Source organism: Mercenaria mercenaria, chromosome 8 (assembly GCF_021730395.1).
Source record: "Mercenaria mercenaria strain notata chromosome 8, MADL_Memer_1, whole genome shotgun sequence".
NCBI classification, from domain to species: Eukaryota; Metazoa; Mollusca; class Bivalvia; order Venerida; family Veneridae; genus Mercenaria; species Mercenaria mercenaria.
Window position 1 is genome coordinate 24,221,848 of NC_069368.1, and position 107,836 is coordinate 24,329,683.

General features: G+C 34.3%; 3 protein-coding genes across 3 annotated transcripts; 2 read left to right on the plus strand and 1 right to left on the minus strand.

Moving 5' to 3' along the window:
* Positions 1-3,960: 3,960 nt before the first annotated feature.
* On the plus strand, positions 3,961-43,205 carry LOC123522869 (uncharacterized). Its single transcript, XM_045300357.2, has 4 exons — positions 3,961-5,046; positions 23,857-23,962; positions 24,974-25,169; positions 37,664-43,205. Exons 1-4 carry the CDS (start codon positions 4,713-4,715, stop codon positions 37,712-37,714), a joined length of 687 nt encoding a protein of 228 aa, XP_045156292.1. The 5' UTR covers positions 3,961-4,712; the 3' UTR covers positions 37,715-43,205.
* A 9,468-nt stretch (positions 43,206-52,673) lies between these two features.
* LOC123565821 (cyclin-dependent kinase 7-like) lies at positions 52,674-75,728 on the minus strand. Its single transcript, XM_053549549.1, has 11 exons — positions 75,195-75,728; positions 71,644-71,703; positions 70,375-70,476; positions 68,192-68,260; positions 67,070-67,180; positions 66,551-66,669; positions 65,605-65,704; positions 64,014-64,100; positions 62,245-62,394; positions 61,238-61,373; positions 52,674-60,277 (listed from the first exon to the last, which is right to left on the minus strand). Exons 1-11 carry the CDS (start codon positions 75,246-75,248, stop codon positions 60,249-60,251), a joined length of 1,017 nt encoding a protein of 338 aa, XP_053405524.1. The 5' UTR covers positions 75,249-75,728; the 3' UTR covers positions 52,674-60,248.
* A 7,281-nt stretch (positions 75,729-83,009) lies between these two features.
* On the plus strand, positions 83,010-98,064 carry LOC123522867 (protein mono-ADP-ribosyltransferase PARP16-like). The gene is made up of 7 exons (XM_045300350.2): positions 83,010-83,133; positions 87,003-87,176; positions 88,289-88,426; positions 91,014-91,217; positions 93,225-93,390; positions 94,065-94,236; positions 94,976-98,064. Exons 1-7 carry the CDS (start codon positions 83,089-83,091, stop codon positions 95,121-95,123), a joined length of 1,047 nt encoding a protein of 348 aa, XP_045156285.2. The 5' UTR covers positions 83,010-83,088; the 3' UTR covers positions 95,124-98,064.
* The last annotated feature ends 9,772 nt before the right edge of the window (positions 98,065-107,836 follow it).

Consider the following 107,836-nt stretch of genomic DNA (forward strand, 5'->3'; position numbering starts at 1 on the left):
ACATATTTCACTTGATGCCTTGATTTGCCATTGCATTCTTTATTTTTACTTCTTAGCGTGTTTTCGCTCAATATATTGTTGTCTCAATTTGACTTTTAACAGTTACCTCTGAGATATAGCCAAACTGTTGCTTCATTTTTACATCGCATGGTTGTCCGTGTGTTGCGATAGATAATACGCATAAAAGACGATCCGAGTTTTCTTGGGCTTTCGGCTTTAGGTATAAGGAGTCGTGGTCAGGGAGTGAGGAACATCAAAAAAAAAACTTTTAGGTCCTAAAAAAGATTTCCTACGTTTTCCTGATTTCTGAGATACATTTGTGAAGCCTTTCAAATGTATTACACTAAATATACTTATAGGATTGTAAAATAATTCAGAACTGTTTACACTATCAATTTACTCTTTGATTTATTGATCTTAGAAATAGGATAGCTGCAGAGAAATAACATATTATTGCAAGAATATTTCATATTTTTCGAAATAACATTTTTCTTACAGAAATACCTATTTCAAAAAGTCTGACCTCCAAAAATCTTTCAGGATGCTAGCGGTTGTGATTGTCTCAGAGCGGCTACTGCCCTGTCTTTAATTTAAACATCGACCTTGATCAGACCTTCACCTATGCTGACAACTCGTAGGTGTAAAATAGTAAACATAGTTGTTTTCGTTCATTACAATTGAAATGAGGGGGTGGTAGCAGATGAAACAAATTCTAAGTGCATTACTTCCATTCAAATTCATGCAAATTCACAAGCAAGTAAATAAATCAAAACACAGCTTACCAATGGTGCAAACATCGATTAATTCTGAAACAATACGCCATAATACGAAAACAAGCGCTTGAAAGACTGGAACCGGAAGCGTGGGTTTCGGAATACTTTCTATTTTTGCCAACTTGGCAAACAAATTTTCCGTTTGCGAGCATTTACAAACAAATATATTGACAATGGATCATTTAACATATATATTTGTGGAAACTGTTTCAGGCGAAAAGAAAAGAAAGAACAATTTAAGAAGGCGGTTTGTTACCCTAAACACTTTATCATCCATTGACAGTAAGTGCAGTAATGACGTAACTTATAGAAATCACTTTGAATTTGAAAAATTGTCGTCTGTTATTATTTTCCCGAAGTCATTAATTAGCATAATATTCCATTTATATATCTGTTGAAGGGGGCGGTGGCCTAGAGATTAAGGTGTCGGCCGCGCAACCCGAAGGTCTTGGGTCCGAGCCCCACTGGGGTCACGATCACGTCTTCTCATATGTCACAAGTACTGGTTTTTCTAGGAAGTGGAGTTGAGAATGGTTCAAGTAAGCTTCAAGCTTTCATCACAATCGAGCTAAAATAAATAAGTACCAAGAAAAAAAGAAACATTTAAAGACTAACGCAAAAAAAGATAAGGTTTAGAATGTCACAGGTACACTTAAAATGTTCAAGTTTTTAGTGTCATTCGCCGCATTCTCTATCTACCTTACCGGGAAATTGTTTAATATTGAAGTGATTTTCCTAGAATCGATGAAAAAATATATATAAATGTTATGAAAGACGCTTAAAACGGTAAAAGATATCAAGTAAATTTGTGATAAATTATCAGTGAGTGTCTGACAATCCGGCAATCAATTTGTTTAATATTAAAAATATCATGCAAGATTCACAAAGAAATGCAAACTGACAGAAATTTAAATCCATTAATCAAATTTCACTGGGTGAAAATTATATTGTACCTGAATTACTTTCATTGATATTCATGACTTGTTGAATAGATAAATGCATTGTTTCAAATGAGCTCATAGTCCTTATTAGCTAAAATAAATTTTAAAAATGATGGTGTACGTGAATTTTACCTGTCGGGGTCGTACTAAGCGTTCCACCTCGTGTAATCCAGGCCTTTAAAAATCTACTCCAGATCAAGCTACTGGTGTATTACTCGCCAGCAAGAGAACATAATCCAACCAACTTTTAGTCGTTACTAAGTTAGTTTGCCTCCCTTACTTATTAGCTAATACTCCCGGTTTACGGTTATTTAAACAGACTATACATCCGCAGTGCCTTCTTCTCCTGGCTACCGTGGAGAATATTTCTGGCACTTCTTGCTAAAATCACAAAACAGATATTACACATCATTTGCATTTTACGTAGAGCACACTTAAGGCCCGCTGTTTAATTCAAGAAAGAGGTATTTTCAACGTTTTTTGCAATATTTTTTCGACTTTTTTCCTTTTGTTTATCGTGTTCTGATATTACTAATTCATATACCCATACAATAGGGTTATTATAACAGTAGCTTGATCTGGGATGCAGTATTCGGCTCGAGTGGATTTTGCCAGATCGGATCTCACGAGGCGCGCAAGCGCCGAGTGTGATCCGACCTTGCAAAATCCACGAGAGCCAAATACAAAGTCCCAGATCAAGCTACTGTTATAATGACCCTTTTATTATATACCTTTACCATTTTGATTCTTGTTTTGTTTTTGAACAAAATCTTCAATGCTTATCGATATTAAATTGAACTTAGTGATGTTTTTAGGTGCGCTATTTATATAAATGAATCAGGACATGCATATTTATAAAAATAGTCCGGCAGCATACAATATGGAAGGTACAATACGGAATTTAAAAGGTACAATACGGAATTTTTGTCTGTCTGTTCATATTTAATTGTGAAATGCAAGTCGATTTATTACAGAATTGATATAGGTATATAATAAATACTTTATTCGCGCACCTTTAATCAATTTTATAACCCTGTTTAAAGGTAATTTAACTGCTATTTTCTATGAATCTTTATACATTACAGTTTCGTTAAGAAATGGATCGGAATTCATGCGAAAAGAACAACAAGTTTGATCGGTAATAAATGAATTGCCAACAAGAATCCGCTTCTCTGTCATTTATTTCACCAGATAGTACAATTGCGACGTGGTCTAAGGTGCGTACTCACTGGCTACACGTGAGCGGTGGCGTAATCGTAACTTTCGGTGCATACAAAATTAAAGTTATAATTTTCTATTAGAACGAATAGGGAAACGTTTTCTTTTTGTATCTGCATGTATGCATAAAGATTGTTTTGTTTTGGTATTTTAAGTGTTAAATGTTTTCGTTTAATTCCATTAAAAAAGATGATAATGGAGCCACACCATGAGAAAACCAACATAGTGCAGTCTAGTCAGGATCCATGCTGTTCGCTTTCAAAGCCTATTGCAAATTAGAGAAACCGTTAGCGAGCAGCTTGGACCCTGACCAGACTGCGCGGTTGGTTTTCTCATGGTGCGGCTCATATGGCTCTTTTTTATTAGATTTTAGAACATGCATCGAATATTTGAAGACTAAGATATTCTAGGTGAACACTAAAATTTTGTAAGTTAGTTCAAGACGTACCTCTACGCTCGCATATAAACCCAACTTTACCAAGGTGTTCTGTATAAGAACGTTATACATATTCGCATTAATATTGCATATAGTGATACAATTTACGTTATTAAAATAATACATGGTTGATACATTGGAGTATCAGTCCAGAAGCCAATGGGCTCGATCTCTAATGGACCATGAACATATCTTCTTGGGATACAAAGTAGAAGCCGAGAAAAAATAATGTAAACTTGATTCAAATATGTGAAACATATTTGAATCAGATATTTTTCTCCTAGATAAACAGTAAAGTTTACCCCCACCCCCATGGTTTAGCCTAAATATCGTAATAAATCGATGAATAGCAACTTTATTAGATTGATGATAAATCATTATATCAAATTTTATATTTAATAAAACTTAATCATATTTTTGATAACACTGGGATCTTTTTCTTTCTTTATTCAAATCACCTGTGTTAACCTTTTGTACCGCATAACTCTGTTGTTCACATATTTACATGACAGATAATTTAATAATGTCACTCAAATTCCTCCCCACTAAATGCGTAGCCATTTTTGCGCATGATTATAATTGTACTTCCCTTTTAACTTTTCATCACTTTGTTTTTGGAGGAAAAAAAGCCATGATACCAAGCATCCTTAAACTCCGTTGGTGGTCCGATTCTGTGATGACGTCATTTTCCGCGAAGCAGTTTGATTGGACAGTGGTTTATAAATTTTCCCACACTGCGCAAATGAATGAAACGGAACGTGAAAACAGATTCGTAGGTATTATAAGTCAGCGTATTACAACTTGCACGTGGATTTTAGTGAAATTATCGGAAACCGGCAGATCAAAAGTAACTTCAAAGGGTGCCGACAACTGGAATATTATCTGACTGGGACAATGATGCTGTTTTGGTTGCGCGTATAGTGCTTTTTAGGTTCATTCGGAAACAGAATCTTCTTAAGTTTAAATAGTACATTAAATTCTCGTATAAAAGATTATGATTCTTCCAAGTTGAAGAACAGGACAGTTAAAAATTAAAATGAAAATGGCAAACATTGATATAAAATAATAAAAAAAAAAAGAAAAGTGTGGACGTGCGGTGAAAATATTTGGTGCAAATTGAGACATCTTAAAACTGAAAAAAAAATGTAAACGATTAACGATGCCTACATGTATCGTATATCTAAGGTCCGTAAAAGGAATATTAAAAATTAGATATTCATCTATTTAAAAGATTTATGTTGCTATATGACACCAAAATCGCGGATAAATCTATGAGTGAATTCAATTTACGGCGCTTTTAGTGATACAAATTATTTTAGGTATCAGGTTCTAGTTAGGTAGATAATGTTCGGTTTTAAAGAAACATATCTTTTCAAATTCCTTTTATATTTTGCGTTGACATTGCGCGTTTGTGTGTGCGTCCGTGCGATGACGTGTCCGCCGTGCGATCGAATACATTGCTCACCGAAGAGTGCGTCAAAACTGGAGTGCCGTGGCGGCACGACTACCGGTGTGTGCGGTTGTTGCCCGGTGTGCGCACGGGTCCAGGGAGAACAGTGTGGCGGGTACTATAATTATCTCGGAAAATGTGATAAAGGACTTTATTGTGAACCAGTTTCTAAGCGGAAAAGGGGCCGAGTTCATAAAAGTAAGGAACCAGAAGGGATCTGTAAAAAGGGTGAGTACCATTTTGTGATGTGTCACGATAAAAGACGCCCCATGGTGAAAATAGAAAAACTTTAGTGTCCAACTCCTGTATGTGTATTATATCTTTGCCAATCAAGACGTTTACTTATAGTTTTTGAGTTTTCATAATTATCCATGTAAAAGACAGCGACCAGTAAAAACGTAGCACACTGTCCTAAGTTACTTAAGTCCATTTTAACTTGAACGTACAGTTTCATTATAATGGTTGGAATATCCGTAATCGGATTCTTATAATGTGAGTTATAAGAGAGTTTTTTAGTCCAATCTGACAATTGTAAAAAAAAAAATTAAGTATTTTGGAGAAAACTAGTACGAAATGATAAGAGGACAAAACTATTTTGGTATAATGTTAAATGTGAATAGCTAGATTTTTAAATCATCTATTGGATCGATAAATTTGTTATATAAATTATTATCTATTCCATTTTGCAGACACACGCAAATGTGTGTACTATCGACGATGCATTAATGATAAATTTTATATTCAACTGTATTAAGATAAACGAATGATGTAATTATTTAGCAATTTCTTCCAACTATTAAGACAAAAGTTGAGAGGGGGAAAATGAGAAAAAGCACAAAATGAAAATTCTGAATATTGTTTAGTTGATAAAAACACAAAACGTCCAACTTACCTCGGCATACCCGGCAGACACCAATTATTTTGGTGCCAAAATTGATGAAATTTGCCAAATATATAAATTTTCACGTATAGAGGGAAACGGGATGCAGAAAGCTAGAGACGGTTGCTTAAGGGTTTGTCAACAGTGTATTTTCTGTTGATAACAGAAGCACCAGACTGAGTAAGAAAAAAGGTCAGTTCTTCTTTTTGGGCCCTTTTATCGTGACAGATCACATATATATTTTAAAGTTGGCTACAGTAAATTCATATGTTTTCAGAATAGCTTACTATCATTTTACAAATTTATAAAGTCAATGAAGTTTTCAGTAAGGACTCTCACACCCATCCGCTTCCCACCCATCCCCTAATCCCCAAACAACAAACTCCTTGCAATTTAGAAACATAAATATTTACCATGCCTGGTGTTTAGAATTATGATTAATTAAGTGTATACAAGAATAAAGTGGAAAATTATCGTTGCCTAAGTTTGTCTTCTTTTTTTACATCGATTATCGATAAAAATCTAATCAAAGTTTATTTATTCCCGGAAAGTATTTAACAAAGTAACATAAGCTATGTACATATCTAATTCTGTTCAATACATTATCGCTACCTAACATGAAGCTCGATTTGTTTCTTCTAAAAAGGGATTATAAGCTTCATGTTTCAGAATTTTATTCTTATGACAAAAGAAAAGAAAATTGTGACCGGTATGAATATGAGTTCTACCAGAACCTAAACATGAGTAAAAAATAAGCCTTTGATAATATATAATGTTATAATTCAGACATGTGAATATTCCGTGTATACGGAATGGTAAAATCAGTAACTTATGTAGTCAGAATAAAGTTGATTTCACAGTGAACACCCCACTACCCCCTCCTCCCCCTTCCCCGTCCCCTCCCTCCGCCCACTTACGTCCATGCCTTCCGTAAACTGCATCCTCATGATCCTGTATACAAAGCAGAATGGTTAGACCTTCCTGAAAAAGAAGACTGTCCTTGTACCTCATCTTTGAAGTTGATTCCCAAGTAACAGGAATTTGAAGAAACGCATTTAATTTTTAATCGAACCCAAGTAACAAGAATTTGAAGAAACGCATTTCATTTTTTACGATTCCTGCGTTTGGTCATATGACTCCAAACAACGATTTCCCGTACTAAAGATTTCTATGTAATACAAGTAACGACCACATTAATATATACATTGTGTATTAGGAAATAACAGACTGACAGTGCAGATGTATTATCAAAAGAAGAGACACAAAAAATGTGAACAATCTTCTTAATCATTTTTCTTTTCATTTAAACCTGTCAAGTCTCGTGACATTTTAGTCAGCCTGACGAGATTATTGAATCACTTTTCCACATTGTTAACATAATATGACATACAGCTTTATACCTACGCGCTTATCATACAGATTAGGGCGCATTTTCAAACACAACAATAAACTGAAGGAAAACCTGTTTGTGTTTTAATTTTGCAATAAAAATAATTTGTAGAATGTTTAAATATCAAAGAGCTTTTCTTTAAAGTGACATGACAAAAATGTAAATTTTCTTCTACTTTTGTATACCTTAGCGAGTATGTATATAAATATGTCATAAAGAGAAGAAAATGAAATCTCAACGTGCCCTGTTATATACTTTAAAAATTCTGATATGTATATTAGGAAAGAATGAAAGACATTCTATGTTACAGAGCTTTTGTAATTGTGGTTCGTCGTGAGCCCTCCCTAAAACACATATAAAATAAATTGAGAAGAAATATCAAATATATGTTTTTGGTGCAGTATGGTAGGAGTAGATATTTCATGTTGAATAATTTCACAGCTACAAACAGTTACATCTATTAGAATGACTTCAAAGAAAGTATGTGTTGCATCTAAAATCACAAAATATACATAGGCGTAGAAGCAGGTAGTGGTTCGAGGGAGGGAGGGGGCAAGTTGGGCAGGGCCCTCTCCCAATTTTGAGAGTGAGGTCTCAGCATATGCTTGCCCCCACCCATTCCATCCCCGTTTTTCCAGCTTTTGATTTGGAAACTGATTTTTCTCGGAAATAATAGATAAAAGAAAATAAGCCAGTCTGTGAGAGCACTTGAATGTACTGAGATATCGTTGTCCATTCGCCCCCATTCGCCTCCCAACTTTGAGATCTATCTTACCTCAATGGTATATATATATATATAATAGACTATATACAATGTTATTTTCTTCTATTATGATAAGTATTAATAAAGCAGCTTACAGCACTTTTTAAATTTTTTTTAAAGGAAGCTTTCTAATTTATATGTAAAAATATAGTCTAAAACTTGCTAAAACTGTTTATTTTAGATGCGGTATATAACGTATTTACAATCTGATATGATGTAAAGTTGTCCCTGCAATGTAAAAAATGAGACCTTATAGCTGTGAAACTTGTGAAATAATGACAATAATTAATATTCTGGATGAGTTTTCAATGATTTGTTATACTGCATTTGAGCCGCGCCATGAGAAATCCAACTTAGTGCATATGCGACCAGCATGGATCCAAACCAGCCTGCGCATCCGCGCAGTCTGGTCAGGATCCATGCTGTTCGCTAACGGATTCTCTAATTGCAATAGACTTTGAAAGCGAACAGCATGGATCCTGACCAGACTGCGCGGATGCGCAGGCTGGTCTGGATCCATGCTGGACGCAAATGCACTATGTTGGTTTTCTTATGCCGCGGCTTATTTTATCAATTTGAGTATTTCTTAGTGTCGTGCAACCTTTTATATGTATTTCAAACCCGTTCACATCTTTGAACGAGTACCTTAAAATGTGACTAAGGGACCGAGTGGTTAAGGTGCTTGACTTTGAACCATTTGCAAATCACTTCTTTGGGTCTGAGTCCTGTTAGAGTTGTGATAAGTAGACTTTGTGGAATACCGATGGTTCTATCCACGTTTCAGCCCATGCCTAAAAAATACGTTGGCTTCCACGACCAATAACAGCTCAATAGGCACCACGAGACCAAAATTGTGGTGGTGTAACTGAAAAAATTAACATGCGGCTGAGCTAGGAAAACATACAATTTATATTATATGACATTATGATCAAAGAAATTATATCAGTAAAACATTATTTTACTCTGGCTTATACAGGATGGAAAATCCCCGTGACATTTCGGTATTGTACATACATTCAGGTAACATTTACTTATAATTTCTTTATTTTACTGATTTTGATAATTTTAAAAAAAGCGCCGAAGGCAAAAAAAATGGCGTTCTTTCCTCGGCGCAAAACGTCTGCCAGACAGTCTCAATACTTTTTTCAGACTCTTCTCCCAAATGTTTTTTTTTTTTCACGGTCCAAATGTGTAGGTAATGACACAGTGGGATTTGAGCAATGTGTGTACGATGCAGGAAGGCGGCGTGTGTTGGCTGCCTTGTATATCATCTCAGAGAAACTATAATTTAAATATTCTATATTTTGGTCCATGATGATGCTTAAACATTAAAACTTCAAGAAAAAAATGAGTGCACCTTTCAGAACTAAAGCAAGAATTTAAAATAGAATGAAAGATGAATAAATGTACTATAGTAACTGCGTAAATATCTGCTTTCTCATCACACGATAAAAATCATAAGCATTCGAGCAATTTAAACTTGTCGTTGGCAAAAATATTTTAACATCATTTTCTGTATTATTTATTATTATTATTTTCTTAATCTGACGTTGATGGATTATGATGCTAAATTTCTGCATTTTCAAATCCACTGAGCCAGTCAGCTAATGTTTGAAGCACCGTAACGAGGTTTTTATTGAATTTCTTCTTTCGTTTGCAAGATAGATCTAGATTCGAAGTCTAATCCTCATTAGTGGTGGAATTATGTTGAATCAATTCCGTTGAAGGGTAAAAAGTGTTTAATTACAGGAAAGTCCACGTATAAAACATCTGGACGATTAAAATTGATGCATGTGTATGTTATTTTCATGTTATTCTGAAAGTGTCAAATAAATTCATCAAAGTTGCAAGTTGTCGATTTTTTTTTTGGATTTTTGTGTGTGTGTGGGGGGGGGGGGGGGGGGGGGGGGGGGGGGGGGGTGCACAAAGCAGCGAAAATACCCCCCCCACACACACACACACACTACTTGATATATTGTGAACTGTTTGAATGACATCTAAAAACCTAGGTACAGAAAAAAGGCGGGTAACATGAATAAACATTTTGCAGTCGTAGATTTGAACGGTCGAAACAACGAAACTGTGATGGCGAAAGTTCGAAATTAGTTCGTGCTCATCGTCGTACATTTGACTTTTAACCGTCGTGATTTCGTTGTTTCATCATTTCAGCATCGTACAGAGATGTTATGATATTACTGTCTGTGAATTATGGGGTTAGCCAAAGGTAAACTAGTGTTTCGGCAGTATTGTTTTTATTGTTTTTAGTGTAACTGTAAACAGAACTGTGCGCAAGGGCGACCGGAAAGCAACGATGTTGTAAACTTGGATCGGCGATAGTTAAAAATCGAAACGTTGAAAGTACGATTATTAAAGTATGAAATAATTTAGACTTTTCATCGTCGTAGATTCGTTGATTCGATTTTTGAGTCGGCTAAAGGCTGAAAGCCTTTTGACGAGTCCTTGCTATGCAACGATTCTCTAAATGGACCAAATAACCAGTGAAGGGATGTAGTTCCATTAGATTTCTCAAACTTCAAACAGTTCACTGCATGAATGAAGTTAAGTTGTGTCAATTCCCTTTGCTATGACCAATATACGATGTAATCTGTCATATTTTTGACTTGTAATTGTGCAATTCTCGAATGTAACTCATTAAGCATAAATGTGCATTTTAAGAATTGCGCAGGCTTACAAAGCTTGGGTAACATCCAGCGAAAGACAAAAAATAGTTCCAGCAGGGCTCCAGATAAGATGCGTATTAGCGTAATTACGTATAGAAATAATGCAAATACGCATGTCTAATAATTTCTAAGCGTATAAAAACGTATATAAAATTACAGAAACGCACACAATGCTTTTTTAAAAACAAAATCTGAATCGTCTGGATGCGTTAGGTAACATAGCCGATCAGCCTTAATTCTCCCACATTGAACGTAAACACGCATCGTATGATTTCTATAAACTTTGCGTGGGTTGAATTTTGCAGTCAGTAAACGGATAAATTATCGGAAGAAGAAGCTCTTACTGGTTTGTTTAGTTACTACTGATATTAAAAATGATATTAATTCTTATTTTTCGAGAAATAAACAAATCGGCGAAACATTAAATTGTATTTTCTTGTAGTTTTTGAAATCGAAAGTAGATCGTCTATGTTTGGCGAAACGAAACAACTTTTTTATGAAAAGATTTAAATAAGAGGTAATTTAACCGTAAACTTCAATGTCAGATACTGCCAATTGCTGCTAAATGTCTTCGTATCATCACAATTTGTAAAATATATTGTTCAAACTGGAGAAAAGTGTAATCGTATCCGGATATAATATTTTGGGTAAATATCGAGCTGTGTTATGAAATTTTAAGAAAAAAACTAAAAACAAACTGAAACTGGTAGACTATACTGTCAGTACATCAATCATTAGCCGACTCAGGCCATTCAGGCCTTTGATTCCACATCGTAGTTTTAGTGTTTCATCATCGTGGTTCCGACTCTTTACTATCGTAGTTTCGTTAATTCTACAATATCGCACCTTCGTTTTATGCGGCGATGGCCGTAATGGGACACCGTAGTAAGTGGATATTACTTTTTAAAAATAAAAAAGGTTACAAAAATTTTAACCAGGCAGCCTCTTATTACTATCCCTTACAAGTAACTTATTTGACGTCCAAAAGCAATCCGAATGTCATATGTTCGAACTCCTGACTGGGAGGTACCTTTCTCCTCATGAGGGGCCAGTCAAACTGAAACTAGTGTGGGAGTGCTATTTTGCCATCGGTCTGTTTAACTCTTAGCTTTCTGACGGCAAGTGATTATGCCTTTGCGACCAGTGCAGACTAAGATCAGCGTGCACAACCGTGCCGTCTGGTCATGGTCTGCACTGTTCGCCATTCAGTCAGTATCTTTTTGGTAATCACCCGTTTTAACAGTTAATGGTGCTGTCCAAATCGGAAGATGGACAAGTTTCATCGGAGAAATTTAGCAGCGTAAATTAAAACAACCATCATATGTTGGTGTTTTGAGAATTTGACGATAGAATGAATGTATGATAAAACATTAAGCGCAGAAAACTGATATCTGTCAAGCATGGTTAATAAACCCGTTATTAATTTCTCCGCCAATTTTGCCGACTTTGATGTGATGTTTGTGTTACAAAAAGTCGTCTCTTCTTGAAACATTTGAATAATAATTTTTGTCTTGCAACGAGATATCATTTATCAGGTGCATTCCGTTTTATCATTTGTGACATAACATATCATTGAATGACGTCATAAAAAGATGACCTCTTTAGTTAATATTTTGGTATGCAAGTTAAAATGCTGCTGCTACTGCTGCAGCAACTGTTAATGATGAAGATGATGATAATGATGATAAAATTAATAACAATAATATTAATAGTAGTAGTAGTAATAATAACAGTTATAATGATTATAATGATTAAAATAACAATAACAGTAATAGCAATTGGAATTACTAAGGCTTTAGGTAAATGAAAGACTTGGTAAATAGGTAATATAAACTGGTCAGTTATGTCAATAAACCCAAAAAGTGTTGATTTTTTTTAATTCATTCTTTTCTCCATTGTGTGCTGTACTTGATTCTATAGTATGACAAAATTTGCTACGAAAATTTACTCTTAGTCTTATCGTGTTACCAAAAGGGTCATATCATTCACGCGCAAAACTACGAAATACTAAAAAGATATCACAATTCATTTTTTCCTTGTTTCTGTTTCTTCCTTTTTATCTTTTTTGTTGTATTTTGTTTTATGGAGTAACTATGATATTTTTTTCGCAAGGGGGGAGTGATTGATATATACAGGTCCCGACTACGGAAAGTAAATTCTCGTCAAAATTTTACAATTGGGATGTATGGAAAAAATAATTGGTGGCCACTGACCCCAAGTTTTGCGTAAAAAATATGGTACTTCGCGTAGATAGATCCAAGTAGTCACTTTCTTTGAAACGTTCCTTTTCTTTGAGGGACTACAAAAAGCAAAGATAAAATATCAAATGCTGGTAAAATTCTAACTAAATGTTATCTGATCAGCATACACAATGGTTGCATTTTTTTTATAAGACATGACGCCCAAAATGTCTTAACTTTGAAGTTTTTATGTATATTGGAGATCGTGCTTGATTTTATTTCGCTTTAAAATCTAAATCCACCTTATGACATATTTTCTTTGACAGTTACAAAAAAAGGTCTTCGAAGAATATACAAAATGTAGTTCCATAAAATGTAAGAAAATTTGTACATTTTGACAACACGTTTATAGCAAAAACACGATAGTTAATAAAATGAACCGATACCAACGAATTCATCCAATCGTTTTATTCCATTTTATTTTATTTCCCAGCGTTCCTTGTATAGAAATGAGTCAGAAGCTGTAAAAGTAGAAAGGGTAAAAACTCTTACGACAGAAGATCTGTGGCAATAAAATAATTCATACATTTCCAAAAAATATTGACAAAACGTGACAAATTTCATGATAATTTCCTGGTTTATGAGGGGATAAAGCTGTACACAGTTTGGTAAATTCAACGAATTGGAATAAAATAAATAAATTATACAATTGATAACTTAAACATATCACTATCCAAAATGTCAAGACGCTAAATAACATTTTCGAAAGAGCAGGGGGCTTCCTTTAGCCGTATTTAAGTCGTCCTGTCTTAATATATCAATTTAATGTTTATTTAGCATATGAACATATGAATATATGTAATTAAAAGTTTAAAAAATAGTTTTATTGTAGCTATATGTATTATTTCGCTTTTAAGATTAAATCGACGATGACGCTTTTTGTTTCTATTCGTCATAATATTATGTATATAAATTGCCTTCTTGTCCCGAGAAATACACTAAGATTTTGTAAATCATGCTGCTGAGATATCTGGTTTCGATATTTGTTTGTTTTTCGATAAAGAATTTCTTTCTTATTTGGCAGAATTTTTTTCTTTATTTCAACGACATTTAAAAAAAAATCGCCGGGTTAGTTATCAAAACTAGCGTCCCTTCCGTTCGTACCAGCTGTAATTCACAGATCCAGATAAAAGTCCTATACCATCGTAAATGTCTCTGGAGGGCGGATGCAGTGGTCCAGAAGAAACACTGATTTTTGAAACCAGAGGTCGTGAGTTTGAGCGCCCACTCATCTAACTAAAAATAATATTAACTGAAACATCTCAACAGTATTTTTCTACCATAAATTCAAAACTGATCAAAATATTTTGAAAACTTAAAAAGTTCACATTGCCATCCACAGATTTCAGTAGACTGGTGTATATTTTTTATAAATGGACTGTCTCATTTCTAAACAGAAGTCAAAGAAGATCCTTCTTGCGGAAAATTTGGATTAAACGCTGTCTCTCTTGATCACACCATTTGCTTTGTTAAAACGGGAAAGCCTCGAACAGTGTTAATTCGCACTGTATGTATGTCTTCAGATTTCCTAACCGTTATCATGCTGGACACGACTGATTCTGCCTTTGTGACCAGTGTAGATCATGATCAGCCTGCACATCCGTGCAATTTTATCAAGATCTGCACAGTTCGCCATTCAGTCAGTATCATTTTGTTAAGCACCCCCTTTTAACAGTTAATGGTACTGTCCAAATTGAAAGATGGACAAGTTCATTATAGAAGTTTAGCAGGGTAAGGGCTACACATAAAGAGTAGTGTTTATTTTTGTCAAAGTGTGTTCATATTATGTATAATGTATTTACATTCCTCCCAGTACATACAAAAACCCACTCGAGCTGCCGTACGCTTCAAACTGATTAGTCTGGTGAAAAACTATTTAATTTTTACTGTAAACATTTTGAATTGTCTATCCGTCTGTAATTAAAATCAGTGTGTAGACATTGTAAAACTTTAAGAAAATATTTATGTTTCTTGACTTGTGCCATTTGGATGTAAAACTAAAGCCATTCGAGACTTTTAAATACCACATAGATTCTATTAACAAAGAAAGAAGGAAAAACAGAATGAAAGAAAGAAAGATAAACAGGTATATACGTATTTTCAGCTAGACAGAGAAACGAAATATGAAAAAGCTAAAATAAAAATGAAAGAAAGAAAGAGAGACAAACAGAAAAATAAATATTTTAGACAGACAAAAAAAGAAAGATAAAAAGGAAGGAAGAAAGAAAAACAAACAGATGGATACTTATATTTAGACATACAGAAATAGAAAGAATAAAAAAAGATTGAAATATAAAACGGCAAACAGATAGATACATGTATTTAGATAGATAGAAATACGAAAGTTATAAAAACTGAAATAAATAAAAAAGAAAAAGAAAGAAGAAAGAAAGAAAGAAACGCAAACATAGAAACGTAAAACGGCAGAAATTGAGATGACAGAAAGAAAGAAAGAAACAACAATAAAAATGTGACCTAAACCTTTATTTATGCTTTAAACGGCAGAAATTGAGATGACAGAAAGAAAGAAAGAAACAACAATAAAAATGTGACCTAAACCTTTATTCGGGCTACTTCTATAAAAATATTTTTTATACACGATTGTGTGTCTATTATAATGAGATACTGACAAAGAGTTGATATTTTTCAGTTTTAATCAAAAATGCTTACGTTAGAACTCTGAGAATATTTTATAATTGCAATTTGCTAAATATTTTTTGAAGGAAATCGTATATGATGATAATAGGCCAACAGCAAAGAAAAAAAAAGATGTTAGTAATCTAACTATTATTTTATTGTGCCATTTAGATATCATCTTTTTGTTGTTGAGAGAAAGGTTGCGGAAGACCAGTCTTTTTTTTTCGGAAAATAGAAAGTACTTTCAGCAAGCTTTGTTTCAGTCGAAAATCAAAAGTACAAAAAAAATATTTACTGTCTACTGTGTTAACAACGCAGTAGATTCTTTATTGAAAATATAAGGCTTTACCAAATAATATCATATTTACTACTTTGTTTCGTACATGTCAGATAAAATATTAGACATAATAATATTTATGGTCTTCGATGCTATATAAATTAATTTATGAACATAAATTGATTATTTTTTATGTGTCCCTTAAAAACACTATAATGTACTTTTTGACCGGGTATATAACCAGATCCAGAACCAGACATATCTAGCCGTAAAATTCCCGATTAGACATATACACTAAAATTATTCTCAATAAAAATTGATTCGTGCAGTGAAATTGTTCTGAAATTTTGGATTAAAAGATAATAGAAAATTACAGAGATAATCCACCTGTGCGGTCTTCTGGTTTTAAGGAAGGGGAGCTAAATTCAGAGCCATTTTCTTGTTAGAAACTAAAAATATTTATTGATCCGTTCCAACACGAGATCCGGTACAAATGATTCCCAGTTTTTATTAATATCGCAGATAGATATGTTTGATAAGTCTGTCCTATTTTTGTCCAATCAGAAACTGCCATGTAGTATTGTTTTTTAGAAACGTTGATAAAAAGAGATATTTTGCGTGCAAGACCCAGATCCCTGGTCCCGCTTAAAAGGTCGAAAATTTATTTAAGTTTTCTTGCCCGGTAGTATCTTGTTAACAGAGTAGAACAGAATGGACTGCATGCATATTCAGATATTTCTTGCACGAACTGTGCCACCCTTATAAAAAGGTTTCAGATCATATTTTTTTCGTCTGGTCTATAAGTTTTTAATGACAAAACGAATATTCAATAGTTAGCCATGTGCAAGACTCAAACCTGTACTTCAAAGGTCCAGATCACAGAGGTCAAACATTTATAGTCATTTTTTCTTGTCTAGTCAAAATTCTTTACGTTTTAAAGGAAATTCAAGTAATATGGCACTGCCATGCAACATTTTAGGCCCATACCCTTAGCTCAAAGCTCAAGTTCTCTTGCAGGCCCAAGATTTCACGTCATTTTTTTCTGGTCTATTACTTTTAATGCACGGACTGATATCTAGATAAAATTTGTATAAAATGTAACTGTAAAATGGCAATAAATCTTGTCCAGGATCCACATCCTTGGCGCAGAGATCAAGATCACAGAGGTAAAACAGTTTAAGTCATTATCCAACAATATACGAAGAATAAGGGCTATATTGGAGCTAACAGGACGAAATTCAGGCATGACCCAGGCCTCAAGGTCCAAGATCAAGGTCACAATTTGAGATGAAAAGTCAAAAAGCATAATTTCTTTTCAGCTGGAAATCTTTTAAACTTTTGGAGAGATTTTTATAAAACTAGAATCACATTATTATGAACCGCATCAAAATTGTGTGCAGAGCGCATGCCCATGTCAGGTAGACAAAGTTCGACGTCACACTTTGAAGTCAAAGGTCAATCAATTTCGTGTCCGTTCTATAGCTTCTAAACGGCTGAAAAGAATTCCATAAAAATTAGCATCAATTGATAACCTCGTCAGGAAGATTCGCTGAGCTTATTATAGTGATCACTAGGTCCAATGTCAGTGTCGCACTTGGAGGTCAAAGTTCAAATAGCTTTAATCATGTCCGCGCCGTAATTTTCTAAAAGCCTGGAATGATTTTCATATAACTAGCATCAAATATTTACGTCATCAAGCCAACATTCCCAGTGCAAAACTTGTTGTAACTGGGTCCAACCCACTTCTCTGTAACAAAGCGGCGTCTGGTTTATCTTGTCTCGTCCATATTTCGGCGACATGTAAGACCAACCCTTAACTGGCTACCTCTCTTTTTACATTTTTTATCTTCATTTTTACATATGAGCCGTGCCATGAGAAAACCAACAAAGTGGGTTTGCGACCAGCATGGATCCAGACCAGCCTGCGCATCGGCGCAGTCTGGTCAGGATCCATGCTGTTCGCTTTCAAAGCCTATTGCAATGACAGAAACCATTAGCGAACAGCATGGATCCTGACCAGACTGCGCGGATGCGCAGGCTGGTCTGGATCCATGCTGGTCGCAAACCCACTATGTTGGTTTTCTCATGGCACGGCTCATATAATGAAAAAGCCAGTATGACTTGGGTTATCAGTTAAAGACTTCTGACTTCTTTAGTAGTGACAAGTGCGTGCACTTTTGTAAGGGGAAGTAATGATACAGGTAAAATAAGCAATCATCGGTAAAGCAGACCTGTAAGATCCGTACTCGAAGCCCAGAGGTCAAGGTCATTTGCAGGTCAATGAGCATAGGTTGATGGCCTGGTACATTTTACGCTTTTCCGCTCCCCAAACTCAAATCTAGGAGACGGCCATGTAAACTATCTATGTACAGGCAAATATTTACAAAATGACATATTTCACAATTATTTAAAATATGTTTGATGGCAAAAAAAAACATAATGATATACAGTTATCGCCAAGACCTAAGATATAAAATGCCACACGAATCTTATGTCACATTTTTATAATTGTTTAAGTAACATAACATTATATATTTTATATCTGTAATGCCAGAATTGAAATTTATTTTCTTCGCTTTGTAAATCACATGTTTCTGTATGCAAACGTTTTTTTTTAATGAAATCTGTTTTACAGTTCTTTGTTGTTATTTTTTTTCTTATAATAAGAACAGATAATACTGGGACTTGGTTTTATTCTTAGTCTCTATAACTGGCTTCGGTTTCAAATATAGAAATGTATTTTGCAGGTCATCTTGCCCATCTTCAGATAACATGGCATTTTGGAAATAACCGTTATTTACTTGAACTGCTCATCCCCAATAAACTATTTATTTTCTTAGCTAAAAGTGTATTCTAAATTCCATTTGCGTGTTGATAGATGAACGCTACTGTTTCGTCTGGAGAATTTCTGTTTGTGCTAAATGCAGTTTTATGTAAGTTAGAGAAATTTGATGTTTTGGTCATCGGCATGCTAGGCCGTTAAAAAAATAAATAGCAGTAAATTCGTCGTTTTTAGGATGAGCGATTTTCTCTTCGCAGTTTTTTATTTCGACTTTAGGGAAAAGGAGTGGTCCGTTGGGAGGTGGAAATCACGCAAAATGACTTGCATGAAAATAAAAGCGCTTAATATGTTACACTTAGGTGGAAAGGGAATACTCCACCACTCCTCCCCACCCCTAAAAAAAAAACAAAACAAAACAAAAAGAAAATACAATTTCGAAGTTGGATTTTTGAGGAAAGGAAACCTAGAATGTTGAGTGTTATTTACAAGTGAAAGATATGTGAAACTTGCGTGACTTTTATTTGTATTTTACCAGCAAAGATTGTATGTAGATAACGTTAAATATAGGTAGTGAATGAACGGTTTCCATGTTGAAAATTCTTTCAAATCTAATTTCGGAAGGTCGGAAATTGTTTTTTTTTTTTTTTTTCTTGTTTTTTTTTCTTTCTTTTTCGTTATTTAAAAAGTACTTTTTAAGTGATTTTGTTGTTGTTGTTGTTGTTGTTGTTGTTGTTGTTGTTGTAAGCTTTCTGCATTATCCCTCTTTTTAACATTTATGGATATATGGATGCTAGGATAGGTGGAAGGATAGATATATATGGTGGGATTGATGCGTGTGTGCGTGTGTGAGATGGATGGATGGATATTCTGAGCTAAGATATGAAGGTCCCCTAAATTCACAGTTGTTTGCTCTCCCTCATCGCGAAACTGTACAGGCGTTGTTGCTAATCTTAATGTAACATTCTTTTCTAAAAATATAGACTTGTATTCAAATATAAACATCATGTTTTTCATCGTCTGTTAATCCCGTTAATTGTTTATTTCATGATGATGTATGAAAATATAATCATAATTACTGAAATATAGTGAGGTTACCAAGTTTGTCTGTTGAAAAAAAATGTTGAAAATATAGAAAGAAACATGGTGAGATTTGACTAGGAAAAACTTTATTCGTGATTCGTTATAAAAAAAAAAATAGTTGCTTTGTATAATTAGAAACCGCTCGATTATAGAAGACGCTGTTTACCGGAAAAGGTTCCTTTTTTGAGCCATTGTGTCTTTTGAGTTGTTTGACTTATTACACATCGAGGGAGTACTGACATTGATGTTAAATGTCGTTTTCGTTCAAACATAAGGGAAGACCCCAATTACGGTGTAGGTTTATGGGGATGGGGCTAAACTGGGGGTCGTTGCCGGAATCCACAGTAAAAACAGAATACATTTTTCAAAGGACTTTCCAAACCGAATCGTTGTGTACGAAACTATTGTTATGAAAGTACCACACCCGTCTAGCCATCTAGTTCAATTTAATAAAAATAGCTCCTGGCTAGATTCGTTCTATTCAAATGCATAACAATTGTTAATAATGACAATTAAAGTCTACACGCATTAGATTTGCAGTCCTATAAAATTCCAGAATTCCAAACAACTTGAAAAGCGAAAAAGATAATCCCCTGAACGAGCGGATAATTTAATTTAATTGCGTAATTTCTTACAAATTAAATGCATTTTTATTACAATACTTGTCTAGGATTTTATCTTTACTTTCGTTCAAGTGTTACAGTAAAACTTGTATATTTCTACTGAAGACTTCCAGACACTAATATTTGGTTACCTATGTCAGATGTGTATACGAGTATCCCTGATTTATCTTATATGAAATAGACATTAAACCGATATTCCTTGATCTGAGACGGCAATATTTTGTATTTTGTGAGAATATTTGTCACAGATCTTTTTATTCAAGTACCGCTCTCCCCAGTAGTTGGACTAATAAATGCCAGTGGTTGTCTGATGATAATCTAAACAATGCTAGAGATTCTACGAGCATACCATTGCGATTTTTTTTTTGCTACTATATCTTAAAACTTCAGTGAAAAATGCGGGTCTCAGTGATATATAAGTCTAATACCGTGTTCACACTAGCAGAACCGTTTTATTTTTATTAGGCACTAATTGGCTATAATTGGTATTTGACATTCAAAACCCATCAAAATATAATCTAGTTTGCGTCCACACTAGGCAAAGAAATGTGGTTTAAATATATACATGCAATGTTGGAAGTTAACAAATATCTTGCAATAAGCAAAAAAGGTTACAAAGAATTGAGGCTAACAGAAACAAGAAGGGGTCATCAATATTTTAACTACTGTGTTCATCTAAGAATTTCTGTTCATTCCATCTATTGTCCATTTTGAGCATCAGCATGACTCCATATCGCAATTTAATGTTTTTGTTTCAACAACAGTCCAATTACTTTTGCCAGCCATAGCATCAATTGTTTGATACAAAAGAGAAACACATAGTATTCTTCCTCCAAAAGGTAAGATCTGTGGATTTGGAATTGTAAAACCAGTTATAACCCACATTTGCGTTCACATTTCTAAAATAATGTAGCATTACTTTTTAATGTAGTATTAAAACCACCTCCCGAGGTAGTTTTAATGCTACATTACAGAAACCACTTGACCTTTACAAAATTCACGTTTTACACCACATATAGTGTGGACACAAACTAGTTTAAAAAATAAACCCAAGTTAATGTAGGATTAAAAACGTAGTCTGAACACGGTATAACTGGGATAATATAGACGTCTGCAACTTAATGTGGACGAAATGGTCTCTGCACCTGTCTCTGTCGAATGCACTATTTTATTATAGTAGCGTATGAATTTACGCATTCATTCATACATTTCAGCACGTGAATAATCTTGCACCCTGGAGTGTAAGATGATTTTTTTCCTGGACAGGCAAAGAAAACATGGGGGAATCCTGTATGACATGCAAGAAAAATTATTATAAAGTGTGCAGTTCGATTCCCAAAGTGTATATCGGACCTGCGAACTGTGAACTGTAAACTGCATTTCCGCAGTTCACAGTTCAAGTAGACCTGTAAGTGCCGGCCAGATTGCTCTTTGAAATTTGAAATGCGAACTGGAGACCAATTTGCATTCCAATCTTGAACTTCAATCCAGTTTGCCATTAGCAGTTCGAATCGTGAACTTCATTACAGTATATAGTTCGCAGTTCAACTTCAAATCGCGACCTTCAATCCAGTTTGCAGTTCGCTTTTCAAATCATGAACTTCAATCAAGTTTGCAGTTCGCAATTCCAATCGTGTACAGTTCGCAATTCCAATCGTGAACTTCAATCCAGTTTGTTGCAGTTCGTAGTTCGATTTCTGATAACTGCATTAGTACGAACTGCAGACCAACTTAATCAAAATATCCCAATCCAATATTTATCCAATCATATAATTTACCCTTGCAATACCAAAATTAGGCCGAATGCATGTCTTAGGACTTTTCAGCTATACAATATAACGGGAGCTATACTGTAAACAACATAAATACTTGTATGGTGCTGCCAGGGCATTTACTGTAAGTGAAACATTTAGTAAAACGTATGATTTTTGCTGCGCATACAAGTCATATACACTGCTGTAAAGAAGAAATGAAATGAGATGCAAATGCGTAGATGTAGCAATTATGTCGTCTGCAGCTGTCAACTGCACGTGCCGAGCAGTTGGAAACGTCGGAGGCACGCCTCGATTCTTACCACGATTACATTATCTGATTCTGACAAGATACACATCTGTAAATGACAAATTTACTGATTCAGTGTCAATTTCTCCAGACTGTTTCTGAAAACTACCGTTCATAGTTTATGCAGTGCGGCTACCATAAGAAGCCTGGTCGAGATTATAGTATATACTATTACATTACTCCTTATATAAATCACCGGTCAACAGTTTGTGCTGTTGACTGATCTGTATTTCAACAGTAAAAGTAAAAAATTAAAGAAAAATAATTCCTTTGAATATCGGGCAATAGTTTTGACTATTGTCCGGCATGCCATTCAGTAAACAGTTTCATTAACCTACATGAAATCAGAGTTAAAATTTGACTTAAGTCTAACAAAATTTATTGTTAAACTATTGACCGGTCAAAAGTACAAAGCTATGGACCGGTGATTTATATAAAAAGTCATGGAATAACAATTTCCTTATATAAGAAATATCCTTTCGTGATATCAGCTTGCCTGTATTATAATTTTCTAATGCAATAGTATCATAAAATTTACTAGCATGAGTACATATCTGTAATTTTTCATACTTTTAGAACAAAATAATTAATACATCTTGAAAATTTCATCAGCATCCAATCATTCAGCCAATATTAAAATTAATTATTATGACCACCATAGACCACACCCCCAATTAATCGGTCAAAAATATAGCATGAATCTGTCAAATGAATCATCCTTCTGTGACGTTTCACAAATATAGGAAACATGTAAATTTTCTTCCTAAATTATGGCAGGATGTGGACATTATTTTAGTCCTGTAATTATCTTAATTTTTATCAATGAAATTCGCTCATTTATAATATTATGTATATTTTATAACTTTCTAAAAATGGGTTATGATGTTGAAATGAATAAAATTACATAATGGTGTAATTTGAATTAGCTAACCTTTTGGAATATCATTATTTATGTATTCAGGTAAATTAAAAGTCTGTTTTATTTTCAAAATGAATGCAGAAAACGCGGAGACAGGAAAGTTGACATTCATGTATCAAAACGATGACATGGCAGATTAAAAGCAAACGAAACTTTTTGAGGCGCACTCATGAACTAATCTACAGCTCGTTTAAATGGGTCAACCGTGTTGTTGCACTTATAAAATAGACTTGCCCGGTTTATAGGTTGGTCAGGGCTACGGATATGTATTGTATTTTGCCATCGAAATATTTCTATAAAGTGCTTCTTCTCCTTCCGTTTGGATCCGTCCATGTTTACAAACACGTTTTTTTTATTTTATGGACTGTACTGACAAAGTTTAGTTTTCTGTTTGTTTATAAACATCGTGTCGGTGTCGTTTCCCTTTCATGTCTTTGTCCCGAAACGCTTTGATTTGAAGACACAACAAATTAGCCGAGCTTACGACTATTCGTAGGTTCGTATGTAGGCCCTATTCATGAACAAAACGTGTTTTTGTTGTTTTTTTTAATTTTAGCTTTTGTTTGCGTCACCTTAAGTGCAATTTTAAACGATGACCGGCCTATATATCAGTAGATTACACAATGCATTTATCTTAAGGACTTTAAATTTGTTTCATAAATATCAAACTATATCTTCTATTTCACCCCAGAATTCTGCTTTCAGTTCCGGTTCAAGTTAAGGACCAGCCTCCGGAACAGCGAAGGTCGTGCCGTCCTAAATGCAGACCGGAGTTCTGCCGCAAACATCCGAAAGCCATATGTTCAGCTGTGTAAGTATGGTTCACGGTGATGATTCGACTAGCCACTAGACTTGTCACAAATTAAAAAAAAATGATTTTTTTTTATTTATGTTATTGTGACAAATGACAGTATAATCTACAGATTTTCTCAGAGAACTGATTCTAATTTTATCATACTATGATATTGAACCTAAGATATAGACTGGCTATATTCACATTTTTAAAAATAAAAATTCAAAAATATATATCATAGTCTAGGAGCTAGTCTATGTGATGATGTGTGGTGTTTATGAAGGTAATATGTTAATATATTGCACGCTGTATGAAATTTAATTGAACGGAAATTTCGTACATTCGTGAGTGTATGTTCTAGCATAGTACACTCTCTTCATCATATACATGAATTTTACAATGAAAGTCTAATGAAATAAATGAACAAATTGTTGCAAACATCTAGATTGACTTCTTCTTTTTGTTTCGATATTTAATTGTATAAAGGCTGTAAATGTAACATAAAGTAAAAAACAAAGCGAGTCTGAGAGGTTATGAGTGTAGTCTGTAAAACTGCGTTAATTATGTAGAATATCGTACCTAATGCGTCAACAACACAGTATATAAATGTAAAATAAAAGAAATATGGCTATAATGCTCTGACATATCATCCTGAATAGTGCTGATTTATATTTTTTAAAAATTCTGTATATAGACTGTGATGTTTCCTTTAAGATTCTATATATAGACTCAGCTGTCTGCTTTAAAATTGTATATGATGACACTACTGTCTGCTGTTTAATTCCATATATAGATTCTACTGTCTGCTTTAAGATTCTCTACATGTATATATAGACTCAACTGAATATTGACTTTGCTGTCATCTTTAAAATTCTATGTATGATATAGACTCTGCTACCTTTTGTGTTGATAATCTATCAATCTCCGTCAGTTTTATGTTGAGTTTTTGTTTTTACTTACCTTTGAATAATTGTCAAACTGGTATTTTTAGATATTGTTTATTGTTATATATAACAAATTTATTTTCAGAGATGCAGCTGAATTTCCACAGCCATGCCAATCAAAGTGCCAACATACGTCGTGTAGCGCCTGCAAATTTGTAGCGCAGCCATCTTGCCGGAAGTGTGCACAAGATGACTTCCGGTGCATGCGCAAATTCGGAAGATGCATCCGCAAAGATACGTGCTCTCGTAGAAAGTATCCATGTAAAGAAAAATATTTTTCGGTAAGTCATGATTTCTGTAGCGATTAAAGGGCAATGAAATCACCAACATGTCTTTCATATATTGACTGCAAAGTCAGCCGTTGATACAATCTTTCATAGACGGTATCATTTTTAATGAACCCTGAAAGACGAGCGTTTGGTTCGATCCCTGTTTGAGGCATCTTTTGTCATAAAACCTTTTGGGATTTTTTTATCGAGAAAAATCACCGAGAAAAATCAGACATAATATTGTATCACAGAGCTTTTAAACCGTTCATTTCAAAAATCCAGAAATGCATTAATTGGGGATTACTCATTGTTTCGTAATTGAACCAAAGTGCATGCTTATATTCCTTGAGAATAATTACTGACACAAACATGTTCTTGATAGATTAAGATAGAGAAAAGCCAGGTTTCGATAAGCCCTATTAACAAAAACAAAGCCGTTATTATGGGAAATAAAAACGTTTCATCAAATCTGATCAGAATTCGATTTCAGAATACTTGTTGTTAGGTTAAGTGATTTCAAATAAAGCTTTAAGTATGCGATAATTTTAATTGTTTTACAAACGCTAATCTCCACTTAAACTTCGATTTTACAATGAAAACGTACCAAGATGTACCCAGTCACTCGCAGCGGCGTATCGACGATGATACGTCATTTTAACATGGTTAAACAACAATGAATCACCCAACCTCGTAGTTATATTGAGTCTGTTATACAACTCGATTTTTTTATAAAATTTGATCAATGCAAAAGTAAACCCGATCGGTTAGCTTATTTAAGAAAGTTCTACCACACTAATGGCCGAGAGTTCGATCCAACGCGAATCGAATACGAGTAAAGCTACGTTTATCGTCATTGAATTTCGTTGTTCGCCTCTGATTGATGTAGGGAAGTTGTTAGATAATCCTGTACAGGTCAGAAATCCAGGTGGTAAATGCACTTCCGTATACAACTACGGCTGTTTGAAAACGGCGTTCAGGCCTATATCCAACAAACTGTAGGAAAAAATTAAAAAGTGAAAAAATGAAGAGGGAAATATGATATTTTACATGAAATTGTACTCTGGCTACTGACTAGATATTTTTTTCTTAATTTCTATTTTTCGAAAAACTCATTTGTTGTGAGGAGAAAAAGGACGTAACTGTATAAAATTTGAAAACCTTCAGGAGTTATCTCATATTAACAAAATATATAATATTTTTGTACAAGTTAAAGTCGAATTGTACATGTATATATCATTCTGTTATACTTCAGACGCGGAAAGAAAATGAAGGGCCTTAAACTTGCGTTTCTCAAACGAAAGCATTAACGATTAAGAAAATCAATTTCGGAATCAATCAGAGAACACATCAAAGTGCCGACTATTGGGGGTCTAATTGCTCACCTGATTAACGCCTGTTAGACCTTATCTTGACATGTTTAAAGACATATCTTTAAAATCCCCGAATTGATGAAATTTTTGGGAGATTTTTCAAGATTTTTGGGCGGTATGTGAGGGGATTAAAGTCGAACAGATTATCATCTCAGAAAAACAGACGTTGCAATACATTTTCTATTTCTCTAAAGTATGTTGATCGTCTGATCGAGAATAATATGATATAACTGTTTCAATATTTTATTTGGAAATTAGACTCTGATCCGAATAGATTTATCTTCACTGTCGTTGTCGTCATCATCTTCATCATCATCAATATCAGCATCATCACCACCACTATCAATCAGAAACAATAATAAAAGCATCGCCAACAACAATATCATCATCATTAACAACATCATCAACAACAACAAAGTCAGTGCATTCATCCTCAAATGAAACATCATCATCATCATCATCATCATCATCATCATCGTTATATATTTTCTATAAAAGCTATCTTAATTCTACACTTCAATGCTATCATGTTGATTTCAAAGCTACTCGCCTACAGTTTGGGTGAAAATTGTCAGCATGTCATTTCCACCAAGTTTGACCTAGAATGTATATGACACTGAGAAATGATAAAGTGGGTTATTATAAAAATTAGATATTGGTAAAAATGCAAGAAAACGCAAATTTTCTGCATGAATTCAAAAGCGTTGCAACGGTTTACTACCTTCTGCAAGGTATGTTTGGTTATTTATATGAATAAATTGCAAAAAATCTATGTCAATAATTATGTTTGTATCCCTACTCACTTTCAGAGTACTCAGTTTTTATGGAGTTTGAGACTTGAGAGAAGTGTTGTTTTGTGTCTGTGTGGGTGGGATGCCTAAAAATGTGGATAAGTCCCTTTAAAATAAGCACATTCAGTAAACTGGTCGAACCGTTGAACGGGTTTGGAGTTTCAATCATTATTTGTCTACAAAATCTTGGTTTCTATGCAAGCTACCTATGTCTTTCGTTGCTAAAGTTGTTTATATTCTACTTTAGTGATGTTGACCTACACCTTGACCCAAGCAACCCAAAATGCAACTTAAAATTGGTCTCTGTACAATTTACCTATATACCAGGTTAGGTCACAATATCGCATTTCTTAATGACGTCATTAACGTTATAGAGAGACAATTTTCCCCGTTTTAGTAGTCAGCTACATTTACCTTTACCAAAGCTCCCCGAGAGCTACATATGTACAAAGTTTGGTCACAGTATCTCATTCCATACTGAAGGTTTTGTGGGAAAAACATTTTGTCTGTTTCACTATCACCTACCTTGACCCAAATGACTAAAACGCACAAAATTTTCGTCTCCTCAACGCAACAAAGTCGTATCTTATTATATATTTATAATAAGATACGACTTTGTTGCATTGAGGTGGCAAAATCAGCCTCCGTGAAAGCTACATAATAGATTATGTACCAAGTTTTGGCGGCGTATCTCGTAAAGATTACTGAGAAAAAAGAGTGTATAAGGCTAAGGGTCCTAGCTCATGTTCCTCAGACAATCTAATAGAAAATTTTGAATGTCTACCAAGTTTTACTGAAATGCTCAAAACAAGGTTTAGGAAGGACATGCTTGATGAAGAACGGACAACGCCTAAACTATGTCAGTCCGCATTTGGCAGAAAATTGAAAATACATGATACATATGTATTGTAGTCTGGTGTCCTCTAGGAAAGGTCTTTTTAGGGGGTAAAAGTTATTGCTGAAATGTTTTCTTAAATACCACTCATGATAAGTATAAACCTGCAACCTGCATTTATTTTCCATAGATTAGGGTTTCCATACTTTTTTAACATGGAAATAACGTTCGTAAAACATGACATGTATAGAGGTAAAAGGACACAACACAAAGGACTTGTCAACTTGCTGGTGATTTTTGTTGTTGTTTTGTAGTAAATAACGGATTTAAATATGTATTTTTTTTGTTTCATATTCGCTTGTTGTTATGATGTTATTATATTTGGCTGTTGTCATATTTGGTTTTTATCATATGTGACCGTTGTTTTATAGTTATTATTTTTGGTTGTTAAATTATATTTTGCAGTTGTTATATTATTATTATATTTCATTTTGCTGGTGTAATAACTTGTGTTTGCGACTGTTGGCGTCATAAAGCCCCTCTCTTTAATCTATTTTATTTTGGTCGAATCCAAGTATTTAGGTATAAGGAAGGACCCATCTCGATTCTTTGGAACCCCTAGTCAAAAGCTGAAACTCAATCCCCGAGCGTGACAAATATTTATCCATTTCTATTTGACCTTCTAGAAAAATTGAAGGTAAAGCCGTGTGTCTTCAGCCTTCGAAACTAGAATGAAAATTTGAAAGATTCGCGATAAACTAGAATGAATATTTGAAAGATTCGCGATAAACAAGTCTCATCAGCTATCAGTGTAACAATACACAAACGTTTTCTTGTAATAAAACTGTTTTTAGTGGGATTTTTTTCTTGACGGAATCAAAATGGCATACGCGTTTCGAATATAATATTTCAACCGTAAGTGTTATCTTTCTGCAATAGCTTTGACTTCTCTTCGGAAGAATTAATCAAATCACGGAGAGCTCGATTACAATAAATCGTAACAGATTTATGGAACATGTTAAATAATTCAACAGATATTGCACCATGGAAAAACAGTTTGAGTGCATTTTGTAGTTTTAGATTGATTTATTCTTAGAACATTCGAACAAAATAAGAAAGAAATAAAACCAGTTTATTGCCCTTGAAGACCTGTAAATACTTCATGCCTTCATCATCAAACAGACTGGCATTTTATCTTGGATAGTTTGTTTTAAAACACGATATAATCTTGATAATGAATATTCAGGGCATACACTACAACCTCTTAACAGCGAACATTACTTTTACCCTTACCATGCTACATTTCCAAAATGGACTGGTCCATCATTTAATTCGGGCAGTAGCATTTATCATTCGAAGGGGTGTACTGACTTAATAGCGAACAGTACGACCACGATCAGACTGCACGGATGTTGCAGGCTAATCATGGTCTGCACTGGTCGCAAGGCAGAATCACTTGCCGCAAGTAGGCATAAGGTTAAAGGCTTAGATGGGTGCTGTTGAAAAGGGGTTGATTTAGAGCGAGCGCTACTTAAATGGCTAAAATATACCGGTATGTTGTCTCAGAGATGTTGCTGCTATGTAAAGGTCAATTCACCAAGGTTCTCATTAAATAAATGTGGATGCGCAGGCTGGTCTGGATCCATGCTGTTCGCAAAGTCACTATGTTGGTTTTCCCATGGCGCGGCTCATATATCTATGTTGTTGTACGTTTTAGTGTTGTTTCAAAATTCCGATACAATTGTCAAAAGGACTTGAATGTCGCTTGGTACTGGGATTGAACCCATGTATAGAAATTTATCACTGAAACAAATCCATACAGTGACATGTGTGTAATCTGCTTACAACTCAACTACACAGAAAATAATTCCACGGTTATTTGAAAATTTCTCAATGAACTTTTATGATACGAATTAGTTTCGATATTTGGAATATATGATTTCCCGATAGCTCGACCGGAATACTGGTCACCGACCAAAGCAAGTAACGATAGTTAATGAAGTACATTAAACATCAGTACGGGACCAAATTGTTAAACTATTATGACCATAGACTTTATGACTTTTAACAGAGCTTCTGCCATACCATGCAGATTCAGTGATGTACTTTTTATATAAAAGACGTCAAAATTTAGTCTGTCTTGACGTATGCTCAGGTGTTTGAAACTCAATCAATAGTGTATATGCTGGTTAAATCTGTTAAGTATAAGTGGGTGGGATATGATAATACATATACTCTTGATAGAGATTCAGTCGCCTGTGGCGTATGTAGTTATTATCCCCCGCCGATGAAATCGGGAGGGGTATTGAAATGGCGTTGTCCGTCCGTCAGTCAGTCGGTCCGTCCGTCCGTCCGTCCGTCCAAAGCCATTTCTCAGTAACTACCTGGTAGAATTTCATGAAACTTGAAATAAACATGAACCAACATACTGCAATGATGCCCGTCAAGTTTTGTTTGGATTGGTAAATTTCCTTCAGAGTTATTGCCCTTGATTTAATGAAAAATGTCCATCCGCAGCCATTTCTCAGTAACAAGAAGGTAGAATTTCATCGAACTTGAAACAGACATGAACCGAGATACTGCGATGATGCCCATCAAGTTTTTATTTCGATTGGTCAATTTCCCTTAGAGTTATTGCCCTTGATTTAATGAAAAATGCACAAAAATGTCCGTCTGCAGCTATTTCTCAGTAACTAGCAGGTAGAATTTCATCAAACTTGAAATAAACATGAGCCAACACACTGCCATGATGCCCATCAAGTTTTTTTTTTTTTTGATTGGTCAACTTCCCTTAGAGTTATTGCCCTTGATTTAATGAAAAATACACGTCTGCAGCCATTCCTCAGTAACAAGTTTGTAGAATTTCATAAAACTTGAAATAAATATGAACTAACTTACTTTGGTGGTGCCCGTCATTTTCTTTGTTTTTATTGGTCAGTTTTTCATACAGTTATTGCCCTTTTATTGTTTAAAAATCCAAAGATTTGTACATAACAAACCAGCCAATTGGAAGAATTGCATTAAACTTCTTTCATTCTTTTCCATGAACATTTATTATAAACATGTGAAGTTGTGTACCCACACCTGGTCGCCACCTTGCCTTGGTCACACCGCTCCCCATCCCAACCCCCCTAAACATTCTTAACTTTTTGCTGGATATATTTTTTTGCCATTCCTCACCACAGACCCTTTCGGCGGGGGATACCAATTCATCGAATTTGCTTGTTTGTATATTTTTTCACTGGAAAGCTTCTGTTATTTATGAATGACGTTACGTACGTTACACATGTGGCGTTTCTTACGTTACACATGTGACGTTACTTACGTTACATATGTAAGTGTCGTGGTGGCTACTGATAAAAATAAAGGTGCAGATTTACTAGTATTACCTTCTAGAACCAAAATATTGTTGAACAACGGCATTGAGCACACGAATATTGTGATATTTGTTTTGGTAATTCGGGCTTAGAATTTTTAAAACTACTTGACACTTGAAACTGGTGTTGAAGCCAAACTAGACTATTGTTTGTCCTGAGTTGCACCTTTGATTGATCTATTACAGCAGGTAAAATTACAATCTAGATAGATGGTAGAGTTGTCAGTTGCCAGCATGAGTCGATTCAGCAGCATCGAACCACGAATTGAACCATTTGTTGGATAGATATTCAAACAAAAATAATTAAAGATTTTTAGCAATTAATAAAAGTTGATTTCCTTGAAATATGAACATTGCATTCGAAAGAATTTAGATATGTGTATGTCTTGGCAACAGCACTGGCACCTTTTGCATTTACATACAAATTAAATTATTAATCAGACTTTCACCAGTGTGCAAACTGGATGCATGTTAGATTTATTTTCGCACTGAGCACTATAATGGGAAATAATCGTACTATATATATCTGAATTTCTAGCATGCTTCATCAAAAGTCATAGTACAAACTTATACGAGCTATATGATTTGATATATTACAGTGTTTTAATAAGCTTTGAAAACGTTTGTTATAAAAAATATTCTTAAACCTCGAGGGTTACATGTTGACTCTAGGTCTGGGCCAGAAGGAAAACAATAAGTCGACCTATAAGAAACAACTGCATTGATATCAGATGTTCAAAAATTCTTGCCATTTCCAAAATTTTGATTGTTTTCACAGCTCTGTTGTCAGTGAAGAATAGAAAACATGGAAACCCAGTCTATTGTGAAAAGACATTTACCAGCGTTTTAGCTGGAAAACAGTTCAGTTATGTAAATATTTGTCAAAGACACCCGCTGTTTTTGTGCTTAATGAGAGTATCATTTATAAAGGTGGAAATAGAAATGATTACGGAACAGAAATAGCAAAACTTCGACAAAAAAAAACTTTGGAGTAGAGAATAAATTGTGTTTGATTTATATTAGATAAAATCTTGAAAATACTCGATTAAATGAAGGGCAATTTTTTGCATCATATGATGAATGTGTGCGGTCAAATTCCATAATGATTAGTACTTGATTGATTTTTTTCTCCTTTGGATATATTGAACTAAATTGATTTTTGTTGTAGTACAAGAAAATACGTCATCAAATTAGCCTTTCAACGCCTTTTCTCTATTTGTATTGATATAAATGATTCAACATTTGAACTTAGAAACATGTTAATATCAGGTGTATCAAGATAAAAACAATCTTTGTTTAATTAGAAAAAATTGTACAATTTTACAGAGCATGAAAACGTAACATGATTTTGTACAAGATTTCGCGGGCGTGTTTGGTGTTCTACACTCAAGGAACCCGCATTATAGACGGACTGAATCAGTATTATATATATACCTAGACAAATCCGCAATGATTGTTGTTACTATATAGTAAGATGTGAGGTCGTAGTTTCGTGTCCCGATTTTCTTGTGGTCATCTGTCAATAGAAAAGTAGAGTATTAATAGATACGATGAGTAATGAATAAATAGATGATAAAATTTCATATAACTGAACAATGGATAAATTGATGACCTAATAAACCAATAGCAGAAAAAAATTTTTGTACTTTCTGGTTGCAACAGTTTGCGTTCCTTTGTCGGAGTCAATCTTCTAGAGCACATTCTATACTGTACAACTCGGGAACTGGAGGCCCATGGTTCGATAGGTTGGTTGGTATTTATTTACAAGAAAAAAGTGTCTCATTTGTCAAAATGGCTGGCCTTTTAAAAAGAGATAATACTATAATAATCAATGGCTTTACCCTTTACTGCTTTCATTAAAAATATTTGCCGCTTTATCATCATCATCATCATCATCAATACCTCCATCATCACCACCTTCATCCTCTCATCATCATCAACACCATCATGACCACTGCCATCAACACCATTATCATCACCACCTTCATTCTCCTGTCATCATCATCATTATCATCAACAGAATCGTCGTCATAATCAGCGTCATTAGCAGTAGCATCATAATCACCAGTGCCGGCAATTTATCCATCAAATTAATCACCGACATCAACTATAAAACTGATATTGATAAAAACAGATGAAGCAGCTATCCAAACAGATGTCGTGCTTAATTACATGATTAGAAAATCAATATTTTCATTATTACACATGAACATATACGGGGGCCTCCGTGGCAAAGTGGTTAACGTCATTTAATTCCAGTCTCTTTACCCTCACCGACGTGGATTCGAAACTTCGTATAGAAAGTTTTCCTCTATCATCTGGCTGTAAGCCATCCAGCTGGTGTGCGGAAGGTCTGTGGGTCTATCCATGTGTCTGACCGTGTCTAAAATAATGCTCAAAGGGGCACCTTTCTCTTCCTTCACCATGAAGAGCTGGAAAGTGATCACATGCCCTATGACTGTGTCGGCGTAACAAACTAATATAACCGTAATATGTTAGATACATAAAGGGAGGTAATTCTGAATTCTGAGTTTAATAATATTTTCTACTACGTCAATCGATATTCAAATCTTTGGCAAATACATGAGAAAGCAGTTATCGAAAACAGGATTTAACCAGAAATAAAAATATTTTATGTTCGCTACAAAAATGTAGCAGCAACATTTTATATAAAGGCATTGTGAGCATGCTGCTGATGAAAATGTTTTATAAAAGTAAGGATACTTGTTTGTTTCAGAGTCAGATCTAGTGTTCAGAAGTGAAATATGTTTGATTTTAAGTGTAAAACAAACAAATCTTTTCTTGCCATATTTTCAATGGTTTCACCCAAATTTTTTTGTATAAATGATATATTTTACTCTAATGTTTCAATAATTCACTGAAAAAAAAACGAGTAAGAAATAGAGTTTCTTTTTGCAAAAATGTAAAAATAAAAGAGTTTCACATTCTTAAAATGCAAAATGTACAGAGTTTCTAATTATGAAAACGTAAAAAAATATTTAATAGAGTTTTTTTTTCTAGTAATTTAGGAAGTTTAGTCTTTGAACGGAATTTCTGGTAAGATCGATGACGGACCTTTTCTGAGTACGCAGGGCACAAAGAAAGATTTATAATGCTTCCAAAAAATTTAATCAACTCTATAGAGAGTTTTTAGATTTAAAAAAACACGTTATTACAGTCAAAATAGTTCTTGTCTGAGAGATGGAGCACGACTTTACAATTCCAAACCGTTTTATCTCGGTATTTAATTGGCCACAACCTTACGGGAATTCATTGACAAGCCTGGTTACTTAATCAAAATAAATCATTTATTAGCAGAAATTTAAACATAGATATTTGTATCTTCAAACAGAAACCCACCAAGTCTAAGTCAAACATTCTTTAGGTTAATATATTTGATTTTACATATTAGCTCAGCCCCGAAGAGCCAGCTAATTACCTCTCGTGTAGGGTTTCCCATTCATAAATATTATCCAACCCTCCCACTTTCAACATATTTCAACTGTATGCGGTATCGCAGGTATTTTTCAATGTTTATTTTGACGAAATATTAAATGGCTTTTAATAGTCGAGACGTAGGGTTACTAATAATATTTCCGCTCTCGAGAGTTTCTATATATAAAAAAAATTGACACATTTCTACAAAATGTCCGTGGTTGCCAAAATGGCACTTGACCAAACTTTTCAGTTCAAACAATATTCCTCAATAAGGGCAACCCGCAAGGTCAGTACATTTGTATACCCTTTTATATGTACACATGTATGTGACATACTGCAGGCACGCACAGCTTACAGATGCAATTATTTTCTGTCCGCTCAAATCATAAAAAGTGTCGTTGAAAATCAACATTTGAACGATACCATTAACATTATACTTAGGAAAATAGTTAAAATTTTCTTTTACCCGGAACTTAACCTGTGTTTGTTTTCTTATAACTATATGTGACAGCTTTGTCTAAATTGAAAAAGGTAAAATAACACTATCTAATTTTACTGAAACATCGTGCGCATGTTTTCAAAAAAAGCTAAAGGTTCGAACTATTTACCCTTAGTAGTTATATACTAATAAATGTGTGACAGTAAGCATACATGTGTGTTAATACTGGCTTATTTTACATAGATTACCTATTGTTTCGTAACTTATGTTACCATTGCTTAAAGCTACTCGTCCATAGATTGGGTGAATTTTTTTAACATGTTCATTTTCACTAAGCTCGGCATAGAATGTGTATATGACACAGAAAAATGATTAAGTGAGTGAAAATATTGGTAAGAATAACGTAATTTTTTTTGCATTATTTCAAGAGCGTTGCAACGGTTTATTACCTTCTACACAATATTTTTGGTTATTTATAAAAATCTTGCAAAGAATCTTTTGTCACTAAGTTTGTACCACCAGTCACTTTCAGAGTATTCACTTTTTATGTATCTTTTTTTTCTTTTTTGGGGGGTTATTTTTTATTTTTTTATTAATTTATTTTTTTGGTGGTGGTGGGGGGACGACGTATGTGGGTTAGACCCTTTAATGATTTCTTTCTAGACTTCGAAACAATATTCGTACCAGTATTCGTGCCAAAGCAGTATTTTTTCGTACCTAAAGAAGGAAACCACGGTGCGAGTTTGCTATCACCCGCAACTTTCGGTTTAGTATTACAGTTTCTCTGTCAAAAATATATTGATATGAAATACCCACACGGTTATTAACCTGGTATTCGCGTTAAAAACCTAAAGCAAGGTAAGCATTGATTAATGCCTTTCATTGAGCCAAATACTCGATGTGCGTACTCTCGCGGTACTCATACACAAGATGTAACTCCTGAGAGTTCTGAAATTTTAAATAATTATGCCCATTTTCTTCTCAAAACACAGGGTCTGTATAAATAGATATTATAGAAAGTCATAGCTAAGAGAAAATTTGCTGAGATAGTAAAAGTAAGAAAAAAAAAGTTTGAAAAAAAAATAAAAAAAGATTATCTAGTCGGTAGCCAGACTACATGTAACAGTGCATCTAAAACGTGCCCTCTTCAATAGTTGCACACATGTCAACCTTAATGAAATCTCCCTGTAGTCAAGCAAAGGTCACAGAGGTCAAGTCTTTACCGTACTGTCCAATTCATATGCGTCCAATTTCTGAAATAATTAAAATTCTAGTGTCGCATTTCATAAGCGGTATCAGATGATTTCATTTATTTTCTAAGCTTGATGAATGAATTTCTTCTTAGCCAGGGCATCCAACTTTTACCGCATTCAAATTCAATATTATTTTTATCACGACACTATTTTCACCCCGTCAATTTTAGTGTGAAATTTTGTTAATGAAGTTTCGGAAGTGTAAACATTGTGTTGATTCTTGGGTGTCGGGTTTCCATTTGCTGGGGGTGAACCCCATATACTAAAGAATGTTTTCGTTCACATTAATTAGCCCAATGCTAAGCCTTTTGAAGCGCCGCTGGAGAATATATTCGGTTCTTGTTTTAATTAACTATTTTGAAAGAAAAGGGGGTATGATTTGATAGGAATTTAAACAGAAGATGAAGTTAAAAGATTCACGAAAATATCTATGTTATCTTTGGAAAGAAAATATATACTATATAAACTGCATATTGGAATCTAAACATGCATGTCGTGCTAATAAATAGATGAAAAATGCGCCAGAGTCGTAGGTTCGAATTCCGCCAGGAGCGGGCTCATGATCTGTTTCGCGGCAGAGATAAATCCAGTAATAATTTTGTGTGCATCGAGGAAGAGTAGTCTACCATTGTCAAAATAATTTATTCTTTTTTTTTCTTTCATATGTTTCCTGTAAAATGAAGGTGGACCAAACGGTTAGGAGTAATGTATATGCCCCTCCATCACAGACACAATATAAGTTGGAGGTGCGCCCTATCTCCCTAGCTCCAGTCTGTATTCAGACCCTATGTTTTGTTCACGGGAGATAACTCCTGAAACTATTCAAATTTTGTATGATTATGCCCCTTTTTCTTCTCAAAACAGTTAATCAGAGCCGAGAATGATATATAAAAACATGATTTAAACATTAGAGACGATGATCTAGTCATTAACCAGACTATCTTTAGTCTAATATTAGTAAATAAAAAATAGAATAAAGAAGTATGTCTACTTTTATATTTCAGTACTGGGAGAAACAAGAGGGCAAGTTCCAGTGTTTTGTCCCCGAATGCTAACGACGTACGATTAACAAGAATATTCATCCATATCAGGCACAGTGTGTTTTGTTGTCTTGCTTACTGAAAATTTTATCTTTAGATGATAACGATATTTAGCTATTTCATTTTTCGTCAGCGTATCATTTGCTAGCCAAATTGGCTGCGTTACATAGCACCAGTGTTTTCACGCACGGATATATAATAATTACAACAGTGCTTTTTAAAAGAAAATTTTTCAAGTAAATTTACGAAGAACAAATGATTGAAGACCTCGAATGTGTTCTGAAAAAAATCAAAATCTTTAGAGAAAGATGCAGTGGGACTTACTGCAGTGACTCGTGAAAATCATGCGAATAAAAACAATTGGTGCCACGTAAAAATCACCGTGCAGTACCACGAGAAAAAAAAAACATGAGAAAAAAATGTGTTGTGTTACGGAAAAAAACGTGCATATACTCGAGAAGAAAAAAACTGAAAGCAAATTCTCACAAAAATAACGTACTAAGAACACTGAGAGTAAAATGTGTAAAAAAAAAAAAAAAGCGTGCAGTAACAAGAGGGACTATACGAGACAGTTGCGCCGTGTCGTAGTAAAAAGAAGTGCATTAGTATAAATTATGTTTTTCAAGTGCTGCTTATGATACACAGACACACCGGGATGCCATAACGAACCATGCTACGAATAACTCAAAACACTTGTGTACTATGTTTAAGTAAGACTTTTTGTATATTAAACAGAATTGCTAACCGACTATTTGCTATTTAATTAACATCTTAAGAATTACTGAAGAATACATTTTTGAAATTTAGCATACCTGTAACGTTAGAACAAAGTGTTCTTGAAATAACATCTAAAAGTTAAAAATACCAAATTACGCAGACATATGATTTTATTCGTTTTACTCGTCCCATTTGTAAAAGTCACAAATATACACATAAAAAGTGTGTTTTCCGAGAAAAGGTGAATACAAATTATAAGGATATAGATATGTTCAGAATTACTCGTTAAACTAAAAAGTGGTTAAATATTACACCGATATAAAATATTGTTTCTAGACAGGACACGACAAAATCGATTTATTTGGTTTTGTTATCATTTTCTTCCCGCATTTTGCTAGTTTGTAATTTCTAGTGTTGTTTTGTAATTTCTCAAAAGTATATGATGGCAAAGCTTGATTTTGTTGAAATTTTCAAACAATATATTGTTCCGAGCATACCTTAAATGTTCAAATAATTGTTAAGATGGTGACAAAATGAAAAGATGGGTTGGTTGTTTTGTTTACTATAGTTATTTTAAATAAAAAGGGATGTGCAGTAAAGATGATACATGTGATTCTTTCAAGCCAATTTTATTTATTTATTTGTGTCATTGGGATATGGTACACTTTTATGTTATTATATGTGATATATGAAAAATGTATGTAAACACTATTTTGATGTTAAAAGTTTTTATATCTCGGACATCCAAGTTACAAAAAGATAGTTGATAATTTGTTATAACTTGAAACCCATTATGATATAAAATAATGCCATTTCCTTTCAGTTTAAGGTAAAACTATTTTTGTACCCTACCATACTCGTCAAAATGGAACTGTTTCCAGAGCCACCTGTAAAATGCCCATTTGAAGTAATAAATCTTTACATTTCACTTCATGTACTTAAAGTTACAAAAAATGTTGACTTAATGTAATCACTATTCAGTCTTTCTAGGGTTTAAAAAACACTTCGAAATGGTTATGATATACTTTTTTCCAGTGCTGGCATTGTTTGGACGGAAAGTCCGAATCATTTCGGGTAAAATCAGGCATAGAGTAAGATTATAGACCCACGTAAAAAGACGCTTAAGAAACATTTGTTTTTTGGGTTTTTTTTCGCTGTTATAATACTAACCAGTTTGAAACCCGTCTCAAACTCTTAACATGTGATTGGTTGATTCTGGGGAGATATTTGAAATTAACCATTCGCAAAACTGGATAATGAGACTTATTTGAAACTAACCAATCGCAAGACTGGATAATGAGACTTATTTGAAACTAACCAATCACAAGACTGGATAATGAGACTTATTTGAAACTAACCAATCACAAGACTGGATAATGAGACTTATTTGAAATTAACCAATCACAAGAATGGATAATGAGACTTATTTGAAAGTAACCAATCACAAGACTGGATAATATGACTTATTTGAAATTAACCAATCACAAGACTGGATAATGAGACTTATTTGAAATTAACCAATCACAAGACTGGATAATGAGACTGGTCTCTAAATCTAGCACTGTAGGAATCTTGAATGTACAATAGGAAGTCTTGACAGGGGCGCAATATTTTTTCATATTTTTTTTTTCAGTTGTCTTTCATTTTTTATTGTTATTGTTGTTCAGTATGGGAGACGATCCATTTCGACGCAAGGATGCTACTCGGAGTCGTGGCAGGAAGACATTTTACGTGGAGATTTAAAAATAATTTTGAAGAAAAGCATATTTGCGAAAATGTTTTAACGCGTATATTACATATCATAAATTCAAAAGTAGTATGACTGTTTTGCAGCAGGCATGGTTTTGCACCACATATCAGACTTATGTTCAAGCAAAAAATGGTTACATTTTGGTAAACCTAAATAGTATTTTTTGTCTTTAACAATATACTCCCATTGTCGTTATTGACAAATTGTTACGTCAGCTTTTAAATGATTTAATATGCCTAAATTTCATATCCGAAAATATGAATAAAAAGATGAACATAGTAAATCTTTTGCAGTGCGACTTTCATTTTAAGAAATGTACTGTGCCGCCAAACAAATGGCGTCTGGACACAGCAGACAGAAAAATATGTTACTCATGAATTAGTTTACTTGGAAAGTAAACAGACTTGTTTTTATTACAGACCTGAGATAATGAATGTTTGTTGTTTTGAATGTTATGCTACTTTACTGTTTGTTTACACTGATAAATATGTACATATTAATTGTTAATATTTAAGTATATTTTGCTTGTTTATCTCTGTACAGTTTATTTTGTGATTGTATCAGTTCGGGTTACGAGTACTATTGTATTTATTTGTTATAATTATTTGTTTATAGAAATTTCGTTTTGTCTAGGACCACCTAGAGGTTATCGTGTACAAAAGGCCCAGGGTAGGGAAAAGAAAATATTTTTGAATATTGTATGTTGCAATCACGTAAAAAATGCAAAATTCTAGTATACTCTTTTTCGCAAATATCTCTGATTCACAGGAAATAATTTAGTTCTTGCTGAGAATATTGTATATATAAATGTAGTAATCATAAAGGATAAGCTGTCAGTTGTGCGTATTTATTTGATATGGGCGTAAAGTCAAGCTGGATTGATTATAACCATGTTTAATTTTCAATTCTAATATGACTAACAATGCTTTAATCATCACAACGATATTATGTTGACGTCACGTCAACGTGATATTTAGCGCCATGCACGCATCAAGAAATAGCGCTTTCAAATTTCATGAAAATATTTACCAAATAACATGTTTAGAACTAAATGTCACATTCAATTATTAAATAAAATGTCATTAATAGAGAAAATGCGATACGGTAGTTTTAAGGATACGCGTTCGTGTAAGATTTTCTTATTCATTTTAATAAACATCTGAGATGTTCAGATGTTCAGCTCAGCTGACAGGTCATGCCAAACAATCAGTATAAAATTAACCTTTTTTTCAATTGAAAGTAATTAAGATGTTTTAACGTGCAATTTCTGTTTGCGGGATTCCGTACGTCCATGGGTACCGGAACGTGTATGCCTTTAGCGTCTATGATGTCAAAATTTTGGAATATTTCACGAAGCGTCTCTGTTGTCAAATTCAGTAGATTTCAACAAGCGTGCGTGATGCTAAAATTCAGAATTTTTCACTAAGCTACTGTTTTCAGACTTCAATATTTTTAAACAAGTTACAGTGGCCAGTGTCAAAATTCATAACCTGTGAGGTGTTAAAACAATTATAGAACACAGCCGAATGTAAACATTAGACTTTTTTGTTCAAAATCCCTCATAAAATTTGAACGCTTTTCTGTAGACGCGTATATACATGTGTAGAGATTCTGTACACGTACGCATACACAGGTTTTAATCCCTGTATTAGCAATGTTTGGTTATCATTAAGCATTGCTGTGCATCTCGGAGTCACTATGCACAGTTTAAGGTTGCGGCATAGCTAAAGTACTAATTTTAAGTAACTTTTTCATTTAACATTAAACAATAGCATCATTTTTGAAAATACAGAAATGATAGTAAATTTACGACAAGCTCATTACAAAGAATACACAAAACCGCAAGAATATTTGCCGTTAAAGGCAGTATAAAGTCATTTCGTTTATAAAAATTTTTATTGTCACTTTTGAAATATACGTTTTCATACCGCATGTCTGGATGGGCATAATTCATATATTGTGAGGGTGAACATAATCATCTTTAATTAAAGATAAAAAGTGACCTTTTTGACAAGAACGAAAATCTTGAAAATATCTTCCGTTTTATACGTTATATAACTGAGCCGCAACATGAGAAAAACAACATAGTGGCTTTGCGACCAGCATGGATCCAGACCAGACTGCGCATCCATGATGTTCGCTAACGGTTTCTCTAATTGCAATAGGCTTTGAAAGCGAACAGCATGGATCCTGGCCAGACTGCGCGGATGCGCAGGCTGGTCTGGATCCATGCTGGTCGCAAATGCACTATGTTGGTTTTCTCATGGCGCGGCTCAATTATGTTAACCACCGATCGCATTATAAAGAACCAGTTGGTTGTGAGTTTTCAAATACATTTTATCAAGTTTTGAGAGATAAGTTGCAGTACACGACTGTGTTTCAGAAAATTATTTTTCCGTTTAGCAGCTTGGAATTCATTTTTTTTCAGTGGTTACTGTAATATAAGGATATTCATGTATCATATTTTAATAAGTCCTATTGTTTGCAAAAAAACGGACCATTTCAACGCAAAGACGATCTAACGAAAACAGTACACTGCATACCTTGTCATGGTGGTGTCTTAATTAATGGACTAGCTTTCTTAAAACGTTACCTGCCGAACAAGCTTTCTAGTGGTTACTAAAACAACACTGTGGAACGCTTTGTATGCGCAATAACTTTATTGAGTTGCAAACTCTGACCACAGCGTTGCGAATTCAACATTTCGCGGACAAATTAGAGCAAATTCGCGAAATAAGGTTCATGCAAACTTAAAATGTTTTATGGTTGATAGGCATACATGTTATTTAATACCTAAATAGATTGGGAAATTGTGACGAAAGAATTTCTAATTTTAGTCTGTATATGGCATTACCTGGTGATAAAGTTTTGAGTGCCACAAGAACATCACCGACGACGGCAGAAAAATGTTGCTAATTTTGGTCGTATTTGTTAACCGATTGTGATGATTGTTATTTATGGAGAATTGTAAATAATACCTGTCATTTTTGTCTTTATTTATGAATATTTGAACTGAATCATTAAAAGAAATAGAAAATACTCTTTCTTCGCTTTCTTTTAATTACAAAATGAATGACCAAAGAGGGGGGGAACAAATAGGTCTGTGGAACAACCCCTGATGGTGTCACCACCGCACTTCCTATCATTACATATTAAGTAACGATGTACCAAAGATCGATTATTCACATGGGCGACCACTACAGAAAAATGTTGGGTCAATATAGGTGAGATTTTATATATTAGGCGTTTGATGGGAAATATTTAGAAGCTTGCCCTTGTTTTCAAATGCACAATGTGTAAATCATCCAGCTCGGACCTCTGTAACTTTAGTAGGAAAAGCGGTGTATCAGACACGAAATCCCCGGATCCCGATTTCGTAGCCCGGCGTCTTCTTCAATGGATCTATTATGGTGTGTAAAGAAAGAAGACACGGGACGCTTTCATTTAGCTTTATCTGGATAAAACATATAAAAGGTAGTAACCGGAAATAGATATTTTCTCCTGCATGGAATGACGAAGTCTGGATTCTCTCGTATTCAGTGTGGACTTTTTAGACAGAGTCGTGGTCAGCCTTCTACACTACATATCAACATTATACAAGAGGCCCGAAGTGGCCTAAGTCGCTCACCTGAAGAGAACATTGACCTTCTAACTAAGTTTGGTGAAAATCCTTTAAGCAGTTCATTAGAATAAAATGTATGCAGATCAAGTTAGATGAATATCATTCAAGCGGTTCAAAAGAAGAAGTCATTTAAAGGTTTTTTTCTCTTTTCAGCTCTAGCGGCCCTTAAGAGAGGCAAAGTGTCCCCATTTGAACAAATTTAGGAGATGACCTTATGATAATGCTACAGACTATATTTGATGAAGATCCATCCAGCGGTTCATGCAAAGAAGGTGTTAAAAAGGTTTTTCTATATTTAGCTCTAGTGGCCAACCATCCACCTATACTAAAAGCTCACCGAAGTTCAGGTGAGCTAAATATATAATACTGCGCCCGTTTCATGGAGTCAGCTCTTACATAAAGTAAACAATATTATTCACAAAATTCGGAAGCATACTCTCCAAAAAAATCCACATAGTTCAACCGTAAGGGAATTCTGGCCCACTTGTAAGTGCACTGGTTTCACAAACGGGAGGTTGCTTGCTAAAACGCAAGATATAAATCTACTAATAGTCGGGGTTGAAGTCTAGTGTTGGTGCTTACAAAAATTATTGCTTAGTTATCGAGACATGGACATGCAGTGAAATCCTTAAAATGATTACGGTCACTCATACTGGCAGCCGGTGGCGCCAGACGGACGGCTTCTGCTGAGGGGTACGGTCTTAACAAGACTCGAACTCAAAGCGGTAAGTGGGTAGAAATACGAAAAATATGGATATTTTTTGTTTGTTTAAGGTATACAGACTGTAATACTGTTTTTTATATAATCATAATTATTTATTCTCTGAAGTAGCATCGGCTTTTATTACTTAGAGTAAAATTGGGATCTCTTTGTAAAATCTTATTTTTGTTTCATTATTAAATTAACAATTTCTTTCTCTATTATTTCTATTTATTTCCTTTTTTATTTGATAATTTTATTAATTCAGTCATATATACACGTACCTACATAATTTGTTTGCATATCATTTGCTATTTATTTATTTATTTATCTATTTATTTTTTTTATCCAAAATTCATTTTTTTTTTTTATTTTCTCGATTTTATTTATTTATTTATTTATCACAATAAGTGCATTTTCAAGGAGAATGTGCGTGTGTATTTAAGATAAAATTTTCTAGTATACGTACAAAAGCAGAGAAACAAATTATATTCACTCAAATAAAGAAAATATTTCAACTAAAATTGAATCAGGTGTGGCCCGTATTTTACCATTAATCATTCTCCAATCTGTAAGATTTATTCTAAATTTTATTTTTGCCGTGATGTAAAAATTGTGAAAAAATATAAATCATGGGGAGATCATTTTCCCCCGTTATAATCCATATGAAAAAAAAATTGTTTCGTTGCGTGATCAGCGTGTAGCATGAACAAAGGAAAACTTATCAAATATTGTTCCTTTAAATACCACACAGCTATTAAACTGTTATTAAGTTCACCATCTGTTTTAAAACAGCGGCAAAAACAATTAATTTCAATGGTTTTTTGTGTGCATTGAAGTAGTTTGTCTTGTTATAATGTGGATACCTGTAATCACACCGTATAAACTGACTATCAAAGAAACGTTATCAGGCCAGAATAATTATATCTATAATATTGGGTTCTTGTCTCTTGTCCAAAAATATCGAAAACGCACCCGCTCACTACCACCCATAAGGGCATTTAGAATGATTTGTATCATAACTTCAATCTGGATCTTGCATAAACAATGAAAATTGCGAAAATCCATACTCACGGATTTTTGGTGAATCACACAGTAACAACAGACCATGTGTTCTGTTCAAATGTTACGTAATCATGTTCCTTTTCTCCTCGTAAACATAGGAATAATAAAAGCGTAGCATAGGAATGAATCAGTAAGTAAGAACAAGAGCACAAAATCGGAATAATATACTACTAATAATAAGAGCATAGCAAAAGAATGATAAGAGCATAAGAATGGCTATGCGCAATGCTGTATTTTATCAAAATGTATTTGTTGGTTGTATTGTACATAGATGAGGCAGAAATGAATAAAATAGATAATATTTTTATAGTAAGAATAAGAACATAATATAAGAAGAATATGAGCATAACATAGGAATGATAAGCGCTTTGATTCCCAGCTTTGAAGGCTTCAAGCTCACTTCAATTAAAAATTTTGTAAAACTAAAATTTTCATTTTAAGTAATGTTAAAATAAGTATTGATTAAAGCATTCCGGAATGATGAATGATATTTCTTAAGTATTTGACAAAAAAAATCAAATAGGAAGTGTCTAAAATTACATTTCGGCTATTTCTCTTTTCCATTTTAATTCGATTACTTTTAGTCTCTAATTATTGCGTTGATCTGGTTATAGCTAAAATCAGAAATACAAGATGGCGGCTACAATGTTTTAGTCTGGAAATCAAGAAATTTATTTTTCTGGCCTTAAATTTGAAATGCTTGTAATCATACCATACGGCCATATATCATGGTTCTGGATCTTTGGTCTGAATCATTAAAGTTTGTTAAATGAGCCGAGAAAAGATCATAATTATTTCTGATTGTATGCGATTTTTTTTCTCTTTCTAATCTCGATTGTTTAAGAACCTGCAGGCGCGTATAATTAGTCATAAGTTAAAATATCACGGCAATAAATGCGTTCTTGATTCCTGTTCCATTTTGTGGAGTTGTGCACTGATTGCTTTTAATAAACGTAGCCAGTAAATATGAAAAACAGAAATATATTTTCTTTTTGGCTTGTTTTCCGCCAGATTTTCAAGCATGTGCATCCAATTCGCATGTCCTTATTTTTGGTTCTTCTGCCTGTCTCACATGTTCTCCTTGAAATTGAAGCAGAGCGCCTTTGTTTTGATGTCCGCGCCATTATTAATTTAAAGCTTTTTATGGCGGTGTTTAGGGTGCTCTTTGCTTCCGGGAAATCTACCCTTACCTTTGCTTTATTAATTTTGACTCAGAAAACAAGTTTATAAGGGCTACCCCTCAAAATGGTTGCAACGGAGCTTTGTCCGACCTATGGCTATTTTTTACGAAAAATGGCACTTGCTTTTTGGAAGACATACGCTCCATCTACTTAAACAGACGCATCGTAACAGCTCGGAAAATCTGCAATCACTATTTAAAGTACATATCAGGCCGCATGGAAAATTTGCAACCACTATTTAAAGTACATATCAGGCCGCTCGGAAAATTTGCACCCCCCCCCCCCCGCCCCAGCACACACACACGCGAATTCAACTCCTTGAATCATTATGCAACAAGACAAATTTACATAATTTACATTTTCATTAAACAGTGAATCGTCGATCACTAGGGAGCCATGGGAGACCTCTGGTATGCAACGCTTGCACAAAATGTTTACGTCTGACTAAGTCCAATATGAGATATGAGTCTGACTAAGTCCAATACGAGATATGAGTCTGACTAAGTCCAATGTGAGATATGAGTCTGACTAAGTCCAATATGAGATATGAGTCTGACATAGTCCAATATGAGATATGAGTCTGACATAGTCCAATACGAGATATGAGTCTGACTAAGTCCAATACGAGATATGAGTCTGACTAAGTCCAATACGAGATATGAGTCTGACTAAGTCCAATATGAGATATGAGTCTGACATAGTCCAATACGAGATATGAGTTTGACTAAGTCCAATACGAGATATGAGTCTGACTAAGTCCAATACGAGATATGAGTCTGACTAAGTCCAATATGAGATATGAGTCTGACATAGTCCAATATGAGATATGAGTCTAACATAGTCCAATATGAGATATGAGTCTGCCTAAGTCCAATATGAGATATGAGTCTGACTAAGTCCAATATGAGATATGAGTCTGACATAGTCCAATATGAGTTAACATAACTCTGATATCTGTCTGGCAATGTCAAATATCACTATGATGAAGTCAACCATTTATCTTACAAAGTCAAATATGAGTTTGACGAAGAATTAGATAAATTTGACAAGTCCAAACTTAATCTCACAAAGTCCAAAATGAGTCTGACTAAGTCTAATAATCAAAATTTCAATAGCATACCCTTAACTTATTTTCTAGCATAAACTGATGTTCTTGTCACTTTTCGGGTGTTTAAACAAGGGAGAAAACGTATGTTAACAGAGAGGTTCTCGCACTCACGTGCTGTTAAAACACCTTTTTATATATGCGCGTTCCGTTGCAAAGCGTAAACGCATTACGGTCCCAAAACGGATACTTCAAAAGGAAATGACGTCGACGTGAAATAACAGTGCAGACGTTCTCGTGTGTTTCATGGAAATTTAAGGACGTTGAGGGATAATTTATTCGTTTATTATTTTTTTACGCTTTTTTATGCTAGAATAGCGTTAACGCATGTTCATTTTGTGTTGTAACATTTTCAGAATCCCTCAGGAAACGTTGGTACCCTCGCCCAACCGGGCTCGAGCACCAACCAATCCCTCGGGATTTTGCAGATATATTAACACGAAAAAAAAGCATGCGTTATCCCTACATTCACTGTCTCTGATAACCACTATAAAGAATTGTGAGAAACATCAAATGAATTCTTCAGAGTCGATAGATCTGTATCGAACTAATATTGAGAAAGTTCAAACAGAATCTGATAGTGTATCTGTCCTAAGGCTGGTTTCCTTTGAATTTTCTAAACACGTTTCAAGCATGTTTTAAAATCTTTTTGAAGTTGAGAGTTGCACTTTAAAGAGTGATAATCTGATTTTGGTCAAGTAATAGATGGTTCGAAACTTTAAAATCTGATGAGGTATTTTTAAAATTTTAGTGTATAGAAAATTTGATAAACATACTTTGCCTAAGGAATGATACGAATATAAGAACTAGTGTATCATAAATTTTGTTAAAAATTTGTATAAACATCTATATATTTAGTTGAAATTCATTAGAAATTCAAGTTTGTGAAATTATTACTACATGTACTTCTCTTTGCCTATCTTGATTGCCCCTTAATGCCAAAGCTACAAACAGTTTTAAAACTTCGTTTTTGGTTCATAGTGTCGAAATATCTGTATATCTATCAAATGCGAGTGAACGCGGTTGTGCGAAAACCAACGTTAACACTTTGTTTCACCTCAAAATGGTAGCAACATATTTTGGTAGTCGCTGCCAAAATTCGGCTGAGTTTTGGTAGCGGCAAAATGCGTTGCAAGGGTACATATGATGTGTTAAGGATCATGGAATACACGTGTTTTGGTAGTTTTTTCTACATCAGGGGCTTTGCTCATTTTTGCATTACGTACAAAAGAGAGAGATAAAAGGAAGGAATTTCTGCTATAAAAATGGTGGGAGAGGAGGTTCCCCTCCCGAGATATAGTTTTCGTATAAAAACGAAAATGTAGATCCCTGAGCGTGTGAAGGGGCCTCAAACGACGCTTCCTATGAAATAACATTGTATTGTTTGTTGTTTTGATGTGCTAGTGATGTCGGAGGGATAGTCCACGGAGATCTTTTAAAGTACGAAAATGTTGAATTCTGTAAAACGAAGTATAAATGTGAGGATGACACGTGGGTCCTCCACCTAGATATTTTTTAACATCCCACATGAACATAAATTGTGAATTCTGTGCGTGCTTTAGTGGTCTTAGATAATTATTTCTGGCAAAAAAAAATATTTTTTCTCTTTAAATATAATCTTTGAAACACAACGTACAAGAACTGTAAAATGTAGATGTGAGCTTACTCGAATAATTTTCCAAAACGTTAGATTTAGATTTTTATGTTGGCGTATAAATGCGAGTCAGTGGTGTTTTGGGGTCCTCCCCGGACAACGCATGGAAATGATAGGTTCGTTCTGTGTGTTTCGGTGGGATATATCATTTACTCAGAAATGAAGCTTCCTCCGCAATAAGTTATAAAATGTCATGCATCTTATTATTTATCAACATATAAAAATGCGAATGATTTTCTCTAAATATTTATTGCTGTTTTTGGCTTTTTTCTTCTTGTGTATACGACGTATTATGACAACACCTGTGGAGGGCGGGTGGCTGGCGGGCAGCTCCAAAGTTGTTCGCTATCTAATTTGAGCAATGTTCACCAAACTTGAGAATGTTAACAACTCGGGCAAGTTCGATGATCAACCGGATCGTCCCAGTAGTTCTGGAGGTACACCCCTTTCAAGGTCAATAGGTCATGGTCGGATGAGCGACTAAGTTCCTTCATGACTCGCTTTGAAATAATATTGTCTATTCTTCACAAAATATTCCTTTTGTAAATCATGAGATTATTATTTAAAATACCGTTTTGCGTTGGATGTGTACATATCCAACGCATTTTGGTACTACATTTTTGTAAACAAGCAAATTGCGTTGAGAATAACGCATTCTGGTAGTGACCACCAAAACTGGGCCGAATTTTGGTAGTTACTACCAAAATGCGTTGCTACCATTTCGAGGTGCAACGGGTGTTACGACCAGTACAGATTCAGATCAGCCTGAACTGGTTCCACACTGGCATACAACTGCTGAATTTGATAAACAATGAATGTGTGGATAAATGAACAGTAATGTTTTTGGGATAAACGCATAGTATAGTGGCCCTTGCTGATCACAAAGCCCAAATTGTGCTTTTCACACAGCGGAGATCAAATGCAACACTAGATAACATAGATGCTCCAAAAGAGCAACGTGGAGAGGGAGATGGGTGGAGCGGTCATGAAAAAGACTCTTTTAAACGTTTTTTTTCTTTTAGTTCTGACGGCCCCCTAAAAGGAGACAAGTTGAAACATTTGAACACATTTGATAGTGGACCATACCAGGAAGCTATACTGACCAAGTTTGGTACAATTTTGACCAGTAGTTTAAGAGATGTCATCTGAAAAAAAAACTTTTGATGGGCAGACAGATGACCGACGGACTGACAGATTCCAACATACAGACGACGAGCGTTCACCTAGAGCACTTTATGCGATATTAAATGAGCTATTAAAATTTGAATGTTGGTTTTACATTCTCGAGTTTTCCCTTTAGCACAAAGTAACTATTTACAACTGTATCCACCAATAAAAAAAATGATTCTGAAACATTATATCACTGCTTACGGGAGCCCTGGTGAAACAACTAATGATTTTGAATTATCCCCTTTTAATAGCGAACAAATGCTAAATACGGCCGACTCTCGGCTATTCCGGTTACGGAACCACTTTAAACGGGTAACAGAGTACTCAATCGAAAAAATCGGTGAGTACTCGAGCACCAAAATTGGTACTCGTTGACATCCCTACCAAAAACAGTGGGGTATAAGTCAAGAATTTCAAAATGTTGCTGTATAGTTACAACAAATCAGTGAATTTATATCTCCCACTGAACAGGCTGTTTTGTAAATGAGGGGAATATATTTTTCAAAAATCTTTAATTTCCACACAAGTTATAAATGTGCCACGGCATGTTAGTTCCCGTTTTCCACCAAAAATCAGAGGTAAAACTCTGCCATATAGTGGTCTATATACTTGTGTAAATTTAACAATTTAAAGGATAATAAATATGGTAAATGAAGTGATCCTGCCAAATGTTGCGCGTACATCACCGCCCATTATTCATTAACTGGTTATCTTGATACAGTAAAAATCCCCTTTTTACCAATTTTAAAGGAACAAGAGCTGTCACTATTAGTGACAAATGCCCCCGATGCGTGCCCGAGAATGCTACAGTTGTCTGCGCAAAATAAAAATCACACATTTTGTGACCTTGACCTGAGAGACCCGGGTCATAAGCGCACACACCTTCTCAATATGGTCAACATTCGTGTCAAATTATTTCAAATCTCTTGATAAATGGCAGAGTAATGGACCGGACAAGAAACACCTTTGACTTCTAAATGTGACCTTGACCTTGGAGCTACTGGGCCTTGCGCATGACACGTCATGTCAATATAGGGAACACTTATGCCAAGTAATTTTAAAATCCCTTCATCGATGGCATAGTTATTGACTGGACAAGAAACAGACCATATTAACCTTTGACCTCAGTGTGACCTTGCCCTTAGAGCTAGGGGTCTAGATCTTACGCATGACACGTCATCTCATTTGGTGAACATTTATGCCAAGTAATTGCAAAATCCCTTCATGCATGGCAGAGTTATGAACCGGACACGAAACAGACCCTGTTAACCTTTGGCTTCTAAGTGTGAGCTTGAGGTCTGGGTCGCTGGGTCTTGTGTATGACACGTCGTCTCATTATGTTAAACATTTAGGCCAACTTATTTCAAAATATTTTTTTCTGACCAAAGTCAAAATTCACCATAATTAATTTTTTGGCAAACAGAATTATGGACATTTTTGTTGTAAGAAAATTAGAATTTCTTGGTTTAAACTTTGTTCAGAACTTAAAGTACTCTAATATCTGTAGCAAACATGTTTATCGTCTGAATTCTTTGACCCTTGCTCAAGATCCCAGTAACCGAATTTTGAAGTCTGAAATAGTTTGCGAACTTGAAAAACTTCTTTAGTAATGGTGTATAAACACTGGAGAGTGTATCTGCATGGGATAAGGATGCAACCTCATAAAGTGCCCAAAATATTTTTAAACAATTAGTGCCCAAAATATTTTAGACAATTTTAAAGCTCCAGTTCAGGTCAATATTTATGGAAATATCTACCAACTGAAGATGTTCACGAGACAAGAGGCCTATCCAAGAGGGCTTATGTCACCTGTGGAGGGAACCAAAAGATATTTCTACAGGTAACATTTCCGAGTTGTACCCTTTAAAATAGTTTAACAGTTCATGTAAAGAAATGAATGGATGACGGGTATGGGACGACCAAGCTATATTAATAGCTAAACCTAAACCTTTGACTATGGTGTGCCAAAACTTGGACAGACTTTAGAATAGACATAAAAGACATAAAATGTTGTACTAAGTCATATTTTTATTAAAGAAAAACAACAACTGTGTATAATTAACCTTAACACCTAAATATGTGATACAATGACTGACATACCCCATTCTATGGAATAGACTGACATAACTGATTTCCAAGTCTAAATATTTCAATTCAGTTACATAAATAAACAGTTTCCATAGTTTTCTTGAAGTACAGCTGAACTCAAACTAAAAATTCGAACATCACCTTCCACTCAAAGATATTGTGTATAGTGTTCAATGGCCCAAACTACCAATAACTCAAACGAAGTTTGCCTATCCTGTCCAGTTTGAGTGAAAGAAGTTCAACTGTATATCAATGTCTACTATGTCTTGATCTTTGCCCTGGTATCTAAGGTAGTGGGCCTATAGTGTCAATTGATAATAATACCGTTTGATTACATTTTCTCCTTACATGATTTTAGCATTGCCCCACTCAGGTAAGATAAATAAACAACCAAAAATTGCAAAAAAAAGCACAAGAAAACATTTGATCTCAAACCAAGCACAAAAACCTCAAATTCTCAATCCGAGAATCTTTTTTGAACTGTTTTGTTGCTAGGTAACACCAAAAAAACTGTAGGTAAAACGGCAACTTTCTAGTTTTCCACTGTGGTGGAAGGCCAGTCACCCCTCCCCGCCCCAAGCATTACTAGTAATTTAGGCATAATTAACGCCGTTGCCAGGGGCATAAGTAGAATTTCTCGAATTACTAAATAACTAATGTTGAAAGGAAGCATACATGACAATAACATATTACATACATAGTAAAAGAATTAGATTCTACATGTAAATAAAAAAAAAAATTTCTTTTCAAGTAAATTTCATGATAATCTGTCTACAGCTTTCATTCTTGTCCCATCTGTAAGTCTTATAATATTTCTTAACTTCATAGCATTCTTACCTGAATGGCACCATTTTGTAAAAGGCCGTTGTGTAATATGGTTAAAAATTTCTTTCTCTACCCCACATTCAAAAGTGAACAGAGTACAGAATAAAAATGTGATATCCCGGACTGTCATTTGATGACGAAATGCTTCGTTTCAGTTAAATCACATACATTTCCAATGTAAAATTTTGATTAAAATAACGGAATTTTAAATTTTATTTCAACAGAGCCTTTTCCTGTGAATTTCACGATTACCAGGAGAAAATTTTGTGTAATTTACATGAAAACTGACTCCTCAAGTTTTTAATATGTAAACCACGAGGAGCATAAAAATGCACACAGCCATGTGCACAATTTAGTTTAGAGGAAAATTCAATGGAAATCATGTTATTTTGACCTTGGATTTCAAGTGCTTTGTAACCCTTGATCTGTATATTCTACAAGAATACAGGCCCCCTTAGTACCTCTGAGCAAATTTGGGCACCAGTCATCATCCAGAACTCCAGATATATCATTTTGAAAGTGCATCTTCGAAGAAAGCACATATCCCTATGTGATGTTAACTGCTATAAAGTTCTGAAATACAGTGTAAAAAGGCATCCGGAGAGGCTAGAAACTGCCATGAAGGTAACTGTATCAAGATATGTCCCACTATTAAAAGATCAAATTGAATCTATTAATAAACCAAAGTATTGACTTCAGTTATAAATTAAGGCATTACATCATTTGTGCTATATCATTCATCATTCCTTTGTAAATTACAGGATTCAAGAAAAAGAACCTATCACTGGTTACACGTGCCGATGAGAATATCCACCTCACAGGCAACTGTTTCTGCCGTTACAATTACCCTTATGCTGGATATTCAGATCCACATCTAAAACAAGTGTAAAATTCTTATACTCATAATTATGTCAAAATGTATCATAAAGAACAAAATTGATAAAATTACTAACATCAGAAACACAAATTCTGATACTTAATCCAAGACCAAAAATAAACAACACATAACAAAATTCAACCAATTTACAGTACACTACACTCTTAACACCACATAACTCAAAATGAAAGTAAAAAATATCAACAATTTCTATTTTGCTTTTCCTTCAAAGATTTACTACACTTTGTAACACTGCTAAGGATGACAGCAAAAAATCGCAAATTTATTTTTAACTCTATTTACGAATATGCATTGAATATTGGGCTGATTTTACAAGTCTGATGGTGATTTGCCACTTATTACTGTCATAATGGCCAGTTTCATTATTGTATGCGTGCTTTATGACAAAGACGGCAAAAAAGGGTTTTATATTACCTGAATCAACAGCACAAACTCAATCAAACTAAAAACTTACAACTTTATTTGTGTTAAGTATAAATGAGGTAACATCACCCATTTATACACTATATATGTTGATACAAACACATTCATCTGGCATAGCCAATAGTGAAAATGTAGGATATGGCGGTCACAAGTACATGGCTGTCACAAGTAAAAGACATTCTGATCTTATATGCAGAACAAACCAAATTTCTTTTTATTAAGTTTAAACTAAATTTCACGAAATTTATAATTTCTTACCAATGAAAAATATATTGAATATTTTTCATCATGAAAACTACAAGATACATTCCCCCCTGATATTCTACTAATAGTTCAATGAAAAACAATATATGAGTACTTTAGGTCTATTTACACAAAGCCTCTACCACTGTAATAAGTGTGCTAAAAATTGTCTGAAAATTTGATCAAATTGCTTGCTACACTTAAATCTGTACATTACCGTACTCCCTACACTTAAATCTCTAATTTCTGATTCTGCACACACACACACACACATATATATATATATATATAGCATAAACACCCAAATTAAAATTACAATACTTTGATTTTGGACATCTCACATGTATTCTAAAATAGACAATGAAATCCTACATAGTACATGTACCAAAACCCGTAAATGTAAGAAATCTCATTTTCTCTATCAATAATTCAAATCTGAACATGACAAAACATAGAAAATGCGAAAAATTACAGTGTAATTAATGGTAAATGCATTAATTTTATACTAAAAAAATAAATGCCATGCATTTTGGCAGTGATAAAACTAAAATGCATGGACCAAAGGTGGGGGTGCATAAAAATTAGTTTAAATTCAATTAGTGAATCACTGTGCTATGAAATTATCAAACTAACTGAACTTACACTTACCAATGAAACTTGAAACATTTATCAATAAGGCATGGGGATTATAAATGGATATGGACACACACATGCATCTACACAAGTACGCATTACTGAGTGCACCCACAAAGTTATACACAACACTCCTCAAAATTAAATTAACCTAAACCCTGCTGAATTTCTAAAATGGAATGGTCCATCACTCAATTTGAGCAGTACCATTTATTATTTGACAGGGTTTTCCCTGAAAATTTACTGACTGAATAGCGCACAGTGCAGACCATGATCAGACTGCACAGACATGCAGGCTGATCATCTGCACTGGTCACAAAGGCAAAATTACTTGCCACCAGCAAGCTAAAGGTTAATTCATACCGGCAAATCCTTTCATCTTTTAAAATGAAAGTATTACAAACATGATACAAGAATCAGTTAACTGCACAAATGAGATTAATGCCATCCATAAATTCTTAAATCAAGCTAAAAAATATGGAAGATTTCTAAATGCACTATCACAGATTTATTGATTGTGTGTTATAAATTACATCATGAATACAGAATAACCTCTGTAATAACAATACCTCTGTAATAACAACACCTCTTAATAACGATTTCTCTTCATAACGACCTCCAAAATAACAACCCCTCCAAAGTAACGACACCTCTGAAGAGCAAACCTCTCAATACAAAAACATTTTTTTCTTGTTTCCCCCCACCCCCATCAACTGTAATAACACGATATTTAGCAAGGCTAAAATTTTGCTTTTTAAAAACTGGAATAGGTGCATTTGGGAGAAAATTTGTGACACGCCAATTTTTGAAACATAATTTATCACATCAGTTTCTGCAAAAACAGATCGTCAGCAAATATTGCCAATATAAATCCCTCTAAAAAATTACTGATTTTACTGTAAAATTAATATAAACACATCCAATTAAGACAAGAAGACAGTTCTGTAAATCAACAATTTAGCTTATAGTAAGTTTTATTTCTGCTATACTTACAAGCTGTCTTTATTCATGAAAATAAATACTTGTCAAAGTGTTGTTATTGTTATAAACGGTACCATCCTGTATGTTTCCAAGACTTGAACAGATATCAGAAAAAGTTTATTTCAAACACTAAATCCAACTTTGAAAATAGCAAATATTTAAGTCTTACAACCCCTACTACATGAGTTATAAGAATAATAAATAAGGCTACCTGAAAGGGAATTTTTTTTTTTTAAGATTAGCCTCATATAAATATCTCATTTTACAGTATTTCGTATTGAACAATTGAAGTTTTTTTTTCAAATAATCTGCAAGAGTCATTATCAATCATTTAATCAAAAATTTAAAGAACAAAAGCAAGACAATCCTATTCATTTATACATCAAATATAAGGCAAACATGTTTATTATGGACCATTTTTGAAAATGTCAGAATTTCAAAGTTAAACACAGTAAATGCACAATGCACTTTTAAAAACATGACAATTTCTTAAAGCATGAATAAATTACCATCTTCTCAATAAGTGAGCCGCACCATGAGAAAACCAACATAGTTTATTTGCAACCAGCATGGATCCAGACTAGCCTGCGCATCCGTGCAGTCTGGTCAGGATCCATGCTGTTTGACAACAGTTTCTCTAATTGCTGTAGGGTTTGAAGCGCAGGCTGGTCTGGATCCATGCTGGTCGCAAATGCACTATGTTGGTTTTCTCATGGCGCAGCTCGAATAACATCTTTCAGGAACATTTACCAAAAATTCCGCAATATCTATGCATAAATCAAATTGACTGTTATAAATTAAGACATCTAGTATTAAAATGATGAAAGCGACTGTCAAATTCGAACCTTTACAGACAAATAAATATCAAATTCTATTGTCTCTGTCTTAATTAACAAAAACAAGTTTAATATTATGAATATTATTATCAGCAGATGATAATATATTCAAAAGTTTACAGCTGCTTCGGAACAATAAATTTAACATGTGTTATAAATGACAAGGTATAGAAATAAAATCCCATTTGGGCTCAAGAAAATTATGGCAATTTCTAAAGATGTTTCTTGGAGTCAAGTTAAACATTGAAATAAAACTCTGAAAAAGACCACTTTTTAGGAATCAGATATATTTTTCAAAACAATAAACATTGGTGCTAATGGGAAATTCTAAACTTTATAAAAAAAAAAATAAAAAAATCAAAAAAAAATCTGACTTTATCATGAAACAAGGGCTGGACACTCTCACAATATACAACCATTACAGCAAATCACTTTTAACTTTTTAAAATACCCCTCTTCTTGAGCAGACCAGTTGTCAATTTTCTAATTACTGACTAATCCAAGGTCTGTAACTCCAATGACTATATTTTCTGTTTCGAATTTTAGAGTATACTACCTCCATAAAATAAACCACTAACTGACAAAAATTTATAAGAAACATGTTAATCTTTATAAAATAATAACATAATGCACTTGTTACAACGAACTCTTTACATAACATCAGGGTTGCCACTTAGTTGAGAAAATAATTCCCCGACTTTTCCCTGTCTAAACCATACTTTCTCTGACCAATACCACCATAATTTTTTCAGCCTCCTCCTCCCCTACAGCCATCTTATCCAATTTATTTTGTTTCAGATATAACAAACTTTCATTAACAAATACTAAAATTGCAAAATTAACATAAAAACGAAATTGATTCAAACACATTTAAATTATGTTTATACACAGAAACACCAAAATGTTTTTGGAAATACTTATAAATACTGCTTGAAGACTGCCACAGCCACAGAACATTTTAAACATCAACCCAGAATTTCATTTTTCCCTGACTTTTCTAAACTTTCATTTTTCACTGACCATTATCAAGATTTCCCTGACAATCAATGACCTTGAAAAAAGTCATTTTTCCCTGACTTTTCCCACTGACCATTATCAAGATTTCCCTGACAATCATTTTTCCCTGACTTTTCAAAGTAAGTGTCAACCCTGATAATGTAAACCTAGAAATGTTCGTGATGGCAATGATTTTTTCCCTGTCGATTGACATCTTTGCAACTATTAATGTTCGCGTCTTGAGACTTGTATGACAGCAGTCATATTCAGCTAGCAGCAATGCTGCAGCTATTTTACTTTGCCAATATATTTTCCTCAGGAATTTTGCTAACATAAAAAGCACGAAATCATTTCCAGGTTTACAGTATTCAACACATGAAGAATGAAATAAAACTGATATAAGGGAGATAACTAGAAAATACTGAATCAGAATTACATAATCTGACCAGTAATTCTACCCAAATAAATTATTCATAAATGCAAATTTGTATTGCTTACTAAATAAATATAGCACTAACTGCCAACCAGTATCGTATAAACATGTACCATAAATATCAAAGGAACAGCTATTTGTCTAATATAGGCAAACTTACACATACCGGTAGTTTAAACCCTTCCTCTGCTAAATTTCTATGATAAACTTGTCCATCTTTCAATTTGGACTGTACCATTAACTGTTAAAAGGGGTGCTTACTATAAAGATACTGACTGAATGGCGAAAAGTGCTGATCATGATCTACACCGGTCGCAAAGGCAAAATCAATCGTGTCCAGCATTAAACCTAATATTCAGATTTCTAATAACATTATATTTCCTCTATAACATTTTCATCATGCCAACCAAACAATCAAGCTCAGTGTCTAAACATGTCTTCTTCTCTCTTTTAAAATTTTAATGACATCTCATTTGGTAAAATTCATAGATTTGTAAATCATTAGTGATGGTGGGGGGCTGATTTTCATGGATGTTTTGGTGAAATTCAATCCCATGAACAAATAAAATTCCCACACATATTATCTTCAATAGCTGAAATCCATGAAGTCATATTATCGCCAAATAGCCATTTCAGCTCAACCCACAAATTTTCAGCCTTAAAGATTAAATGATTTCAAAAAAATTCAAATGAGTATTCTATAATTTCAGAAAATATCAACCAGAATTAACCAGATAAAGCAAGAATGTTCTGTTGGAATGTTAATCAATGCCCTGACAGTCTATAAGGATAACTTTACAGTAGTTCTTTTTTTCTCAAGGAATACACATATCGAGGGTTGAACGCAATACTGTAGTAACTCCTATTAAATAAAGGACTTACAACAGTATTGCATTCAACCCTCGATATATAGGTATGTGGAAACTTCTCTTTAAGAAAATGTATTATCGGTTTTCCCTACTATTTACTGACAGCCCTAAGTTACTTTTCATTCAATCTGAATTACAAAGTTTCCAAAGGTAGGATAATGCCCATAAACAATTTCCAAACAGGGAATTTTTCCCTGCTCTATAAAATAAATTTATATTTGTCTGGTAGAATTTTTTATAACAATTCCAGTTTGACCCGACTAGAGTGTCCACCTGGCACCTAATTCAGTATCTTATAACATCAAAACACCAGCCTCTTAGCCAAACCACCAGTTTGCACCTAATCAGTTTTTGATATCCTCAAAACACAAGCCTCTTAGCCAAACCACCTGAAAAATACAAAATAGTGAAATCAGTTACACGTAAACTTTGGTACTATTTTCTGAATCTGTTTTTGTACATCTTGGATGGCCATGCTTTTCCACAAAACAGCTATACAGTAATGTTATAAACACTGTTGCACCTGCAACTGCTGAAATTAACCACAGAAGCCTTTCTCACTAAACAAATGCCCCACTTCTCAATTAACTCTGACAAGCACTTATTATATTTATGACAAGAGGTGTGCTTATGAAACACATGCTCCAAAAATGGCACACCTGGCACAGAGAACAGGATTGTAAAATTATATAATAAATAACATCTACAACTTTGTATCTAACTGCTTTCTATATCAACAGAAGAATTAAAATAACCCTGACTCAAGCACCTTTGTCTGTGACTTTGACCTTGGAGGCATGAAGTTTGACTCTTTCATGTGACACTTATTCTGATAATCCTTGACATTTATGTAATGTTTCATTCATCTCTTGAATTGCTTAGAAGGTTAGAGTTCAGACATCCTAGCCATAATTCTAACCTAAGTGTCATAGTCTTAGTCCTTGATCTTTGAGGTACAGATCTGACTCTTAAACCCAACTCATCTTCTTACCATGTTTGACGTTTTTATAAAGTTTAACTGGTATCTTTTTTACTACATGTATTTAAGTTACAGGTAGAAAGACAAACAAAGTACTTAATTACCCGCCACTGCAATAACTTAAAAGCTTCCCTAACACATATATATATATACATACACACACACACACACACACCAGATTTATATAGTGCCCTTTTCATGACAAACACATTCCAATGTGCTTTACATAAAAAGGCAGCCACCCAGGGTGCCAAATTCATTCTCTACCAGTACAGATGCAAAGCAATTTGGCCTGAAGGACAGAGCAAGAGAAAGCCCCCATATAAGAGAGAGAATAACATGTAACTTTGGTAAAAAAAATCATTCCTACCTGCTTCTCCATCAATTTTCCTCTTGAGACTGGGTTTACACTGGTCCATAATCTCCTTCTTTGTATTCCCTATCATGGGTAACATGTGACTGGGTGTTGGATATGGTTTGTTTATAAAATACTCACTTTTTAATGCCTGAAATATTGACAAATTTTCCGTTTACTTAATCATTACTGAGTTTTGATTAAAAAAAAATAAAATAATTATTTGTTACTAAAATGTGATAATGAAATTTGCAAAGAAATCATGACATCTATAGCTCTTTTGAGGAAAAATTGAGATAAAATGTACTGGGATTGCATATACAATGTATATTTCAAGCTCCCTTTCATGTGATGCATTTTTTATTTCCTTAATCTTCTAGAAGGATTGAATTGTTTTGTTTCTAGAGTTTTATAATCACTCATCCTCTAAAATTATTCAATACATCAAGGAATAATTCCATCATATGATCTAATATAATCTGACTTGTGTTTTATGCCACTTTGAATAGGACTTCAGTCAGTTAACCCAATCGTTTCCAGTGTCTCCACAAATGCTGAAAATTTCTTCCACAAGTAACTGATAACTTCTACAAATGCATCAGAGGTGGAGAAAGAATGACATCAGACACATTCTTCTTTGGCAAATTGTTATGGAAATGTTTCTTCCCACTTGGGCATCAAACTCATGACCTTTTGATTCACAGTCTTACATTCTACCTACTGAGCTAATCTTGCAGACATTTACTAAATGATATATTTTTTTCAAAATCTAATTGTAATTTTGGGACTGAGTTTACACAACTGAGATTGGAGACCAGTCTAAAATGTCAAGCATCTGATTGGTTGATTCTGGGCAAAATTCTTAAACTGACCAATGGCATGATTAGCATTTCCAGACTGGTGTCAAGCATCAGATTGGTTGATTCTGGGCACAATTCTTAAATTGACCAATGGCATTGCATTTCCAGACTGGTTTCCAAAGGCCAAATTTATAACCTTGAACTAATGGTAAGAAAGTATACCTGTGTAGCAGTGAGGCGTCTCAGCGGATCCATTGTAAGCATACCCTGTAGAATGTCCAGGAGGTCATCAGAAGCGGCTATAAATATCTCCTTCAACGGAGTACCCGGACACGATTTAAACTGCACAAAATCTGGTAGGTATTCCATTGCCTATAAATGCATATAACTTTTTATTATAATATAGAATACATAGTCTGACAAAAAACTTGAGCTATCTCAGGGGAAATAAGGGTCCTTAACTCAGCAAAGCTTGGACCAATTCCTGAGAAAAAGGTCAGGGAAATCTGCATTTCATGCTGATCATGTGTATGAAGCAGGAAAATGTGAAAGTAGTTTGTGTTACAATCTTTCTGCAACAACGACAGATCAAAGAAGTAATCAACTTTTCCTAAACATCAATAAATGAACATAAAGATACCACTGAAAGCCAAACAACCTCTAATTGTTAACTTTTCCTGTTATCTTAATTAGGTGATCACTTTTATTGGAATATGTATGAAAATGCAATGTTTTGACTTTACAATACAATGTATAATTAAACAAGATCAGAATTTCAAATGCACCAAAACTTCCAATCAGTAATGCAATAAATTGTATGCTTCTGTTGTACACATTACACTTATAAAACCCATCTGAACTAGAACAAGAGCACCGCCTTGCGGGTGCTGACGCTCATCTGATTTTTTTTGTGTAATAGAAATATTGTCCTACCCATGATTTTCTAAGTCTAAAAAGGGCCATCATTCTTGCAAAAAGCAGGATGGAGTTATGTTTCTTGATGTACAGTGTCCACTTATGATGGTGAAAAACTGTTGCAAGTTTTAAAGCAATAGCTTTGATAGTTTATGAGAAAAGTTGACTTAAACATAATACTCAACCAAGAAAATGATTTTCTAAGTCCAAAAGGGGCAATAATTATTGCAAAAATCAGGATGGAGTTACGCTGCTTGCTGTACAGGGTCAGCTTATGATGGTGAACAAGTGTTGCAACTTTCAAAGCAATAGCTTGATAGTTTAGAGAAAAAGTTGACCTAAACATAAACTTAACCAAGAAATCTGATATTTTCTAAGTCCAAAAGGGCCATAAATCTTGCAAAAAGCAGGATGGAGTTATGTTTCTTGCTGTACAGGGTCAACTTATGATGGTGAACAAGTGTTGCAAGTTTTAAAGCAATAGCTTTGATAGTTTAGGATAAAAGCTGACCTAAACATAAAACTTAACCAAGAAAACTGATTTTCTAAGTCCAAAAGGGGCAATAAATCTTGCAAAAAGCAAGATGGAGTTATGTTTCTTGCTGTACAGGGTCAGCTTATGATGGTGAACAAGTATTCCAAGTTTCAAAGCAATAGCTTTGACAGTTTGGGAGAAAAGTTGACCTAAACATAAAACTTAACCAAGAAATCTGATATTTTCAAAGTACAAAAGGGGCCATAAATCTTGCAAAAAGCAAGATGGAGTTATGTTTCTTGCTATACAGGGTCAGCTTATGATGGTGAACAAGTATTCCAAGTTTCAAAGCAATAGCTTTGATAGTTTAGGAGAAAAGCTGACCTAAACATAAAACTTAACCAGGCAACGCCGACGCAGACGCCGACGCCGACACCTACGCCGACGCCGACAACCGCTCAAGTGATGACAATAACTCATCATTTTTTTTCAAAAAATCAGATGAGCTAAAAACCCTCAAAACCCATCACAGAACTTCCGGCAGGTAGAGGAGCTGTTTGGTTCAGACAGATTCTACTGTACCAACAGCTAACATACTTACAGGCCATTCTTCTTTAGATGGTGTACCGAGGCACTGAAATATTTTACTAAGTTGGTCTAAATCTGTGTCACCTGGCAAGAAAGGTATCTGCAAATGAGAAAATACACTTTATTTACTACTTACAACAAAATGTGATTGCTCTGTACAGTGAATTTAAACTGGAACAAATGGTAAAAGAACTCAGTACTGAATTCTGATCTCAAACATAAACTGTACAAAAATTCTACATGTATGTGTACATACACCAATAAGAAAACTGTATCCTCCACAATCATCACAAAAGCTCATTTTGACAAGAAACCTGTAGTTGCTGAAGTTTCTTGTGAAGAAAATGGCAGAATTCTTTAGATGAGCCGTGCCATGAGAAAACCGACATAGTGGGTTTGCGACCAGCATGGATCAGACCAGCCTGCACATCCATGCAGTCTGGTCAGGATCCATGCTGTTCGCTAACAGTTTCTCTAATTCCAATACGCTTTGAAAGCGAACAGCATGGATCCTGACCAGACTGTGTGGATGCGCAGGCTGGTCTGGATCCATGCTGGTCGCAAAGCCACTATGTTGATTTTCTCATGGCACGGCTCAGATACATTTGTATCGACAGGACGAATCTTAAAAAGTGTTAAAATCAACCAATAATCCCACTGGAAGTTCTAATTTTAAATACAATAATCCCCATTCAAATAAAATAATACCATAGTGTGAAAGCTTTAATTTCAAGGGCATTAAATGTCATGGTTCAGACATTTTGTGGCCATATAAATTTGTAGATTCTGCATAAAATGTATTAAATGAAAAAAAGAACTTTAAATTTTTGTTGGGATTGCATCCAAAATAACAGCTGTCCGTAAGACAGCGCCCTCGACTTTTCTCAGTGCTTGACTCTGAATTAGAGCTTTGCCAGTTAAAAAAAATTCCAAGTTAAAAAGGGACATAACTCTGTCAAATTCAAATCAGAGTAATGGGTATTGTTTCTTCTGGTGTAGACTTTTATAGTAAATAACTATTTTAAGTTTCAAGTCAAAAGCTTTAATAGTAAAAGAGATATTTTACTTTATCCCCAAAAAAATAAAAAATTCTAAAGTAAAAAAAAATTAACAAAAAATTCTAAGTTAAAAGGGGCATAATTCTGTCAAAATTCAAACAGAGTTATGGGGATTGTTTCTTCTGGTGTATACTTTGATGGTAAATAAATATCGTAAGTTTCAAGTCAATAACTTTGAAAGTAACATCCAGATATTTGACTTTATCAAAAACTTTAACCAAAAATTCTAAGTTAAAAAGGGGCATAATTCTGTCAAAATTCAAATCAGAATTATGGGGATTGTTTCTCCTGGTGTAGACTTTGATAGTAAATAAGTTTTTTAAGTTTCAAGTCAATAGCTTTGATAGTAACAGAGATATAAGATTTAATCAAAAACTTTAACCAACGGCGACGATGGTCGAAAAGTCGAGCTTAAAACAGTCCCCTAGATTTTAAGGAAAGTATAAACATAAAAGCAGTTTACTTCACATTAGTTATAAAAGCAACAGAATTAGCAATTCAAGAGTTCTGTCAAAAAAAAGATTTACTGTCATTGGCCATACTTACTCTTAATAAAAGCTCGGCTAAAATGCATCCAACTGCCCATATATCTACACCAGTACCATAATTTCTAGCACCAAAAAGAAGTTCTGGACATCTGTACCATCTGAAATGCAAGTTTACTCATAATGGTACTTCCATTTAAAAGAAAATCACACATACATGTATTATATAGAAATTGAATATAAAATAGAGTAAATATGGTAGTAATATTTCTAACTACCTGTATAGCACGAAATAACTTGTTCACATAATGGCAATACTGCCATGTTTTGATGAAAATATATTTGATTTTTTACAGTGCTTATTGAGAAAGATCTAATAAATGACTGTCAACCGAGAAAAGAAGGAGCTGCGTTCAATAAACGCTTGATGCCCCAAGTGGCATCCTTGTCGATAGATTTTGCACAAAACGAGGTCAAGGTCAAGGTCAAACTGAGGTCAGGTGATGTTTGAAGCTGAGGAATGGTCATAGTTTACATCTGTATTAGTATCAATTCATTCTTGTAAGGAGTATTGATGCTAGATGAAACGGTTCCATTTGGTTAACCAAGAGATGGCCCATATAAAGCAACCTAAGTCCAAAATGCGGTCAAGTTCAAGGTTAAACTGAGGTCAGGTGACGTCTGAAGATGAGGAATGGTCACAAGTTACATCTGCATTAGTATCAAGTCATTCTAGTAAGGGGTATTGACGCTAGACGAAACGGTCCCATCTGGTTAAACTTGTACGTACGGATGAACGAACGGACAGACGGACAGTACAATCACTATATGCCTCCCGCATCAGTAGATGCTGGGGGCATAAAAATATAATTCTACCACAGATTGCATATCTCTTTAAAGAATAACATATTCATGAATAGGAATAATATGTTAATTATGATTTATATGATTTTTTACCATTGCTCACGTCTTGTGGTAAACTGGGATGAAGTTAATGCAAGTCTTACCTTGTGACAACCTGATGTGTGTATATTCTATTTGGTGAACCGAAGAATTTAGCAAGACCAAAATCTCCTAGTTTCAGTACACCTTCTCTATTGATAAGCAAATTGTTCGGCTTCATATCCTACAATAATAAAATAGAATTATACTCACAGACACATTCCAATATCATACAATGTGAAAATATTTCAATATGTGGTCATGCAATGTTGCGGTTTTGGCCAAAATGTCTATTTTATACAAAATATTAGGTTGATAAATCCTGAAGTTCAACGGCAAAACAAACAGAAATTTACACAATAATTAGAATTTAATTTTGTGCAAAAATGGAAACACAAAATTCGTGAAAATAAGTCTGCAACAAAAATTAACAACTTCACAGTAATGAGTAAAATATCCAACAGATTAAGACAAGGTATATTAAGCACTGCACATATTTCTATACTTTCATTGCTTGTACATGCAGATGTGACACAACACGAAAAAAAAAAAGCATGTGTTAATGCAATACCAGTACTACTTACCCTGTGTAATATCCAGTTATTGTGTAAGTATTCCAGTCCTTTCAAGGTCTGCAGCATGTAAGCCTTTATATGTGCTAATGTGAGTATTATAGTGTTATCTTTGATAATCACCTGCAAACAAATAATATAGTACATTTAACCACATTTTTACTACAGTAATAACATTTTTTACCACTGTAATAACATTTTCATCCACAGTAATAACATCAGTAATAACACTATTTACTATGGTAATGACAATGTTTATTACAGTAATAACACTGCTTACTAAAATAATAGATTTCATTTTTCACAAACGAAATATCACACATTACTACACCTAAGAAAATCACATCATGCAGCCTTCCAATTCAGACACACAATATCAAAATTAAATTTTACAAATGTTAGGAGTTTCTGTTTTGCTTGGTTTATAGACATAACGACACAAGTTAGCTTATACTGAGGTTTTTCAGCAATAGTGACCCATGAAGTTCCTTAAGATAGTGTATCAGGCATGGGCCGATATCTGGGTAAAACCACATACCTTCCTTAAGCCAACTGGAAAATTCCTTGTGAAGCAGCCCTAACATGGCTTAAAACTCACTGACTTAACATAACTTCCTGTTATTGACAGGGCATGCAGCTTGCCAAAAATCAGTTATTGCGCATGCTGCTGGTTACTGGCATGATTAAAAGGATTTTATATGACTGCTTGTTAAAGACACTGTTTTTCTAAATGTCAAGGGATAGCCTAGAATGGAAAACCAAGTGCTAATGAGGTTTTTTATCCATACTGTCTCGAGGGTTGCTTTACTCGTGAATACATGTCAGATCATTTTTCTTGCATACTACTCCCATTATTGCAATATCTTCAAAGATATTGTAAATTAAAAATTGCTCCTATTCTATGACATCAAATTATGATGTCATAGTGCCATGTGTAGCTTATCTTTTCCATAGGAAAATGATAAGATCTCTGGAAAAGATAAGAAGATCTCCTATTTGGATAATCTTATTTTTCCCCACTTTTAAGGCAAGAAGACAGGATTCTTTCTTCCGTAAATAAATAACACAATTTTAACTTTAGTCATAGTAAATCAATCAAAGGTAAAAATTCCAAGAATATATGCATGTACATACCTCCAAGTCTGTATCCATAAAGTCAAATACCAAACTAACATTAGATTTTTGTCCAAACACATCCAATAGCTGAAAAACAAGAAAGCCCCTTTAAATTATAACAACAGCTGTTTAATGGCATGGCACGCTCAACTATTTGAAGCCCTTCCACCTAATACTAGCTTACATCAAACAAAAGATTTAGCAACATTTTTTTAAGTTGAAAAAGGAGCATAATTTTGCTATAATAATATTAAACGTAAGCCAGAGCAATGAAACTTGCCAAATACATCATCCTATAATGCTAAAAAAGTAGCTTTACATCCCGTGTGTTATATATTTCCAAAGTATCAAATTATTTGAAATTGAGCATTTTTCTTCTAGAAATGAGAAATCTTAATTGTATAATCATCTGTATAAAATACTGCGAAACAATGTGCTACAATAGATGTCATATACTATTTGTGGCCCCTAGAGTATCTTTATTGGTTTTTCAAAGATATGACCTAGTGACCTACCTTTTCATCCCAGATGATCTAGTCTAAAACTTAACCTAAATTCATTATGGCACATTCAGACTAAGTGTCATATTTATAAATAACTAGAATGTGTCTGTAGGACACATGGTGTGCTCCCACCCCCACTGGTACATTTGTCACAAATAATAGGAAATAATCAAATGTTTGCAGTCTAAGGAATCCAAAACAAAACTTTATGAAAGGATTCATTTTTCTAGGGCATAATACTTTGTGAGCTATGAGCATCACAAACAAAAAATCCACTATTTTGGCTATTTTAAGGGCCATAATTCTGTAATAAGCACTAAGATTCTCAAGAAGAACGCTGTGTGTGCAAGTAACATTATGATAAGGACCCTAGCAAGGTTTCATGAATTAACATCAAATACTTTTTCAGCTAGACACATAATTAGGTGAAAATGTGCATTATTTGACTATTTCAGAGACCATAACTTTAAAAACAGGGAAAGGAGCCACCAAAAAATTTGAGGTGTGCAAGTTTATATCATGATAAAGACTCGTGCAAGTTTTCATCCATTTATATCATAAACTTTTTGAGCTAGGTGCATCACAAGGTGAAAATGTGCATTTTTGACTATTTCAGACAGACAAAAAATAGGAGGTGCGTCAGTTCATATCATGATAAAGACTCAAGCAAGGTTTAATCAATTTATATGTAATACTTTTTGAGTTAGGAGCATCACAAGGTTAAAATGTAAATTTCTGACTATTTCAGGGGCCAAAACTGTATATAGGGGGCTGACCCAGATGAAAAATAGGCGGTGCGCAAGTTCATATCATGATAAAGACTCATGCAAGGCTTAATAAATTCATATAAAGTACTTTTTGAGCTAGGCGCATCACAAGGTGAGAATGTGCATTTTTTACTATTTCAGGGGCCATAACTCTGAAAATAGGGGGCAGACCCAGATGAAATATAGGTCATTAGGAGGTGCGCAAGTTCATATCATGATTAAGATTCATGCAAGGTTTCATGATTCTACATCAAATACTTTTTGAGCTAGGCATGTCACAAGGTGAAAATGTGCATTTTTGACAATTTTAGGGGCCATAACTCTGGAAATAGTCGGGGGAGCCAGACAAAAAATAGGAGATGCACAAGTTCATATCATGATAAAGACTCATGCAAGGTTTCATCAATTTATATCAAATACTTTTTGAGCTAGATGCCTCCTGAACTTCGGACATATGCATGCACACACTGACAAGACCAAATACATATGCCCCAATCACTCATGGGGGGGTGGTGGGGAAATGTGGCCTCTAGAGTGTTAGTATGGGTTTTCCACTATTTGTCCTAGCAACCTAGTAGTTTTAGTCCCATGAAAACCCAGTATTAAACTTATGTCCTAACCAAAGGTTCAATACCTATTGTTTGTTTTTTTGCATTTGTTGATTTTAGAGTCACATGACATAATTTATGGCGACTTTTCTATCTCTTGATGGAGGAAGACCCCAGGTGCCTCGCATTTTGTTTCAGGCATGGGCTGGTACCTGGGTAGAACTACTGACTTTCCAAAAGCCAGCTGGATAGCTTCTGCACATGGAAGAATTCTACAACCCAAAGCAGATTCTGAACCCACAGCGTTTGATAGGCACAAGTTAGAAGTTAGCATCTGAACCACTCGGCCCAAGACGCCCTGTAATTAACTACTGGAAACTTACACCAATAATGTTAGGGTGATTTAACTCCTGTAACAGTTTGATTTCTCTCAGCGCTGTTCTGTTGATGCCATCCGCTGCTTCTTGTCGAGTGCCAAGTTTGATCTAAATAGACAGAACATCTTAAAATTTTAGTAACGAAAAAAAAAAAAACTTAGATCTTGATGGAAACATTAAAAATAACTTAGGAATCAATTGAATGTAAAAAATTGAAAGCTACATTAGTCATTAAACAGTTTGATTTACCATACCATCTCTACTGTTTAATTTACCATTTCTGTAACACATCATTATGTTTACAAAATTCAACTACATACAAATCTAACTATGATAAGTGCATGACAGGTAAAAACTAAAGCTGGAATATCTTTTTAAAGCAAGTGGACCTAAATTGTCATTTTAGACTTTCTTTCTATCTTTTTTTTTTTTTTTTTTTTTTTTTAAATGAAAAGCCACTAACTTCTAGTGACTAGCAATTTTAAAGGAGTGAACTGGGAATCCTGTGATGATACTGGTATCAGTTCCACAATACAGAGCAGAGGGAATGATACACTACAGACAGGACAATGTATTCCAAAAACAACTTGAGAGGCGGGGGGGAGCAGGTGCAGGATTGGGTTGTGCCGAGGGCCAACAGTTTTGACCACTGACTGGCAACTATTCAATAATTGTTTTATTACATGACATCAGAAATTAACTGGCATAGATGTTTTTATTTATTAGCCAAATTAACCAGTGTCAAATACAAACTAGTCATTTAGCACAAGTTATTTCATATCCTAATTTCTTTTATAACATGTTTGTGGTAAGAAAAGAACTGTACATGTGCTTTATAAATAATCACCGAAGGGTGGAAATAAAGAGAATATTATATATATAATACGAAAGGACACTCATGTAATATCTTTTGTTTATTACATCCATATAACTGATTTAACACACCTACAAAACTTAAGCGAACAAAAAATCTGGACGTCTGGCAATATGTCAATATGTTTTTATCACACCTCATGTCCAAATAGAATATGAAAAAATATGTCAAAATCAAACTGGCAATATGGTCACACCAATTTGTATCCATTTTACCAGCTGTTAACAAACAACAATGACATATGAAACTGCAAACAGCAAACAAAATACTTCAAAATATCCATAAAAATTACTCTTTTATAATAAGAATATTTAAAGCTTAATTGGAAGAAATGGTTTTCAACTTTGACTAGTTCCTTTAATCAAACAAAATTCTGGATGGAATTTTTTATCAGTAGTTACCTTTTTGACAGCAACTATTCTGTCAGTCATAACATCTCTTGCTTTATACACGGTGGCAAACTGAAATAAACAGAAAAACAAGAGCTATCATTAGACTTCAGTATTTGGAATTCTTGTTAAAAAGTAAAATGAAAGAACAAGTACAAAAGGTGCAACAACTCTGCTTAAATGCAAAACTTACAGACCTTTCTCCTCTATATAAATGATGCTTAATGAATTTGCAGAATACCAGCATACAAACAAAATCTTTTCCAATCAGAGCTGTGTAATCATCTTCGGACTCCCTTAGCATAAACAATATTCAATTTCTGGACTGGATATCACCTTTGATGTACATGTATGCAAGTTACATCACAGATTATATTTAGAATTTTAGTATTCTAACCTTCACTATCTGTATACCACAATCTTTATTAGCGTGTAATCAATATATTCACAATCTGTCAGAAAAACCCTTTAATTTTTAGATAGTTGTAACTCTATTGTTCTCTACATAAATATATTAATATTTCACTTGTAAATTGAATATCTGTTAAGTTTTGTATAAAGTTTACATCAATTGATGTATATCAAATTTAGCTGAGTGCAACAATCTAAATTTAAATAGATGCGGAAACAAAAACAACAACATGTATCATTCCAACACAAGAATAATGTAATTTGACTAATTTTATGCTACATTGTATTCACAGTACATTGTGTATGATGAACACCTAGAAAAAAAAGCTATATGTGATGCTCCTTGAATTTGGTGTCCAATAAAACCTATTTATTGGTTGATTCTACGCCATGTCAACAAACCCTTAAGCATTTTATTCCGTAAATTCAATCTGTGCAAATATGTGTGAAAACTTATCTCACAAAATCAGTGCCAGACTGGAAAGCATTTGAGTTTAGCCACAACCAGGGGCAAATTTCTGAATGCTGATAGTGTCTGAATGTGCCTGATAATGGCAGAATCTACACTATTGATATCAAATATTATACATCTTTGAACATGAATAAAAAATGTTAAGTTTTAGAGATGTTTTGTATGACCTGTGTAACCCTTCTGAAAGTTCTATACATGTATTTAGAAATACACGACATCCATAGTTCTAGAGTGGTGTGACCAATGGCCGGCGTTCAGTCATATCAAAGTGAAACAGAGTTCATTAACAAAAAAAAATCTGTTACCTGCTTGTCCCTATTTGCTGTTCAAAATTCATAAGTTATAAACTTTGTTTAGGTTGTGCTAATTTTTGACTGAGTAATACTAGTACAACCTACTTCAAATGCGCTTATGCTTGGTATATCACAGACAAAAAAGCAGGACGAATTTGACTAAAAAGTTACACAAATATTAAGTAAACATAGTACTTTAATACAAAACAGCTAAAAATTCAAACAATAATGTTTGTTTCTTTTATCCCAAAAAGTTTGATGTTTAACTTTAGTGCATCTTGGTTTAAAATTTACACTAACAGTAAGGGTGTGATAATGTACATTCAAAAACCAACAGAGTCTTGTCAATAAAAATTAAAATCTGTAAAAAGATCACTTGGAAGCGTAGAATCACAGAATGCAACCAAGAAGAATAACAGCATACTCAGTTTGATTGTTTTGCTTTAATAAGCTTCTTCAGTTGACAATACCTGACATACAATTTCAATAGGGGGAATTTGTGTTCAAAGAAAAAATTAGAAAACTTATTTATACTTATTTGTTTTACGTATAAGTAGTTTTAATACAAAAATAATATGCATTTTTCTTATTCTATTAAGACAATTTCACTGTGATAAACAATGAACAATGTATCGGATGTACAAAAAAAAGAATTTAAATTTTAAAATAAAGTCACTACCATTTTATCAGACTGGTACCACAACTTAAGATAGAAACTTTGGCAGGTTACAATGAAATGTTTCACTTATTACATGCATAGATAGAACAATAGAAAAAATTCAGACCGGTCAGTTCACTTTCATTTTTTCACATTTTCACATTTGTCATCAATAATGACAGAAAATCACAAATAACCTTCATTCATGCATGCAGCCTATCTTTCAAGTTTAAACCTGCGGTTTTAATTACAATTGTAATTTTAACAGATTTCATAGCCAGTCTGTAGATTTATTGACTGAAAAATCTTCCGTATATTTACAAAATGTCTGTAAAAACTATTTACAAAATGCATGTAAAAACTATAAAATCCTAGACCTGTTTGGTAAATGTCAAGTATAATCCAACTAACTTGACGCGATCCTAGGAAATATTGAGTTATTTTTCTTACTGGCAATATCTTCACTCGCATCGAACACTCGAAAGACCATGCAAAATAGTGGAGGAAATTTCCGATGAAATTGTCATTGCTACCGATTTGGGTTTAAATATGGATTTTGTTGCAAATATGAGATAAACTCTGATAAAAATTACATGTATCATAAAGAGATTCAATTCCTCATTGATTTATGTAAAATTCATCAAATAATTTGCAAAATTACAAAATTTCTGGTGATTTAAACCTTTGTATGTACTGTACAAGAATAACGTTTACCACCTCTACACGACAATATGAACCAGCAATAAAACCAAGAACTTTACATGACTGCGTACTGCGATTTATCCTCTATTATTTTGGTCCTTCAAAGTTTTGACAGTTAGATTGCCTGCCACAAATATAAAACAATCTGACCATCGAATTATTTTGACTAATTTATATCAAGTATTGAACCCACTCTACATGACCTTTCAAACGCAGGTGAACAATATACCGGGTCTTCCTTTACCTTGTACATACATAGTCTATCCACTATGAGAATTTGTGCTACTGAAAAGAAAGTATGAAGAAAAACTAGAAATGTGTCCATAGGACACAGATGCCTCCACTACATGACAAAGGACATAGATCAAATAACTAAGTCAGTGGCCATAACTCCTACACGACTGAATGAATCTGGACGCGAAACCCCAGGTGCACAACTGCACATGCTGACCAACATTCCTGTAAACTTTGGTGATTCTAGGTCAAATACTTTTGGAACTACGTGCGACACAACATTAAAATGACCAATTTTTTAGTAAGTCAGGGGTAATAACTCCTACATGACTGAATGAATCGGCATGCGAAACCCCAGGTGCACAACTACACATGCTGACCAACATTCCTGTAAAGTTTTGTGACTCTACGTCAAATACTTTTGGAGCCAGGCGCGACACAACACTAAAATGACCAATTTTTACAAAGTCAGGGGCCATAACTCCTACACGCCTGAATGAATCCGGACGCGAAACTCCAGGTGCACAACTACACATGCTGACCAACATTCCTGTGAAGTTTTGTGACTCTACGTCAAATACTTTTGGAGCTAGGCGCGACACAACATTCTCGGAATGACGGACGGACGGACAATGGCAAATCTATATGCCCCCCCCTCCCACCAAAGTAGGGGCAAAAAAGTTGGTGTCTCTTACTCTTGCGTTTTTCAACTTTTTGTCAACAAAACTCAAAAGACCATAAAATGAACCGTTTACAACAAAGCTCTTACAACAATTTGAAAAAGAAAATTTACCTGTCCTTCACCGAGGAATTGTATCTTTTCATATCGCTTCGATTTCTCTTCCATCTTTTCATAAATTTTGCGAATACACTGATATTTTTATGAAATTTCTCTAAAATGAGATTTGCCAGGGCATGATTTTTGGTATCGAAGTGATACAAACGCTTGTAGAGGAAATTTTCAAGCGTTTGTCGATAGCATTTATTTTACTGACTTGTGATAATCGCTAATATCATCGACAACTAAATTATGGCACGGCTTCCGCGCGTTTGTGCTACATATTAACGATCTGTATTGCTAAGACAGATCAGTGGAACAGACTAGGCAAATAGAATGTTTAGCTGAACAATAAGTTCATCCTTCAGAAAAGAAAAATAAATAAATAAAACCCATTTTTACAGACCATTTTTTGTAACGAAACGGATGGTTGATGAATTTGAGACTAAATACATTTGGTTACAATCCTAGCTAAAATGACAAAGACGAAAACTATGGAATTTCAACCCTCAAAAATAGACAAAATTTACATTTCTTTTAAGGTTTGAAATATTCCAAAGGTTCTTCCCCCCCCCCCCCCCCCCCCCCCCCCCAAAAAAAAACAAAAAAAAAAAACAACAAAAACACCACACACCACTATAAAAAAAAAAACAACAACGCTGTATGATGTGCATTGACGTTTAAGCCTTTCAGTTTGAGTGGTCTTTTACTTGGACATTTGAATGTTACTGTGCAATTTTGGAAAATAAATTTTTACTGGCAAGATAAATACCTTTGTTCCATGACTTTCGAATTTACGGGAAAGTGTATAAACGTCTTAGGAGAAAGTGCTATTTTTATATGTCCAAGAATAATCAGCACTGGGTTTAGTTCATTTTGGGACATTACATTGCTTCAAATGTCTAGATCAAATTAGCATCAATACGATTTCCCTGCTTCTTTAGCATTATGGAATCCAGCAAAGGTATGCATTTAACAGAATTCCATTTAAGTCTGTGACATCGTTGAGGTGGTTTGGAATGGGGTTGTTGCAATGTTTTTTCTTAAAAAAAACTTTCAACACAGCAATATATAAGTGTTATGTCCATTAAAGTTTTTACATGTTGTTTTATCCGGTTCATTGGAATCATGAAGTACATGAGGTAGCTACCCTGTAAACATGAGGTCATCGTGCCAACGACGGAAAACCGTCAAAGGATAATCGTTGTTGGGCCACTGTTGGCCAAACAATCATAAATAAGTATTGTAAATACAGCGGTTTGGACAACGTTGAACCAACTTTAAATTTCAGTCAGAGACATCTCTGCATTGGCCCAATACTGATTTTCAGGGAAAGACTTACATAGAGAAAACATCGTTGACCCAACGTTGGCCCATTAGAAATAATAATGTAATAATTATATATTTTACAGGTCACTGTTTTATCACAAGCCCCTACAGGTAAACATGTTGTGTAGGTGTGACATGCAGTATTTAGTTAATAATTAAATACTTTTCTGCACCAATTCGTAATCTGAAATATTTCAAATCTGCTACCTAAAGAATCTAATTTGTGAAAAAAATATTGAAGAAAAAAAACTGCTATAAAAAATATCTAATTTTATACAATCATAAAATGTTTACAATAAATCTGTTGAATAGTCCAGAACATGAACTCTCGTTAACCTGAGTTATGTAAGAAATCCCAAAAAATGTGGTTAATTTTACTCTCTATGCTAGATTTCTAGCTGCATAGGCATGTGAAGCAAAGGAAACTATTATACATGTTCACAAAAACCCGGTCTACTAGCTATAAACTGTAAGTAGAAGTTTTTGAATATTTTTTTGATAAAGTTGTTGAATCTTATAGAGAATTTCTTTTTATAGCCTGTATGCCTGTAGTATCTATGTGACTTGAACATATGTTGAATACTTTTATCTAAAACTGGCGGATGGTACTAGTGTTGAGTATTTAATTCTGTAAATAAAATAACTCATGTTCTCGTTAATTTTAACATATTTTTCTCGGGTAAATAAGACAAAACTAAGTTTCATACAGTTTAAGTCCAGAGGTTTATGTGCATCTGTATAGTTTTTATTGTTAGTAGGACCAACCATGATAGACGAAAAAATGTTGTTGGCCCAATGGAAGGCCAACGATAAGTGTAGGATACCAGTAGTTGGCCCAATGGATGGCCAACGATAAGTGTAGGATACCAGTCGTTGGGCCAACGGTGTACCAACCGTTGGGCCAACTTTGCGCCAATTAGCAAAATGGCGTTGGGCCAACGTTGGAAATCTTCGTTGGGCCAACGAAGAGTCTGCTGTTGGCCCAACGTTGGGCCAACGCATGTCTGCTATCTGGGTATGACGCACAAACTGTTGCACATTGAAATATTTCGCATAAACAGACTCATTCAAACCGAGTCTCCTATTATTTAAGAAATAATTTATAGTAAAACCGTGTTTGAACACTTTCATGATACACAATGGATGGTTGTACGTCGGACGTAATAATTTCAGAAGAGCGTAGCCGGATTGAAATTATTTCGTACAATGTATATGTATCTTTTATTGTAATATTTGATCAGATATGATAGAACTGTTTATTGGCGCATATATGGCGCCAAATGGTAGGTCGTCACGTTCTTTTGTTTATTCACACCAGGACCGGAAATGGTAATACATCTTGCGAATAGTTCCATTAGGGCGCAAATAGTGGCGATTATACTGCACAGTGACTAACCAAGACAGGTATGCTACGTGACATTTCGTTATAAATGTTTGTTGCGACCTATGCATCCAAAGGATCTTTTTATAAACTTTATCGAAAATGAAATCAGTTTCCGTATTAAAAATTGAATAAAAAGCTTTAACTCTTACTATATCAAACTTTAGTAGGAAAGTAGACTATTAAAATACCGTTGCAAATTCAATGCTGAAAAAAATTTACTTATGGTATAATGTTAAAACGTCCACCAGTCAAAACATCTTCAAGTCACCACTCACTCGCCCAGTTTGGTCCTCCCACTAGTTTAGATTTTGGTATAAACGCAGCCCCGTCTCCAAGCCCCACATAAAACATCCCTATTGTGTTTATATGGTTTTTTTTAATCTTTGTACATGTATTTTATCTTTGATATCAAATACTGCGAGATCATGTTTTACTCAAATTTAATTTAATTTAAATTTTAATCAACACCTAGAATCCTCATCTTTAAATTATATTATAGCTACGCAATATTTAAGTGCCATGTGGTGGACATTAAAGGTCTCCCCGTACTTGTTTTCAGTGATGCTTTTTTTCTGGTCATTTGGGATTATGCTTTTGACTAGACGTTTGCTCAAGCCGTGCATAGGCTGTTGCACATTTAATTATCTCTCATGAACAGACTCATTCAAGCCGAGTCTGCTGTTTTGCTTTGTTGCGATTAAAGGATCCTTTTATAGACTTTATTGAAAATGAAAAGTTTCCGCAATAAAAATTGAATTACAGTTCTAACTCTTACAATAGTAAGAAATTAAATTATTACAAAACTGTTGCATACACAACGAATGCTGTAAAAATCATTTACCTGTAGTATAAAGTCAAAACATCCCCCAGTCACCACTCCACTAACCCAGTTTGGTCCCTCCATTGGATTAGAGTTTGGTCTAAACGCTACCCCCATCCCCTCCCAAATAAAACACCACTGTTGCTAGTATGTTTATATATTTTAAAAAATCTTTTCTACCTGTCCTTTTTTGCTATCTTTGATATCAAATACTGTCAGATCATGTTTTACTCAAATTTAATTCTAACAACACCTAAATTAAGTTGATCAACACCTTAAAACTATAATTAGCTGCGCAGTAACTGAGCTGTATACTTATAGGCTGTATACTAGTGTTATAGACCCAGTAAAGTGTGGACATTTAAAAAAAGACTACTTTTTTCCTTAGCACAGTCAAAATTTGCTGCGAGTTAAATTATACAAATACGAATTTTATTAAGAACAAAACATATTGCAATGTTATGGCCAATATCATAAAACAATTCAGTCAGAAAAAAAAAGACATATCATTTTAACATTTTCTGAGAAGTACATAAGTATAAAAAAGTTTTCCAATTCAAACAACATTTAAATAAACAAGAGCAGAGACATAACTCTCAGTGTACTAGAACTGCAAAATATGTCAATGATTATTTGTTTTAGAACATTACGAGGTGTATCCGTGTTAACCTGCTAATTCCAGATGCTTGACAAATGACGAAATATCTTTTAAAGGAAATGTCTTAATTTTTTTACGTGCATCAGACTTAAGAAGAGTGTATTACAAATGATGTAACAGTTTCTCTAAGTATATATTTGGTCCAAATATCTGAGAATATTAAATTTGCGGAAAAGTTATAGATGTGTACACAGGCATCTGAGCATGGAAAAACATCCTGATCACACTTATAACTTTTTTATAATAATTTTGATAATTATTCACAGGCCAAATTACGCACATTTTATGCCAAACAAAACAATCACACCAGCATAAGAATCACTGTTTCTAGACAAAATCGCGTAAGTAACATTGCTACATTCTATCATTTTACTGGGAAAGAGGAACGTTTCGACTTAAATGCGGGTGTTTTTACTAGAGGCCATCTAGTAAAATTGAAGGGGTCCGTACAAAAAGGTACCTATCTCCATTTTCGGTCAAAATGGAGTTAGGGCATTTGTGGCATAAAAAAGACCATTCCGCACCTGGTTAACTCCCCAAGCAGCGTATTCTTCTGTTTAAGAGTGAAAAAAAAAAGGTATTTCACGTATGCAACATTGGGTCTAACTCCACAATGAGTTGACATCAAAGAGTTCCTGGCTTTGATGGCTGTTTCGGATAATAAAAAGAACACAAGTCTAATGTAAATGGACTATCTCAATAATTTTAACTCCATGGACTTAGAACATTTGTTGCATAACTCCATGGACTTAGAAGCCTTGATGCATAAACATAATTGACAAAAACAAGATGATTTGTTATAAAAATGATAGGGCAAAATACACGAAACTTTGTGGGTGCGCATCATAAACCGGTTTAAGCTCCCCAGTGGTGATTCTGCCACTGACCGTTCCAAGGCGGTGCCCCACTGTGTTCCTTTGTTTGTTCGTTTTTGTCGTCGTGTGTTGGCTTTGTATGTGTGCGCGCGCGCGTGCGTGTGCGTGCGTGCGTGCGTGTGCGTGTGTGTGTGTGTGTGTGTGTGTCTGCGTGCGTGCGTGCGTGCGTGCTGTGGGTTTCGTTTTGGGGAGGCTGCGTTTTTGGTGCGTGGCATTCCCTGTTTGATACTTATCTTTGTTTTTTTTGTAATATGATTGTTTAAATAGTATACAATCTATAGCTGCAATCATTTTGGGAAATATCACACTTCACCGGATTTTTACAAAAAAAAATGCGTTTTCCCAACATTTTTACTAAATGGAGATAGGTACCTTTTTGCACGGAACCCTTCAATTACAGTCTGTTCCACTGATCTGTGTTTAGCAAAATTATTGGTGGCCTTTAACCTACATGAACTACAAGGGAGGTAATTTGACTTCAAGCAGAAACGTAAGCTAGAATTTTTGTAACATTTGAGAAAATACTTCTTAATTTTTTACGGAAGACACAAAACTAATAATTTAAGTTTATAAAAGAGCTCATGTTTCAACTGTAACATTTGCAATGAAGCTAAATTTGAGCCTCTGCTTTATAATAGGTAGATATGAAACCGGACACAGGCGATTCGGATGACGTGTCCTTAACCACAGGTTAAAAAGGTGCCTACGACATCGGGAAGCCTTAACATATCTCAATACTATTAGCTATGTCAGTAACTGACACTGCTGACTGGAACCTTTTCTCTTGATAATCCAAGTTGATATACTTTACTTCAGCCTTCAGGGTTCCCATTTACGTAAAGGAAGTGTCTAGGGGTACGGATCCGTACCTCTAGAATCTGATCCGTACCTCTAGACAAGCCTGTTAGGGGTTTTCTAGGGGTACGGACCTCCTTTTTCTAGAGATTAAGAGTTATTTATATCTTAAATTTTGTTGAAAATGAAATAACAAATAAGACTTAACCAGTGTTCACTTAAAACTTGGATCTAAATGGTTTACAGATACCAGCGTTCACCCAATTGTTTACCTTCTCTTTCAAAAACTAAATAACCGAGGAACTCCAAATGAATACATTGTTCCGTGCCCATTAGTTTGTTGTAAAATAAACTGTTGATAACAGATTAATGAGTGAATCTTACCCTTAAATGAATTCAATTTGAAATTCAGTAGATGAAAAATAAATTAAGCATAATAACATGCACCTATTTATTTTGTTTATTTAACAAGATATACTGTAATGATAATCGGCATGGAACTGATAGTTTAATTAACGGACATTAAGTAGAAGAAGCTGTAAAAACATCCCTTGTATCTCGTAACTGTCTAACAGCTACCAAATGTGTGAAAAACATAAATTCATACCCTAAGGGTTAATTATCATTAAAAATTGTTTTCCCCAACATATTTAACATTATTTAATCTTTTTTTCTGCCAGTTTGAATCCTCGTGATTTATTTGGTGTTCCTCGGTTATTTATGTTTCGAAAGAAAATGTAACAAATGAGGAAAACGTTGTTATCTGTAAACCATACAGATCCAAGTTTAAGGTGAATTCTGATGAAGTCTTATTTGTTATTTCATTTTCAACAAAATTTGAAATGTAAATGGCCCTTAATCTCTAGAATAACGGAGGTCCGTACCCCTAGAAAACCCCTAACAGTCTTGTCTAGAGGTACGGATCCGTACCCCTAGACACTTCCTTACGTAAATATGTACGTTTTTCACATATAAATTTCAATCTGAAACGTACAGAAAATTGCTCCTGTACGTATTTTCACGCAACCAAATTGCCGACCAAGAAGATGCTAAATTGTTCTAAATCAAAATAACTTTGAACATACAATGCAATCAATCTGAAAGTAGCTGAAAAAAAAAACAGTTTGTGGAATTCCATTGTCGATTTTTAGTCGTTTCGGGTGTTACTCGGCTGGTTCTGTGTAAAATATTTAACGCGCAAGTTATAAATAGAAAATTGTAGAGACAGTTAATTATCTAACTGATTTATTTGATAAACAGCGAGGGCAAGCGATGTCAACAGTCGAGCCGAAAGGTGTTTGGTCTGAATCCTTGATATCAAAGACTGATATGTCGCAACAAATAACGGTAACTGCATAGCATGTAAACAAAATAAAAGTAGCTTTAATAAATATTTTTGATATTAGTTTTATTGTATTTCAATACAAGTCAACATTAATACTAGAGCTTTGTGCAAAACTGTTATGGATAAAGAATGAAATAAACTAATTTTGTACCAAGACCTTAAATTTTATGATATCGTCTATATAGTAGAAATAAAGTTCGAAATATCAAAACCCCCAACTTTTGAAGTTCAACCCCCAGTTTGATGACCTAGGGGCAATAAAAAACCCCACACCAAACCAAAAGTCTGTTGGGAACCCTGGACTTGCAACTAGACAAGCTTACTGTCGCTTAGTGGCTGCTTTTTGATTTTCTGACATTTGCAGCCAGTTACAGTTTGACCGTCACAATATAAAACAAAATGTATGTGTCGGATTAGTTCGACTAACTTGCAACATGCCCGACACATCTTCAGTCCCTGAGTACAAACATCCTGTTGCCTGATTGTCAAGTGTGACTGAGTTGATGTACGTACAATGTAGATGTAGACAGGAGACAAGAAGATAAGACGGGATATACGACAAACAGAAACATATATTTTTAAACTTAGTTAATCTGAACGGAAGTTTTAGTGTAGCTAGTTGTTTAATATTATATAACTTTTTCAGAATGGATTTATAATGATGCAGTTTTGAAGCTGTTAGGACAGAGGGAAATTTGAAAAGATGATGGCAACAATGGATTTAGGGGCCCAAGGGGTCACTGAGGAGGTAACATTTCTTACGTAAATAATCAGCACCAATTATAGCTGCACCATAAGATTCTCCTTTTGTTGGAGCCAGTTAGTGTGAAGTAGCCTGATAGCCTTATAATCATCGGTCATGATCTAAGACTATCAGTTATGAACATGTTGTTAGTCAGAACTACCTCTATAGCTTTTGCTCAATGAAATTACATTATGTACACAAGGATTGACAGATCAAGTTTTCATAATTCTGTATATTAAAGGGTTATCATATCATATGCCTTTATTTAAAATACAGCTTGTAAATAAACACATGTTCAGATTTGACCATAAAATGTATTAATTTCTTGCTGCATTCTATTTCCACAATTTTTTTCTGTATCAGAGGTTTGAAAGGTGATTTAATCATCAGAGTTTGATCTAGTAATGATCAATTACACTATAATGTGTTCACTGAATGCTTTTAGAATACATGTTAGAATTTCTATGGAGGTATTTTCCTGTCATTTTTACCCCTCCAAGGTAGAGTTTTTTAAGCATATTTTTAAATTTGATAAACACACTTTGCCAAAGATCATATGAACATAGTTTTACTTCTACTTCTATTGGATACTCATCTGCAAATCCACTGAGTAGACATCATCGACGAGGTGCGAGTGTGTGAAATTGTGCTCCATTTAAAAACACGGGCTTACTTGACTCCCATACGCGGCATCAGGCGTTCCAAGATAAAACTTTAAAAAAGTAAATTTTGTGAGTACCTTTGGTATGGCAGTCCATCACTCATTGGTTTTTTTAAACTTAATAAACACGTGTTGCCCAAAAAATCATATGAATACAAGAACTACTGTGTCATATTTGTCAAATATTTACAATGACAAATATATATTTAGCCATAATTCATTATAAATGCAAGTTTGTAAAAATATTATTACCTGTCTTAGTTTAGCAACCAGTATATATTGGAAACATATGAATTCCAAAGCTACACACTGTTTTAAAACTTGCATTTTGGTTCAGAATCTGAACTTCAGATTGTCGAAATATCCCAATATCTATCAAATGCAAATGTAAAATTAGAAATTATTTCGAAATCAAAAGCAACAGTCCACTTTTTTGACTCTTCAGTATGAAAGGGGAGTAATTACAAAATTTCATAATAGAAATAGTAAAACATACATTTCTAATAGGGATCTAACTGTACAAATAGGGATCTAACTCTACAAAATGGCATGCGTCTTTTTTTGTCTTAAATAAATCTCTAACAGGATATAGTTTGAAAAAAAAAAACAGAAAAATTTCATAAAACTTTGCTGAAATGTGATTTCCACCTTTGAATATTGATGGATATAGTATAAAATTTTATTGAATCTTTAGTTTCTGATTATCTCCCTTTATTGTTCTGAATTCTTTTAGCTCACTTGAGCCATCGCTCACCGTTAGCATCCGTCCATCCGGTGTCCGTCCACACTTTCCTTTAAACAACATCTCCTCCTAAACTGTCAGGCCAGTTTTGATGGAACTTCACAGGGATCATGTTCCTTGCATGGTCTTCTTTAAAAATTGTTCAAAGAATTGAATTCCATATAGAACTCTGGTTGCCATTGCAACTGAAAGGAAAATTTTTAAAACTCTTCTTGTGCAAAACCACAGGTCATAAGGCTTTTGTATTTGGTATGTAGCATCATCTAATGGTCCTCTGCCAAGGTTGTTCAAATTATTCCCCTAGGGTCAAATATGGCCCCGACCTGGGGAGTCACATGGTTTACATAGACTTATATGAGGAAAACTTTGAAAATCTTCTTGTCCAAAATCCACAGGGCATAGAGCCTCAATATTTGGCATGACTTTTTGTGACATCATCTAATGGTCCTCTATAAAGATTGTTCAAATTATGCCCCTGGAGTGAAAAGAAACCCCGTCCTCGGCGCCCCAAGTTTTACATAGACTTATATAGGAAAAAACTTTAAAAAATCTTCTTGTCTGAAACCAAAAGACCTAGGCCTTTGATATTTGGTATGTAGCATTGCCTTTTGGTTCTCTACCAAAATTGTTCAAATTATGCCCATGGGGTGAAAAGAGGCCCTGCCCCGGGGGTCTCAAGTTTTACATAGACTTAAATAGGAAAAAAAATTAAAAATTGTCTTGTCTGAAACCACAAGACCTAGGCCTTTGATGTTTGGTATGTAGCATTGCCTTGTGGTTCTCTACCAAGATTGTTCAAATTATGTGATTGTCCCTGGGGTGAAAAGAGGCCCCGTCCTTGGGGTCCCAAGTTTTACATAGACATATAGGAATTTTTTTTTAATCTGCAAGGCCTAGGCTTTTGATTTTTGGTATGTTGCATTGCCTAGTGGCTCTTTACCAAGATTGTTGAAATTTTGACTCTGGGGTAAAAAGAGGCCCTGCCTTGGGGGTCCCAAGTTTTACATAGACTTACATAGGAAAAAACTTTTAAAAATCTTCTTAACTGAAAGTTCAAGGCCTATGCTTTTGATATTCAGTATGTAACATTGCCTAGTGGCTCTCTAACAAAATTGTTCAAACTATGCCCCTGGGGTGAAAAGAGGCCCAGCCCCGAGGGTCACATAGTTTTTTTTATGAGTTATATAGGAAAATTCAAAAATTATCTGATCATATTTCCTAGACTGTTTAATTATAATTACCGTATGACCCAAAGTAATTAGGGGTCATTTGACTGTAACCTTGAACTACTGACCTACTTTCTTGTTTTTAGCTCGACTATTCAAAGAATAGTAGAGCTATTGGACTCACCCATGCGTCGGCGTCGGCGTCTGCGTCAGCGTCCCGATTTGGTTAAGGTTTTGTATGTGAGCTGGTATCTCAGTAACCACTGGTGGGAATGGATTGAAACTTCACACACTTATTCACTATGATAAACTGACCTACATTGCACAGGTTCCATAACTCTATTTTGTTTTTTTTTTACAAAATTATGCCCCTTTTTCGACTTAGAAATTCTTGGTTAAGGTTTTGTATGTAAGCTGGTATCTCAGTAACCACTTGTGGGAATGGATTGAAACTTCACACACTTATTCACTGTGATAAACTGACCTACATTGCACAGGTTCCATAACTCTATTTTGCATTTTTACAAAATTATGTCCCCTTTTCGACTTAGAAATTCTTGGTTAAGGTTTTGTATGTAAGCTGGTATCTCAGTAACCACTTACAGTATGAATGGATTGAAACTTCACACACTTATTCACTGTGATAAACTGACCTACATTGCACAGGTTCCATAACTCTACTTTGCATTTTTACAAAATCATGTCCCCTTTCCGACTTAGAAATTCTTGGTTAAGGTTTTGTATGTAAGCTGGTATCTCAGTAACCACTTGTGGGAATGGATTGAAACTTCACACACTTATTCACTGTGATAAACTGACCTACATTGCACAGGTTCCATAACTCTATTTTGCTTTTTTACAAAATTATGTCCCCTTTTCGACTTAAAAATTCTTGGTTAAGGTTTTATATGTAAGCTGGTATCTCAGTACCCACTAATGGGAATGGATTGAAACTTCACAAACTTGTTCACTGTCATGATCTGACATGCCCTGTGTAGGTTTCATAACTCTACTTTGCATTTTTGTCAAAATTATGCCCCTTTTTTGACTTAGAAATTCTTGGTTAAGGTTTTGTATGTAAGCTGGTATCTCAGTACCCACTAATGGGAATGGATTGAAACTTCACACACTTGTTCACTGTCATGATCTGACATGCACTGTGTAGGTCCCATAACTCTACTTTGCAATGTTTTTCAAAATTATGCCCCTTTTTCGACTTAGCAGTTTTTGGTTAAGTTTTTGTATGTAAGCTGGTATTTCACTGTAAGTTATTTTTTCTTTTTTTTTTTCTTTTTTTTGACAGATGACAGAATTGGCAGAGTATATAAAGGAGAGGATATGGCAAGATCCTCTGGCAGCTGATCTGCAGTGGAGTCTATTTCTGGCAGCTTTGAAAAGTTACAGATGCGATTCTGTTCTGCGGCCATTTCCACCAATGTTTGTCGGGGAAGATGATGAAAAAGATCTGAAAGCACTGGTAAATTAATTAATTCAAACGTTGTGTCAAAACAAATTCTAATTTAAAGGTTATTCAGAAGTGCACTGAGTTTTGTAATGTTTACAAAAACAATTTTTTCAAAGTTCCCATGGTCAGATAAGCCAGAGAAAACATATTTTTTTAAGGTCAGGGAAAAATCTTGAAATTTAATTGGTCAAGGAAATTTTGAAATTGGACAGATGTCAGGGAGTTTCATGGGGACATGAAGTTGTGCATTTTAAAATTTGAACATAAAATTTGCTTACCGGTATTTTTCAGGATTGATGAAGTCAGAAAATCCATGAAAAATAATTTACATGGATATTAATGATTTTGCAGTATTAATACTGTAGCGGTTCTCGTATCGGGTGGCCTCAGTAGCTCAATTGGTAGAGCGTTGGCACGGTAAGCCGAAGGTCCGAGGTTCGAATCCCGGTCGAGGCTGCACATTTTTCCTGAGACTGTTACAATACATACAAAAAGGAGAATTTTCATCATTAAAACTGTAATATTATCTATAGAAGTATAATTGTTTATAACTATTTGTAATAAAATCAGTGTGTAGAGGTGGCAGTTAGCCTTTGTAAGTTTGAAGATTAATAACAAAGTGATAGTGATAGTTGGCCTTGGTCATTTTGAAATGGATTAAATTTGGAGGTACAGGGAAAAGGTATTAAACAAAATTCTGAAAATGAGTCTGTAAAGAAGAAATAGGGCTTACAGTTGAATACAAAGGAAAAGGTTTTTGTAAGCATTGAAATTGCACATTTTATTGCTAGAATGTTTGTCTGATAAGCATTGTGATTCTGTAGACGGATAGCTGTTTTAATATTGTTAGAGTAAAGCTGTGGGTCTGTATTCACCAACGTTTTAAGTCTGAAGTTTAGACTTGAAATTTAAATCAAAGGCTTAGACTTTTAAATGTTGCTTAATATGAGCCTTGGTCTTTTCCATAGACAGATTTGTCTGATTTTGTTAAAACTAGTCTTGCCTAAGACATTGTCAGTTACAGGCCTGTAACTGATACATGCGAAAATACTGGGCCTGTGACCCGCAAAGTTAGCATCACACAGCACAACTATGTCTAAACTGTAACATTATATATTTCCCAGCATGCAGTAGTAGATGATGTTCCGGCATTGTCCCGTTTGTCAAGGGAATGTTACAAACAGCCCACAAAACTACTTGAATTGATCAAATGGGTACTTGATGCGAGGGCCTTCTCTCTGGCATCTGTCAACAAAAACAAGGTAGTTATTTTTTGCAATTTATCCTATAAATCTTCATCTGTAACATTACATGAGTACACCATTTGTAGTCATAATTTTGTCTGTCAAAGGCAGAAGGATATTGCTTTTGCATTGTCCAGGTCCGTCCAGATGTTCGTTCTGTCCGTCTATGCCTGCATCCATCTATCTGAAATTGAAAATGCTTGTAGTTCAAAAAGTATTTAAGCTAGAATCTTCAAACCTCGCATCATCACTAAATAGCATATCACCTTTGTTCACACTTAGTATTATCTCCCCTTTGCCTAGTAAAAGTAGTGTTTTCCCCCTTTATTTGTTTGAGAGAAAAAAGAAAACGCTTACAATTCAAAAAGATACCAGCTAGAATCACCAAACCTCACATACTTACTAATTAGCACATGACCTTTGCTCACACTTAGTATTACCCCCCGCCCCCACCCACCCTTAACCCAGTAAAAATAGTTTTCCTCCTTGAATTGGTAAGAAAAATTGAAAATACTTATTTAATATTCAAAAAGTATTTTAACTAGAATCACCAAACCGTACATGATTACATGATGGTTATTTTCTTATAGTAGTATCCCCCTTTACCAGTTAAAGCAGAGTTTTCCCTAATGATTTGGTAAAAATAGGGATTTTTGACTGAATCTAAGTAAGCTATTGGTGTATGTTCATGAAACTTTACACATATATCTATAGATCACTATTGGGCAGCGGTAGATCACTACTGGGCAGAGGTGCATGCGCAGTTTCATCAGCAGCTCTTCATTTACCAGAGTTATTGCTCTTAAATTATTTTTCAATTGGTAAATTTCCACATAACAAAGTAATTCATTGATCCTTCATGAAATTAAACACAAATATAGATCTCTATAGGGTGGTGTGGCATGTGTATCTTTCATCAGAATCTTCCCCAAAAAACAAAGTAATCCATTGATAGACAAACCATTGTATGGTCCTCTTTTACATAACTTGTATATATCTGGAATAAAATATCTTTCGAAATTAATATACTCTCCTCATTCACAAAAAATATTTTGCAGGGGATATAAATTCACTGAATTTGCTTGTGTTTGGTAATGGTTGCAATTTAAATAATATAAAGCAGGTTGTGCTGATTGACCTATTTGACAGACAAGTCTATAAATTGAAATCTCAAGCTTTAAAATCAAATTAATCAGGAATGTAGCAGTGCAAAAAACATCTTTGCATGTTTTTTTCAGGATTTGTTTTTCTTTACATTTCTTTTAGGATAATTTCCGGATTTGTGAATAGTAGAATAACTGCTGATGAAAAATCATTACAGGAATTTGATATAATAATAATATACTGTGAAATCATTTTTAGCTCATCTGATTTTTTGAAAAAAAATGATGAGTTATTGTCATCACTTGAGCGGTTGTCGGCGTCGGCGTCGGCGTCTGCGTCTGCGTCGGCGTTGTCTGGTTAAGTTTAATGTATAGGTCAGCTTTTCTCCTAAACTATCAAAGCTATTGCTTTGAAACTTGGAATACTTGTTCACCATCATAAGCTGACCCTGTATAGCAAGAAACATAACTCCATCTTGCTTTTTGCAAGATTTATGGCCCCTTTTGTACTTAGAAAATATCAGATTTCTTGGTTAAGTTTTATGTTTAGGTCAGCTTTTCTCCTAAACTATCAAAGCTTTTGCTTTTAAACTTGGAATACTTGTTCACCATCATAAGCAGACCCTGTACATCAAGAAACATAACTCCATCTTGCTTTTTGCAAGAATTATTGCCCCTTTTGGACTTAGAAAATCAGTTTTCTTGGTTAAGTTTTATGTTTAGGTCAGCTTTTATCCTAAACTATCAAAGCTATTCCTTTAAAACTTGCAACACTTGTTCACCATCATAAGCTGACCCTGTACAGCAAGAAACATAACTCCATCCTGCTTTTTGCAAGATTTATGGCCCCTTTTGGACTTAGAAAATATCAGATTTCTTGGTTAAGTTTTATGTTTAGGTCAACTTTTTCTCTTAAACTATCGAAGCTAATGCTTTAAAACTTGCAACTCTTGTTCACCATCATAAGCTGACCCTGTACAGCAAGCAACATAACTCCATCCTGCTTTTTGCAATAATTATTGCCCCTTTTGGACTTAGAAAAATCATTTTCTTGGTTGAATATTATGTTTAAGTCAACTTTTCTCATAAACTATCAAAGCTATTGCTTTAAAACTTGCAACAGTTTTTCACCATCATAAGTGGACACTGTACATCAAGAAACATAACTCTATCCTGCTTTTTGCAAGAGTTATGGCCCTTTTTAGACTTAGAAAATCATGGGTAGGACAATATTTCTATTATACAAAAAAAAATCAGATGAGCGTCAGCACCCGCAAGGCGGTGCTCTTGTTATTTGCGTAGGACGAATTTTCGCGTATTTCCCGCTAGGACCGATGCGGGAATTTAAGACCACGCTATTATAATTTTTTTTTTCATTGCTAAAATTGAAAATGAGCAAATTAAAGCCCGCGCGAAACAGCCCTTCTTCACGTATGCGCGAAATTTCATGCCAGCGAATTTAAATGATTTCACAGTAATTATAACTGATTTTTGTTTTTCAGTTACAAGAAATACGCAAGTTGACGGGCCACACAGTAAAGGTTCCAGAACCAAAGTACATCTTTGAAGTCTCACCAAGTGCCGTTGCTGATGAAAAATTTCTACATCTGCAGGGTGATCGAGATTTGTTATATGCTTATCATGGAAGTCGACTCGAAAATTTTTATTCTATTTTGCAAAATGGTCTTGCATCACATATGAATAAGGTAAGAAGTAGAAAAAGTCTGTAATTATAATAGGGCTGAAATGAATATTTCCAAATACTGCAGTCAGTGACTAACAGGTGAAATATAAATACGTTAATACAATTTTGTTCAGTGCAGATCAACAGACAGAAATATTGTAGTACTGGTTTGACTGTGGTCACTGCAGACCCTTGCAAAGACTAGTCTGTATTATTGCAGTCTCCACAAACCTTTGCCAAGAGGCTAGTACAGGTATGACTTTGGTTTTCACAAACTTGCCAAGACACTTGTGCTGGCGTGACTGCAGTCTCCATAAAGCCTTGCAAAGATGTTAGCACTGATAAGAAATCAAGGAAGCAGTCTTTAAGCATAGAGAGAGCGTTCTCTACAATAATGAACTCTATTTTTGAAAACAAAAATTAAAAAGCTACAGATTGTGCTATGATGCATACATTTTTAGCTCACCAGAGCCAAAGGCTAAGGGTGAGCTATTCTGATCAGTCACCGTCCGGCGTCCGTTGTCCGTCGTCCGTAAACTTTTACTTTAAATGACATCTCCTCATAAACCACTAGGCCAATTTCATCCAAACTTCACAGGAATGTTCCTTGGGTGAAGCTCTACAAAAATTGTTCAAAGAATTGAATTCCATGCAGAACTCTGGTTGTCATGGCAACAGAAAAGAAAAACTTTAAAAATCTTCTTCTCAAAAACCAGAAGGCCTAGAGCTTAGATATTTGGTGTGAAGCATTGCCTAGTGGACCTCTACCAACTTTGTTCAAATCATGACCCCGGGGTCAAAATTGACCCCGCCCCAGGGGTCACTTGATTTTACATAGGAGAATCTTAAAAAATCTTCTTCTCAAAAACCAGAAGCCCTAGAGCTTAGATATTTGACATGTAGCATTGCCTAGTAGACCTCTACTAAAGTTGTTCAAATCATAACCATGCCCCAGGGGTCACTTGATTTTACATAGGAAAATCTTCAAAAAATTTCTAAAAATAAACCAGAAGGCCTAGATCTTAGATATTTGACGTGTAGCATTGCCTAGTGGACCTCTACAAATTTTTTTCAAATCATGACCCCTGGGTCAAAATTGACCCTGCCCAAGGGGTCACTTGATGTTACATAGGAAAAATTTCTAAGAATAAACCAGAAGGCCTAGATCTTAGATATTTATCATGTAGCATTGCCTAGTAGACTTCTACAAAATTTGTTCAAATCATGACCCCCAGGATCAAATTGATCCCGCCCCATGGGGTTTCTTGATTGTACATAGAAAAATCTTCAAAATTTTCTAAAAATAAACCAGAAGGCCTAGATCTTAGATATTTGACATGTAGCATTGCCTAGTGGACCTCTACAAAATTTGTTCAAATCATGACCCACGGGATCAAAATTGACCCCGCCCCATGGATCACTTTATTTTACATAGGAAAATCTTCAAAATTTTTCTAAAAAAAAACAGAAGGCCTAGAGCTTAGATATTTGTCATGTAGCATTGCCTAGTGGACCTCTACAAAATTTGTTCAAATCATGACCCCCGGGGTCAAAATTGACCCCGCCCAAGGGGTCACTTGATTTTACATAGGAAAATCTTCAAAATTTTTCTTAAAATAAACCAGAAGGCCTAGATCTTAGATATTTGACATGTAGCATTGCCTAGTGGACCTCTACAAAATTTGTTCAAATCTTGACCCCCCCCCCCCCCCAAGGGTCAAATTAACCCTGCCCCAGGGGTTCTTGATTGTACATAGGGAAATCTTCATAAATTTGCTAAAAATAAACCAGAAGGCCTAGATTTTAGATATTTGATATGTAACATTTCCTAGTAGACTTCTACAAACTTTATTCAAATCATGACCCCCGGGGTAAAATTAGCCCCGCCCCAGGGGTTACTTGATTGTACATAGGAAAATCTTCCAAAACATTTCTAAAAATCATCAGTTTGACATTTGATGCATATAGCGCATATTACTGTGGTGAGCGATCTAGGGTCATCATGACCCTCTTGTTATTTCTTGTTCAGATTTCAGTCTTTGGAGAAGGGACCTATCTATCAAGTGAACTGTCTGTATCGATGATCTATAGCCCAGATGGTGCAGGTTGGGATCACTCTGAGCTGGGAAACAGACTGAGCTGTATTGCTGTTTGTGAAATGATAGATGATCCATCAGTGAAATGTCAGGCTAAACGTAAGATAGTTTTAACATACATGATATTGTGATAGATTGATTAGGATGTCTAATGAAATAATACATGTCAATGCTTTGAAACAGTGATATAGAGTTAAAAGTGTCTAGTAACTGCACAGTCAATCCATAGCCAAGTGGTTACGGTAGCTGACTTTGAATCTCTTGACCTGCACTGACTCACTTGGGGCATTGAATTCTTCATGTGAAGAAGCCATCTCGCTGGCTTACAGAAGATATGTGACACAGGTGAACACCCGTGATGAAACAATGCATAGAGGGGTACCTTGGGTTTTCCTCCACTATCAACAGCTGGAAAGTCACCATATTGCCTGTAATTGTGTTGGGGTGTGATGTTAAATCCAGCATGAACAAAAGCAAAAATACAGTCAAACCTGTCTGTAAACACCACTATTGGGGAAGAAAAAAGTTGTCATTGTTGACAGGTATTCGTTAAACCCAGATAAATTTACAACAAGTAGAGAAAATAGTGGCTTTTTAAAGCAGTTTATAGTTGATTAAATAATAATTGGCCTTTATTTGAAGGTGGTCTTTGGCACAAGTTTGACAGTAATTTATGATACTAGTATTATTACACAAATTTTTGTAAAAGTCTATAAAAATTGACAATTTTTGCTTTTTTCAGGTGGCACGTCATTGTTTTTTTGTTATTTCAGCCTATGCAGAAGATATGAAACATGTTCCTGGTGGCACGCCAGTGCGTTCTCGTGCAAATGCAGGCCCTAGCGAAGGTGGTGATGTGCCTGAGAAATACTATGTTGTACAAAATAATGAGGTTATCCGGGTCAAATACCTCCTAGTCTATGCAAACAAAACTACTTCACATAAGTAAGTGTAATACACCATCACCTCTCATTTCAGTATACTTATCAACATTTTTTGAGGTGACTGTTCAGTATGTTTGAAGAAAATATTAATGATGGAGTTGCCATTTTTTAGATCAACAGTACAAAGGATATGCAGAGCTATCCTACTCACCCTTGCATCCACATGTCATGAATTATTGCCCTTTGATTATTCAACATTAGTATACAATATTACCTTTTCTTGTCCATAATATTCCTCAGCAACTGCTGGCTAGAATTCATTAAAACCTAATAGGAAGCTTCACTTCTAAGAGGAGATGTGCAACTGCATATTATCTTCATGTTCAGGTCCGATGATTTTCACTGAGTTATTGCCCTTTGATTACTCAACATTAGTAAATCATAGTGCCATCCTAGTCAGGAATTTTTCTCGGCAATCAGTGGTTGGAATTTAACTTCATAGGAAGCTTCACTATCAATAGGAGGTGGGTATGTTGTCTTCATCTTCTGGTCAAATTATTTTACAGTGAGGTTTTGCTCTTTGATTATTCAACATTAATAAATTGTATGTGCCCAGTCGGTGAATTCCACTTTTCTTCTTTTAACATTTCGAGGAGCATCCATTAGTTTTACTGATATTTCTTGTTTCAATATGGATATGAATTAATGGTTGTGCTCCAACAACAAGTCTGACCTCTACACACTTTAAACATGCCCATATTTTTCGTGCCCAAATGCGATTAATTCCTTTTTATTTCCAGATCACAAAGAATGCGGGGACAGTCGTGGTTCATACAATACAAGTTTTCATTAATGATGTTTGCCTATATTGTCATACTTTGTGCAATAGGTCTGATGAATTCACAGACATTTCAGTCAATGTGGAGACGGATGTGGCGCCCTAGATAATCTATGGAAACCTATTTTGAAATACTACGAAATTGTTTCATTTTTATTGACATAATTTTTTTTGGTTTTAGCCAGAATGGCTAGTTTTGAGGGATTTGAGATTTTTTAAGTTACAAATTTAAAGATCTATAGATTTCAGATTCAAAAGATAATTTTAATATGATAAGTGGGAATTTTATTTGCTTGTAAAATTTTATTTCGTGGATTGAGGAAATGGAGACCTACATAAATAATTTCCCCTAAAATAATAATGATTTCATAGTTTATATATAGTGATAACAGAAATCCAGAAAAAAAACAGTATTTTCTTCATTATTTACTGCTGCTCTACTTTAGAGTGACCATCTCAAAAGTGAAAATTGGTCACTGTGACATTAGAGATATTTTTTGAGGAATATACTCTGGGAATATTTCAGAATATAAGAATCTGTTTAAAGAACTTGAGTTCAAAAAGTCTATGTAATTTTGTGTTATTTTTTTGTAAAACAAAGTGGCAAGGTTATTTATGTCACTTGCATTATGTGCATTTAAACTTACATGTATTCTGACAACTTACTTTTTAAAGTTTTATAGCTAATTATTCCACCTGAAGCCTGACATCATTGATAAGTATTCTCGCCTTTTCTACTGATTAATTTTGTTTTCTTCATATTTCTGTCATATATGACAAGGTCAATAACTCCAGCAGTATATTTCTGAATTACACCCTTTCTTCCTTTGAGCTTAAGTTTCTAGCACTTTCCAAAGTAAACATATTTGTTATATGAAACAGACAAATCAACAAATACATGCATTTTGATAGGGCCTATGTATACAGCTCTCTGTGCACTAGTTATTGTCAAGCTTAAGTTGAAGCTGCTTAACTGCACTCTGATTATTTTGCAAAGGCTAAATACAGTTTGATCCTGCCATAGCAGCCATCTGTGTTTAACAACCACTTATGTTAAGCTGCCAATCAGCTACCTTCCTAACTTGACTTCTTTTTTCTGTGCTTAATACGGGTTTGCATGTACATTAAAAAATAGGTTTAATTAATAATTTTCTACAAAAATGTATGGACAGGGACTGTACTCTCAGGTACATGTATTATGTCTGTTGATTGTTTGATATCTTTATTCACTTCCAAGACCAATATTGATTTAGGTATGTTTATAACTATTGAAGGCACACCATTGCTAATTAGTTAAGCCACCTGTAAGAATTGGAACCAGTGCCTTACCCTTGCATGATCGTAAGAGGCGACTAATAGGGTCTTAACACTTGGTTTTTCAGTAACTCTGTGATTCCAGCAGGTATGCAAATTTTGATTCCATACCTCATGTTTTTATTTCGATGTAAATGAGATGTGGAACCAAATTTTGTAGTCCCGTTTGGTGCCATATAACCTTTACTGTGTTGGTGTGCCGTAAAACCCAAATAAATACATGTATATTTTTACTTAAAATGAAACCTTGTATTAATTTCACACGTCCTCCATTCCATCTAGGGAAGATGTCATTTATTGTTAAACATTCAGTGACTAATGTGTCTGTGGTCATTGGATGACCCCTATTGTTTTTGAGGTCAAGGTAGTGGTGACCTTGAGACTGGAAATTGTTTCGAACCAATAAAAAATCGAAACTGCTTTGGCCTTAGACTGTCAAACTTAATAGAATTATTGCTTGTTTTCAGAAGATAACCCTAATATGTCTGTGGTTATTTTTGAGGTCAAGTTAGCAATCACTTCCATTCTGGAAATGGTTTCTGATCAGTAATTGGAGAATGCTTTGGTCTAGGACTTTCAAACTTTGTATCATGATTGTCTGTGGTCAGTGCATGACCTCTGTTACTTTGGAGATCAAAGATCAAAATCATGGTGAACTGAAGCTTAAAATGGTTTAGGATCTATAGCTGAAGGGCACATAGGCCAACATCTGTCGAAGTTAATAGCAGGATTTTCTATAGTGAGTGGACGAGTCCTTTTGTCGTTGAGTTAATGAGGTCAAAAGTCAAGGTCACAGTATACTTGAGACTGACAGTTACACACCATGTTACCTCAGACAGGCAGTTCATGGGCGCTGGACTGATAGTTATATACAATGTTACCTCATACAGGTGATCATGGGGGCAGTATATGTTTTGCAAATATCTCTTCTATTTTTGTAGTGTTATATGTTATAAAGAGCAGCAATGTTACAAGTAATGCTCCTGAAATGTACAAAGTGTAACGACAGTTACGAGGTCAGTTACACTGTGTTTTGAAATCCCTCCAGAAATCCACATGCTGTTGATTTAAGATTTACTTGTTATCCATGTCAGCTGACACAGCTGGTACTTTTACAAAAGAACTTCCTGTTACTGGTATTTATGGCAACAAAATGTTGACATTGATATAAATATGATTTTTTTTAATTATGATTTTTAGTATGTCTTAAAATTTTAATGTTTATCTATTTAACCTATTGGTTTTTTGCATAATATGCAATTTGTGGGGATTGATTATATTGGATTACATTTTGTTTTAGGGAAAATTGACAACTATGCATGTGATATAGATATATATTCATTTTGAATTTTATAATTATATTTGATTTTCATTCATATAATATGTAAGGTATTGAGGTATGTTTTATGTACATGTAAGACAAAATCCCCAATGTTCAGTTTGGCCAAGGTGGAAAAAAAACTTTCCATTTGATTTGTTTAGTAATATTGATATGATAATTACAAAAATGATACACTTACTATAAATTTATACTGCTAAGTTAATAATTATCCTGGGAGCCTCCAAGGCTGAGTGGTTGAGCTTGCTGACTTCAAATCACTTGCCCCTCATCAATGTGGGTTCAAGCCTCACTCGCGACATTGAATTTTTCATGTGAAGAAGCCATCCAGCTGGCTTACGAAATGTCGGTGGTTCTACCCAGGTGCCCACTTGTGACAAAATAATGCACAGAGGGGCATCTGGTGGACATCCTAACCAGTCAAAGTGGAAGTCAATGACCATAATCAGGGCAGTCAATTAAACCGAAAAATAAAAATTTTACATCATAAATTTCAATGTTAACCATTTATCTTTAAAAAATTGTTTGCATCAAATACAGGTAAGATTATGTGCCTTTGTCAGATTGACCAAGTAATTTATTTGCGTGTTCATTGATTATATTAAGTAAAGTACATTTGGCTAAATATGGCATAAATGTAAATGTTCATTATAGGTCAGATTCAGTGTTTCATGATGTCAGACATTTGCTTTGATATGAGTATATACTTGTCTGTGTAAACATTCACAACCAAGGAACAGGTAAATATTAAAAAACAATCTCTGTTCTTATACACTGGTCCAAAAGTTGAAACATGATACCAGACATAATTTGTAAATAATTTTTATATGCCCAATATAATATTTTAAAGTTTAAATCTGATTAACAATTTTTTTGCATGAATATGCAATTGTATTGATAAGTGGGTCATTGTTTTAGGAGAAATAAACTTCATGTGAGATAGAATGTTAATGCAATTTTGAAATATAATATATTTATTTTCATCATGAAATATTAAAGTAATGAGTATTTTTATGTGATGTAAGACAAATCCCCAATAGTTCAGGACAGTGGATATTCTTCCAATTTAGTTGTATTTTTAGTAATATTGAGTACAATATAATACTATAAGAACTGTACCTATAATTAAATATTATACTTCTGAAAGTGATACATTTCCTATGAAGCTCAGGAGGTAGTGTTAGCTTGCTGACATTCAATATATTTACCCTCACTAATAGGAGTATGAGTTACCTACTGAATCGGGAGGTATGTGACTTATGATTCATGTGAGAGCATAGTGCTTACGAAATGTCGGAGGTTCTATCATTTCCCATTACAGAAAAAATGCGAAGAGGTAGATATTGTTTATACTGAACATCAAAGCTGGTAAAGTCAACATTTGCTTATATGACTCATGAATTAAACGAACAAAATAAATAAATTTTTAATAAAATAATTATCAAAATTCAAAACTTCTTTAATTTTAAAAATCTGTTTTTGAAAATCAGGTAAGAAATTTAGAATGGCTTTGGTCAGTATTGACCAGGGAAAATTTATTCTATTTGCGGACAGTTTGTTATTTTAAGTATATGAATTGACATTTTTGCCCAAGAATAGTAATGTGTCTTCATTTTATAGTTCAAAGTCAATCCATTTCAGTTGCAGAGCCATTTTGCACTAACATGAATTTAATAATGTTGACTGATTACAGACTAGTGTAATAAAAACCACAACCAATCAGTGTAAATGTATAAATACATGCAAGCAGTTTTTTATACACTGGCCATCGGTTTAAACCACTCTGTCTTACCACATGTAAATCATGTATCCTATATTAAATGAAAGCAAACAAAATTGCAGTTTAGGAGATATCTCCAAAATGAATGAAAACTGAAAGACAGAATCAGTTTCCGTGTCTTTCTCCAGTTAGAAGGAAGATGTAAGTTCCTTTTGCAGGTGCTTCTGTAATACATGTTTAAACAACCATCTGTCAATTTATAAGAGAGACAATTTCTTTATAGATTGAAATTCATCAAATAATACAGTATTATTTCGTAGTTGTTAAAATTACCAAACTAGTTAGTTATGATATGGCATTTTAGGACCATAATTTCAGTATGAATTTCATTACTGGAATGTAATATGTAGTTTATACCAATGCATGTTTTGGAAGTAACGAATTTAAACCTAATTGTAATGTGAATGATATATATTTCTTACTAATTAGTAGGTGATTTTTATGTTGTAGGGCTAGGTTCTTACAAATGTATGCAGCGAAGTTATGTTTACCGTTATCAAAGCATGGGAGATAAATTCTACCTTCTGAATAGTCATGGGGTATACTTTATGTTTACCTACTAATGATTTCAGTATAATATGTTTACTTTACATGCAGTTGAGGTAAATTAATAATTTTATACGTAAGTCAGGGAAGTATGATATTATTTTATATTCTGTTATCTGTGATGGAATTATTAAGATGAATCTTTTATGACATAGTATAAATTTTATACCTAATAAATGAATATTAAAGAAACATACATTTTTTTATAAAATTCAGCAAGACTTTTGTATAGTATTATGAAATTCTGTCTTACTTGTATGATGTATTGATTCTAAATGGTGTCATGAGTGTTCAGTGAGGTAGGAATTAATTTTTATGACATTACTATGTGGCGGACAATGTGATTGTTGTATTTTGTTCGTGAGGAAGTTAAATTGGTGTCAGATTCTTTACTAGAAACTTGTAATCCAACAAATGTAAGTGAATTCCTCTTAGACATATATAGTTAGAATGACTCATTCACTTATGATTCTATATGCATCCGTTAACAAATGGACGTTGTCTGCACAAACCCAATGAAATATTGATAAATAGAGTAAATGTGATCACTTATCTTCAACAACTGAACTATTTGATAGAATAGAATCCTGAATACCAATATATAGTGTACAAATTATGTTGGCATATTTATTGAACAGCTGATTTTTATGTTATAAACTGCATCTGTTTTAAACATTTTCTTTTTAATCTGTTTTGTCTTGTACATTGTATATCCATGCTCTCCATTTAAAATGAAAAGCCTAAAAAAATTGCAGTTTTTCAGGAGATTCTCAAAATGATGAAAAAACTGAAAGAAGAATTTGCAGTTTTGTCTCGTGTTTTCCTCATTCCAGGTTAATAAGTGATTGATGCCTTATTCACTAATTTTTTGCAGGTTTGCTTATCTGGTAATACATGTTTTCACCACCAATCTTGGTTTGACATTTTATCACATGATGGAAGTAGGCTTTTCTTTTAAGATTTGTGATAGGTATTCATCAGAAATATGCTGTATTAATTTCAGTAATGTTGTATACATAAATCACCACTAAATTTTTATTAATGTAGGGTGGGCATTTTAAAGGAGACCATAGGTATGTCGGTAGGTAACTTGAACCATTTACATTTAACTTGGAAGTGGTAGCCATTTTTTTTTATTAACAATGCCATGTATATGCTGCGATATATGTAAGAATTTTAACTGGTATATTGTACTGTGAAATCGCTAATATTTGTGGTGGACTAATTTATGGTGGATTTTGTAGTTGTGCCAGTCTACAAAATCTTATGCCAACAAACAAGTTAATTTATATTACCGGTATGTTCAAAAATTGAAATTCACAAATTCATATTCCCATGAAATAGCCATGTTGGTCATAACTATGATATTTCAAGCCCACAAAATTAAATGATTTCACAGTATAATTATAGTTTTCATCTATTAACCATACAGACAGCATTTTGATGAAATTAAGCTCAAGTGTTTATATGTAGGAGTTCAGTTGTGCAATGAACTTAGCAATATGTTATTTTCTTTTCTTTTTCTTGTGATAAAGGAACTTACAAAGATGAAATCCATTCTTTGACATAGTACTAAATTTCTTTATATACATACAATGTACATACATTACAAGAACAAACTTTGTCTTTTAAATTTCAGAAAGCAGGTTTGTATAGATATCTATTGTAACATATTATTCCTATTCATGAATGTGTTATTCTTTAAAGAGATATGCAGTCTGTGGTAGAATTATATTTTTATGCCCCCAGCATCTACTGATGCGGGAGGCATATTGTGATTGTCCTGTCCATTTGTTCGTCCGTCCGTAGGAAGTTAACCAAATGAGACCGTTTCATCTAGCATCAATACCCCTTTCTAGAATGACTTGATACTAATGCAGATGTAACCTGTGACCATTCCTCATCTTCAGACATCACCTGACCTCAGTTTGACATTGACCTCAGTTTGGACTTTGGTTGCTTTATGTGGGCCATCCCTTGGTTAACCAAATGGGACCGTTTCGTCTAGCATCAATACCCCTTACAAGAATGAATTGATACTAATACAGATGTAAACTGTGATCATTCCTCATCTTCAAACTTCACCTGACCTCAGTTTGACCTTGACCTTGACCTCGTTTTGGACTAGGTGCAAAATCTATCGACAAGGATACCACTGGGGGCATCAAGCATTTATTGAACGCAGCTTCTTGTGTTATTTTTGTTTACTTTGTAAAAATATGATTGTCCAGTTTTAATACACTCAGTTATTTAAAAGATCTTTCTTGTTTTAGAATATACACTATGAAAATAAACTTGTTCTAGAATATATACCATGAAATTAACCTGCTTTTAGAATGTACACTATGAAAATAAACTGGTTCTAGGATATATACCGTGAAATTAGCCTGCTTTTAGAATGTACACCATGAAATTAAACTTGTTCTAGAATATATACCATGAAATTAGCCTGCTTTTAGAATGTACACCATGAAATTAAACCTGTTCTAGAATATATACCATGAAAATAACCTGCTTTAGAATATATACCATGAAATTAAACCTGTTCTAGAATATATACCATGAAAATAACCTGCTTTAGAATATATACCATGAAAATAACCTGCTTTTAGAATGCACACCATGAAATTAAATTTCTTAGTTGTACACAATGAAGTTAAATGTGTTTAGTCTACACCATAAAGCTAAACATGTTTTTTGCCATTAACAAACACTCATTTTATTAGTTTATAAAAGTTTATGTATATTATTGTTAAGAATAATGATTACTTATTAAAATAAAACATTTTTAAATGTTAACTCTTTGTTATTTGTTAATTGGATGTATCCGACTATATCATACTGAGGTATCTTCAATGAAATTGATGGCAAACATGGGTTATTACTGTTATAAATGACAAAATTTTCTATTTTTGCCCATTCAGAGGTTTCATTTATGCTTTGATTTGATGCAAACTTTCTCCAAATATTTATATTGATCTCTATGCCAAGTTTAAAATGGGCAATATTGGGTCAAAAACTAGGTCAGGAAAGGTTGTTAACACCCTAGAGGCCACATGTATGATCATATCTTCATGAAACTTGGTCAGAATGTTTATCTTGATGATAACTATGCCAAGTTCAAAACTGGTCCATATGGGGTCAAAAACTAGGTCACCCAGTCTAATCAAAGGAAAAGCTTGTTAACACTTGATGCCACATTTGGAATCGTCAAGATAAAATATTCTGACCAAGTTTCATGAAGGTAGGGTCATAAATCATGACCCTATCTTCATGAAACTTGTTCAGAATATTTATCTTGATGATTCCTGGGTCATGTGGGTTCAAAAACTAGGTCACCTGCTCAAATTAAAGGAAAAGCTTGTTAACACTCTAGAGGCCATCATATTTATGACTCTATCTTGATGATTTCTAGGCCAAGATCGAAACTCGGTCATGTGGGGTCAAAAACTAAGTCACCACTCAAATCAAAGGAAAAGCTTGTTAACACTCTAGAGGCCATATTCATGAAACTTTGTCAGAATGCTTATCTTGATTCCAAGGCCAAGTGTAACAGGTGAGTGATATAGGGTCATCATGACCTTCTTGTTAGTAAATTGAAATGCATTGGATGAGGATTTTCTACATATGAAAGTAAATACCTGAGGCTGAAACATGGTCAGTGGATATCTTAAAGCGGGTTTGAACTTTATTTCAAACATCAGGGGAGGTAAAGGAATAAATTAATCTGCTGACTTGCCTGTGTTTTAGCTTATTATCTAGATCCTTATTGAAGATGTTGGGAGGTCATAGACTGGTAATTTTTTTAGCTCTACTATTCGCGGAATAGGGGAGCTATCCTACATGCCCCGGCGTCGGCGTGAGCGTTAGCGTCACACAACTGTTAAAAGTTTGCGTACCACCCCAAATATTTTCGAAGTCCATTGAGATTTTGCTTTCATATTTTGCATACTTGTTTACCATCATGACCCCAGTCTGTAAAAAGGAGGAGGCAACTCTATCAAGTATTTTGACTGAATTATGACCCCTTTTCGACTTAGAATATGCTTATTATGTCTCCCACCACACAGTGGTGTGGGAGACATATTGATTTACTCCAGTCTTTGTGTCCGTGTGTCTGTCTGTCACAAAGCTTGTCCGCACTCTAAGTCGAACATTTCTCATCTGATCCTCACCAAACTTGAACAAAATGTGTTTGACCATGAGACCTTAGCCAAGTTCGATAACTAGCCAAATTCACCCAGGCACTTTTGAATTATGGCCCTTGAATTACTGATTGGATCCACTCATCACAGCCATCGAGAGAAACTAGACATTTTTCAAGCTTGTCCACACTCTAAGTCGAACATTTCTCATCTGATCTTCACCAAACTTGAACAAAATGTGTTTGACCATGAGACCTCGGCCAAGTTCGATAACTAGCCAAATCCACCCAGGCACTTTTGAATTACAGCCCTTGAATTACTGATTAGATCCATTCATCACAGCCATCAAGAAAAACTAGACATTTTTCAATGGGGTCAATTCATCAAAGTCATCGAGAGAAACTAGACATGTTGCAGTTGTGGGAGACATGCGCTTTTCTCAAAAGCATCTCTAGTTGTAATGTTAAAGTTTTACTCATAGCTTATATTATACTGTCAAGCACTGAGAATAGTCGAGTGCGCTGTCCACTGACAGCTCTTGTTAGCCTGCTTGTGTTGAGCTACTAGTGTGGAATTTTGTACCAAATGTCGGGGAGGTTATAGACTGAATAAATTGTTAGCTTGTCTTTTTGTAAGCTACTAGATTAAATCTTTATGGAAAATACCAGTAGAGGTTATAGACTGGTTAAGAGGTGCACATTTCGGGCCATATTATGTTCTTAAATCTTTATTCCAAATGTCTGGGGAAGTAATAGACTGGATAAAGTGTTAGCTTGCCTGTGGTGAGCTACAAGATAAGATCTTTTTTTCCAAATGTCAGGTGAGGTAAAAGACTGAGTAAATTGTTACCTTGCCTGTGATGGACTACCGGCTTGGATCTTTATTCCAAATGTCATGTGATGTAGTAGTAAGGGTAAGTTTTTACCTTGTTGAGCTAACTACAGTAGTTGCTTAATTACCTTAAGCTTTGGTTAATTATTAGCTGACCTAGAGATCAACTAGCTGACTTAAAGATCGACTAAGTTGTGAGGTTACCTATAAATACTTTGAAAATCACTTATCTACAGATTGGGTAAAGTTCCAGATAGCCTAGAGCTTGGCTTAATTGTTAGCTTACCTTAAGATTAGTTTATCCAGAGATTGAAAAAAAAATTGTAAGCTTACCTAAAAAAATGAATAAACTGTTAGCTTATCTTGAGGTTTTGGATAAATTGTCAACTTTCAAAAAGATCGGGTAAGTGTTAATGTAGCTGAAGACTGTATAAATTGTTGCTGTGCCTAGCCATTGGTAAATTGATAACTTACCTAAAGGTTGGGGGAGTAACTAGCTTATCAAGAGATTGAGTAAATTGTATGGTTACCTAAAGACTTCGTAAATCGATTATCTACAGATTGGGTACATTTCTAAATTGGCTTAATTGTTAGCTTACCTTGAGATTAGTTTATCTAAAGACTGGATAAAATATAAGCTTACCTAAAAACTGTATAAACTGTTAGCTTATCTTAACAGTGTAGGGTAAATTATTAACATTCCAAAAGATCGGGTAAATTGTAAACGAAAATAAAGATTGTATGAATTGTTACTGTGCCTAGCAATTGGTAAATTGTAGCTTACCAAGAGATTGCGTAAATTGTTAGGTTACTTAAAGACTTCATAGATAATCACTTTATCTAGACAGATTGGTAAAAATGTTAGCTAACCAAACTTAGCTTATCTAGAGATCGGATAAATCGTGAGCTTACCTACTGCATAAGATTATCTTAAAGTTGTATACGTTTTTAGCAGTAAATTGTTAGCTTGCATTAAGACTGGCTTAATTGTTGCCTTACCCAAAGATGGGGTAGATTATTAGCTTACCTAAATACAACTTGCCTCAAGAATTGGTAAGTTGTTCCCATACCTTAGTAAGGATTAGTGGAATTGTTGGCTTACCTATAGATTGAATTAATTGTAAGGATACCTAAAGACTGGGTTAATTGTTAAATTTTCAGGTTGGATACATATCTAGTTTTCCTAGAGGTTTTAAGTAAATTGTTAGCTTATCTTAAAACTGATTTATCAAGAGATTGGATAAATCAGAGCTTACCTAAAAACTGCATAGATTATTAGCTCATTTGAAGGTTGTGTATTTTTTTAGCTTGCCTAAATATTGGGCATACTGTTATCTTACCTGAAGATTGAGTACATTGTTAACTTACTTAAAGATTGAGTAAATTGCTAACTTAATACCTTAAAGACTGTAAAATGTTGGCTTGCATAAAGACTAGGGGAGTTGTTGGTTTCCCTAGAGACTGAATAAACTGTAAGGTTTCTTAAAGACTGCTTCAATTGTTACCTTATCTACAGATTGAGTAATTGTTAGCTGCTCGGATGCGCAGGCTGGTCTGGATCCATGCTGGTCGTAAAGCCACTATGTTGGTTTTCTCATGGCACAGCTCATATACATGTTTCAAAGATAGCTTATTTAAACTGTGTAACTTTTCTGCTATATTAATATGAAATATGGCACTGTCTCAGTCAGAAATCGATCCGACTTCAACTCATATCCCATAAGGCAATAACACAATTAACACAAGGTAGCAGCCTCTCTTCAGCTTCCTTGTTACTTCATCCCTCATAATAAGTATTGTCGAAGATAATGCTATTTTCAGTCTTGATGGGAAATAACTTGTGTTTACCACTTTAGTCGTTCATTTTCTTTTCAGTCACTACCGTCCATCTGCATGCCCACAAATATGCGTTTATGTACAACAAAGAGCTATAAAATATACTTCTTTGTGTACAAGTATCAATTCAAAAGTAGATTTTGAAATAAAAAAACAACACTGCCCATATTTGTACTGATTTGCAAGGTGTTACGGTTCGGACAAGTTATGTGAACGCATATTAGGCACACGATAGTATATCTCGTTTGATCAATCCAAAGAGCTATAAAAATAAATGTATTTTATACTTCTTTGATAAATCATATGTTACTGTAGAGGGATCAATCCCGATTTCCGTCGCTTTGTGGCGAAAATCAGTAGGATCGATTCTCTAATAAATAAACACATTTCCAATAATGAATAAATTTTTATTTTATCACTTAAGAAACCAATAAGTGAAACGTTTACCAATATTAATTAATAAAAGTTTTATAAAAATTATTTCTTAACGTTTCTTCCTCGTCGTTGGGGTAGAAGAAAAGTTGACTTGTTGTTTCTTTCTGATCTTTGATTTAATATTTTAGTCACCGATGCGTAAACAAATATGGCGGCTGTTTTCAAACATTTCAACTGTCAGAATAGATTTTGATTGTTTTCTGTAAAAAAGTAGCTTTGAAAAAAATAATCATGGTCGAGAAAGGAAGATTTCTCGTAGTTGTAGCAGTTCTAGAAGGTATTTGAACAGTCAGAACTGTAGTAAAATTAGGAATTTAAATTAACGGTCTGAAACAAGTCCAGTCTTGATAAAATTAAAAAAAATCTAATTCGTTGTAATTTAGTGATAAACGTTGATGTAACCAAAGGCATATAGAATGTAACCAAAGGGATATCGGTGGTTACATATATATGCCTTTGCATATAGGTGCACTTTTTGGGCACACAGCTGCGGGTTGTTGACTTACCAAAAGGTGCATGTAGGCCGCGCCATGGGGCCATTGGGGCGTATTTTAGCGTTTTGGTGCATAAATGTTAGCCCATAGAGAACCCATTGGG

Coding starts and splice junctions, on each gene's coding strand:
- LOC123522867 (XM_045300350.2), top strand. CDS start 83,089: ATGATGGCAACAATGGATTTAGGGGCCCAAGGGGTCACTGAGGAG. Junction 87,177..88,288: donor AAAAAGATCTGAAAGCACTG/GTAAATTAATTA, acceptor TATATTTCCCAG/CATGCAGTAGTAGATGATGT. Junction 94,237..94,975: donor AACAAAACTACTTCACATAA/GTAAGTGTAATA, acceptor TTTTATTTCCAG/ATCACAAAGAATGCGGGGAC.
- LOC123522869 (XM_045300357.2), top strand. CDS start 4,713: ATGTTCGGTTTTAAAGAAACATATCTTTTCAAATTCCTTTTATATTTT. Junction 5,047..23,856: donor AGAAGGGATCTGTAAAAAGG/GTGAGTACCATT, acceptor TTCTGCTTTCAG/TTCCGGTTCAAGTTAAGGAC. Junction 25,170..37,663: donor GTAAAGAAAAATATTTTTCG/GTAAGTCATGAT, acceptor TTTATATTTCAG/TACTGGGAGAAACAAGAGGG.
- LOC123565821 (XM_053549549.1), bottom strand. CDS start 75,248: ATGGAAGAGAAATCGAAGCGATATGAAAAGATACAATTCCTCGGTGAA. Junction 62,395..64,013: donor CATCTAAAGAAGAATGGCCT/GTAAGTATGTTA, acceptor ATGCATTTATAG/GCAATGGAATACCTACCAGA. Junction 61,374..62,244: donor GACGCCTCACTGCTACACAG/GTATACTTTCTT, acceptor TCAATATTTCAG/GCATTAAAAAGTGAGTATTT.